General features: G+C 50.9%; 1 protein-coding gene across 3 annotated transcripts; it reads right to left on the minus strand.

The window, feature by feature from the left end:
• Positions 1-410: 410 nt before the first annotated feature.
• NECTIN1 (nectin cell adhesion molecule 1) lies at positions 411-101,332 on the minus strand. Of its 3 annotated transcripts, XM_054291387.1 has the most exons (10): positions 100,954-101,332; positions 53,764-54,114; positions 52,323-52,625; positions 51,673-51,790; positions 49,785-49,936; positions 18,251-18,398; positions 15,723-15,810; positions 15,160-15,270; positions 10,138-10,322; positions 4,166-4,246 (listed from the first exon to the last, which is right to left on the minus strand). In XM_054291387.1, the coding sequence occupies exons 1-9, from the start codon at positions 101,033-101,035 to the stop codon at positions 10,182-10,184; spliced, it is 1,494 nt and encodes a 497-aa protein (XP_054147362.1). In that variant the 5' UTR covers positions 101,036-101,332; the 3' UTR covers positions 4,166-4,246; positions 10,138-10,181. The 3 variants fall into 3 exon arrangements, with proteins under 3 accessions (XP_054147360.1, XP_054147362.1, XP_054147361.1); XM_054291385.1 differs by lacking the exon at positions 10,138-10,322 and having other exon boundaries at positions 411-4,246; XM_054291386.1 differs by lacking the exons at positions 4,166-4,246; positions 10,138-10,322; positions 15,160-15,270; positions 15,723-15,810; positions 18,251-18,398 and adding an exon at positions 40,152-40,851.
• Positions 101,333-142,004: the final 40,672 nt, after the last annotated feature.

A 142,004-nucleotide genomic window follows, 5' to 3' on the forward strand; every position in this document is an offset into this window, starting at 1 on the left:
CAGGACTGGCTGTTTGTGACTGGCTCTGTCCCACCCACGTGCAGGGAGAGGCTGGAGGAGGATTCCCAAGCAAAGTGAAGTGGGGCTGGCATCTCCTGAGCATCCAGGGCAGGGAGGAGCAGCATCCACTGAACCCTGCTCCTCTGCTTACCTTCGGGTGCTGGCTGCCCTGTGCTGCAGGCAGGGGGGGATGCAGCAGGAAAAGTGGGTTATTCCATCCTGAGGAGCCTCTGGAATGCACAGGAACTCCCAGGAGAGCCTGTGGGTGCATTTTGGGGGGTGCAGTGCAAGGGGTGAGGGATGTGGAGGAGAACTCAGCAAGAAGGCAGCCCTGGGAGCAAGGCAGACACCAAACACCCCACACAGCCCCCACGGGCAGGACAGAAGTTGCTGTAACTCTTCAGCTCACTTTTATTGAAGTTCTGTGATCAGTCTTTTCCATCTGCAAGAGCTCAGCGCCACCAACACATGGAACAGAACCCGTGACATTTCACCCTGGTGACAGGAGGAACAGCTCCACCTCAGGGGTCTTTCCAACCTACATGATCCCCTATCCTACAACACCAGCTCCTCCCAGCCCACTGGATCCCACTCCACCAGTTTCCAGCTGCACTTGCTCAGTGATCCAACAGCGCCGTTGGATGGCTCAGTCCCCAGGGCAGGGATCGTGTAAAGTCAGTTGGCACCGCGTCTGCAGGAGAACACCTCCCCTGGCCCTGATCCAGCACCCCCCAGGCTTGGGCAGCCTTATCCTGGAGCAAAGTGAGGATTTAGCCCAGGGGAATTTGGGAAAAGCCATTGGGCAAACACTGGGTGACAATAGGGAAAGAGCCCTGAATCAGAACCGTTTCCAAGCACACATTTGTAAAACCAAAGCAGTGGACTCACTATTTCTTACTTCAGGGCTGTCCTTCAGGGCTTCCCCCCTTTTCCCAGGGCACAGAGGAATTTGGTGGCGTGTGGCGAGCCCCTCTTGCCATGTTTTGGGATCAAAGCAGCTCCTCAGGAGAGGCAGAGAGAACCAAGACATTCCTAGACTAAACACCTGTGCTGGCACAACTCAAACCACTGCTTTGAACTGAGGCTTCTCCTGCCTTTTACCTTTTCAGGGAGGATTGAAATCTTTTTGCTTTGCTGCAAGCCCAGTAAAACCCTTTGTGGCAGACTTCTGTGGGCAGCTGAGATCCAAAGCCGCACAAGGCAAGCAGAGTTTTTCTGTAATGCTGCGGTTTGTATCCCCTGCCTTCCCCTCGCTCATCAAAGCATCTTTGTCCCAGACATGGGCAGCAGAGAAAACCACCTGCAACGTGTTCCCAGCCTCCTCTGGCAGGCAATCATTTTGTCTGGCTTCTTTCCTCTTGTATCTGAAGACCTGAACATATTCCACTTCTCATTTAAATTCCTGGATCTGTCTGAAACCGCATCAGGTGAAGGCTCCAAATCAAACCATGGTGCAGGCAGAGCTCTGCTGTTCCAGGCATGCAGGTAGGGAAGCTTGGAATGGGTTTTTTGCTTGCTTCTTCCTCATGGTCAGTGGTGCTGGGTTGATTCCAGGACATCGGAGACCTGTGGGGTTTCCAGCACCTCCTCACTTTTCCAAATTGAGGGAGCAAAGGCAGGTTTGGCAGATGCAGCGTGGGGTGAATGTGGTGGCTGTGCCTTCAGTTCAGAGCACACCCAGTTTCCAGCTCCATGGTAACCCAAGGTGTTTTGGGGAGAAAACCAGAGAGAAAAACGCATTTTTCTGATAGAGACCTGGAGTCCTTTGGTGTGAGGGAACAACAGGTTGGATCCTCTGGAGATTGGCGGAGGAAATGTGACCCCAAATGATCCCAGAAAGGTTTGCATCAGTCAGGACTGGCAGGATGGGGTTGAAGAGTTGTGTGGAGTCCTCTAAATCTGTGTCCTGCTGATCCTCCCCTGATCCTTTGGGAATGAGGCTGCTCCAAGCACCAGCACGTGGCAGAGCTGCTGCTGCCCATCCCAGCTTGGCCAAAAAACGCATCCAAAATTCCCCTTCCCCCACTGCTGAGCCAGCCAGGCACCCCCAGGTGGCTCAGCTGATGCACCCACCTGTCACTGAGTGTGAGGCCACCTCCCAGCAGGAAACACCTCTGCAGGTGCAGCAATTCCCCCACACACCTTGTCCTGCTCGGGCACTGGGGAAGGGCTGGGGGTGATTTTTGCCATTCTGGGGGTGATTTTTGCCATTCTGGGGATCCATGCCCGTGGTGTGATCCCCCCCATGGCTGTGCTGCCTGACTGCCCGGGGTGTGAACCCCCTCTCCCCCATCCAGATGTGTGTGTCAGCCTGCAGGGAGGCAGAGGGAGCCAGATGTGCAGCAGGGACAGGCAGGACGAGGCTGGAGGTGACAGGGACACAGCAAGGGCAGGGAACAGGCAGAGCTGGACAAAGACAAACGGGTGAATCAGTGCAGGGACACCTGTGTGGTCACAGGTCCCCTGGCAGGAGCTGTCACCTGCTGGGAGTTCCATTGCTCACCTGTCCCAGCAGCACTGACAGGTTTGGGGTGCCTGGGCAGCAGGGCAAGGGTGTAGTGCCACCTCTCCTTCCCATGGACTCAGCTCCATCATCCTCACGTTTTCCAGAGGGTTTTTAGTGCCTGCAGAACGCCAGGTTTGCAAAGCAAAGGTAATTCCCCGAGCCAAAGCCAAGGAAATGCCCTCTGGCCACAAAGTTTTGTCCCCTGGTTCAGAACCATCCCAGCCTCACCTCTTCCATGCCACGGGTGAAACAGATGGGAGTTATCCCTGAAACCAAGCTCTGAGGCAGGATGTTCATTCCTTGTCCTCCTCTTCCTCTTCTTTGCTTTTATGTACATTGAAGTGTGTATCGATATTTATATATTTTTTTTCCTCTAATACAAGTGAACACAAATGTGATGTGGCGATAAATTCCCTTCTCTAAAACACTTTGTGGTCACAGGAATGTACACGTTTGGATTTACACACCCACACACATTCCAATATCAAAAAGAGGTGTAGTCCCAAAGCTAAGATGCTTTTATAAAAGTTAAAAGGCCAAATTCCTCTATTGGCTTTTATCCTTCATTAAGAGCAAGGAGATTACCTGAAATCCTGATTTGTTCTTCATATTCTGCCTGAGTTAATTTTAAAATTCCAATCAACAGATGCGAGGAAGAGAAGGGGGAAAAGCTCGTGGGGGGCCACGTTAGGCTTTGGAAGGAAAATTAGAGAGAATGTTTTCCTTTATAATTATTTTCTCCTTTGGGTTTCAGGTTATCAGACCTGTTATTTAAAGGATGCTTTCTCCAAATGTGTTGACTCCAAAATATGTCTCCTTTAAAAGAGTCAATCCAGGAGATTGGGAGTGGGAGCAGGAAGGGAAAAGGACAGAAACAAACCGCCTAAACCGTGTCCTGATCTCTATTTTTGGGTTGGTTTTGAGCATCTTTCATTATAAGCATCTTATGATTTGGTTCAGCAATCTTGGCTCTTCAGCTCTTCACAAACGGGGATTTGCTATCCCCACTTCCAAGGGGGAAAAGGAGCAGGGAAAAAAAAAATTAAAAAAAAAAAAGAAATAAAAAGCCACAGGCTCAGCTTTGAGCACTGGCTGTGCTGTAAAACCTCAGAGAAGCTGCAGCGAGGGCTGGGGATGATGCACACCCGGCTATTCTGGTGTGAGGGGTGCAGGAATCAACACAGGGGAAAAACCTACGGACACTGGGCTGGGCACATCCCATCCACCACAGGGCAGCTGTCACCCACAGACACATGCACACACAGAGCCAGGAGGAGAACAGAAAGATGCAGGTGCTGGAGAGGATATGGGAGAAGGCAGAGTGTTCCCTTGAGCGTTAGCAAGCCAGGCAGACACTTGGAACTAATCATGGCAATTGCACCCGGATTTAAAACCCAATCAATAACATGAGCGATGGCAAAGGGAGGGGAGGGCTGGAAGGCCTTGGTTGTTGAGCGACAGGAGAGGTGAAAACCATGAGTTTCTTCATTATTATTTTTTTGTTTTTGCAGTGTTGACACTTTAAACATACTGTTCCTTAGGACAGATGTAAGGAGCCCGGGAGCCGGGAGGTGGGCAGCAGAAGGAGATGTCGGAATGGTGAGGATAAAGATCTTGTGGGAGGTCTGACAAGGGGGCATAGACATGAGGGATCTTCTCCAGATATCGATCTTCATGTGAGTAACAGCGGGTCAGGTAATCACTCGCATTCGATATCTCTGAGTGACACTTTCCAAAGTTCTGCAAGTAGAGACAAAAGTCAGCGGGTGAAAACTCCGGGATCCACGGCCAGAGAACACACACACAGCCCTTTAGCTCCTTGCTGAGACACACAGAGAGCAAGCAGGATGGAATATTAACCAGTTTGCAGAGCTCGCTGCTCGAGGAAAATGGAAACCCAGGTGATAAATCCTCACGCTGCAAAGTTTCTGTCTCGCTGCCTGAAACACCCAGATCGCTGATGAATATGTATGGGCTGGGCATGGCTTGTCCCTTGTCTGTAAATACTCTGCACTAAACAAGCAGCCAGCCAAAGTAAGGGCAGTTTATGCCTACAATTTCTAACCTGAGTTTTTGAAAAGCAGTGCTTGAAGGCATCATTAATCCGAGCCAGGCCTGGGCTCTTCCATTTAAAGGGCACATCTGTCCTGCCAGGGGATGCAGGACAAGCTCACTGTGCCTGTTGTTGTGGGAGACAGGAGTGCTGGGCTTTACCTGTGTGAATATCTCCCCTCGCGGTGAGTTCTGTGACTCAAACCAACCGCAGAGAACACAAAACCTCTTCCAAACCCGAGGGTGCTCTGTCGGCTTTACCTTCTCTGCATGCTTTGCCCTGCTGGGGTTAAGGGAGCATCCCTCCCACATCCCAGGGCTGCGGCTCCCCAGAGGGTGGCAGCAGATGGGAAGGATTCCTCCCTGCTCCCAGATCTTTGGAAACCCTGCAGGATGACCCAAGCAGGATGGACATTTGTTTTTAAAACCGACCTGCTCTCAGGGGCGCTCACCAGGAGAAAATTTCTTCTCCAAGAGGGAGCAAACAGCGCTGGAAAATGTTTTGATGCTTGCAACAAGCAGCTTGCCCTTGAGTCTCCTTCCTTGTTCCCTTTCAAAATCCCAGGAACAACCCATTTAGTGGAAAGGACAAGGGTTTGGCCCTCAGGAGAAATCGCCTGAAGGAACAGAACAATCCACTCCAGCTCCTGGATAAATATTTCACCAGGATGCTTTAAAAATCTAAAATCCTATAGAAAACAAGGTGTTGGCAATAATTTATTGATGGCTCAGACTGCTGGGAGAGGCACAAAGGCAATTCTGGGAATAGTCTGGCTGAGTCCAGTGAGGGAAAGTTTGTCTGGGCTCCAGGAAAACAGCAGCAGTGATGAAGTCAACCTCATTTTCACCTCCCTTCCACTGGCAAAACTGTTTATCCTACAGATTGAGCTTTTAAAAGTCAGTAGTGGAGTTGCTGTGCTGGGATCCTACATTTGGGCATGCCTTTCCCACAATTTTTGTCCATTTTAGCCTTTTAATTGCCAAGAGAAAATGTGGATAAGTGAAGCATTAGAGCTCTTTAACCAGTGGAGCCTTAGCCAGGAGCTATGAAAAAGTTTCACTAACTCAACCTTAAATAAATGTTTGCTGTTCTTTTGACCAGCTGATAAAAGAGGCAAAAAGGGGCTCATAAATTGGGAACATGGGATGTGAACATCCCTCTCTCTGTACAACCTACTCTTAAGAATTGTCACACTCAACAGAATCCTTTTCCAGACATGGAAGGGGGAAAAAGATCTGTATTTAGCCATGCTCTCCTCCTGCTTTAATCTTCTGGGTTAAGCTAGCCTGAAAGGGAAGTTGTCTTAATTACAGAAATTTAGTAAGACAAAGCAAGGAAGGGGGTTTCTTTAATTTGTTATCAATTAAGTGGGAGGGGAAATTTCTGTGCTTTCTGAGAAAAGCAGAGGATTTGCTGGACAGAAAGGTCTCCTAGGAGAGATCCTCGGTTAACAGAAGTGGAAGCTGAGCTGGATGTGATCAGGTGGCAGCAAAAGGGGCTGTGAGACAATTTTACAGGCTGGCTGTGACAATACACAGGGTCAGCAAAGCATTTATCCTCCTGCTTATCTCCCAGTTAATGTGGCTGTGAGACAGGGCCCATGAGGCACTGCCAAAGCCACCCGGAGCAGTTCTGTCAGCACTCCTGTTTGCACAGGTGAGTGCAAACAAATCCTCCTTTCCTTGCTGGCCCCTCTTTTGTGCTCGCTCCTCACTCACATGGGGTCAGGGCAGGGCAGCTGGAGAATGTCAGGGCCAGAGGGAGAGAACTCCCTGTCTCCTTTTGCCTTTCCTCAGCACCTGAGCTAGCTGGGAGTTGCTTCATTCCCTGAGCTCATTTGTGGAGTGGCAAAAGGGAGGAGAACAACACCAGGCTGGTGTTTTCCAACACATCTCGCAGCCGGCACCCTTTGACTTCCTTCCCCAGTCCCACTGTGACTTTTCCCCAATCTAATTTATCTTTAACGAAGTCTGAAATCAAATTAGGGATAATGAACTAATTAAATTGAACTGGCACACGATTCTACCACCTTCCCCCACCTGACTTCTCCCACTTGCCTTTGTCTCCAGCATGACTCCATGCAATTCTTCGTTATCTGGGTTACATCCTCCCCTCAGTTTTATTTCCAAGGGCTTGATTAAAGGGGATGTCAGCAATCTATCCATTTCAGACAGCCTGGCAGATTACCTTCAAACAGGCTTTATTTGATTGAATTAGGGAGCTTTCATTTCTGCCATGACTTTAACTCAACCCTTCTCCATCCTCCACACCCAATTCCATCTTTCCTTCTATTTGCAGAACATCTCTTTGGGTGGCAGGAGGTGTGAGGCAGCTGACCATGTCCTGTACTTTTAATCATCTTGGAATAATGAGTTCCTACTGGTCTGAAAGTGAAAAACTCCTTCTCAGTGACCTGAGGGTTTCTCTGCTACGGTTTTTGGGAAATCTGAAGATTTTGCAGGTGAGAGTTGGATGGATAATGGTTTTCTCTGCTTGGCCAAGCTCATGCACTTATGGAATGTGTTCACCTGTGTTTTCCTGGCTGGGAAAAGAGCCCCTGTTGCTCAAAACTCCTGAAATTTTTGGGCTGCCACTACCCTGACCCCCCTCATCTGTGGATTTGGAATTTTGGGCTGCAGCACAGACCGATGGCCAGGAAGGAGCAGCGCTGTTGAGTGACAGCATCACAAAACTGCTGTCACACTGTGGACCAGCCAGGGCAGAAAATACACTGGGAAACAAAAAAATAATTATTTCCTCCTGGTGTTGGGAGCCTCACATTCTCTCCTCTCCTGGATCTGAACTCCCTGCTTGGGGTATTTGGTGATTTTTTTCCACTTCCAAGTATGGCCATGATTTTAGGGATATCTAGGCAGGTTCCTGCTCTGTTTGGTGCTTTATCTGTGAGGGAGTTCTTGGATAATCCCTGTTCTGATTAAAGAATGAGCATTGATGTGTCAGGAACCTGAGCTTGGGCTCCTGAGAGGACAGAACTGAGGACAAGTGGGACAGAGGGACTCGCCCATGGGTTCAGTAAATAAAATTATTGAACTGAAATTCCCAAAATGCAGAGCAAGGACCTGTGGTGAGGGATGCATTCAGACACATGCAAGTATTAATTATGCAGAAAACTTGCTCAGAACGTTGCATTCCTTCTCACAGCATGCTTTTTCTCTTCCCCTGCTGCCTCTGGTACCTACCTGGTCCGTGTTCCTACAGCACCTCACACCATCAATCATCCCAAACATTTCCCTCCTGGCTGTTTCTCTCCCAAATCCTCCTCTCCACCCTTCTGCAGTCAAGGCAGGGCTGATCTCCTCATTTAAAAATGGGAAACTAATAAGGAGCCACCTCTTTGCAATTTCTGCTGCAATTTGAAAATTTTGCAATTTTGCAATTTCTCCTGCAATTTGGAAATGGGAATCTGAACCCTGATCACTGATTTGTTGTGTTCTTGATTCCAAGTCTGATGGTTTCCAGCAATTCCTGCTGCAACAGGGACAAGAAATTCCCAAGCAAAATGGAGAGCTGGAGTGTGGGGAGGTGAAGGGGGGAGGAAATAATTAAAAAAGCATCAAAAAAAATTAAATTGCCCTGATCTGTGGTGTGTCTTAGCAGGGAGATTACACCTTCAAAGCACCATATGACTGGCTTTATTTTTACTTCAGAGAGACTGGGAGGATTTCCAAATTTGGATTTGGAGGATTACTGTCCTTTAGCTGACAATAAAATTCCCCACCCTGGGAGGACGAGGCGAGACCTCCCAAGATGGATTAGGGAGCTCTTGCCTTGTTTGGAGCAGCAGGAGCAGCCCAAGAATCTGTTGGGAACGGGAGGTGAAGACATGAGGGAGAGGGGCTGGTTTCCACCAGCCCTTGCTCAGGGCTGGAATTCCCATCCCAGAGAGGCTGGAGGTGCCAAACAGATCCCCACAAGGAGACAGAGGGAAGGGGAGAACCAAACCCATCCAGAACTTACTGTCCACTCTCGCTCGTTACGTCTACGAAGACCTTGATCCTCATTCTGGGAGCAGGAGTGGGTGAGACACCACAAGAGAGACAGGTTATGGATCTGCTCCGGCCCAGCTGCTGCAGACACTCACCTAGGAGGGCTTTTGCTATGCCAGGGGAGCTACAGGGCTGCTTCCAGCACGGGAACACCAGGGAGAACAGGGACAGAGCAAACTGGAGCAGCCCCTGCACAGCCCGCACCCAGGACTGGGTGCTGCACCCTCACCGTGGAGCTCCTCAGCTCAGGGGGACCTGAACTGGATTGTCCAGGGCTTTATAAAAATGCCATCCTTTCCTTTCCTTTCCTTTCGATCCAATGGCCTTTATGTTCTCCAAGCCATCCCTTTCTGGCCCCAAGCTCCTGCTTCTCTTGAGCCCCCTCTGATCTACCTGGGCTGACCAGGAGGGATTGAAGGATCTCCAAAGGACCTCTGCATTTGCTGGCTGCCTTTTCTCCTTTCCTTTCCCTTCCTTCAAACCCATGGATCCTTCCTGCTGCTGGAAAGGCAGCAGAACAAAGGGGAAGGAGCAAGGCAAAGCCTGGAGTGACCACAACCTCAGGAGTGAGGGACAGCTGGAGCCAAGGAGAGGGGCACCAGTGGCATTTCCTTGGCCAAAAACTCTTGGAATCATCCAGAAAAGTTGGGAAACGAGAGATCTCTCCCTTTCAGGGACCTGGTGGCTTTAATGACTGAGAAAAAGCTGTGATTATGGGGCAGAGGAACATGGGAAGAGCTGAAGCCACCCCAGTTTTAGTGTTTCTTCCACTAAAAAAATCATCATTCAGGCAGTTACTGGAGATGGTCCAGAAAAAGCAACTGAGTCCAAATCACTCCCTGCCGCAGGACCTGAGCTTGAAAGAGTTTGGTGACACTTGAAAAAGTCCAGAGAACAGGGCTCAGTCAGTAACCTAGTTCTGAGAAGGAGAACACCAAGTAAAATCATCTCTCCCTCTCTCCCAGGCATCCAGACTTGCCACCTGCACCAGCCACACCACGCCAGCCCTGTCACTGTCACATGCACTGTCCCCCTCTGCCTGTCTCTTATCCATGGAGTCTTTCAGCTTGGGGGAACTTTTAGGTGCTCCCAAATTCTGTCACATCCTCTCTCACCTTGTTCTTTCACATATGCTCCACCTTCTCTGGAGTTACTGCCACATGCACACAAGCCTTTCTTTTTTAAAATTTTCCTTTCCATCATTCCCTTGTCCTGGGAGCAAGGAGGGAAAAGCCCTCTGAGCATCTCTGGCTTTCTGATTCCTCAGAAATTCCCTCAATCAGAGCAGGAACTTCAAACCCACCTGGAGCAGGGGGGCCAAACCAAGCCATGACCCCTCTCCCCCTGTCCCACATGCCTGGCTGCAGGAAGCAAAGGGAAACACAGCAAAAAGAGCATGCAGAGGGGCAAGGCAAGGCAAAGGCACCCCCAAAAAATAAAAAAAGAGAGACAGAAAGAGCAGGAGAGCAGGCAGAGAGGGACAGACAGAGCGCTCCAGAGGGAGGGAGGAATGCAGGGATGGGGGGACTTTGAGGGGTGCAGTGAGGGAGGCAGAGTGTTGTGGCGAGTACCTTGAGGCCAGAATCTGAGGGGAAAGGGCCTAGAGTGACATGCGCTAGCGAAGGTTGGGCTGGATGGTTGCATACTCGACTAGGTCTCCTCCTGCATGGATGGAGCTCCGAGGGCTGGGTGACACAGCCAGAGCCGACGTGTCCAGCTCTGCATACTGGACATCACAGTCCTTGTTGCCAGGGTTCTGGAGAGAAGAGAGCAGCAAGGCAGTGGGGGGGGACACGAGGGAGGAGTGGGGGGCAGGAGGGGAGTGAGGGCAGAGGGGCCGTGCAGATGGTGAGGGGTGAGACAGGACACGGAGAGGGGTGAAGGGGGAAGAAAGAAGAAAAAGGGTGAGGAGGGAGGGGAGGAGTAAGAAAACAGGGGGGGAGTAAGAAAAAACAGTTAAAAAGAAGGAGGTAGGGAGGTAATGAATAATCAGTCAGGTAAAATCCCAAATCAAAGCAAAAGTCACCAAGGTGCTGCTCCCCCAAAAGCAGAGCTGAGTGACCCAGCCCTGGCTGGCAGCACTCCCAGCCACTGCCCCTTTCCCTGGGGCTGCTCCCAGCACCTTCTCACTGCTCTGATCTTCCACTGAACGCCCCTGGCACCAGCATTGTCCTTAGCTGGGGCTGGGTCAGTGAGTCCAAACCTTACAATGCACCTGAGCTGTTTTAACCCCAGAGTTTGGGATTTACTGCAAACTCAGGTTTAAGGAACATGACTGAAATTCCTTGGTTTGAAATTTGGGGTTTTGGGAAGGAGCTACCCAGAGGGAATGGCTTTAAAGCCCAAACTCCAAAGGCATGGCCACAGGGGAATATCAGTGTTGTTCTGCCCCAGTGTGGAAAACGTGGAGTGCTGAGGAGCCTTGCTTAACACAAGGCTTGGCTGCACAGCTTGGCACTGCAGATCACCTCTGCAGCACGAGTTTGTCATCCTAACATGGTCTAAGAGATGCTCAAAGCATCCTCCTTTGGCATGGAAATATTTATGGGTATTCCTTCACTAAGCAGGCTTATCAGCAAGGACTGCATGAATGGAATATTATCCAATTTGTCTGATCATTCCTAGCCAGGCATCTTTCCTGCAGATAATAATAACAGGAGAAGGCTGGGAGGCAGGATAGCCCAGAGCTTGTGGCTCAGGGGGGAAAAAGGATCACCAGGAGCAGCCTTGGTGCCAGCAGCCATGGTGTGAGGGGGGATCCTGGCTTCTTGCCCCATGGAGTTTCTTTAATCCTCCCTTTTGGGGCTGGTTTCAGTGCCAGCATTAGCCAGGCATCTGCTGAGCCTCTCTGAGAGGAGACAGGTGTCTCTTCCAAACAAAACAGCTTCCCAGTCTCTCTCTCCCCTTTCCAAAATGGCTGCACCGCATGGCAGTGGCGCAAAAGGTGTTTAATTTGAAAGTGTTCCTCTCCTCTCCGTTTGGAAGTGTCCTCAGCCACTGAGCAGCTGTGGCTGAGCCATTTTTAGGAGTTTATAGCCCTGTAATGAGCTGGTTGAGTGCCTGTTGCTGGAAGGGGCTGTTCACTCTGTGATTATCTCGGCCTGTGCCAGGGCCTGGCTCCCTGCTCTGCCCCTCAGCCATGGGGATGAGAAGAATGGAGGGGAACGGGGCTGCAGCAGCATTTCCAGCGCTCAGCAAAGCTGGGGCTGCAGGAGCAGAGGGCTGGAGGTCACCTCTGTCCTGCCCTTGGTGGCCAGATGGCAGTGGCGAGTTGTTGGCATCAAAGCTGCACATCCTGTGGAGCCTCTGCTTCGTGTCTGGACCCGGAGTTTGGACATTTAGGAAAATTAGCAATGCCAACTCCAGTCTCAGACCTAAATGTAGGCCTTGCAGAGCTCTTTCCCTCTGAATTTTGTGTCTCAGCACCTCCCTTACTCCTGGAGGAAGCCAGACTAAATTTTACCTCCTCATTCCTATCCTGCCTACTTTGCCTCACTCCTCTCTGCTTCCTTCTCCTAGGAGGTGTTTTCTCCATGGATCTCCCTTCCTTTCTCCCACTCCTGGGCTCGCTCCTGCACTTTTCTGCCTGTTTGGAGCAGAATTTATTACAATATCAATAATGCACCTTGTATACAAGGCCCAGCAGTGCCTCACGCAAGCGCTGGGTGTAAATCATCACCATCGGCACCCCGGTAATTGCCCTGCAAACCCTGAGAAATTATTTGGCTGTCTGCAGCAATGAAACTTCCCCTTCTACCCGTGCAAATGGGCCCTGCTGACACGGACACTAATCACAGCTCTGCTCCTGCACTGCCTCTACCCCTCTCAGGCTCCTGCTGCCTCTCACACGCACACGGAGCATCCACCTGGCACAAAAGCACTGGCAGAGCTCACCTGCCTTCACCCACACACCTGGAACACCTGAATCACACTCCTCACTGTGATTTGGGGTGATATCCTCACTGTCACCCCAAAAGTGCTCAGAGAAAAGCACTGCAGGCAGCCCCCACACCCACCCCTGCAGCCTCAAGCACCCACACCGCTCTCCTTGGGCATTTTGGGGCTGTCAGCTCTCTGTTGGCTTCCCCACAGCCTGGAACCCTAAAAACAGAGGTTCAGCCATAGCTCTGCTCCCTCCTGCAGGTATCCTGAGCCTGCAGACGTGCCCCAGCCTCTCCCTGTGTCCTGGTCCCCTGCCAGCACACGTCCACACGCTCGGCCCTGCACACCCTCTTGGAGCTTCCTCCTCCACCTGCCTCTTTTATTCTCTCCTGGCACTTCTCCCATTCTCCCCTCCCTCACTCTTTGCCATCTCTAATCACTCCCTGACTCCCATTCTAGCGCTGTGAAATCGTCAACCCCAGGCGGTGCCTTTCATGATAAATCTGGTTTATCCCAAATTACGAGGTTTTGCACAATTCATTCAAAGCTGAATGCACCCGCCCCATTTTCCTGCAGGATCTGCTCCCTTCCACTCTCATCTCCTTCACTCCCCTCCCAAGCCAAATCTGCAGATGAGGTACAGGCAGAACAAGAATATCCTGCCTTTCTGCAGTGCCTCTCGCTCTCAGGGATCCCAGAACCACAGAGCAACCACTGCATCTGCATTTGGAGCAGGTGGGAGCAGGGCTGTGCCAAAGTGAGCCTGGCAGGGACCAGGGATGTGCTTCCCTCCTCATCCTCCAGCTGAGCCAGCCCTCAGGTGAAGGATTGGGCAGGAATTGCTCCATCCCATGGTGGTTTTGGACACCACTGCTGTTCCCTGGGGCTTCCCACTCCTCAGAATCCCACTGAGACATGAAAAGGAGCCTTCTGCAGTGCTTTAAGGGTGAAAAAAGTGATGCAAGTCCCTTTTTTCCCCCACAGGGAGGAAGGCAAAGCTTGTTCCTTCGCAAAGCGTGGCCGGACAGCACAACCCAGCCCTGGCCTGGCTGAGGCAGCACGTCCTGCCTGTGAGATCTGGGCAGAATCCAGCAAAATCAGCACTCCTTGGCAGCCAAGGACACCCAGGCGTCCCTTGCCAGCCCCAACCTCCATCAGCCAGCTGCCTGCCCAGAGGATGCAGCCATTATTGAGCAAGGGGTGGGAGCAGGCTGCATCCTGCTGCTGGGGCAGGGAGCCAGAGCACGGCGCAGGTACGTGCTGGGCGAGCCTGGTGGCACTGCCAGGGGCTGCCACAGCTGTGCCAGCCCCCTGCCAAGAGCTGGAGCCCCCCAGACGCCCCGTGCTTGCTGCAGAGCCAGTTCTTGGTGGGCCAAGGGAAGGGAGAGCTCCACGGGCGAGGAGAAGCCGGTGCCAGGTGTGGGACATGGAAATGCATCTTCTCCGGCCAGCACTGAGAGCAGCAAACTCTGTTGCCATGGTTACAGAGCAGCAACCCATCAGGCCCCATCTCACATCACTAACTCTGCCACTTAATTAACTGACTGCTCGTTATTTCCCGAAATGAGCTCCTCCATCCTCCTGCTTGCCTGAAATTCAGCTTTCAGACGCTTTCCGAGCCGCGGTCTCGCTCCAGTGTCCTGTGTTTCATTTAAAACTCAGCAAGGAGCAGAAAGAGCTGGGGAGCAGCCCCAGGGCTGAGGGAGGGCTCCAAGGGGAAGTTTTCCTTTAGGGATGAAGTAAACAGGATCAGCACAGAACTGTGGCTTTTGATTTCCAGCGCCCTTGGCATCTGCCTGGCTTCAGACTTGTGCCAGCTAAAGGTCACCGAGCCCTGTCCTTGTATTGTCTGCACATGGCAGGGCCACACCAGGATGAACTGGGCTGTAATTAGTGGTGTTCATAAAAAATTACTGATATTTCTACCCCTTTCTCCAGGCAGGATTTCACTCTGCTGAAGCACCAGGCTGGGTGTGCAGTGCTCTGAATTCCTTGTGGGGAGGAGTTTGGGACAGACCTGAAGGATTTACGTTGGGATAATTTGTCTGCTATGGATAAAAAAGCAAAACATCCCCATGCCATGGGGTGAGGGAGGGAAAGGATGCTGTTCAGGGCCTCGGAGTGGGATAGCTTTGTGTTTTCTCATCAAAAACTCACTCTAACCTTACCTGTTTCCTGTTCCCTACACCCTCACATCTAACATTTCCTCACTCCTTGCAAACCAGCCTTTCCCATGTGACTGCCAGCATCTCCTCCTGACCCTTAATCTCTCCCTGCTGCTGCTGCCTCACATTAACATCTCTCCATTTGAGGCTGAACAAATCCACACTCCAGAGGAAAAAAAAAAAAAAAAAAAAGAAAAAAAGGTTTAAATAACTTGTTGTTGTCAAGTGAGAGTCAAACGCTGGCACGCTCTGCCCTGCAGATAATTGCTTTGTGAAGCTCTCACTGCTGCTTGCCTCAGCTGCAAACCCCAACAGGGGCTCCCTGCAGGAGCTGAGCAGTGCCCAGGGGTGGCAGGTACAGAATTTGGGGTGGGCAGGGCATTTTACCCATAAAAGCACATTTGTGGGACCTACGGGCAGCTGAGTTAGAGCTGAGATCAGTGTGGAGGCTGCTTTCCTCCAGGATGGGATAATCCCAGGCTGTGGATTTTGCTGTTTCAGGGGCCTAGGTGCCAGGCAGTGCCACTGTCACCCTGTGCTCCTTACCAGCTTGTCACTGTAGGGAGAGGGCTCGGGGGCTGCCATGTCGTAGTAGGGAGTCTGCAGAGGGAACTTCTGGATCTCCTCCTCGTGTTTCATGTTGTCCAAGTGAACAACCTGAAGTAAAAGGGACAGGAGAGGGATGAGAAGAGAAGGGATAATTATCCTGTGGCACAGCTTGGGGCAAACTCTGCTTCAGGTGGCACCACAACCAAACACCAACTCCTTCAGACTTCAATATCCATCAAAGGGGCAGAGCAGAACCCAAATTATATCTTTTAATTAAAGCTAGACTCTGGGAATTCTGGGGGACAAGTCACAGAATCATAGATCATAGAACAGTTTGGGTTGGAAGGGACCTTAAAGATAATTTAGTTCAAACCTCCCACTAGACTAAGTTTCTCAGAGCCCCAACCAACCCGGCCTTGAAAAATCCTCACTTTCTGCCCCTCAAACTCAATCCAGGAACATCTTTGCTCTTGCAATCCCCATTTCCCCAAATCCAGGCCCTGTGGACCCTGCTTGGGATCAGTTTTCCGTGCCAGAGGCAGGAATTTGCAGGTTTTTACCTGGATGTCTTCTGGAGTCAGGTGGCTTTTCATGTCCTGTTTCCTCTTTGGTGGAGGGGCAGGTTTGTGGGATGGAGGGAGGTCAATCCTGCAGGGAAAGAGGAGGCTGCTGAGCAGAAAGCAGGAGAAAAGGTTCTGCTGCTTTGATGTACCCAAGGGTTTGATTGTGTTTGTCACCAAACTGCCAATACAATCACACAGATTATCCTCTGGAACTCCCCCGTGCCCTTTGCCTCACCCCAATTAGAATTGTTAATGGAAAATAAACTCCCTCCTAGCATTGCATCCTTATTCCAGGCAAATCCCAGTGTCAGAGTGCAGATCCTGAGGTTGCAGCTGGGATACCTGCTCAGGAGTGACTGCAAATCCCTTGGGAGGTGTTTGTGTCACAGCTGTGAGGTACCAGAAAGTGATAACAAGGTAATTGTCACAGACATCTTTTATGGAAAATCCTTTCCTTAGGATTTTTTCCTCCTGGGAAGCTGAAAGGCCTCAGGAACAAAATGGAAACATTGATTATCTGCTGCTGGGGAATGCAACAAGTGCATCTGTGATTGGTCTCATGTGGTTGTTTGTAATTAATGGCCAATCACAGTCAGCTGGCTCAGACTCTCTGTCCCAGCCACAAACCTTTGTTATCATTCTTTGCTATTCTATTCTTAGCCAGCCTTCTGATGAAGTCCTTTCTTCTATTCTTTTAGTTTAGTTTTAATGTAATATATATCATAAAATAATAAATCAAACCTTCTGAAACATGGAGCCAGATCCTCATCTCTCCACCCCTGGGAGGTGTTTGTGTCATGGCTGTGAGGTACCAGAAAGTGATAACCAACAAGGTAATACCAACCCCAGCCTGGCATCTCTCTGGGAATGGTTTCTGTCTGCAATAAACAGCCCTGTTTGCAGCCACAGCTCCCCAGGAGGAGTTTGAAGCCTCCTCATGGGCCTGCCCTGCCAGGCAGGGACATTTATCCCCGATCCTCACCAAGGATCAGCTCCTACCCCAGAGCACAGGGATTGGCAGCCACGATAATCCCAGCCTGGAGACTGTCTCTGCACATTCCGTTCACATGCACAGATGTGTCTAATCCTTTTACAAAACTTATTAAAACTCTGATCCACTAATTAGCTGGCTGCCCCCCTCGCTCCTCTCCGTGCAGACTCCACCAGATCCGATGGAGATGGGCGCCTTCCCTTGGATGCCAGCGTGGGACTGGAATGTGCTGGTGGCAGGGAGGGCAGAGCAGGTCCCCGGGGCTCTGTAAAACATTGACTTCGTGGCTCTGCACAAAAGAAACGCCATTACCTTCAGGATCAGCCTTCACAATAGAGGCAGCACCTCGGCAGAGCCAGGCACGGTTGTGTTTCTATTCTCAGCTAAAGTGGCTCTTCCCTGAGCCTGGTGGAGGGCCATTGTGGGAAGTGGATTGTCAGAATGCATCTCGATCACAGGCCCGCTGCTGTTGATGCAATTTCACCTTGTGGTGCTGGTTTTTGTTGTTTGTGTGCCTCTCTGCCTCTCCTGCCACTTCCCCCGCTCCTCTCCCCTGCCTCTCCTGCTATCCTCCAGTGCCCTTTCTCAAATGGGATTAAATGGAGCACAAAATGTGCCCAAGGTGGAACAACAGTGAGGTGGGGGCTGGGGGAGCATAAAAGCAACCTCTGGGTGCTGGGCTTTGCGTGCTTCCCTTGCTCTCCCTGGGAAGGGAGGGAGGGAAGGAGGGGATGAAGAGCTGGTGCAGGATAGGGCTGTTCAGTAGAGCCCAGGCTGAAAGCTGCTGGAGAGGTTCCTGCTGCACAAAGTGACCTCCACACCACTCCATTCCCTGCCTGGGATCTCTGCTGCCCTGTGTGGGCAGAGCAAAACCCAGCTCCAAAGAGGAGCCCCTGTGGTGGCCTCTGTCCCTGCTCTTGGCAGAGTTTATGTCACCCATAGGTCCCAAACTGCATTGCTGGGGGATGTGAACCTTTCCCAGACTCTTTGGGATGCATCCAGAGATGCTTAGGTGTCGCAGACATCTTTTTATGAAAATCCTTTCCTTAGGATTTTTTCTCCTGAGAAGCCGGGAGGCCTCAGGAACAAAATGTAAACAATGGTTATCTGCTGCTGTGGAATGCAACAAGTGCATCTGTGATTGGTCTCATGTGGTTGTTTCTAATTAATGGCCAATCACAGTCAGCTGGCTCAGACTCTCTGTCCAAGACACAAGCTTTTGTTATCATTCTTTGCTATTCTATTCTTAGCCAGCCTTCTGATGAAATAATTTCTTCTATTCTTTTAATATTGTTTTAATGTAATATATATCATAAAATAAAGAATCAGCCTTCTGAAACATGGAGTCAGATCCTCATCTCATCCCTCATCCTTGAACCCCTGTGAACAGCACCACAGAGGAGCAAGACAGAACCAGCAGGAAAACATTTTCCCACCAAATTTCCCCCTTGTGGAGGTAGAGGAAGGGCAGGAGGAGCTGTTCCCCGTGCCCAGGGCAGCTGCAGCCTGGCTGGGCACTGCTGGTGCTACTCACAGGTCATTGTCAGTGTCGGAGCGGCTTTTCTGCTGCCGCCTGTAGACGATGATGACGGTGACGGCCACGCCGATGATTAAAACGGCAGCGATGACACCTCCCACGATCCCAATGATGCCTCCCGGGGCACTCTGAGGTAGTGGCTTGTCTGCAACACACAGGAAAGCACAGGGGACAGGGTTAGAATGGCAGAAATGCAGCTGGGGTGGCGCTGGCACCACCAGGGATTCTGTAAGCAAAGGTGAGGATGAATCCCAAAGCTTCCCTGAGTGTCCCTGTCCAGCAGCTCCATGGAAAGAGCCAAATCCTATTGAAATGCACTATTCAGAGCTCAAGAAGAAGAGAAAATGTGGCAGGGGAAAAAGTTAGAACAGCAGAAATGCAGTTGGGGTGGCGCTGGCACCACCAGGGAGCAAAGGTGAGGATGAATCCCAAAGTTTTCCTGAACCTCCCCGTCCAGCAGGTCCATGGAGGGAGCCAGATCCTATTGAAATGCACTGGTCAGAGCTCAAGAGGAGCAGAAATTGTGGCTACAATTGTGTCTCCAAGAGTTAAACACTTCTTCACTTCAGTCTGCGGTTTCATCTTCAGGTGTTTATTCCTGGATCCGCTTCCCTGCCTTTGTTCAGGGCTCAAAGGAAGAAGGGTTTAGGGAATAAAGGTGCTTCCAAGCATTCATGTGGACCTGCTGCTTGATACTGTTGAAGTATTCTGAAAGCCTTCTGCTGGGCTTTGTCCCAGCTCCCTCATTGAATTCCTGGTGCTGCTGGAATGTTCTTAAAATGAGCTAAGGAGCAATGCTCAATAGATTGAGGTGGAGCAGAGGTTTGTGCACCCCAAATCATTCCTGAAAAAGATGCCCTGAGTGCAGGATTTAGGAGAAGGAGGGAGATAGACCCAGTCTTGTGTTTCATCCCCTGCTTGGTGACCAGGGCCAGCTCCTTGGTGACAAACATGGGCCTCATCCAAAGGAAACCCATCCCGATGGGAAAGCGCTTTGAAACCTGCGATAAAAGGATTTAATTTGCTCTACCTTCCAACCTAATTAAACTTGAAAACTAGCTAATTGGTACTTTGTACTTACAACTCAGGCAGTGATGAAAGGAGGAGATAATTGGGATGGAGGAAGAAGGAGGAGGAGGAGGAAAAGATATTCAGGGGAGGGTAGCAAGACAGGGATGAGGGAACAAGGGGCTTTGTAGGACTTGTCTGTCACATCTAATTTTTGTACTTCTCTTAATGCTCTGGCTACTGGCTGCTCTGAGAGACCACATTGGGCTAATGGATCTTATTCTGCAACAATTTGGACCAGAATCTCCCCTAAACTACCCATCCCCAAGGCCTTGGAATTAGGCCCACTTTCCATGTGCAAAGCAGTAAAACAAAATGTATGTGGCTATAAAACATCTGCACACATCCCCAAACCACACAGGATGACGAATCCAGGACTTTTCAGGGTGAAAATCCTGCTTTTTACTCCCACCTCCATGGATGCAGCACTTGCTCATCCTGAGCCCCCCGTGCCAGGTGCAGCCTCAAAAGGGCTGTGCTGGATCATTTCCAAGAGCGCATTCCCAGATGTCCCCTCCCTTCTCCAGCTCTCAGATTTGCTGCTGTCATCCAGGAGTGAACTGAGGTGTGCAAACATCTCCCTGGGAGCCCCCCTGCCCTGCTCCATCCCAAAATGCACAAAGCACTCCCAGCCCCACGCTGAGGAATTCACCCTGGGAATTGCTCTGACGCCAATGCTCCATTCCTATTCCCACAAAATCCTGTTTTTATCCTGCTACACTTAGACACTCCATGGGACATCATCCCACCCTGCCCCTGCCTTCTCCTCCTCCTTAATGTGAGCTCCAAGCTGTGTTTCTTTGGTGGCAGGATGCTGGAGCCATCAGACCCCACGGCTGGCAGCCTCTTCTCTGTTGTTATTATATTTCTAGAGTCCCAGCTCTCAGGCTGCCACAGCTCTCAGCTGTCCTATCTTCTATCACGTCAGGGTCACCACTTGTTATTATTATATTTCTAGAGTCCTGTACCTTCTCGGTGATATTTCTTGGGGGCAGTTCTTCACAGCACAGACTTCTTCTACTTGTTGCTGCTTCTTAGTTAGGGCTCTTCCCAGGCTCTCCCTGACTACCCAAGCCCACCCCCTTTTATCCCAGTTATCTTCACTAGCCACAGCTGCAGCCCAATTAAGGGCATCACAGCTGCAGCCCATCAAAAACAACCGGGGCTTTTCAGGGCGAGGCCTATACACAGATATTCAAATACAATACAGATATTTTACTAGGACTCCTACTTCTCTCCTCTCCTCCCCTCCCTAAGCCACAACACTTTGTAAATAATATTTGTGCCTCCAGACAGCTCTCTCACAGCTGACATCTCACCACAGAGCCCCCCTCCAGGCCAGCACTGGGGACTGTGGCTGTAAAGAATGTCCCAGTCACTTTGGCTGGGGCATTCCCATGATGGATTGGCCCCTGATGGCTCTGGGGATGGCAGAGAACGAGCAGGGAACATCAGCCTCCTGCTGCTGCCGTAAATCAGGAAAAAAAGGGTGGAAGGAGAAAGAGGGAAAGGAAATAAATAAATAAAATGGATCTCCAGGCGCTCAGGTGAGGCTGGGTGATGGCAGGAAGGGGCTGAGAAGATTTAGAGGTGGGGGAAATACAGCAGGAGAGGGAGAGGTGAATGCAGGGCAGCAAGGGGAGGAGGGGAGTGAAAGAATGATGGAGAATTGCAGATATTTGGGTGTTTATGAGAGTCCCTCTCCTTCCCAGGCTCTCTGCATGAACACGTGCAGCTCTCCTTGCTGGGGACAATCTGAGCCACTCCAAGGTGTTGGTCACGGCTTTGCAGGGGTCCAGGCAGGGAGATGGCAAAAAGAGGAAACTAATTGCTGGCAAGAAGAGGAAACCCCAGGAGGTGAGGAAGATAAATGAGAGAAGAAGGTCCTGAGAGAGCAGGAAAGTGCCCAGGATGGAGGAAAATGAGAATTAGAGAGAAACCTTCCTTTATGCTTGCTCTTCTCTTTTATTTTTTTTTTTTTTTCCATTTTAAACCTATTTTTTTCATCTCTATCCACTGTTTATTTCCCCCTGGGGAAGAGTCACGGTTGGTACAGTTAGGAGGGCACCACCAGGGCTTTTCTGGAGGGCAGGGTGGCTGCAAAAAGGGACATTTCCAGTCAAAGGGGAGAACACCAGAAGAGCCTCAGGAGATGCCCAGCAGTGCCAGATGAGGATTCAGTTCCACCGACAGGGCTTTGGGGCAGCCCTGGGAAGATGCTTGCAAGGCTTGTGAATCAGGATCAGAATAAATTGGCAGGACAGCTCAGGGGCTTTCAGACAGGAGTGGGAAAAGGCTTTGCCAATTAAGAATGCAAACCCCCGTGCTCTGTCACGCTTGAACAATTTAAGTCTCCAAAAAAAGAACCAAATTAAAAAAAATAAAGCAAAAAAAAAAAAGAAAACAAAGTTTGTGTGAAGCAGTTGGCAGTGAGGCAGGTACCAGAGGGGCTCAACAAACAGCTCAGCCTTATCTGGATGTCTGAGGGCTGCTGGGAAACTCCCTGCTCCTGCTGGAAGCTGAATTAATTCACAGTATTACAATTAAGGAGAAAAGAAGGGCGTCCCACCCCCAGTCTCTCTCAGAGCTGTTTTGTTCATGACTTTGTTCTCCCACGGCTCTTCTGGAGAGGGAGGCAGGCACAGGCAAGGGAGGGAATGATTATCTCTCTGTAAAACGTCATTCCCAGTCACCGGTGCCGCGTGAGGGGAGCCACCAGCAGAGGAGATCTGTGCACAGCCAGGCCAGGGACACCAATCTGAGGTGCTGATAGCCAGTTCCCCAGTTCTGAGGTGCTGATAGCCAATTCCCCAGCCCCAGAGCCCAGGTAAACCATATTCCAATCTGCCAGCTGCTCCCAGGGAAGGAGGCATGCTGCTAGCCATGGATGTGTGTCCCATTTTAGCCATGGATGTGTGTCCTGTTAGCCATGGATGTGTGTCCCATTCTAGCCATGGATGTGTGTCCTGTTAGCCATGGCTGTCTGTCCTGTTAGCCATGGATGTCTGTCCTGCTAGCCATGGATATGTGTCCGCCCATGTCTGCCCTGAATTCAGCTGCTCCAAGGAGAGCCTGAGCCCCATCTCATTGCTGAGTCACTGAGCTGCATCCCCCAGGTGAATCTGGAAGCTGGGCCACTCTCAGGGCTGGTTTACAGCAGCTCTGAGTGGAGCTAATTTGTTCCAAGAGAGATGCACACCCTTCTCCTGCCTGCCCCCTGCTAAATCCAACCTGATCCCTCTTTCCTTGCCAGCCAACCACCACAACAACACACAACACCTCTGCTCTGAGACCTGCTTTACCCATAACCAGCTCCAAAGCAGGGTTCCCTCTCCATTTATCTCCTCCCCACAGTGAGCAAATCCCCCTCTATGTCATGGCTGGCTGGCCAAGGGGCTCACAGCCTTGGGCAGGGATTGAGATCCTTCTCTTTTGGAGCTCCTGCCGCAGCCAGCCTTGCTGGATTTAATGCAACCTCAGTGCTCCATCCTGCCCTGCTCACAGCATTTACACCCTGTGCCCAGCCAGTGCCAGCCCAAACCAAGCCTGTCCCCAGCCTGGATTGTCACCGTGACCTGGTGGAAGGAGACTTTGCTGGACTCTTTCTGCCTGCTGAGCAAGACAATGAGCTCAGACGATGCATATTTATAATGCACCCCACCTGACACATTCCAGGGAGCCTGAGACAAGTTCACAGAGCTAAATTAAACCGAGTTGAAAAGCTTGGCAGAACAAATACTTCCCTGGCTTGGTTCTGAAGGCAGGAGCAGGATTGGCTAATTTGAGACACGCTCCAGTAGAACACACACCCCCAGGCACAAGCTGCTCCCCAGCCTTGTTGTGATGCCTTTTGTTGGCAAAGGGTTAATGGAAAGCAGTTCCCAGGAGCTGATAGGGCAGAGGGGAGGATAAACAGAGGGGCTTGCAAAACACTGGGGGTTTTAGAGGGATCTGAAGTCTGGGGAGGAGAGTGGGGAGGGTTTCTCTGGGGGCTCTGTGCATTCAGTGAATCCCTTCCAGGGACAGCCAAGCCAGGCTGTTAGCCATGGGTGTGAGTCTCCCAAGCACCCAGAGGATGAGAGGGATTCAGGAGGGCAGACACTGCTGGGAAAGCTGCACAGCAGCACTGGACCATGGGTGTGACAGGCTGAAATCCTTCAGCCCTTCATCCTCTGCATCCAAACCCTTCCCAGCCCTTGCTTTGATCCTGGTTTGAAGGGGAGCACAGCAGCTCGCTCTGCTCCCTCCTAGGCCCCCTCAGACCCTGCTCAGGCTCAGACCCTTCCCTCACTGCAGGTGGAGGTGACCAGGCTGCTCTTCACAGGGAAATTCTGCCCTGTGCAAACACAAACCCACGTTCCACAGCAATTCCTGGCTTGCAGCATTAATTAACCCCTGGAAGGATCCAGACCCAGCTCTGTCGCCAAGGGCTGCTCATCCAGGGAGGGGAACAGGGGCAGCTGCACCTCAGCTTGGGGAGCAGGAGTGGTTTGGTTAGGAAAGGTGATTGGCAAGGTTTTCTGAGCAGGAAGAGTGTCTGGGCTTCACTTGGAGACAAAAGCACCATGTCAGTAATTCTCATGCCAGTTATGTAACCCCAGCAAACTTCCACACACGCTCAGGGGAAGATTTTTCTCCTGGGCAGAGCCTTTCTGGTGTGAGTTTCAATATTATAATGAAGATAGATCAGGATGCATGGACCTTGAATATTTAGCCACACAGACATCCATCAACATCTTGATTTAACACATCCTTAAGGCTTGTTGGTTCCAGGAGGTCCTGGAGTAAGGGATGCTATCAGCTGTCAGTTCCACTGATAGACAACATCTTCATTTGCCCCATCCTCAAAACTTGTTAGTTGCAGGATGTCCTTGGCTGGGGGATGCTGCCTGCTCCCCTGATTAGGTCTCCTCTCTTCCTGATTAGGTTTGAAAGCCCACAAAGATCTGACAGCAGGGAACATCCTGACTCGAGATAATCTTGACCTATTCCGCATTTTGCAGCACAGCCAGCTAAAGGTTAAGCACCAAAAATGAAGGCAGAGCTGCTCTTCTGCCTCCGTGCCCTGATGTAAGTCAGATGGAATTTTCAGAGCCGCCACAGCCTCTCCCATCGGGCTGTTTGTTGATGTAACTCTCACTTACACAATCAGCCACCACACAGGCGAGTGCCAAGGCATGGCTGCGATCCTGACAATGCCTGCTTTGCCTGGAAATCCCCCTCTGCACCGGCTGGGCCCCCAGAATGCGCTGCTCACCTCCCACACGGCGCTGCTGGGCCTGCAGAGGGGTGCTGGGAGTGTCCTGATTTACTGTGTGTGTGATGGGGGCAAAACCAGTGTCCCCAACAAATAAATGCCCTGACCCCTCTGCATTGTCCTTTTCCTCCCTCTCACAAGTGGGAATCCCTGTGTCCCCCTCTAATTTCCCTCCCATGAAGCCCAGAAATTTGGGTATCCCCTGGGTGCTCAGCTCATTCCCCTGTCTGGGTACTGATCACAGCATCCCTTGAACATCCCTGACCACTTTCCTTCCCTCTGTCATTTCTGCCAGCCCATCTGGCACTTTGAGGCTTTCCAAGCCTCTCTCCAGCCTCTGATGGGGTTTTGGGAGAGCCTGGACATGCAATGTGTGGATCCAGCTCTCCCTGGGGTGCCTGCTTTGAAGTGGACACTGGGATGTGCTTGGGATTTCACACACATTCCAGCAGGGAATGGCTTTGCCATGCAAGGCTCTCTCCAGTAATGACCAGCTTGTCCCTCCCTTGCAGGAAGCACCATCCTTGCTTAAATGACATCTGGTTAAAGAGCTGCTGGCCGCAAAAACATGTCTGGAATGTGGCCCTAGCCCTTGGTGACCTCCCCTTCCATGCTGCCAGCGGCCACTGACAAGGATGGAGTTTGGATGCAGTGGTGGGAGCAGGGTGTGAACCCCTGGGATCCAGCAGGGATGAGGATTCTGCAGAGGGAACCCAGCAGGGATGAGGATTCTGCAGAGCTCTGGTGGGATCTCCACCACAGATTTCTCATCCTGGGCTGAGGATTCTACAGAACTTTGGTGGGAACTTCTCACAGATTCTTCATCCTGGGCTGGTTTTATTTCTTTGTGCTGAGGATTCTGCAGAATTCTGGTGGGATCCCCACCACAGATTCCTCATCCTGGGCTGGTTTTTCTTCTCTGTGCCCCTCCAGCAACGAGGGGGCAAACACAACCTTGCTGCCTCTAATCCACCCCAAACTCACCTGTCCTCTGTCTCTGCCAGCCCCACAGACCCTCCTGCCTCCCACCACCAGGATTTGCAGCACCTCAGCCTGTTTTGGGGAAGAAGATGAGCCCTGGAGAAGAAGGGAAATGTTCTCTGGCATTTCCTCTGCCTCGCAGCCCTTAATTTTAGTTCTGCTTCATTTCCTTGCAGCTTGGCAGAGTAATGAACAATCAAATCCCTTTAGTAATTTATTTCTTCTGCCGCACAGTTGCGAGGAGGTGATGACACTTGAAATTGCCTCTCCTGGAGGGATGGAGGGGCTGGATCCTGCAGCCCATTACACCAGGATGTTCCTGTCCTGCTCTCAGCAGCCTGCCCAGAGCACAGCGTGCTCCCAAACCCATGTTCAGCCACAGATACAGCCCAGCTCCCTTGATGAGTCCATTAAGGTCACGCTATTACAAGCAGCCACCAGATGAATTCTGTCAGATAGAAGGCACAGGAACTGCAGCTCAGACTCTCATCATTTGTGTTAATAGAGTTAATTTGCTCAACGATCCCCAGCAGCACTCCTGGGAGCTCTGGCTCTGCCTGGCTGAGTGCCCCGGGCCGTGTTTGTCTCCCGTTGCCGTGGGGGTGTTTACAGCTGGGTCCTGGATGTCTCCAAAGGATGAGCTCACCTCCCCTTTGCATCCCTGCTCAGGCAGCCAGGATGGAGCTCAGGGCGAAGAGGAGCTGCTCTGCTCCCCTGACGCCTGGCAGGGAAAGGGGCACAGTCTGTGGTGGTGTTCACAGGGGTCCCAGGATGAGGGAAGGGATGAGGATCTGACTCCATGTTTCAGAAGGCTTGATTTATTATTTTATTATATATATTATATTAAAACTATACTACAAGAATAGAAGAAAGGATTTCATCAGAAGGCTAGTGTTGGAGAATGAAGGGGAGACGACCATCCTTTAATGCATCGAACTCCGACTTTATTGATCAATCAATCACCTTAAATAACAAAGTTAACGAACTTCATGCATATTCTGTAATCCAATTTCATGATAGGCTAACAGAGAAATTTCTAACCACTCCTCTTGTTTTAGAATACCTACAATTGTTTATTAAAAACAGAACCAGTGTTCCCAAAACTTCTTCATCAGTTCTCAGGGTGCCAGCTTTTCCCAGAGACGGTGTTCTTCTTGTTATGGGAAGACAGCCTGAGAACTTTATTGTTTATAAAGAGAATCTAATTGTTTATAGAAATCAGAAGGCTGAGAACTGCGTTAGGACTGCTTTACTTTTTCCCTTTACTTTTCTCTCAATTGTATGTCTCATGGCCCTTTTCTTCAAGCCATTCTTGAAAAACTCTCCAACAGGCTAGCTGAGAATAGAAAAAAAATTGAATGATAACAATGGTTTCTGTCTTGGACTCTCTGTCTGAGCCATCTGACTGTGATTGGCCATTAATTAGAAACAACCACATGAGACCAATCCCAGATGCACCTGTTGCATTCCACAGCAGCAGATAACCATTGTTTACATTTTGTTCCTGAGGCCTCCCAGCTTCTCAGAAGGAAAAATCCTCAAGAAAGGATTATTCAGAGAATGTGTCTGTGACATCAGTCCTCTCCTGTCCCCAGGCAGCTGCAGCAGCAGGGAGGGCTCCAGGCTGCTCCTCACACCCTTTCCTTCTCTCCTGTCCCAAAATCCATGAGAGCTGCAGCAACCCAGACCAAAAGTGACTCTCCATCCTCCTGGAGCAGGGAGGGAGCTGCCAGATGTGTGAGGATGGAGCTTCCAGATGTGTGAGGATGGAGCTGCTGGATGCTCTGGTGATGTAGCCTCCCCTCCTGCCCCTCACACACCTTCCAGGACTGTCACCATCCCTGTCCTGCTGTCCCCAGCTGTGCCCATTCAATTCTGCTCCAGGAGAGGGACCTGGCGCAGAAAACAGCTCAGGTTTCACCTTCCTGACCCTTTTCCTGATTTCTCCCTCCTGTTAATGGCACCGAAAGGCTTCTCGCACACCTCCCCATCTCACCTAACTTCTGAAATTATAAATTCACCAATAAATGATAAAAGCACCAATAATTAGCCATGCAACCTCATTCAGCTGGGAGTTTCTCAGCTTGGACAGGGAGCTTCCCTCTTGTGCAGCATGGACCAAATGGAAAAGCAGAAAAGGATAAAATGAAAAAGCAGGAAAGGGAGCAAATGTAAAAGCAGGAAAAGGATAAAATGGAAAAGCAGGAAAAGGAGCAAATGGAAAAGCAGGAAAAGAATAAAATGGAAAAGCAGGAAAAGGATAAAATGGAAAAGCAGGAAAGGGAGCAGCCAGTGAGCAGCACAGAGAAGCTGAAGGACAGCCATGGGTACTAAACCCAGGTTTACCCTGGGGGTACAACAGGACCAAACAACCCCCCTGCACTGTCCACAGGCACTCCTGCAGGTGGATGAGGTCAAGAGGGCTGGAATGACCCAGAAAAGGCACAAGATTTGAAAAGCTGCTCATGATCTGTCTCTGGGGACTGGCACACTTGTGTTGGTGAGACGACAAAACAATTTCCCTGTGTTTGAGGATGGCAAGTTGAGGAACTTCCTGGACAGCATCTCCTTGGATATTCCACTTATTACAAGCAAACAGAGGGGTTGGAAGGCTCAGCTGAGGAGATTCCAAACTCACTGCTGTTGGTTTTTTACTGTTTGTTAAAAGAGTTAAATTTGAGAAAGGTTAAATTCCAGCAGAAAGGAGGAGGGCACAGAGAATGCCTCGAATCCTGCAGGGTGGTTTCCTGGCACCACACAAAAAGCAAACACAGGCTCCAGGTAATGAAGAATTAAAAGGGGGTAATATAATCAATGCCAGTCTGTGAGGGTCATGGGAAATGGGCCTTGTCAGTCAAACACAACGTCATTTTTTTCCCTACTAAACCAGTCCTGTCATCAAAGCGAGTGTATAGACAGGATGGAAAATAGATTTAGGGTGACTGACGGGATTTGGGATTGAACACAGAGGCTGCCAGAGCTGGGCTGTCACAAGGGCACCCCCTGACCCAGGACATTCCTCCCCATCTCCAAACCTCCCTCTGCCAGCCCAATGCCCTGCTGGGTGCCAGGAGAGGGGAGGTGACCCCTGTGTGACACAGGGCCCTGGGGAAAGGGCATTGTAGGGATGGACAGGGCTCTCAGAGCCTCTGGGCAGGGTGCAGGGCTGCTCTCAGGGCTTCTGCTGCTCACAGTGACCCTGAGATGTGTTAGAAAATCTCTTTTCCCAGCCCAGCGGTCACAGAAGGAGCCAGAGCTCTTCTATTCTCGTTCTCAAGGTTGTTTAGTGTTTCTTATCTATAAAATTTTTTCTCCTGTCCAGCCAAAATCCATTCAGCAGGACAGACAGAGGCACTCTGGTGTTATCTTTTTATACTAAAAACTACCTGTACAATATTTACAATAACTTCCCAATACCTATCACCTATGTTAGACAGTGAGCTTCTACTCTAAACCAATCCAAAAGTGCCACCATCACAGCAGAAGATGGAGGCCAAGAAGAAGAAGAAGAAGGAGAAAGGCTGGACACACCCAGTTCCCTCCATCTTGCCTCCTGAACCCCCATTCTAAAAACCCCCAAAAAATCTATTTTTTTCACCCTGTCATGAATTCATTATCATTCTACTCAAACTTTTGTGGCTTGTAATTCTTCATGTAAGGTTGGTAATTTTTTACATGGGTCATAATCAAAGGCACAGGGGTCTTGGGCTCTGTGCCAGGGTCTCTGAGACCCCTGGCAGGGATCCTGGCACTCCAGGACACCCAGAATTATCTTGAATTCCAACAAGCTCCCTGTGCACATCCCTCCTTTTAGGGACAGGCTCCAACCCCTTCCTTTCATATCTCCCCATCCTGTTGCTCAGGTAACAATTTCAAGGCAGGTCCTCCAAGCAAATTTTTAGGTCAGTTATAATTGGAGGAGCTCACACGGAGCTATAAAACATCAGTTAATATGCTGGAACTATCTAGTTAAATGCCAATTATAAAACCCCATAAGCTCCTCAACTCAAATATATTAATAACATAATTAAACATTTATTGCTTATGCAAATTAAAAGTTCAGTTAATCGGACGCCAACCAAACCCCAGGAAGTGACCATTTAAATAACTAATTTCTATTTAATTACAATTCCTCCCCTTGCAAAGCCCCCCCATGCCATTTTTGCTGGGCAGTGTTTACTCCAGCTTGGCATTCCCAGCCCATTCCCATTGCATTGACAAGCCCAGACAGCTGCAGCATTCAGAGCACAGCTGGCAGCAGCTGGACTGGGCACACTGGGGCAATTATGGACCTCAGGATGAGCATTTTGGGGTGGGATCAGCTCCCTGGGTGGACAGATGTGTGTGCCAGCAGAGAGGCTCTGTGCATTGTTCTGATGGCACTGGCAGGACTGGGCCATGCAGCAGTGGGGTGAGGCTGGAAATGAAGCATTTGTTCCTCGGGGGATGGAGGAATTGAAGCATTTATTCCATGGGGAATGGAGGAATTCAAGGATTTATTCCTTGGGGAATGGAGGAATTTCCTCTGGTGAGCAGAGCCATAAGGACAGACTCCCTCCTCCCTTCCCTCCTCCCTTCCCTCCATCCACGGGCAATCAGTTAAACCTGACAGGTGTGAACTTGGCAAATTTCTGTTCCAAAGCCTGAGGAAAGCAGGCTGGCAGGAGTTTGGGAGGTTCAGGGAGATGAGGGAGAGAGGGAAATGTTCTCACACCCTCGCTCTGTGGGGTGAGGGTGGGTGGAAGGAGGGAAGATGCACCTGGACTCAGGGTGAGGCTGGAAAAGGACCTGAAAACCCCAAAAATCAGAACCCCCCCTCCTCTCACAGCTCCCTTTGATCCTTTAGGATTTGATCCCTAATCACCTCCTGGGATTTAGCCAGTGCTGATCTCCCCAGCAAACCACAGGGCAGCATCTTCTGCACAGAGGCAGAAAAAGATCATTTTCTGTTTACATTCAACCATTTTCCTCCCAAAATTCCCAACCATTCTGCCTTCTTCCTGCCAGGACCTGGGTTTGGTCCAGCAGTGGTGAAATCTGTGGAGGAGGGAGCATCCCCAGCTCACCTTGAGCCTGGCTCAGCCACACGAGGCCACGCTCACCCCAGCTGTGAGGTGAAGGGAGCAGCTCGGATGCCAGGGATCCATAAATCTCTGCCTTTCAATAATTCAGCCCCTGGAGGGTGACACGACACTTTTACCCTACATTTCAGGTGAAAATATCAGCCTGGCTCTCTGATTTCTGCTTGCCAGGATGTGAAATTCCAGCAGTGCAACACGCGTCCATTTTTTATTCTTTATTTTTAACAGGTTGAGCCTTGTTCTGCAAATACTCTCTAAATCCAGGCTGCATCTAGACACGTCTGGGAAGGCTGTGAAATGCCTGTTTGGAGGAGGAGGAGGAGGAGAGAACCAGCCCTCCTCTCCTTCTGCCAGGCACCACCGAGGGCATCTGAGGCTCAACAGCACTGCTGGTGTCACAGGTCCCTCAGCTGGAATCCATTTGCATAAAGCAATTTCCTCCAACAAATATGTTCATACAAATCAAACTGGAGATTGCAAATCATTTGAAAGTGGTGGAAAAAAAAAAACCAACAAAAAAACCAAACCCAAAAAGCAAACCAAACCCAACCCCAATCAAACATATTTGTTGCTACGAGAAATTCAGCCTGCACCGTGAGTTTCTCTTGGTTCCATTTACCCAGCAGTGGCTGCAGGAGGTTTAATGGGCTCTGGGTGACCTTGAGTGCTCTGAGCTGAACTAGAGCAGGGATTGCCTCTCACCTCAAAAGGAATTTGGGATTGGAGGTCGCATATTTCAGCGGCCTGACCTGTTTCCAGTGCCCCCTCACTGTTTAACATCTCCCAGTCCTGCTTTCCTCTCTGGCTGCTGCAGCCCTTTGGCTCCTGCACTTCCAGCTCTGGTTCTGTGGATTTATCCCCCTGGTTTTGGGCCTTGTGCAAGGTGTCAGTCCCAGGTGCTGCTCCAGGGAAATTCCCTGATCGCCCTGAGCTGCATCTCACCACAAATCCTCCTCCAGCTCCTTTATTTGGGCAGAAACAAAACCCCACATTCACCAGGCATGGTGAGGGAATGCACAGGGTGGGAACCTGGCCCTGCACCTCCACCAGGGACATTCCAGTGCTGAATTCCACCTGCATTCACCAGGGACGGGATCCCTATCACACACAGAGCCACAAACCTCCTCCTGCCCTGGTGCAGCTCCTGCCTTGCTCTGTGCTGCTCCTCAGGGCTCTGCAGCCCATTTTGGCCTATCCTGCAGCCCCTTTTGGGCTCTCCTACAGGCCCTTCTGGGCTCTCCTGCAGATCTGTGCCTTGGAGAAGGGATCCAAGCCACTTTTTTTGTCCATCAGGCACTGCTGGCACTCCCACCGCCAGTGTGTTTCTGCTTGGTTCCAATGAAAACCAATCTTTGTGCTCTCCTGCAGCCCCTTTGTGCTCTCCTACAGGCCCTTCTGGGCTCTCCTGCAGCTCTGTGCCTTAGAAAAAGGATCCCAGCCATTTTTTGTCCATCAGGCGCTGCTGGCACTCCCACCCCCAGTGTGTTTCTGCTTGGTTCCAAGGAAACCCAATCCTTGTGGGCTCTGCCTGGGGGGCTGCTCCTGCTGCCTGCAGCCCTCTGCAACCCGAGCTGCCGAGGAGAGGCCCCAGGCTGTGGCTTTTATCCATCAGCACTGAGCTCCTTAGGCCTGGCCTGGGAAAGCAGAGCAGCATTTCCCAGGGGCTCATCCCAGCCCCTCCTGTCCTTCTTCCCATCTCAGCCCCAGCTCTGCAGGGCTCCTTTTGTTCCTCCCCACCCCTAGAGGAGGCTGAGGCAGCTGCTGGGAGCTGGTTCTGTAGGACCTCTGGTCACTCCTGAAGGAAAGCTGCTCCTCCAGCAGGTGCCATGGCGAACGGGGCAAAATGAGAGGGGGAAAATGGGGGGAGAGATACACAAAGCCCAAGTCCCCTTGGAGCCTGTTTGGTCACCTTGGAGCCTGTTTCTTTCTCCTTTTTCACAAGGAAAGCATTCCCAGGACTGTCTCTAATCCCTCCCAAAGCAGAGTGGCTGAGCCCTGGCTCTGTTTGCAGAGTTTGGAGGCTTCTCCTGCCAGGCTGCACTCAGGGCACCAGCCCCAGGGACCAAACTGCTCCTCCCCACCCTATTTTTGCCCTCTCCCTCCAGCTCCAACCCCAATTTGGGTCAGATCCCTCTCCCTCTGTGCTGGGCTTGGGCTCAGGTTTAGGTTCAGGCCTGCAGCACATCACCCACGTGCTGACGCTGGGTGCAAAAACGTTTCCCAGGGAATATCCCACATTCCCAGAGGATGGCACAGGAGCTGCTGATAGCAGTGCAAGGACAGCAGAAATGTTCCCTCTGATCTGCTGCCCGCCTTGTCTCTCCCTCCCTGGCCAAAGCCTGGCCTTGAGCTTTGGGAACAAGGTTTCCTTTGGGAACAAAGATCTTTGGGAACAAGGATCTTTGGGAACAAGGTTTCCTTTGCAACACAAAGTGTCCTTCCCAAGGCAGGGACATGGGGATATTGATGCCTAAAGTTTCAGCTTTTCTATTTTTTCAGGTTCTGTGCTGCTTTAGTGTGTGGGTCTGGGTTCCCATCAGGGGATGCTGAGCTCTGTGCACAGAGCAGGGAGACAAAACAATTCCTGCTCCAGCTGGGCACCAAGGACAAATGATCCAAATCTCAGCCCAGGAGCACAAACACCGTGGGCTGGAGAGAGAAAAACGAGCAGGGTGGGACTGCCTGGGCTAAAGCTGGAATGGGACAATGAACTGCAAGGTGCAAATGGAGCAGAACTGATCCAAGGGAGAGACCCCGGGAGCGCTCGTGCATTTTGGGACCATTTGGTTCATCTTGGGTTCATCTTGGGACCATTTTGGGTTTATATTGGGTTCCTTTTGTGATCATTTTAGTTCATCTTGGATTCATTTTGGGACCATCTTGGGTTCACCTTGTGTTCATTTTGGGACCATTTTGGGTTCATCTTGGGTTCATTTTGTGGCTATTTTGGGTGCAGCCCTGGCTGGGCTCTTATGCTGCCCAAGGTGCATCCATTGAGGCCTCCTAATAAATTCCTGCTTTATTCTTTAGCTCCATCCAGTCTCTGTTCCAGGCCAGCCTTCCCAAGGCATCAATATGCCCTGAGCTCCCCCTGAGCTCCTCCTGAGCCTGCACAGGGTTTTGAAGCCCCATTGCCATGGCAGGCACGTGTGGCTCTATAAACCATCCTCCAGTGTCTCTGCATCCTGGCCCTGTCAACAGCTCATTCCACATTTCTAGGGAAATATTGACATTTTTCCAATAGCCTGTCCCATCTGCTGCAGCCAGCAGTGAGAACTTCCTCACCACAGACAGTCATCCTAACTTTTCACAGATTTTCCGATGGATTTTTCTGCCCTGTGTTTTTCTAGCCATTTATTTTTAAGCTCAGGTTAGCTTTGGGCCTCAGCCAAGTAATTTCACTGTTTACATCAACAAAGGGAAGCTCTCCCAGCCTCCTTTAGCCTGCATTGGATCTGCTGTCCAGGAATTCCACACAAAACCACCGTGGTTTGCAAACCCAGCTGTTCCCAGTCACCTCCTCCAGCCCATGGAGATCTCTGAACCCTTAACCTTCAGCAAATCCCCTTCCAAAATACAAATAGAAGTAATTGGAATTTCCAAAAAAACACTGCAAATTCTGGGATATTTCCATCCCAAATAATTGGAAAACCATGAGTCCCCTCACAGCTCCCACTCCCACTGAATGCACAACGACGCAGCCACAGATGCCCCAGAAAGAAGGAGAAGATCTCTTTTTTTAAAATTCTTTATTTATAAAAAAGTACATTTTTTTTTCCACAGCTCAGCCACTATTGGTTTTTTTTTTTACAAGTAAAAGGAAGGGTGATGCAACACCCCACCCACACAAATTATAACCATGAAAATATCCCCCCCTCCCCAACCCAGGACTCAAAATGAACAAATTACAAAGGATGGAAAACAAAACAAAACAAAAAACAAAACAAAAATCTTCAAAAAAAAAAAGAAAACAAAAAAAGCCCAGAAAAAAACCCCAAACCGAAATCATGAAAGTCCATTACATTATTATTATTATTTTTATTTTTTATTTTTTACAAAAGCACTTACAACACAGATTACAAAATAAAAAAAAAAGAAAAAAAAGAAATAAAAGAAAAAAAAAGAAATAAAAGAAAAAAAAAGTGGGGTTGGGGTTGTTTGTTTGTCTGTCTGCAGTTTTAATTCCACAATGATCATTAAAGCCAGAGGACGAAGAAAAAGAGAGATAAAACCACTGGAGCTGAGGAATCATGTTTTAAAAAAAGAGAAAGGCCAAAGAAAAGAAAATCCAGACCCTCAAGGAGAGCCCCTCCACCAAGAGCAGAGGATCTGACCCCGTGTGCTCCTCGCATTCACCCAGGGAAAACCCCCAGTCCCAAATCCAAGCTCAGCTTTAGGCTTGGTTTTGTCTTTCCTTCCCTCTGATGGGCTGAGCCTCCCCTGCTCTCCCCCAGCCCCTCTGCCCTTGGCCCCACTCTGGGTGAGGTTGGGATGGATGGGAAGGACCCAGAACCTTCCCACCCTCCAAGGGGAATCCTCCAAGGGTTCCCCTCTCACCCCAGGGAAAAGCCCAAAGTGGCAGCAGGTTCCCTTGGGGTGAAGGGGATGGAGAGAGTGCAGGGTGAGGGGCTGCTCCACACCTCATCAGTAAAGAACAGGCAGCATGATGATGATGCTGGCAGTGTCCCCTGTCCCCACAGACCCCAAACTTGAGTGCTGCAACAGCAGAGCTGGAGGGAAAACTAAAAGTTTAAGTTTCTTTCTTTTTGGGTTTTAACCTGCTGGGATCAACCCCATTTCCACACTGGGAAGCTCAGAGCCTGCAGGAATGACACAGCTGAGCCCCACAAGGGCAATGGGGTTTTTCCCTCCACCTAATCTGCTCCCCAAACCCCAAAAGTCTCTGTGTGTGTGTGCGTGTGTGAGCTTGTGCAGGGCAAAGAGCCAAGCAGAGCAGCAGCCCCGTGCCAATCACACTCCCTGCTCTGATTGCCTCGAGATCAATCTTTGGAGTCTCTCTCTCCCTAACCCTCCCTGATTTCTGCTGAACTGTTGTTGTGTTTCTTTTTGACTCAACATCAGGAAAATGGCTCCCTTTGTCCCTCATGTCTTTGCAGTCAATTTGGTGCAACCATCTCAGTTTGTTGATTTATTTCATGAGGAAATCTTCAGATTGGTTTTTTTTTCTTTTTTTTTTCCCCTGCTTGAATGAAAATGATTTAACAGGAGAAAAAAAAAAATCAACAAACCTGGTAATTAAATAAGGGAAAATAACATCACCAGGGTGAATTGCAATGAATAATCCTAGAGAAAAGCCCCAGCAGGGAAACAGCTGGGGTGGCTTTGTACATAAAGCACAGGCTCGTTGTGGGCTGTGACACAGCTCTGCTTGCTTGCACAGCTCCCTGAATTCACTCTGGGAAGGAAATGGGGGATTGGCCCAAATTCACCTGAATTTTGGGTCACTGACCTCTCCCAGTGCCTGCTCAGCTTCCCCACCCCAGCCTGAGGTACCACAGGATTTGTTATCCAGGATGAGGCTGGGAAAAGGCAAAACGGAAAAGGAAAGGGGAAAAGGGAGAAGGGAAAAGGGAAAGGGAAAAGGGAAAAGGGAAAAGGGAAAAGCACCAGGCTGATGTGTCTGTTCCTGGCCAGGGATCCCTGCCAGGGGAGGGGATGAGGCACTGACCCCAGCCCCAGCAGGGTGAAGGCGTTCCCCACACAGAACCTCAACCCTGGGGGCCACACCAGTTTGGGACTGGTGTGAAATGGGACATTTCCTGCCCAGCAGCAGCTCCCTGGCACCAGATGGAGAGGACAGCTTCCCTGTCCCAGCTGGAAGCTCCCACTCGCTCCTTTCCAGGTCCCACAGGGGCATTTTCCAGCTCCTGAGCACCTCTAATGGAAGGGGGGTGGGAGAAGCAGGGGGTTTTTCACTTGAGGGTCCCATAGAGGTGGCCCAGCTCATGTGTGGCACTCAAGGCTGGCAGAATCTGCCCTCTCTGAGGGACAATTGGGGCACAAAGGGACAGGTGACACCATCAGCAGAGCACAGAGCAGCCCAGGCTGGCCCTGCACAGCCCCAGCCCATTCCCTCCCTGCAGGATGCATGTGGTTCTTCACTTTGGCCTCTGTCCTGAGCTCACCCCTGTGCTCAGGTGGGAGCAGGGATCACTTTCTGCTTGATGATGCTGGAAAAACTCATCTAATTCCCTCCAAGGGTCCCCTCAGAGCAATTTAACCCAGAGAAGGCAGTGATGCTATTACTGGACCAAAAACAGCTCTCAGATGAAGCATCAATCTGATTTTCTGCCCCCACACTTCTTTCCTCTTCCACCTTGCTATGGATTAATGGCTAATCACTCGGCTAATTACCCCCCCAAGAGTCTCCTGGCCATCTAGCTGACCTTGCAAGGGACAGCAAGAAGCAAATGACAGCACAGAGGTGGCATTTCTCCATGGCTGAGGTGATAATTGCACCAGGGGAGCAATGCTGAGGAGCTCAAGGATGAGAGAAACGCAGCACTGAGCCTTGAACTCGCAGGGTGCCTCGCTGCTGTGCCAGGCAACGCTGTCTAAGGATCTTCCACTGCAGGTTCGGGATGAAAAATGAACATCTGACCCCTTTTCTGAACCACTCTGAGCAGGTAAGTGGCTGAGCTAAGTCCTAAATTTAGGCTGATGCAAAAAGGGCAGGGAAAAGTGCTGCAGCAGGAAGGGAATGGTGTACAGGATCTGGCTTGGAAATCCCACATTGCTCCTCTTCCTCCTTCCCTTTCCCTGGCTCCCACTGGGGTTCTGAGCCCTCACTCAGTGAACAGTGTGTGAATGGGCAATAAATAAGCCAAGGAGGTTACAGCTCCAAAAATGGCACCTTCAAAGGCGAGCTAACAACTCCCAAGCAGATTTCTAATGGTTCTTTTCCTCATCCCTGAATTTGGGAACAGCCCTGACCTCTCCCAGGCCCTCATGCCAGCCTTGGCACCTTTGTTCTTTAGGACACAGAGCTGTGGGGTCAGCCTGGTGGGAATTGCCCAGACCTGAGCAGTGGCCTCAAGGTGAAGAACCCCTGCTGGACCCTGCAGATTTTATATAAAAGATTGTTTTCTTGCAAAGTCACCCCCTCAGAGGGAAATCTGCAGGGCAGGCTCTGTGCCACTGATCTCACAGGTGCCTGCTGGTGCCTGCCCAGAGCCTGGTGTGGCACTGTCACCATCCTGTCCCCAGGGGCTCAGATCTGAAGGATTATTCACTTCAGAGTTGGACTTTGTTGGGAATTCTCCCTGCACCACACACTGAGGCAGATTACAGCTCTCCCTCTGGGGGAATCAAAGCCCTGTGTGTGCTGCTCTCCCAAGGCACTGGAGTGAAGTCATTCCCATCCCTAATCATCACTAATCAGAGCTTTGGAGAGATGTTAAGAGGTTTTTATTCCCTTTATTGGGGGCTTTCCTGCTAGCAGGGTGCTGCTGGTGGCAGTGGGATGGTTGAGCCTGAGGGATCCCAAGGGAATCTGTGCCTGTCCTGCTCTGAGAGGACACAGAGCAGGCATGTGGCTGTCCAGGGAATCTCTGCCTGCACTGCTCTGAGAGGACACAGAGCAGCCTTCCTGTGGCATGTGGGTGTCCAAGGAATCTCTGACTGTCCTGCTCTGAGAGGACACAGAGCAGCCTTCCTGTGGCATGTGGCTGTCCAGGGAATCTGTGCATGCCCAGGGCCTGAAAGGACACAGAGCAGCCTTCCTGTGGCATGTGGCTGTGGTGCCAGGAGCCAGGAAGCCTGAGGGGCTGGCAGGAACAGCAGAGAGATTACAGCCCTACAATTGGATTGCCCACTGCCCTACCCCACTAATGCAATCAGGGCATGCTGGGAGGGCTCAGGCTGTGGTCTGCAGCGAGCACCTCACAGGAAAGAAAAGCTTTGGAGGCTGCCTGGATCAGAGATCTGACCTTGACTCATCTGTGTGGGTCTGCCTCTCCAGCCTCCTCCCTTTCTGCAGCAGGATAACTGCTGTGGAACAAAACCCAGCAGGTAAGGCAGGAGGAGAATTAGTCCTGCTATTTTTAGATGTGCATGATAATACAGCTCAGAAAACTGGGGATTTCTTTTCAAACAAAAGATTTATTTATACATGGAATTAAAAAAAAAAAAAATATAACCCACAAGAAGAAAAATAAGCCCCAACCCAGTGAATCTAATTTGGAGATGGTCGGTGTGAGACAGAGGGCCCTGAAGTCTGGAATCCCATTTATTCACAGAACAGAGATAGCAGCAATCCAAACCCCCCCAGCACAACGGCGTGGCTCAAGGCAAGGAGGGAAAGATCAATACCCCAGGCTCAATCCCTCCTACCCTGTCTGCCAAGGCTGTGCTCAGGAGAGGGATGTGAGATTGGAAAAGTGGCAATCAATGCCACCTACGTGGTGCAGCCACGGGCTGGGGTTGTTGCTAGGAGAGAGAGAGAGAGAGAGAGAGAGAGAGAGAGAGGAGCACCCCCGTGCTCTGACCAAAATAAAAAATAACGTGTAAACACATGACAATTAAGTCTTAGTGGTATAATAAAATAAACCTCAGGGGCTGGCCCTGCCCTGCCTGGGTGTGCAGAGCATGGCTGAAGGCAGTGGATGTGTGGAAGCAAAGTGTCCTCAGTTGGTCCCTTCCCCAGTGGATGTGGCCGGCACAGGGGCGCCCCAGTGAACTGCTCTGTGGCTGGTACCAGCAATGACAACAGCAACAAGAACAAAAAGAGCCAGCCTTTCTCTGAGCCATCACGGGGGGAAAAGTGTCAGCAATAAATACTCCTTTTCTTTCGTTTAAAAGAACACTCAAACAAAGACAGAGAAATGAAAAGCCAGGCGATAATAAATCGTAGGAGGAAAATGGCAGTTTTGTTTCCCTGCTCTGCTATCAGCCCCTACACCTGGGGTTTGGTCTAGGGTGTTTTTTTTCCCCCTTTCTGCTCATTTTCCTTTTATTGAGTCATTAAAAACTGAGTGTGGTTCTCTCCAGGTGTGCAGCAGGCAATGGGAATGTCACCCAGACCCCACCAAAAACAACAAAAAAAAAAGTGATTAGGGGGAAAAAAACCCAAAATCCATTCACCTGATAATGGCACCTATGTTTCCATTGCCATAAAACTCTTCTGGCTCTGTCCTACGGACAGCCCACCTGCCCCCCTCCCAAGGTTAAAAAACAAACAAAGAAGACAACATACAAACAAATTTCCAGTGTTTCAGGGGAGGTGGGAGCGGGAGGAGGAAGCCTCGGGGAGGGAAGGGCACTCTGAGACATGAAGACACAAACAGAGTGTAATATACAGGCTGGGCAACAGTCGTTAAAGCAAAGAGTAACACCTAAGCCACCGACCAATACAAACACCACAGAAGGGGACGAAAGTCGTCGAAGAGAGAAATTAAAAAAGCCAAAAACCAAAACCGAGAGAAAATAATTACCCGACCTCCCGCCCGCCCTCCCGCACGAGCCCCGCCCCCCCTCCCCAAAAAATGATCCGTAAGCAAAGCCACCCTCTCTCCCCGCTGGCCCCCAGCATCCAAAAAGTCTGTGCGGGGCCGGGGCGTGCGCGGGAGGGATGCAGGGGAGGGAGGGCATCGTTGGTGAGCGTTGGTGAGTGTGTGTGAGCGTGTGTGAGTGTAGCAGAGGGGCGTGGAGCTACACGTACCACTCCTTTTTGGAAATAAAAGAGCCGTCGGTCTGCGACACCATGTTGTCGGCCAGGTCGAGCTGCTCGGGGTCGTACTGGAAGCCGAGTGTCCTCTCGTCGTAAGGTTCGGGGTGGGCCTCGCCCTCGTCCACGGTGAAGTAAGGCCTCTTGGCATCCTCCTCGTAGGCTTTGGGGCCGCCCAGCTTGCGCTCTCCTCCGGCATCCTCATCCTCGTCCTCGTAGGTGCTGCCGCCCAAGGGGCCTGGCTTCTTCTCATCGTCCGAGTCGTCGGGGTACTGCAGGTTCTGGGCCATGGGGGGGTGGTGCTGTGGGATGCCAGCCTTGCTGTAGCCGTTGCCGTACACGTGCTTCTTTGTGCTGTAGTCACCCTTGAAGGTGTGACGCCGGCGCCGGAGTACCACAAAGAGCACCACGGCCACCAGCAGGACCAGCGAGACGCCTCCCACTATGCCCCCAATCACCGGTGTGGGGATGTTCGGCTGCACCATGGATTTGTGATCATCGATTGGAGACGGGGTGTAGGGAAATTCTGGGTAGGAAAAGACAGATGGAAGGGGGAACAGTGTCAAACCATGCGGAAACGCGCCCTCCCCTCCATGCTCTCATTGCCAGTTTGGGGCGGGGGGGTGAGGGGGTGGGAAGATGAGGGTAAGGAACAGGGAAGGGAAAAACTGGGGAAAGGGGAAGAGGGGTGTCCTCAGCAAGGGGAAGGTGCCGTGCCAAGCTGGCTAAGCCTCATGCAGGAGCCCAGCAGGCTGGAAGCAGTGGTTTTACCCTCCCCAGCCCTCCTGGTGGCTCCAGGTGTGCTCAGATCCCACCAGCCCCGAGTCATGAGTCTGGACGCGCTCCGTTTTAGCAGCTGACAGAATTCCAGCTTCCCTGAGAGCGCTCCTGACAGGGAGCAAACCCCAAACCCCACCCGAGGGTGGGCATAGACAGGTGCCATGGTGAACCCACCAGCTCTGCATCCTCTCCTCACATCCCAGCCCAGATTAGAACCAAGGCAGCAGCACCTTGTGATCCCCCACCCACAGGTGCCCTGTGGCTGCTCAGAGCCCTGCTGGCTCCTGAGCCCTTGTGCTGACCCTGCAGCGTGAGGACACAGCCCTCCCACTGCTTCTTCCCCTTCCCTGGCCAGCACAGTGCCACTCCTCCTGCTAATCTTGCTCCTACCCTGACCTATTTAAAAAAAAAAAAAAAAAATTCAAAAGGAGGCAGAGGAAAGAGATGAGAAAGCAGCTCTGTTCTCTTTCATGCGGTTCAACACCTACACTTTGGCACAGATAAAGTTTGAGCCAGGACTTCAATCAACCTTCCTGGGCACAGGTACAGCCCCTGGCTGAACTCAGAGCCTGTTGAACATCCGTGTCCAGCAGGCATCAAACACCACATGCTTGTCTCAGCCCTTCACCTGCCTCCCAAATCAGGCAGCAAGTGCCCTCTTAATGCCCTGTGGCAGCCTTGTTTTTGCATATGAGACTCTCCCAGTGCTTTTCCCACTCCCAAGGCCTCTTTGTCAACCCTGGAGCCTCCTGGCCTTCACTTCTTCCCCCAGCAGCCAAGGAGAGGTGCAGACCCAGCAGCAAAGGCAGCATCCCTGAGCACAGCCAGGGTTGTGGGGGGCTCAGAGGCAGCAGATCCAAAGGGATGAGAGGCAGTGACTGCTGCCCACCCCTCTCCATTCCCTGCTGGCACAGCTTAGCCCAGCCTCTGAGGGAGAGGGACAAAGCAGCTTCCCCCAAGTGAAGGCACTGCAACAGCTGCAGTTTTGGACAAGGGCACTGAATTCGAGCAATTTCTGGCCTGAGCCATAAATGTTTAAGTTTTTTTTTTTGTGCCTGGAAGATGATTAATTCCTGCCTTTCCTGAAACATCAACCCAACAACAGAGTCTTGGTTTCTGCAGTGCTGACTTGCCTGGAGCAGAGCCTCCTGAGGCTGAACTCACACAGAGAGCAGCCCAGTGGGCAGAGTGGGCTGGGGGACAGATGGAGGGTCCCTGCTGCAGCCACAATGAGGAGCAGGATGCTGTGCAGGCAGGAGCCAGCATTTTTTCCCAAAGACAGCCTTAGAGAAGCAGCAAGGACATGTCTTGCAGCACGGGGAGCCGGGGCTGGGCTGTGGAAAGCCAAAGCCACATGTTGCATCAACAGAAGGCCTGTCCCAGCCAGCTGGTTAATGCAGATCCTCTCTGCAGGGACACCAGGGACAGTCACGTCCATCCCCTCGTGGTCCTGCCTGCTGAGGGCTCCGCTTCAACCACACAACACCCACACTGCTCCCTCTGCCCCTACCAAACCACAGAGATCCCTCTGCCCCCCAGCTCTGAGAACAGATCTGAGAGGGGAAGGCTGTGCCTGATTCCTAAAGGAGCTTGGCCTACTTTCCTGTTAAAAGCCTCATTGACAGCCCAGGTTGGAAGCATGCAGAGAAAAGGGGGGATGTTTTCCTACCTTTCTCAGGAGATATTTATTTTTTCCCTGCTCTTTGTGCTGCCCACCCCTGAGGTAGCACTCACCATCCCCGTGGCACTGACAATGCCATGGACATGAGCAGGAACACATCCATCCATCATCCATCCATCCATCCATCCATCCATCCATCCATCCATCCATTTTCCATCCATCCATCCATCCATCCATCCATCCATCCATCCATCCCTCCATCCCTGGTGGATTTCACACGTTCCTCAAGCCAGGAACTATTTTCTCCCCCATCCCATCCCCACCCTCCATTCCCATGCCAGAAAAAACAAACCCAGACTGTTAGCAGGGAGAAAGAAAGAAAGAAGGAAAACAGAGGGAAGACCAAATCACCCCCTGATCATTCACAGAGCTCCTCCCTCCTCATCCTCCCTCCAGCACCGGGCCAAGGGGGGCTCTGGGGGTCCCTGGGGTGGGTCAGTGTCGGGGCAGGAGGGGGTCCAGCCCCTCCAGAGCCCAGCACTGCCACTGGATGGCGGCACAGACCAGTGCTGGCTCTGGATCAGGGTGGGCACTGCCCTGTTCTCGGGCAGGAAGGAGGGGCTGTGCCCTGGGACAAGGTGCCTCGGCACGGCAGGTGGTGAGCGGGCACCAGCGTGTCACCTGTCCCTGCATCTAGATCCATTCACCACCAGGATGTCCACCAATCCCATAAATTGGGATCCCGCCTCGTTTCAAACAGAGCAACACCAAGGGGAGAGGGGGAAGTGTGGGAAAAGGAATCCCCTTTTTTTGTGTCCGAGGGGGGAGCATGAAATTTCTGGAACCCTGAGCGTGCTCGGGGGCCCCATGTGAAAAATCCATTAGGAAGAGTCTGGAGAGAATTAAAGCCCCTGTGAAAAGCAGCCTGGAGAAACAGGAGACAGCGGAGCCGAGGGAGGGGGAACAAGCCAGGCTTTAATGCCAGCATGAAAAGCCTCTCCCCCCCTGCCACCCCCAAGCCCTTATAAAAAGAGGGAGTGCTGTATGAATAGGAATTAAAGCAGCAACGCTATCTGCCCGTGCCCAGCTCTGCCAGCTGTTGCATTCAGCCCAGCTTCCTGTCCCTGTGCCAGCAGCCAGACCTCGGGGACAGCAGCTGGGAGAGCAGGCAGAGAGACAGGAGCTCACCCTGGGCTCAGCCTGGCACCTGGCCCAGCCCACAGGTTCCCTTTGATCCCTCTGCAAGGCTCCAGGCATCTCCTGCCCTCTTCCTGCAGCAGCCCAGGGCTGAACAGTGAGGCCGCAAACTTCCCCAAACCTCCCCCATCACAAGAGTGGCTTCAAAAGTAGAGGTTTGAAAGAATCTCATCTTCCTCTTAAAGCTGTTTTTCAATAAAAATGAGGCGCATGCAAATCATCACACCTGTCCATCAATCCTTTATCTGCTGCTTTTTTCAACCTGCTGGCCAATTTGAGTGCTGTGTGACAGAAGGAGCTGAAATTCTCCCTATCAGAAAGCTCCTGGAGACGGCTGGAGTGGGATCCTTGCTAGAGGTGGGAGCCAAACCTCATTAGACATCAGAGAACCCAGAGGGACAGGAGGCTGCTCCCAGGAGCAGGAAGGGCCCAGATCAGAAAAAGGGTATTTTTAGACACCCAGTAATTCTTCTGTGATATGCAGATCCACTGGAAATCAGCTTTCAAAAGCTCTTCTGCTCATCTGCTGAGATATTTTAAAAGACTGCTTCCTGTGGACATGTTTTTCCTTTAAGCCCCATTACCCTCCTTTTCCCCTCAATTCTAAGGACCAAGGGAAAAGCCAGCACCAGCCCAAATTCTCCCTGTAGCCACAGGCACTGAAGAAAATGTCATTTTCACTGAAGAAAATGTCCAAGAAAATGGACATTTGTCCATTCCATGAGGAATTATCTGCTGGACATGTGTCAGCCCAAGCTCTTCCAGAGGAAGACTCCGGGTTTCCTTCTGCTTTGGAAAACCAAATATCCACACAATATGAACAGCAGCTCCAGGGAGGAACAGGACCTGAATTCCAACGTATTCATGGGGCTCCCCAGTTCCCAGATGGCCTCAGCAAACACAGAAATGACCCTGCAGGGTTTGCTCAGGAGCCAGATTGCTGATGGCAAACTTTCCCTGCCGGAACAGCCCACGCCAAATTATCCCAGGACTTTGCTCGTGTGTTAAGTTATGTACACGAGGCAAGATAATGAGAAAACTCAGGACAAAGCTGCAATTTGAGAAGCCCAGAGCGCTGCTGACCTCCTCCCTCCCCCCTGCACCTCTGCCATGTCCATCTCCAGCTTTCCAAGCTTTCCCCTCCCTCCCAGGGGTTCCTGCAGGGCGGGAGGGGATGGAACAACCACTGGCAGCTAATCCAGCAGCGCAGCAGCTGCCCCCGGCCTTTCAGAGTGTGACAGCTCTCGGGCCAGATGCCAAACGTGTCTTAGGCTTTAATCTCTCTCTCAGGTCACCTATCCCCTGTCAGTCAGGCCCTGCTCCTGTGGGGGCAGCTGGCACAGATGCCACCAGACAGGATGCACAGCCACTCTGCAGGATTAGCATCAGCCAGACCCCCCCTCCTTGGGGCTTGCTCCCCCCAGCCCCACATCCTCCCACCGAAATCTGCCTGCCTTTGGGAGCACCTGCTGCAGGAATTGGCATTTAGGACTTCCCAGAAAGGGCTTTTCCCAGCCAGTGCTGTGTGGCAGCAGCTCCAGAGAGCCCCAGGGCTGTTTGCAGTGACCTTGCTGGGACGGGAGCGCTGCTGGTGTGTAAATAACTCCCTGCTGGGAGCCAGGAGAGCAGGGGGGGTCAGCAACCCCTGCCAGCTTTTCCTCCCCCCCAGCCTGCAGCACATCCAAGGCCAGCGCTGCAGAGCTGCTGGCACAGGCTCTCCCTGCTGCCCCAGCTCTGTGAGTCTCCTTCAAAGGCCCATTTGCCATTTTTTCCCCTTTCTCCTTGAGCTTCCTCTGGCTGGAGCCAGTGCACAAATGGGTGAATGTTTCCTGCATGGGGCTAGGGTGTGTCCATGCTCTGCTGCACCCAGAAAAGCCCATGCTCATGAATCCATCGACATTTCCACATGCAAATGTTCTATTCCTGCCCTATGCAGGAATTCCCATTTCCCAAAATTCCCATTTTCATCCTGCCCTGTGCACGCAGCTTTGGGAAAACCATTTCCATGGGCAGGCTGAAAATTGGGAGTCTCAGGTGGGAATATCCGTGGCCAGGATGAAAATGGGATCACACAGGTGTGTAAGACCATGGGCAGGACAAAATGGGATCACACAGGTGGGAATGTTCATTGGGGCCACACACATATGAATGTCCACAGGCAAGATGAAAATGGGATCACACAGGTGTGAATATCCATGGTGTGAATGTCCATTGGGGTCACACACATTTGAATGTCCATGACCAGGATAAAATCAGGATCACACACATGAATATCCATGACCAAGACACAAATGGGATCGTACAGGTGTGAATATCCATGGCCAGGACACAAATGGGGTCATACAGGTGTGAATATCCATGGCCAGGATGCAGATTAGCATCACACAGGTGAATATCCATGGCTGGGATGCACATTGGGATCACACAGGTGAATATCCATGGCCAGGATGCAGATTGGGATAAGACAGGTGAATATTCATGGCCAGGATGGAATCAAACAGGTGAATATCCATGGCCAGGATGCAGATTTGGATCACACAGGTGAATATCCATGGCCGGCCAGTTCTCTGTTCAGGACCATCACACATGTGCAGTCCATAAGCACAGCCTTTTACTCTGTCACCCACTGCCTGTAATAAATAGTTACATGTCACACTACATGGCTTGCCTGCGACTGACAAAGGTCCTGCAAGGCAGGAGAAGCTATTAGGGGAACAGATTGCTGGAATAAAATATTAAATTTCCACTTATCAATCTCTTTAATGCGCCATAACTCTCCGAGAAGCATTCAGCCTTCTCCCTCTGAACAAATTGCCCTCCCCATCAGGGGGCTGGACCAGCCCTGCATTTTCCTCTCTGGGGCCTGGAGGGAAGATTTTGGGTGGCATAAGGGGGGAGAACAGGGAGACAGAAAGGGGAAAAGCTGCTGCAGGCTTTTCTCTGCATCAGCCTTCTGTGTTGTTTTTTTTTTCCTCCCAAGGCTGGCTGCTCACTAGATTGAACTCCATTTATTGCATGCAGCTCTTGAAAGAGGTTTCGTGGTCCACTGACAATCCCTAAATTGCCTGCAAGACCCAAACAAATGTACCTGTAATAGCTGAGTGAGGAGGGTGAGCCCTCCCCAGCACCGGCCTAATCGCTCCTCAGGGAGAGCTGGATAAACATATTCAGATCCCATGAATTATTAAAGGATTTTTTTTTTTTTTATTATGTGGTGCAGGCCTGGCCTGTGGGGTTGGCTGTTAATCCCTCCTCACAGGGCAGCTGTGGGTGTGCCCTTCATTCCCTCTCATTTAACCTCATCCCCACAGCCAGGACCATTGGGAACCAGCTGAGATTAGAGGCAGGCAGACACCAACACAACCCCAAAAATCCTGCCAGCCCTGAGCTGGTGGAGCCTGAGAACAATGCTCTTTTCCAGTCCTTTGTAAAAACACCAGGAAAAGAGACAATTCCAAATTCCAGAGGGGGAAGCCACAGCCCCTCGTGTCTGGAGGAGCCTGTGCAGGTGAGCTGGTGCAGCCACCTTCAGTGCCACTGTGGTGCTGAGACACATCAAAAATGGGCAGGAAACACAAAGAGAGGGCTGTGCCTCGTGCCCAGACACCCCAAATTATATGGGGTGGCTGGACAGGCAGAATTGTGGAGGCTTGGAGGGGCTTCTCCTAAGTTACACCCCACCCTGGACTTTACTAGCAGCAATTCAAGCTGCAACAAGAATGACAGCAAGAAATGGACACAGAGGCTATGGAGGGATGGAAAGTGAGAGCCTCTCACTCTCAAAGTCTCTTTCATTCCCTACTCCACCTTCTCCTCTGTATCTGGGGCTGACCTTGGAGGGTTTTAAGCTCTGCTCACTGTTTCAAACGTGCCCCAAGGTTGTGGACGCTGTGTGGGTTGGATTTCTGCTGCCAAAGGGAGTCAGCTCAGCTTGAACCAAGCGCTGCCCCAGGAACACCAAGGTGACCACTCCCCAGCAGCTGATTTTGGCCATGACCTTGCCCTGGTTTTGGGTGCCTGGGCAGGGCTGGGCACAAAGGGCTTTGTTCTCCCAGTGCCTTTCCCTGGCACAAGAAAGCCCCCAGAGAAATGGCTGCACCAGGAGCAGCTCAGCAGGCAGGGATCCAGGACAGGAGGTGTGAATGAAAGACCTGCTCCAGTGATAATGATCATAAACAAATACCGGGTAATTAGCATCTAATTAGCACATCCCATCCATTGACCTCCAAGCACTTGGTTAGAGGAAGCTTAGCCTGGTTTGCCCAAGTTAGAGAGGGGAGCTGAGGTGCCAAACACGGAGTTATTGCTAATTTTAGCTGTCCCAGACTTGGCTCTGTGCTTGCTCAGTATTTACCAGCAGAGAAAGCTGGTGCAGGGGCTGGGATTTCATCACCCTCAGGTCAGACATCTCCCCAAGGACTGGGGTGGCAGGAGAGGCTCTGAGTGCCTTGGGCTGGGCAGAACAAGAGGTAACAGCCTTGGGAGGCTGTCCTGTGCTCCTCATGCCTTGGAAGCACCCAGTGCACCTCATTCACCTCACTGCCCATCCTGTCTGGGCTGTTTGCAGCCCAGAGCTCGCTGCAGTGTGGCTGTGCCCCTCCTCACTGCTCCAAGAGGCACTTCCAGCCCTCCTGAGTCACTGTGTGATAACCCAAATGGCCCCTTTTGTCCCAAAGGAATGGGGTAATTGTCCCTTTCCTGCTCTCGAAACACCCACAGCCCCTTTTCCCCCTCGGTGATGTCTCACAATGTCACTCTGACTTTCAGAAATCAGGTTACTGCCATATGTTATTTCTTCTCTCAAAGCTATTTCCTGACATGACTTTCTCTCCCTGACGCTACCTCAGCTTGCCCACATGTCTTTCCCTCCCTCCTGTGGCCACAGTGCTTTGCAGGCCCTCAGATCCCTTCTGTCTCCTGTGACACCACAGCATCACTTCCCACTGCCTGCAGCCTGGGATGCTGCTCCTCCCTGGAGCCCAAAGCTCCTCCAGCACCCACAGGGATCCCTGGCAGGTGAGTGAATTCACAGAGCAGCACTGCAAGGAGCTCAAATGAAGAATCATGAGAATTGCCCAACACCAGGAACACCAAACACCATCGTGGACAAGTGACTCATCCATCTCCTGCCTTTCTGGCAGTCCACATCCTCACCCTGCCCCTTTTTCTGATCAATATCTCCCTGACGTGCCTCTGCTGTTAACATGTACAACAATCTCTCTGAATCCAAAGCAGAAGACGAGGGGGGAACCAGCTGAATTGATGTAGGAAAGAAAAAAGACCACGAGAGGAAAGGAGAAAATCCACAGCAAACCAGTGCAACACCAGCCCAAAGCCAAGAACTCCACTGCCCCATTTCACTCAGGAGATTCCCACCCTGAAAGGAGGCAGTGTGACTGAGGAGATGGAGCTGTGGTACAGACACATTTTATGAAAAATCTTTTCTTTAGGATTTTTTCTCCTGAGAAGCTGAAAGACCTCAGGAACAAAATGTAACCAATGGTTATCTGCTGCTGTGGAATGCAACAGGTGCATCTGGGATTGGTCTCATGTGGTTGTTTCTAATTAATGACCAATCACAGTCCAGCTGTCCGGACTGTCTGTCCAAGACACAAACTTTTATCATTTCATTCCTTTTCTATTCTTAGCTAGCCTTCTGATGAAATCCTTTCTTTTATTCTTTTAGTATAGTTTTAATATAATATATATCATAAAATAATAAATCAAGCCATCTGAAACATGGAGTCAGATCCTCACCTCTTCCCTCATCCTAAGAACACCACCACAGAACTGCTCACACCTTTGTCTCCCTCCCCACCTTGTTTTTCCAATGCTGCAGAGCAGCCCAGGTGCTGTCCTACCTGTGACATTGACCTCCACCAGGCCCGAGCGTGTCCCGATGGCGTTGGTGGCCTCGCAGACGTAGGTGCCAGCCACGCTGTAGGACACGGGCCCTTTGAAGTAGATGGTGTTGTTCTGGATTTCCACACTCCCTGGCAGGGTCCCGTTTGGCCTGGGGGGAACAGAGACAATGGTTGACCCCACAGGTGACACCCAGAGGTGACAGCAACGTTCTGGGTCTGTGCTTGCCTGTGGGCAAGTGTGGAAGCTGGAGGTGCTGGCTGGAAAATCCCCATTAATGTAGGCATGAAAGGGACACAACCTGAGCCTGTTTTAAACCCAATTTCCTGCCCATTTAACTCCCCTGATCAGCCAGGGTTAATTTCAAGCACACCAGTGTTGATTTAGAGCCCTGCTCACGTCACAAAGTGTGAAACTAGAATAATGCAAAACTAAACCCGGAGATACAGAAAATAAATTGACAAAGGCAGATGAAAAAAAATAAAAAAAAAAGCCCCTGTGTGTTAGGAAAAGACACACATGGCCTGGTTATTCTTAATTACTGAAGCAAAGTAAAGTAATTACTCCTCTTAGGCAATTAAAAATTACTCAAGTAATTCCTTCCCCTCCTCCCAACCCAAATGTGCACATATTGTCAGCAATTTATAAGAAACAAAAGGGAATAACGGGGGTATAATTAGGATTGTAAAGCAGTGCCTAAATGCATGTATTCTGCATGTCTACATATACACATATGTACAGAAAACAATTTTTCCAGCTGCATCAAGCCAATGATTCCCAAGCTGATGGAAAAACACCTTAACCATGGTCCTACAGGGCCCTGAACCTACAAAAACAAGAGCACAGGGTGCTCAAAGGGGTGGTGTGGGATTGTTGCCTCCTCTGACTGCTGCTCATCACCACCCAAATGGGAGGAGAGGAAAAGCACTGCTGGGTTTTACACTCCAGGCACAGAAATTGCCTCAAGTGGCATCTCTTCTGCCTTGGGTGCGTTTTTGCCTCTGAGGCTTTTCTGGAAATATTGTGAGGAACCCAGAGAGCCCCTCAGAGTTTTAAGTCAGACTGGCAGAACCAACAGATGGAGAGAGCTGGGGATGGAGAACTAGGAAAAAAGGCAAGAAAAACAATCCTCTTCAGACTTTCACTTTGAACAGTTTGATCTGGGAAGTGGAATGAGAGAGAATGTGCTCCTTGCAAAGCCATGTTGAGAGCCTCTCTCCTGATGACAAATGCCAGCTGAAAAGAAGAAAGGATCCATTTGATCTTCCTCTTTTAAAGCTACATGAGTGCTTACAGAGAAGAAAGAGCAGCAGGAGAACCACATCAGGTTGTATCAATTCCCACCTGACTGCCCAGACACCCCTCACTCACTTTTCAAGTCCCTTTAGTGTGTTCAGCCAAAAGCTGGAAACCTGAGGACAAGGAATTGCTGCTGTTTAATGCCAGTCACGTGAGGAGCTGATTCCAGGGGAAGGTTGTTCACACACACACACACACACACACACACACACACACACACACAAATTTTGTGTTATTTGTGCCTTTTCAAAGCAGGGAACTCCTGGGTTCTTTCCCAGCTCTGCTGCCGAGGCACTTAGTGGTTCTGGGCACGTGAATCACCTTGTCACATCTCAGCTGCCTCACGTCACCAGGGCAGAGTATGATCCCAGGGAGGTGAGAAAGGGGAATTTTCCCTGGATATTGAGGCTGCACTGAGCTGGCAGCCACCCCCACCACAGGCACAGGTTGTACCTTGGGGTGACACCGCTGACACTAATGGGACTGGGCCCTAAGTGACCACAGGGTGAGTGAGGTGTCTGCAGAGACTCCTTGTCCCTGCTGGGAGGTGACATTTGCTGCTGGCAGTGGGGCTCTGGGGACACTTACAGCTTCCACTCGTAGGTGTGAGCTGGGGGGTTGGCATCAGACTTGCAGATCAGCTTCACATCCTTGCGGTTCAGGAACCAGTTGCCATCAAAACCCTCGATGGTGACTTCTGGCTCATCTGCAAGGGTGGGGGGAAAGGGAAGAGAGCAGGGGGGGAAAAGGAGAGAGGAAAGGGGAGGAAATGAGATGGGAAGAGATGAGGGGCACGGTGGGAAAAGGAGAGAGATTAAAAGGAGATGAAAGGATTGTGGGAAAGGGGAGAAAATGAAATAGGTAGAGGTGAGGGGGTAGGAGTGGGAGAAGGAAAGATTTCAAGGAGGGACAGGTGATGGGACAAGGAATGTGGGGAAGGAAAGGGGAGAAGATGAAATAGGAAGAGATGAGGCAGGAGTGGAGGAAGGAGAGAAACATGAGGAGGGAAAGATCATGGGAATGCAAAAGAGAGAGAGAAGGAGAACAAAAGGGACACAGCAGAAGCAGAGGAAGAAGGAAGGAAAAAGAGAAAACCCACAATTATTCCAAAGGATCCTTTCAGTTCTCACTCTCAAAACCACAACCACAGCCCCTCCAGAAGCCCAACCCAAACCCCTCTTTCCCCAGAGCCCAGCCCTGAGCAGGGCGAGCCCTCCCAGCCGTGCCAGGCCCCTTACACTGCACGTTGAGGGTGATGCTGTCGGTGAACCTCTCCAGCTGGTAGTTGACCACGCACATGAGCTGCTGGCGGTGCGCCTCGCGGCTCGGCACCAGCCGGTACCGGCTGATCACCGTGATGGTGCCGTTGCTGTTCCGGATCTCCTGGAACTCCGCCTCCCCCTTCAGCTTCGTGTCCCAGGTGACGGTGCTGGGGGGTTTCCCGTTGGAGGAGGTGCAGGTGGCCACCAAGATCTTCTCTGTCCTGCCAGACTTGGCGATTAGAGGCCTCTTGGTGCCCTCCATCCAGTTCGTGGGCTTGGCTGTAGGGGAGTGCAGAAAGGAGGAGGAGGAGGAGTGTCACAGACATGTTTTATGAAAAATCTTTTCTTTAGGATTTTTCCTCTTGAGAAGCTGAGAAGCTTCAGAAACAAAATGTAAACAATGATTATCTGCTGCTGTGGAATGCAACAGGTGCATCTGTGATTGGCTTATGTTAGTTGTTTCTAATTAATAGCCAATCACAGTCAGCTAGCTCAGACTTTCTGTCTGAGACACAAGCTTTTGTCATCATTCTTTCTTTTTCTATTCTTAGCTAGCCTACTGAGGAAATCTTTCCTTCTATTCTTTTAGTATAGTTTTAATATAATATATATGATAAAATAATAAATCAAGCCTTCTGAAACATGGAGTCAGATCCTTATCTCTTCCCTCATCCTTGGACCCCTGTGAACACAGTCACAGAGGAGGAGGAGAAAAGGGTGCAAAGGGATGGTTAGAAAAGCAGTGCTGCTCTGTTTGCTACATCCCCAAGCCATCTAACACCACTGAGGCTGTGACAGGGCTTGTGGTGAGTCCAGAGTGTGCAAATTGCCAGCAATAATTCCCATGTAATATTTCCTTTATGCCTATGCACCTTGCACCATCTACCTGCATCATTTATGGGAAAACAATGGTGGAGGTGCCATAAATGCATGGATATATGGAAAGCCCTTTCCTCCCAGAGGTTTTCATCCCTGTGTTAGAAAGGAACTGAAATTGGAGAGAAAACAGCTCATGTAGACCTTGGGTGGGATCTGTTCACTCACAGCCCTGAGCTCCAGGGACAAGCTCTGATTGAGTTTAGGATCAATCTGTTGTTTCTTCTCTCTTGACAGCCCCAGCTCATTAAAACTCACCACTCCCACAGGGCCCTGGTCACTGTTCCTGCACCTACATTAGGAGTGTAGGTGGAGGGAAAAGGGGAACTGAGGCCTGGAAAAAGAAGAGGTGTGACAGCTCAGCTGTCTCAGAACCACCTGCTTTGTTCTCCCTGCTCTTCACCTCTTCCCAGTCAACATTAAAACATTAAAATCCATCCCAGCTACAATTCACACCCCAAATTCGCCACGAGCTCCCAGGATGTGAATCTCAGCTTCCTCCAGCTCTGTTGGACTGGAGGTTCACCCTGCAGAGCCTTACCCAGCACGGTGAGGTTCAGCTGCCCTTCCCGGTTGCCGGTGGGGAAGGTGGCAAACTCACAGATGTAAACGCCCTCATCGTCCAGCTCCAGCCGGGACAGCTGGATGGTGCCATCCTTGAAGGAAGGGTTGCGGAAAGTCACCCTCTCCTTGTAGGGGGACAGGATGGACACGCCCATGGCGGGGTTGTAGATGGCCACATTCTGCTTGGTGCCGTTGGTGGCCTTCTGCCACGTCACCTGAGTGATCTTCACGATGGGCAGAGGGTTGGTGAAGCTGCAGTGCAGCACCACGTCCGTGCCGATGAACCCCGAGACGGAGTCATTGACCAAGACGCTCTGAGCTTGCAGCCCTGCAATGAAATGGCAACTTGTGAGCATTTGGGGGCTTCCCAGAAGCACTGTGGTTATTAGCATCAGGGTCAGGAACTCCCCTGTTTACTCCACTTGTTTCACAGAATTCACAGAATCACCAGGTTGGAAGAGACCTTCGAGATCATCGAGTCCAACCCAGCCCCAACACTTCAACTAAACCCTGGCACCCAGTGCCACATCCAGGATTTGTTAAACACATCCATGGGTGGTGACTCCACCACCTCCCTGGGCAGAACATTCCAGAACTTTATCACTCTTTCTGTAAAAAACTTTTTCCTAATATCCAACCTAAATTTTCCTTTCACAGCTTGAGGCTGCATCCTCTGGTTCTGCCTGGAGAAAGAGCCCAACCCCAGCTGAGCACAGCCACCTTTCAGGAGATGTAGAGAGTGATAAGGTCACTCCTGAGTCTCCTTTTCTCCAGGCTAAACAACTCCAGCTCCCTCAGTAGTTTCTCACAGGCTTGTGTTTCTTATTGACATAGCTGATACAAGAGCAATTTGTGGCTACAGGCACTTTCTGCACCCAGCTGCAGCTTCAATCTTGGTCATAAACACCTTCCTCCCACTATGGCCAGCCTAAGGCTCATCATCATCATCACCCAAAGGCACAGGGCTGGATCAATAACACCTTCCTCCCTTTGTCTTCAGCTCGGGGTGACACTGAGTCAGTTGTGGTAAATATGCAGGGCATGTGTGTCTGCAGGCATGTGAAAGCCCTGATGTTTATCAGCACAGCGCATCCCAACATATGCTAAGACACACTCAGACATTCATTTAATCCCATTGGAGCTGCAGCAGTAATTAAAGGAGCTGCAAAGACTCAGCCCTCATTTCTGGGCAGCAATAATTCCCATATGGGAACAATGTTAAGGCACTGCCTCTGCACCTTGCATGATCTCCCTGTATCATCCAGATCATTTCTGTGGCCTTTTTATAACCCCAGAAGTGGCTGAATTTAGGAACCTTCCACCCTGTTCTGTGGAAGGTGCTGGTGAGAAGTGGGAGCTGCAGTCCATGACAGCTCTTCTGTCTCATTTGATTCCTCCCCTGCCAGATGGAGAAAAGCATCTCCCACCAGACTGACCCTGAAATTCATCTTTGTTGCCACTGTGTCTTTTCCTAATCTGTGTGTTTAGAGATAATGCTCTGGTAATTATACAGCCAGTATTTGTATGATAAATACAACAGGGAGGCAAGGTGGGAAGAACGAGAAAAGCGGGTTTTGCTCCCAGCTTCTGGGAGAATCTGCAATTGGATGGATTCTGGGAGCTGGGCAGGAAAGGAAAGAAAGGGATAATAAAAAAAAAAAAGATAGAGAACTCTTTCATGTTCTGCACAGAGAGTGAGAAATATGAAAGAGTAATGGAAGAGAGAGAGGGGCTGGGGAAAGAAAAATGCAGAGCAAGAGAAACAAGACAGCGCCTCCTAACAGAAATGTCACCCTGCTCTGTTCTTCCAGGGATGAATGGCTCCCTGTCCAAGGCTAAAAAAAACTCCTCAGTGTTGGTCCCCGTGGCAGATGTGCCCTGGGACCTCTCCAAGAGTCTCTTTCCTGAAGTTTCACAGACACACACACGAGTGCAGGCAGACAAAACTCTTCTCCACCCACACTCCACGCTGCCCCCTCACTCCCTGCCTGCTGTTCCCAGCCTTACCCTAATCCCCAATTCTCATCCACGCCTCTTCTTTCTCCCTTCTCCTTCCTGTGACCCTGAGGACAAGCCCCAACAACCCAGCCTGGCCACGAGACGCCACCACTGACCACAGCCATCAGCAGTTCCGACCGAAACTCGGCCTCCAGAGCTTTGTGTAGACTTGCCCCCTGCTCCCCGAGCCAAGCCCCACACCCCAGCACTGCAGCTGGGTGCTCAGGAATGTTCTCCAGAGCTTCTTGCAGCCACAGCAAAGTGCTGGTGCCCTCAAGTGCCTGAGCACACAAAGCCACCGTGTCCTCTGGGGCTGGCAGGGTGCACCCTTCCCATCCCAGCACAGCCAGGGCCAGCTTCCCCACAGTTTTGCTTCCACAAAGCAGAAGGTAGGATGTCCCCACTCTGAGGAATCCTTCTCCAGAGGGGAAATATGGTCCCCCCTCATCTGGACCATGTTTCCTCTCTGGATTAGGATGTCTCAGCAGCAGGACACAGTGCAGGACATTTCTACCACCAGCACCCACAACATCCTCCCTGATCAAACGAGGGCACAGGCTGGGTTTAGACAAGGCCACGCTGGGATCTGAGGGAAGAACGGGTGCACAGGGGAGGGGGAGATGTCTCCACCATGCTGTGCAGCATATGCTGCTCCTTCCACCCTGGAGGTGAGCATTGCCCACACCCGCCAAGGTGAGGAACAGCTTTGCCAAGCAGTCTGGCTCGGAAGGCTCCAGAGCCTCCCAGAGCGTGTGGGAGCTTGCTGGGGAGCACTTCAATCACGTAGCCAGGGCCTTGGGAACGGCCCGGCCCGGGTGGGTGTGCTCAGCACTCCCTCAGCTCCCAGGGCCGGGGGAGCGTGGAGTCATCAGCGCTGCTTCCACCGAGGCCTGGTGCCCCCAGTGGGGCCTGCCTGGGGCTGGGGCGCTGCCACAGCTGGCTCTGCTCCCCACAGGAGCTGGCTCTGCTCCCCACAAGCTCCCTGACCCCCCACAGGGCCCAGCGGGGCCCTTTGAACCAGAGTTTCCACACCCCAACAAAGTGGCCCAGCGCAGGAAGTCAGGGCTCAGCGTCTCCTCTGGTGCCCGGGAGCTGCAGAGGAGCCAAACTGCACACAGGAGAGGGTGGAAGGCCACCAGAGTCTCCTCAGAGTCACCCCTGGAGGGTTGGCAGTCCCTCGTGGCATGAGCACTGCCAGGGTGAATGTCGCAGACATCTTTTACGGAAAACCCTTTCCTTAGGATTTTTCCTCCTGAGAAGCTGAAAGGCCTCAGGAACAAAATGTAAACATTGATTATCTGCTGCTGTGGAATGCAACAGGTGCATCTGTGATTGGCCCATGTTGGTTATTTCTAATTAATGGCAAATCACAGCCCAGCTGGCTCGGACAGAGAGCCAAGCCACAAACCTCTGTGATCATTCTTTCCTACTCTATTCTTAGCTAACCTTCTGATGAAACCTTTTCTTCTATTCTTTTAGTATAGTTTTAATGTAATATATATCATAAAATAATAAATCAGCCTTCTGAAACATGGAGTCAGATCCTCATCTCTTCCCTCATTCCAAGAACCCCTGTGAGCACCGCCACAGCTGAAGGCCTCCACTGATGTGCCTCTCGAATGGAGATAAAGTCATTCAACACACAGGGAATGTGATGGATAGCACAGGGGAGGTCAGTCCAGTCCCTCACTCCATCCATCATTACTGTGCCCTTCCTTTTCGCTGTGATTTCCCTGCAAATTAATGAACTGACCCTTTTAAAAATCAAGCTATTTATCTTGACCTTGAGCAGCAGCAACAATTCCCAGTTCTACCCTCCCCCTGCCATGGGACCCATGCATCAAAACAAGCTGGGTTTGGACATAAACTGGAGAAAAAGTAGATTTTGGAGATGATAAACCTGATCCTGAACCCACAATTGTCTTGAAGAAGCCTTCAGTGCCCAGGTGTGAAGAGCCAGATTTCTGGCCAGGGAAAAAGCTGGTGCCAGTTGAGTGAGGACAGCTTGCCAACAGCCAAATGCTGCCAAAGCTGGCATTCAGGCCCTTACACGCAGCAGCCTTGACAAAAACACATTCCAAACTTTCTCAGGGCTCCAGGGGAAAAGGGAAAACAAAAAAATAACACCCGGCAGAACAAAATAACAAAACAAAACAAACAAAAAAACACCCTGAAAAACCCCAAACACAGCGCGGAAATCGTGCTTCCTTTCCAGGTGACTGAACAACTCTTTTGCAAGACAGGAAAAACTCTCTCTGTTCCACTCACCCAAGACTTAAATCAGGAAAACAACGCACCCATTCTGCTCCAGGAGCACCCACACCTCAATGCAGCGATGAGGAAGGGGGACAGATGGGGGAAAGGGGTTTGGGAGGTTGTTGGATCAGCTTCCCATCCTAAATCAGAAGCCAGAGGGCAAACCTGGCTGCTGCCATGCTCTGGAGGGTACTTGTTTGAGTACTTGTTTGCAAGGTGACTGAGCTGGGCTGGCGGGCCTTCCCTCACCCCGTTACACACTCAATAATTCATCAGGGCAAATGCATAGATAATTGATGGCAATGAGCACGCACGGCCGGCAGAGGAGGAGAAAATAAAATCACTAATCAGCCTCTGGAGAGGTTTGAACATATTCAGCTGGATGTGTGTGTGTGTGAAGCGCTGGGATTGGCCGCGTTTCTCCTTTTGCTGAACGATCCATGCGCTTGGTAGGGCAGGGAGAAAGCTGGGGATGAATCCTGCCATTTTCACAGCCCAGATCTCCCAGTGCCCACCAATCCATGCTGACACCTCCCAGGGGCAGCCAGCACCCGAGCAAGGATTAGCTGGATGGGTTGCAGCTTGCCCACTTGCATTTTATTCATTAGTTTTGTGGTGTTATTTTTTTGTCGCGGACCAAAAAGGGCCCAGCCGTGTGCCAAAGACATGTTGGTGCCAAGACCTCATTAGTGCAGACCTCGGAGATCCTACTCCTCCACCTTGGCCTCTGAAGTGGTTTGTGTTGATGCCTTTCCCCACGATCCCAAGCCCAGATATTCACCGAGGCCTCGGGGGCTCCGTGCACAGCTTGGGGTGCCCTGAGGCACACGGGCTGGGAAGGGAGGGCTGCACTCCCTGTCAGGGACACAGCAGAAGTGGCAGGTGATGGCTCTTGGAGCTGGAAACCCTCTCTCTAAAAGCCCAGGAGGTGCTGTCCCACACTTGCAAATCAGGTTCTTGCTCCCCCATACAGAAAGCTCTGGAAATGATCTCCAGGCTCTGGGTGAGCTCTGTCACAACCTCACTCAATGCCTCTTTGTTAAGAGCCATGTGAACTGCACTCTGCTTTGCACAACCTTGCCTCTGCTGAGCCTCTCACCGATTTCTCTCCCTCCTGTTCCCTGTTCCCTGATACTCATCTTCCCCCCAGGGCACTGAAACAGCCCTTGGCAGGGTGTGATGAGCCACCCTTTGGTGTGGCAATATCATGACTGATGCAGATGTCACAAAGCTCCTGATTCTTAGTCACAGCAGCTGGGATCTTACAGAAGGGCAGATCAATGCATCACACTTCAACCTGCACAAAGTCCCACAAAAGGACCTGATTTTGGGACAGCTCCATGGCCATGGCAGCGATGTCCCACCCGTGGTCCTGTATCTCTCACAGACAGTGCAAATTTTTCACGAAGGAAAAGTGGGATGGAACAGGAGCCTAAAACTTTCCCCTCCATGATGCTTTCTCTCCTGGTGTTTCTGAACTCATCTTTCTGGAGGAAAACAAAGTCTGAAATGCAACTTGTGTGGGGCAGAGCCTCCAGCAGCCCAGAGGAACATCCCAGGTGTGCCAGGCAGGGTGGGAAACACGGGAAAAAAGATCCCAAATCCCAGCAGGGGAATTTCAGGTGGCAAGCAGCAAAGGTGTGATGTGGCACTTGGCCAAGAGGTTGGGGTTAGTAACTCTGCTCTTGCCAGGGAGGTTTTGCATTGATTGCCAGGCATTTAAATCAGGATTCTGCTGCTCTTCCAGGAGCACAGGGCCTCCCGTTGCAATGAAGGAGTGGGGTCCAGTGAGTCAGTGGGCTCCAGTGAGTCACCCCAGGCCCTTCCTGTGGCAGCAGACTTTCACTGGAGGTCTCTCTGCATTCCACTGATTCACTCCTGCAGAGCCTGAGCACCACAGGGACTGTAAAACTTGAGTTTCCAACACAAGGGGAGGGGGAGCCTTAGAAGGAAGATGAGAGAGATGGGGCAAGATTATAGCTCCAGGTGACATGGCTGCACATGAAAGGCCTGAGATAACACTGGGATGGGGTGGGGGCACCCCAAGAGAGAAACTGCACGCCCAGGCATCCCTTCCCCCTTCCCAGTGGGAGCTGGGAGAGATTTATGGGAGCTGTCGGGAAATGGCAGCGCCGTACAATGGCCTGCCTGGCCCTCAGCCAAATAAATCCCTCCCAAACCAGAAAGGACTGGCCTGGCCTTTAGCTTGCAAATGAGAAACATGGGGTCCTCTCATCGAGGTCACTGGTTCAGATCCAGATCCAGCCCAGGGCAGAGATGATTTTATCCCAGGAGCAGTCAATGGCTTGTATCGAGCGAGGTCTCCAGCCAGGCCATCACTGGCTGCCTTTGGGATAAAGCCTTCTCCTGCCTGGGCAGGATTGCCTCTCTGGATAAATGGAGCACAAAGCAGCCTCAGGAGCCCCTGGAATGAAAGCTCTTCCCCAAAGGGCCTCATCCATCCATGCTCCACTTATAATCTGGTCACTGAGCCACTGCTGGGATTCACACACAGGCCTCAAGCAAGAGCAAGGCCATGCCTGTCCCACTGCTCCTGATAGAAAGAGATGGAAGAAAAGCAGAGGCCAGGGTGGGATGGGCCACAGATTGAAGACACAGAGATGACCACCAGACTAGACCACGAGTTTTTCAACTTTGCAAACATCCCCAGCTGCATCCAGCCAGGAAAAGGGCTGCAAAGCAGGGGATTGGGGTGGGAACAGCAGCCTGCCTCTGCTCCCAGCTCTCCCTCCCTGCCGTTCCTTCCCTGCCTTTCTCACAGCTGCTTTGCTTCACCCCCCAAGTCACGGGGAGGGGAACATGCCCCATGGCAAAAGCAGGGAGGCTGGCAGAGCAGGGCTCCTGCAGAAAGAGCTGACACAGCACTGGGAAAGGCCTTCCTGCAATAAAGCTCCCAAAGCCCGTGCTCAGCAACAAAGCACAAAGGCTCCGTCCGCGCCGCGCAGCGCCCGGCCCGCCCCAGCGCGCCCGGCTCATCCAGCTGCCAGCTCCCACACACCTGAGCACACACACACACACAGTCTGCTGTGCCCACTGCTGCCCACTTGGCTCATTTCCCCTCTCCTGTGGGCTGGATGTGGCTCCAGCTCCTTCCTCAGCTCTTTTCCTGCTCTGTGCTCTTTCTCACACCTGTCCAGGCACAGTTTCACAACTCCAATCCCTTTGTCCTGCAATTTCCACACCACATCTCCTTCCCTCCCCACTGCCTGTGTCCAGGATTGCCTCACCAGCTGGTCAATGCTTGTGCCTTCCTTTGATTTGCCCTCTTTCCATTATAGCATTAAAAATCTTCCCACCCCTCTTGTATCTCCATAGCCACACCCCAGCGCACTTGCTTGCCCCTGCTCATCCACTATTCCACCAGTGGACATGTCCAAGATGACATTCTGCACTAGGAAAAGCAGGCAGCTAGCCAGGCAAAGACAAAGAACCAAAAATCCAAGACTCTTCTCTCTGGAATCATCTCACTGCCTGCCAGCAAGGAAAAAACCAAGGTATTTTTGCTTACCAATTCTAACCTGTAAGCAAAAGAAAAGAGGACCACAAGCAGAGCGAATGCTTATTTGGTGGTTGGGTGGGGAAGAAAAGCTGGAAAATCAAGTGTGGAGGAAGGGAAAGAAGCTGGAGCTTTGAGAAGAGGGAAACTAATTAAGCTGAGACTGTCCTGAGACCTTATCTTGATGGGCTGAGTCTCCAAATGCACACGAGTGTTTTCTCTGCTCTGCCTCTTTCTTGGACTTCCCTGTTGCCTTGGATATTGTTCAAGGAGCTCTGGTCCAGTGCTAAATCTCCTCGAGCTCTCCAGGTGCTAAGGAGGAGAGATTTAATGAGGAGCTGTGAAGAGGGGATCAAGATAGTAACCCATGGAGAGCCTCATTTCCGAAAGGAGGGAACTTGAGACTGAAGAGATTCAATAAAAACAAAAATAAACTCGATGGCACAGAAAAAGGAGAGAACATCAGATCCTTCCTCCCCTCGCTGGTCTGTGGAGCTGGAGCAGGAAATGGGGGAGCTCTCAGGGCTGGAGCAGGGAGTGACTCACTCGCCTCCACAATGGGAACGGGACAAAGCCGAAACTCTGCTGACTCAGGCGTGACTTCAGCGCCAGGGTTAATAACTGGCAGCCTCCCCTGGCTGCCCCAGCAGCCAATTCCCTCTGTCCCCACTCAAACCAAGCCTCTTTCATCAGCAGAGATGCCCGGTCACAGGAAATTATCAAAGATCCAAACGCTGGCCTTGCGTCCAAAACGCGGTGAAAAACGCACCCCTGCCAAAACCCGCTGGTGCTGGCCAGCCCTGTAATTTTCATGGAGAAGATCAAAACTCTGACTTTCCTATAGCTGAAGTGTGTGTTTAACAGTCACAGCTTTCTGCCTGTGGTTTTGCTTTCCTCCCATTATCTCTCAGGATATAACATATTGCTGATATCTCACTATCTCCCGAAGTTAAAAAGAAATGTTTCCTCCTCTCGAGAGCAGGAATGCCACGCTCTGTTCTTCTGTAATTTGTTTCAAAAGACAGAAACAAGCAAGTTTTTTTGTAACCAGGAGAATGTGATATATGCTCTGGTGGCTGACAAGTCGGGAAAAGCTTTGCAAACAAGACAAATGCAAACATGGCACCAACAGATGCAATGGACAGACACCCTTCGCTGGCTCCCTGCCTGAGATTTCTCTTTTAATGTGTTTTTATCTTGCCCTAGAGATATCTCTGCAGGGAAGTGGGAAAGGCTCAGACCTCCCAACTTTCTCTGGGTTGTGTAAAGATTCCAGCCCGTGAACAACAGCCCAGAAAGAACAGTGAGTACAAATAACCCCAAATTACCCCTCTGTTTGATTTCCAGCCTGCTGCTGCTCAGCTTCCTTATCATCAAGCCCCTTTGTAAGAAATTCCTACAAATTTCATTTCTTGCTGGGTTTATGGTCTCCACAAAGCAGAGGCAGACACAGCTCCAGCCCTACCTGGGCCCCATCTGCAGGAATCACTCTGCATATTTATGGAAAAAAGCTTTGCATCTTCAAAAGGCTTTTCAAACAGCAACTAATTAATCCTCCAACACCCTGAGAGGCAGGAAAGCCTTATTACCCCTGCTTTCAGGGGTGGGGAAATCAGAGGTGCTGAATGACAAAGAGATGTGCCCAAGGCCACCCAGGCAAGCAGCGGCAACCTCAGCCGGTTGGAGGTGGGGTTGTGCAGAGGATGGTGGCAATTCCCACCTGAGGAAGCAGGGATGGAGGCATTTGTGGGGAGCCCCACAGCCCCACCCACCCCTCATGCAAATGGCAGAGTCACCCTCATTTCCATGGCTGAGGAAACCGGGGGAGATGAAGTGGAAAATCCATTTAACAGGCAGAGCGTGGAAACCTAAACATTGCCCAGGTAAGAGCTCCACTAAAGTTTCCTAAAATGTGGCTCACGATTTTACCAACCACAAGGAAACTGCTTGCAACCAAATCTCAGAGATTTTGTGCTAAGGACATGCCAGCAATCAGGAGAGACTTTGAGGGGGTGAGTGTGGCATTCACCCTCTGAGCAAAGCCAGCACCACATTTCTGAAATATCCCACAAGCTGAAAAACAGTGGGTTAGATTAGATTTTAAGAACAAATTCTCTGCTGTGAGGGAGTAGCACAGGTTTCCCAGAGAAGCTGTGGCTGCCCCATCCCTGAAAGTGCCCAGGGATGGAGCTCTGAACACCCTGGGATGGTGAGAAGTGTCCCTGCCCATGGCAGGGGGTGAAATGGGATCAACTTTGAGGTCCTTTAAACCCAAACCATTCTGTGACCCCTGTGCTGGGTGGAGATGCAGCTCTGCCATCCATTAATGTCCCAACCTTCATCCAGACTGTCTGAGGAATGATTGCTGGGCTTGGAGGTGCCTGCAAGGGCCAGGACTGTAAACAAGGGACAAGACCACCCATTAAAGGCAGGCTGAGCAGGGGAGGGGGAGGAAAGCAGGGAGGGAGGGTCAGAGACAGCAGGGAGACCTCCCAGCACGGGTCACGCTCCCTGCCCCATCCTCCGCGCTGCCTGGGCTTTGCTTTCCTGGGACACCAACCAGGTACAGCCTCTCTGCCCTGCCCAGGAAGGTGAGGGCTCTCAGCAAGGGCTCAGGGAGGCCAGAGAAGAGGGCAAGGCAGGAGGAGCAGGGAATTCTGCAGGAAAAAAAAGATTATTTGTCCTGCAGAGAGTTCACAAACCCCCATTTCCCTTCGGACACCTCTCATTGCTCCTTCTGCTGAGTTAACTGGGGACTTAGACTCAAAAGTTTTATCTCAGTGATTGTAACGCAAGGAGGGACACAGGTGAACTTCCAGGAAGGGAAATTAAAGATTTCTCCACGCCTGATTATCCCATTCTCCAGCAAGGTGGCTTTGTGCTTCCAGGTAGCCCCAGGGAGGAGCTGGGCTGTGCCACAACACCCGGGGGAATTTGGTGACAAATGTCCCTCAGGAGGTGGAGTGACACCAGTGCTGAGTGCCTCAGTGCCCAGGGACAAAGGTGTCCCTTCAAACACAACCTTCAACACTTCTGGGGGCCTCTCTCAGGGTGTTCCACTTGAATTCTGAGCAGGAAGGTTGGCATCCCCACAGCTCTCAATCCAGCTGTGACAGGCTGGAATCACAGATTTGCCCTAAAACTGTTCCCCAAGTCCTGATCCATGAGAAACAAGGCAGGACCAAAAGCAATTAGCTCCTCATGGAGATCCATGCACAGGGATCTGATCCATGCACAGGGAGAGGGATGGAGAAGCCAAGAACCAACTCCCCATTCCCAGCCTGGTGCTGGAGAAACCAGACCTGAATTCTCAGGGTTAAACAGCTCAGTTGGCCTTAATTGACAGATTTTTCTTCCCTTTCATGGTGATTTCATTGCCTTTTGTTCAACTACATCAGCACCAGGCTCCCTGTTCCCTTCTCAGGGAGCAACAAGCCACCTGCAGAGGGATGTGGAAGCCAGATGGATTTTCCTGTGCCACTGGGGAGAGCTCCAGGGAGTCATCCTGCTCTTCCAAAGACCAGGAGGTCAACTGCTCTCAGGGGACTCCTGTGTGCTTTGTCTCAGCTCAAACTGGAGGCTGCCACAAAAATGGAAAGCATGCTATGAAAAAATAACCAGAGCTGGTGGAACATTTTCCAGCACAGCATATTTTTCTGATGGAAAGTGTCACTTAGTCCAAGCCAAAACCATCTAATGGAACGTGCTGATTTTGGCAAAATTCTATTTTTGAAAAAATAAATAAATAAAGCCTTCTTGATAACTTTGAAATGGTTTTTCCTTGTGGACTCTCATTTCTTTGAAATGGCATTATGGTAAAACACTGAGCAGGAGTGCAGCCAGGATGGGATGCTTTGCTTGCCATGAAATGGGGGCATTTTGGACGAAGCCAGGCCAAAGTTTTCTTTGGAAATTTCCCTTCTGGGGAAGTTTTCAAATGACAGCCACAAAGCAGAAGGAGACCTCCCTCTGAAACTGCCAGCATCCCCACTCTGCCAGCCCATCCTGCCTTAGTCATCCCCAGAGCTGACCTTTCCAGCAGCTCTCACCCCCAAGCACAAATCACCTCCCTGCGCCTCTCCCCACCTTCCCTCCCCACAGCCCCTGATCCATCCGGGCTCACCCTCTCCTGCCCCTCATCCCACCCTGTCCCCGGAGTTTTCTGGGGGCTTGGGCCAGCCCTGCGAGCTGTGTGGGACCCCCAGCCCCTCTGGAGCCCCTCTCCCTCTGGGTTCTGTCTGCTCCTCCTTCCTGACAGACGGATTTGCTCCCACCCTGCACCTGCCTGCTGTGCCCACCTCCTCCTCCTCCACAAGTCTGCTGCTTGTGCCTTTCCACTCTCTAACAACTCCAGGGGAGGCTGGTTGAGAGAACTCCTGTTCCTTTCAGATTTGGGGGCAAAAAAGAGGCGGGGGGAGAGAGAACACAAACCGGGCTATTACATTTTTTTAGCAGACATGACAATATGGACACAGCTCCTCCAGAACATTGTGCTTATTTTAAGGCAAACTTTACCCCAAAAATGTCAGCCAGCTCTCCTGGTGGGAGGAAGAATGAAGGCATGGAAGGGTCCTCCAGGTTTCCAGCAGAACTTTTAGCTTGGAAAAAGCTGGAAACTCCTGAGCACCTTCCCCAGCACAGGATGCTGCTTCATTGCTGCCTCCCAAGGGCTGGAGCAATGATGAGTGCTCTAAAATTCCCATTTACCATGGGAGAAGCTCTGTCCTCCATCAGGGGAGTGCTCAGGGTGGGGAAAATGGCTCTGGAGACAAACCAGTGGAAGCAGGAGCAGGGAGGCCTGGAGGGGAGATTGCCCAGAGAGGATGTGGACTCTCCATCCCTGGAAATATCCAAGGAGAGGATGGATAGGACTCAGGGGAAGCTGTCCCTGCCCATGGCACAGTGTGAAATTAATGTTTTTTAAGGTCCTTTCCAACCCAAAGCATGCTGTGACTCCATGCCCTGACCTTCCATGCCAGAACCATTACCCAGACAAGAAGGAGCTGTGCAGAAGGAATCCCAAAGAGGGAAACAAGAACTCCTCCTCAGAAGGATGGGACCAGCCTGGCTGTGGCTCCCCTTGGTGCTCCACCACCTCTGGACCTGGGGTGGCTCCCAGGCTGCAGTGTCACTCGTTTGTCACCCCTGCTGGAGCTGAGTTCTGCTCAGAGCCACCTTTACTTGTTGCTCAGGGAGCAGAGTGGCAGAGAGAACACAGCTGGAAGCTTGGCTGCCTAAGGAGATGGATGGGAGGATATAAATAGCTAATGGCAAGAGGAAAGAGGACAAAAAGTCCCATTTCCAATGTGGTAAAAAAACTGACCAGAATAGTAGTGGAGGAAGACTTCCAGAAATAAGCATGTGGGTATTAAATGAATGGAAAATGAATTAAAAGAGAAGAAAGGGGAAAGAGACTAAAAGGAGACTCTGAACCTGTTTGAACAGTAATTGTCCCATCTTGGGAAAAGAGTTTATGGAAAAAGCTTTTCTTTTGTCACCTGAGTGCCACAAACCCGTACTGGAGGTACCTTCAGAGTGACAAGAGGCAGTGGAGAAGGAAGATAAGCATGCAGATAAATGCCATTAACCCCTGTTAGTGCAGGGCTCAGAGAGTTCAAAGGCTCCATCTGCACTGAAGGGTGGAGGTCACAGGAATTGTTTTGCTTGTCAGTAAAAACTCTGAGAGGAGGCAGTTGAATAAACCAAACGTTTCTTTGGGAGCCTTTGTTTGTGATGCTGTCACAACACCAGGGCTGTGACAGTCACAGGGAGCTCAGCAGATCAAGAAAGGGAGAGGAGATCAGTGCAAGTGTGCCAAGGTGGGTTCTGCCTCTGAGGCCATCCCTGACCCACAGGGATGCAGCAAACAGCACAGAGGATGAGGAGGATGCGCCCCAAAGGGAAGGGAAGAGCCTTCCTTGAGGGGAAGGACACACCTTCCTCAGGAGAGATCCCATCAGAGAGAAACAACAGCCCTGGAAAGGACAATAACAGTTCTCTGCTCTGCTCAGGGCGAGCTGTGAGGATCCCCACAGCTGTTCCCAGCCCTGGGGCTCTCCAGCTCCACAAACACCCAGCCAAGGACGGGGACACTTTGCTGCGGATGTCCCCAAGCGAAGCACTCAGACAGGGAAGCCGCACAAAGCCCAAGAGGAAGAGGAAGTTTACAGCTGTCCTCAGAAAAGTCAGCGTGGCCTTTCCTCTCAGAGCCTCCCCATCCCCTGGGAAAGCACAGCAGCTCATCTGCAAGTCTGCACAGAGCCCTCTGGGAGCTGCAACCTCGGGCCTGACAACTCCGTGGCAAAGTGTGAATCCAAAGTAATTGCACTGTTTGCTCTGGGAATACTCCAGGTACACTTGGCATAACAGAGGAGCACTCAGAATTCTCTCCTTGCAGGATCTACAAACCCCCTCTTTCTTTACATCCTCAGGATTTTCTTTTCTCCCTTCTTTCTTTCCATTGCAGCGATTTTAGAAATTTAGATTTTTTTTCCGAGTCTCTGCCTTCACTCTCTGCCTGTGTAATGAAATCTTTTTATCCTCCAAAGCTGCCTTGCAGAGAGGGGGATCTCTGGAGCAGAAACCGAGGGCAGGGTCCCTTGGGCATGGAGAAAACGATCTGCAGGCAGCTGCTGGGGCTGCAGGGTTGAGCCATTTTAATTACCTGCAAGCAGAGCACCAGCCAAGGAATGGCCAGTGTGCAAAGCAAGCCCTGGATGTCTCACCAGGCTCCTGCTGATGCTCTGTTAGATTAAATTCTTTGGTGAGAGCTGCCCTGCAGTTTTATGGCAGTGGGGATGATCCCCTGCACCCCTGTCTGGGCTGGGGCAGCTCCCAGAGCTGTGCAAATGCAAATCTCCCTCCTGGGTGACACCAAGGAACTCCAGCAGGGTTTGAAGTTATTTCTTTTCAATTCTTAACCCAGCAGAGAGGCAGATCCCTGCTCTCTATCATCTCCCCGTGGTCTCCTCATATCCCTTCATCTTCCTCAGATGCCCACAGCAAACCCAAGGGAAGGAAAATGGTGTTTGGGTGTGTGTCTGTGTGGGCAGAGGGAAGGGAAGGAGCAGATCTTTCCCAGGGCACTCAGATGGGAGTCAGGGCTGAGCAGCAGCTCTACTCAAGCTGGGATGGACATTTGGGGCACCCTGGATTTGTTATGAGGTTATGGCAGGGCTCCTTCCCATCAGGAATGGCAAACTGTGCTGTCAGAAACTCCTGCATGTGCCCAACTCCCCTCTGCCTCCTTCCCAAGGTCTCCCCAAGCTGGGATGGACATTTGGGGCACCCTGGCTTTGTGTGAAGTCCTCTGAGGTTATGGCAGGGGTCCTTCAAGCAGGAATGGCAAACTGTGCTGTCAGAAACTCCCCTCTGCCTCCCTCCCAAGCTGTCCACAGGGAATTCTGTCCCTCCCAGCTGGCAGTGGCTGCGCTGCACAGACCCCCTTGGTTCCATCCCCTCTCCCCCGTGCCTGCAGGTGCTGGGGAAGGCTCAGCTGAGGCTCCCACGGGGCTCAGGGTCCCCATCCCTCCCGTTTCCCTGGCCCTGCTGCATGGGAAGCCGCACCCTGACCTCTTCCAGCTCCGACTTGCTTTCCCAAATTGGGCTGGTTTGGGGCAGGACGTGCCTGGACCTGCCACCTCCTCCCCAAGCCTTTGAAGGCAGCCACGTAGGCAGCTGCGCCCACAGACTTTGGTGTGGAAAAGCCACAAATCCCCTGAGTCACCTGGCTCCAGCCTCTGGAGGTTCCTGTTCCCTCTCTCGGTGGGACAGACAGGCACAGGACAGCAGGACTCCCTTCCCAAGAGCTCCTGGGAAGGAGGAGATCCTGTGCCAGGCTAGGGAGCAGCATTTTGAACTTCAGGATGGGAGAAGGGGGGTCCTTCGTGCAGGGTTTTGGAGTCAGGATAGAAGGGGAGGTTTTTGTGCAGAATTTTGGACTCCAGGATGAGTAAAGGGGGGTCCTTTGTGCAGGATTTTGGACCTCAGAGTGGGAGAAGGGGAGATTTTTGTGCAGGGTTCTGGACTCAGGATGGGAGAAGGGGGAATTTTTGTGCAGGATTTTGGACTCAGAATGGGAGAAGGGGGGACCTTTGTGCAGGATTTAGGCTCAGGATAGAAGGGGAGGCCTTTGTGCAGGATTTTGGACTCAGAGTGAGAGAAGGGAAGATTTTTGTGCAGGATTTTGGACCCCAAGATGGGAGAAAGGGAGACCTTTGTGCAAGATTTTGGACCTCAAAGTGGGAGAAAGAAAGACAGGATTTTGGACTCAGGATGAGAGAAGGGGAGACAGGATTTTGGACCCCAGGATGGGAGAAGGGGAGATTTTTGTGCAGGATTTTGGCCTTTAGGGTGGGAGAAGGGGAGAATTTTATGCAGGACTTTGGACTCAGGATGGGAAAAGGGGAGATTTTTGTATAGGATTTTGGATTCAGGATGGGAGAAGGGAAGATTTTTGTACAGGATTTTGGACTCACAATGGGAAAAGGGGAGACCTTTGTGCAGGATTTTGGATCTTAGGATAGGGGAAGGGGAGACCTTTGTGCAGAATTTTGGAGTCAGGATAGAAGGGGAGATTTTGGCGCAGGATTTTGGGCTCAGGGTAGGAGAAGGGGGGATCCTTTGTGCAGCCAGCTGTGAGAAGGGGACAGGGCACAGGGACTCCTGGTGCCACCGCAGGCAACCAGAGCAGATGGATCCCTGCAGGGTGAGCCCCAAGCCAGGGGGCTCTGATGTTCCTCAGCCTCAGCAAAGGAACCTGCCTGCTTGGGGGGCTCTCTGTGCTCAGCACTGCCCCATTTCCCCTTCCCCTTCCATTTCCACCCCATTCTCCCGCTCTCCTTGTCCCCCAGTGCTCTCCATGAAGGGCTGAGGGTGAGCTGGGTGTGGAAGGAGCCACCCGGCAGGCAGGGCACAGAGCAGGGCGTGTGCCCAGGGAACGTCTCAGGGCAGAGGAAACACGTGCAGCGCTCCAAGGACACAAAACCCTCCTGGATTTCCGCAGCCCCGGCTCCAAATCCCCCAGCAAGGCCATTTTCTCAGCCAAAGGGACAATGGGAGCTGACATAAACAATCCCACAGGATCAGCACATCCAGCCCACCCCCACTGCTGCCTCGCCTCCCCCTCAGCCCAGCTGAGGCCAGCAGACACAATGTGTAATTAGGTTAATGAGCTAAGCCCGGATTTTAATTGGGATTCCCCGATTTACTGGTCTATCTCCTCTTTTTGTTTTACTGCTGGTGCAGGTTCCTAAAAGCTGCCCTTGCTGAAGGCCCTGATATTAGAAAGGTCTTAGGGATCTTTAATTGTATTTAATCATCGAGGTAATTAATGATCCTTGAGCAAAATGGAGATTGCATCTAGAGTAGCTCCAGTCTTGCCCTTTAGCATCTGTTGTGTCTGGGCACTGGAATTCTGCAGGCAGGCAGGACAGGGGTTCACACAGAGCCAGACAAAAGGATGGGAGAGAGAGGAGAGCGGTGGGGAGAGAAGGGATTGGGGGGAAAAAAGCACATTTGAAATGGGCAGAAGAGTCTTTTGAACTCTGAGTCCAAAATCCTGCACAAAAATCTCCCCTTCTCCCACTCTGAGGTCCAAAATCCTGCACAAAAATCTCCCCTTCTCCCATCCCGAGCCCAAAATCCTGCACAAAAATCTCCCCTTCTCCCACTTTGAGGTCCAAAATCCTGCACAAAGGACCCCCCTTCACTCATCCTGGAGTCCAAAATCCTGCACAAAAATCTCCCCTTGTCCCATCCTGAGCAGGGAAAGGGAAACAATGGCATTCCTTCTCCTCACGGACAGGAGCCATTCAACTCCAGAGCCAGGGGGGATGGCTGCTTGTTCCCTGTGTCCCCAAACTGGACAGCCTTGACTTAGACAACTCCCACGAGACAAGCACCAGCTCCTGCTGCTCCCCTTCTCCATCCCTCCCTTCCCTCCCTCTGGCACCGTTTCACAGCCCTTTTTTCTCAGGGAGACGTTCCCAAAGTTCAAAACCTTGAGCTGGAACAGTGGAGAGGGGGAGTGATGGGGCAGCAAGTCCCAGCACGTCCCCTCTCTGCCAGGCCACAAACCCTGCACCTCCCATCCCCTCCAGAGCACAAACAGAGCCTGTCCAACCAGAAACTGGGGCTGCCTGCTCCAACTTGCCCCAGAAAGGCAGATTTAGTGAGAAATGGCACAGGCAAAGCAGCAGCAGGGACGTGGAACCAGGCCCTGAGCTGTCCTGAGCACAGGGGCTGTGCTGGCTTGCTGAGGAATGTCCCCTGGCTCCCAGCCCCGGTGACAAGGGACAGTTCAGCCCAGGAAAAGCAAAAAGCACTGCCCTCCCCTCCTCCAGCCCCAATTTGTGCAGGAGAGTTGCACAAATTGCACACGAAGCACTGCAGCCTGTAGTGGGGGGATATTTGGGACGGCATGAATCCTCCCTAAAGGCAAAATCCAGCTGGCACAGCAGATCCCCCTTCTCACTCCCATTCTGGTGGGGTAGAGCACGAGTGAAAGGTCCTGGAATGAGCCTGCCTTTATTCTGTCCCTGTAAATGAACCCCAGATTAAGCCAAATAAGCTCTGGGAGCTGGGACTGAGTTGTTGGGCTGGGCTGGCATTTCCAGCTGCCCACAAACTGAGCTTTGGGAGAGCAGGGCAGCCTGAGCCAGGCTTAAGGGCTGGGGGCAGAGTTCCCCTCCAGATCCTGCAGATTTCCCTGCAAATCTGTGGCTCTGTTTCCATGGGAAAGGCTCTGCCCAGAGCCAGGCCTGGCTGGGAATCTGCCCCTTCCCACTCTGGAACAAGCTGCCTCCCCAGGCAGGTCCCAGCTTGCTTGGGCCGTCAGCTTGGCAGATCTCATTTCTGCTGTTTTCTTCTCCTTTATTGCCTCCTGATCTGCCCCAGGGCTTGAGAGAGGGCTGCCTCCTCCTCTGGAGCATGAGCAGCCCTGCCAGTTTTCCCCACTTGGAATATTTCATGCACAGGCCCTGGTTTCTCCCACGCTCCCTCCCCATCCACCTTCCCCAGCCCAGGTCCAGCTGTGGCTCCTGTGGCAGCTCCAGGGGCTGACACAGCTCAGGGGGTGCCCCTGCCCTGCTCCCTGGGCTTCACCTCCACCCACAGCACTACTGGGAACACAGATGGGAGATACTGGGAGAGACAGAGCCAGGAGGGACACCCAAAAATGGAGCACAAAGGGGATAAAATCACAGGCCTGTCCACAGGGGCACTGCAGTGGGGAATAAAGGGCTGGGAGGTGGGGAGAGCCTGGCTACAGATGCTGGGAAGAGAATAGGGGGAGATGTTGGAATCTGAAACGCAGGGAGCTCTCAGAACTTTGGACCTGTAAGCCAAAGCTTAGAAATAAACACAAGATTTGATCTGAGACCTTGGAAAATGCTTCCAAACTTGGAAAACTTCCAAATTTAGGTGAAAACTTTAGTCCTGCCCCCATGCCTGGCAGAGCAGGGTCCAGCCTCTGTCCCAAGGCGGATCTGCAAAGCCCCTGATGCTGGGAATGGCCAAGCTGATTGCAACAGCCCCAGAGATCTGCACCAAGCCTCTCCTCCCTCCCAGCACACAGATCAGGCCGCCTGATTGTGTCATTTATTCCCCCATAAACAAAGCAGCCAGAGGAGAAACCCAGCCCAGAAATGAGAAACCTTCCAGGAGACACAGCTGGGCCAGGCAGGAGGAGCAGGGCAGGCTTTGAGAGCTGGGCTGGAGGCACAGCAGCATCACTGCAGCTGGCAAACACCCCTGGTGGGTCCATCTGCCCCACAGCACCCTCAGAACAGCACCTGGAGCAGAACACAGCCAGCCCTGGAGCTCCAGGGCAGGAGCTGATCCTGGCTGGCCACAGCACAGAGGAGCTGCCTCATCCAGGCACGTTCCCTGCTGTCCCTGGTGCCACCACCAGGAGCTTTCCCTGGGCTCAACAGGGAAATCTGCATCAGTGGGGCTCAAATCCAGCTGCCTGCACCCAGAAATGCTGTTAGATCCCATCAGGGAGTGACTCCAGCAGCTCCCACCCTCCTATGAGTGCAGGACTCCAGGGTTCCTGTGCATCCCTTCCAGCTCAGGATGTTCTGCGGTCTCTTTCTCCACGCAACAACAGACAGAACAAGAGGACACAGTCTCAAGCTGCGCCAAGGGAGATACAGGCTAGAGTTAAGGAGGAAGTTTTTCACAGAAAGAGTGGTCAAATACTGGAATCATCTGCCCAGGGAGGTGGGGGAGTCACCAGCCCTCGATGTGTTTACAAAAAGACTGGATGAGGCACTTGGTGCCATGATCTAGTTGAGCTGTTAGAACATGGGTTGGACTCGATGATCTTAAAGGTCTCTTCCAACCTAGAAATTCTGTGATTCTGGTTCCGGCAGTGTCTGCAGCCTGGCTTGGTGAGCAGCCACAGCCACAGGGGCACTGCAGAGTGTCACTCTGTCACCAACCATGGTGGCTGCACTGGAGGAGAGCTGGGGTTGGTCTCTCCCAACTGACAGAACCAGAGGACACAGTCTCCAGCTGCAGCAGGGAAGGGATAGGTTGGATATTAGGAAGAAATTTTTCACTGAATGAATAATAAAGTGCCAGAAGCTTTTCCCAGGGAGGTGGTGGAATCACCATCTCTGGAGGTGTTCAACAAAGACTGGACATGGCACTGGGTGCTACAGTCTGGTTGAGGTGTCAGGGCATAGGTTGGACTTGATGATCTTAGACATCTCTTCCAACCTCATTATTCTGTGATTCTGTGATTCTGATTCTGTAATTCTGTGATTCTGCAATTCAGTGGTTCTGTGACTCTGCGACTCTGTGACTCCGTGATTCTGTGACTCTGTGATTCTGAGAGGCAATTTCAGCATCCACAGAGCTGGGACACCCTGAGGAGCAGGGGATGCAGCAAACAGGGCACAGAGGATGGAATGAAACGGTTTTTAAGATCCCTTCTTAAATGCAGAGTTAAGAATTAAATGGTTTTTTAAGAATTAAATAGTTTTTAAAAACCCAGGGGAGAAGCAGGGGGTGGCCCCCCTTTGATAACCTCCCCCTTTGCCCCAGAGCCCCTCCAGGTGATTTTGGGGGGCTCCCCAAGGGGAGGTGGAGCTGTCCCTGGAGCTGCCCAGCCTGGCTGTGGTGCCTTCTCCTGTGCTGGAGCTGCCCAGGGCAGGGCTGTTTTCCCTCCCTGTGCGTGCCAAGGGCAGCAGCCAAGCTCTGCCTGTGCCTCAGCTCTGCCTTCCCAGGAGGAAGAGGAAGAGTGGCAGGCTCAGAGGCAGCGCACAGGCGCCTGACTCGCACTTCCCTTGTGTTTTCCCCTTTCTCCCACCCTCCACAGCACCTCTGGCTCTGCCTTTCTGGCACCTCTGCACACAACAGCATTGCTGCCAGGAGGAGCAGCCTGACAAATTCACAGCAGGGAAATTCAGTGTACAGGGGAAGGGGAGGGCAGGGGGGGCACACCTGGCCCTGTCACACTCCCTGTCACCCCTGCCTTCAAAGCTCTGCCCTTCACACACATGAATGCACCCAGCAACTGGAAGTTTCAGCCACAAAAAAAAACCCCAAATTGGAGTTTTCAGCCACACAACAGCAAAAAGCCCCCACTGTCCTTGCTTGGTGCTGCCAGATGAGGAAGGATCAGGCCAAAGCATGAAGAGATTGTCTGAAAACTTCTCTTGATCCACTCTCTTCATTTTTTACAGAGGCGGGAACACAGCAAAGGATCTTGAGGGAGGCAGAGAAGCCACTGGCTGCAGCACAGCCTATGAAACCTGGCCAAGTCACTGAGAAAGCTCAGAACCACTGCTCAAATAGATTTTAAATGGAGTCCCAGGCCTTCCTGCACTGAGGGTGATGAAGAATAAAATGAGCTGAGAGCTTTTCAGTGCACACACTGAGGACAAATGGCTTTTTAATTGATAATGCCAGGAGCCGGAGCCAGGGGATTCATCAGCAACATTTTGGCACCTCTCAGGACTGCAGGATTCTGCCCATGCTTGTGTTAAATGACACATTAACAGGAGCAGGAGTGCAAGAAGAGTGCAAGGACTCACAGCAGCTCCCAGAACTCCAGCAGCTGCTGCCAGAACTCATCTCAGAGTCCACCCATGGAGAGCAGCTCCTGCAGTGCTGACAGCAGCTCCTTTGGCTTAGATTGTCCCACAGCTGTCCCAGGGGACAGTGAGCTCAGGAGAGGATGGTTCAGCTCCAGCACGGACATCCTGAGCAGATTTGGGAGGCTGGGATGCCCCTGTGCCATCCGTTTCTGCCATCCCCGTGCCCTGTCCTTGCGCCATCCCCTTGTGCCCTGCCCTTGTGCCATCCCTTGTGCCATCCCTTGTGCCATCCCTTGTGCCATCCCCCTGTGCCCTGCCCTTGTGCCATCCCCTTGTGGCCTCCCCTTGTGCCATCCCCTTGTGCCATCCCCCTGTGCCACCCCTTTGTGCCATTCCCTTGTGCCACCCCTTTGTGCCATCTCCCTGTGCCCTGTCCTTGTGCCATCCCCTTGTGCCATCCCCTTGTACCATCCCCTTGTGCCATCCCTTGTGCCATCCCCCTGTGCCATCCCTCTGTGCCATCCCCTTGTGCCATTCCCCTCTGCCATCCCCTGTGCCATCCCCTTGTGCCCTGCCCTTGTGCCATTCCCTTTTGCCATCCCTTGTGCCATTCCCTGTGCCATCCCCTTGTGCCATTCCCTTTTGCCATCCCTTTGTGCCCTGCCCTTGTGCCATCCCTTTGTGCCATCCCCTTGTGCCTTTCCCTTGTGCCCTGCCCTTGTGCCATCCCTTTGTGCCATCCCCCTGTGCCCTGCCCCTGTGCCCTGCCCACCCTGGCTGTGTGCTCTCCTCTCCGTCCCTCTCAGAAATCTCTTCCCAGCTTTGCTGTCACAGCTTTGTGGCTCCTTGGGAGCAGCCCAGGCAAGGAGATGGATCTTTGGAGAGACACTAATGACTTCTGTCAGATTAATAAATTAACAAATCTCCCGTTTATTCCCCAGATTTCATTTCCAGTCCTTGCGTTTTCTCTTCCTGCCATGCAAAAATACCATGGAAAAAGATGGGAGCAGGAAAGGGGAGCAGGAGGCTCCAAGAAAGGGCCCTTTCCCCACTGGGAAGCTGTTAAGCATCTCCAAGCCACTGAAAGGGCTCCTAAAGTTGCAGAAAGGTGAGAGGAGGAGGAGAAACTCTGCCTGCCCCCCTCGATGGAAAATCCCAGCTCACACATCTCCATCCTGGCTCTCTGTCTGCACTTAAAGTCAGTGAGAGAAATTCTCAATTCAGGCACTCTGCATAAGAAATCCACCTTGGGCTGGATAAATCTGGAAGTGCCTGTTTTTTTTTTTTTTTTTCCCTGGACACGAGGGAATCTGGATGATTTGCTCCATTTTCCCTTTTTGTTCCAAAGCAGGGAACTCAGTGCAATGGAGCCTTTCTCACTGACCTGGGCAAGAGGGAGAGAGCTCTGCTCGTCCAGAGACTGCTGAAATCTCTTGTGGAGGAAAGCTCAGCTGTCTCAAGGAGTTGCTGAGCTGGAGAACCCATTCCAGGAGAGCCTTTTCTCTTCAGAAATGACTCCTGAAGTGCTGCCCTCCTTAGTCTAAAACAGGACAGCCACAAGGGGAACATCAACTGAGCCTGTCTCTTCCTCCTTATCACCACTGGTTTTTGCCCAAATTTCTGAGCAGAACTCGCCTTTCCCCTTCTCCCTTTGCAATTTCCCCTCTGAGAAAAGCGACACCGGCTGTGGATTGGATTTCAGCCTCATCATTTAAAGATTATGTGTTTTAGCCCAATGCTGGTCCAGCCTGGGTAAAACGATGCCTGGTCCCACCCCCTGGAGCAGCCTGGGGCACAGGCACTGCAAACCCAGCTGGGTTTCTTGCAGGCACTGCCAGGACCTGCCCCTGTTTCCCAGCTCAGCAGAGCTCAAGTGGAGCATCCACGTAGAAATAATAGGAAGGGGAGGAAAATTAGGATCCTACTGCGGGCCATCAGGTCTTTTCCATTCCTTTCCCAGCCATCCATCCCTGGATGACCCTGGATTCCCTGCCTTGCTGGCAATTTCTTGCTGGCAAGCACACAGGCAGGAGGATGAGAGGCTTTGTGCCAAGGGATAGGTGGTGAGAGCAGGAACAGGAGCAGAGAAACCAACAGAACCGACCGTTCCTCTCCTGAGCATCCCACACAGCACACGCTCACCTGTGCAGGTGCAGGGCTAAGCCAGTGCTTTTCTTTGCTGTTTTGGGGAGGCAGAAGGCAAATCCCCCAAGGATTGCTGTTCCATGGGCACAGAAGGTAAAAAAGAACCCAAAACTGCCAGAGTGTTGGGGGGTAGGAGGGTGGGGATGGATGGAGATGAGAGATCTCTGCAGCCAGGGCTTGGAATTTGGGGTTCATTGCAAAGGGCCAAGTGCAGGGCCCTGCTGGGAGCTGCCAGGCACAGCTCAGAGCAGGCCCGAGAGAAGAGAGGGGGAGAGAGGATGAGAGGGAAAGAGAGTAAGGGAGTAAAAAAGGTAAGAGGGCAAAAGGGGTAAGAGCGAGGTTCCCATTACAATACGATAAATCTTCTTCTGTGCTGAATATTGTAATTCTCACTGACCAATCTAGTACAAGATACAAATCCTGCAGCATTTACACACAGCCTATAAGAATCATTACATCACCATCCTGTGTTACATTTTACACAAGCTCTTTCCTCACCAAGCCTTGGAAAGCAAGGCCAAGCCTGCAGCCTGCTCAGAGCCCCAGAACCTCTGTGTCCCCCTCATTCAGGGCTCTGAAAACCACTTGCTTGCCATTATCTCTCATTTGTTTGTGTACAAACTTTATATTTAACCTTGTAAGAAGAGTTAAACCACATTACCATGCTCTGTTGCATTTTAAACCCTAAAAACTCCTCTTTGGGCCCCTCCTGCCAAGCTGTAGGGTCTGCTCTGACCCTTGGAGCTGTCTGCAAGCAGAGGGTGTTCCATCAAAAGGGGATCACCTTCAGCAGCCACACCATTGTTTTCCAGTTGTTCGGCAACTGAGGGACCTCAAATGAAATTGATTTCATTTCAATATCAGTTTCTATGTTCTCAAAATCTTTTGCCAGGCAATCACATCGATAAGGCTTTCCAGTTCCATCTTCCCCAGCCCAGAACAAAAGGCAGCAGCAGCAGCATCTCCCTGCCCCCTCCCTGCAATGTCCGCTGGCTGCAGCCTAATCCGGGCAGGCAGCAGTGTCACCCGGGGGGACAGCGCTGTCCCCTCCCCGCCACAAAGGGGGGCTCAGCCCGGCAGCAAGAACAAAGCGCCGGGAATTCATCACAACCCAGCATTGCCATGCTAATGAGCGCTCCCCGTTCCATCCCGCCGCCCGCCCGTGGCAAATTGGAGCGAAAACCCAGCCTTGAGAGGATGCAACTTTTATGTCCGATGAGCGTCGCCGGGCTCCAGCACCAATCCTCTGCCTCGGTTTATTTTTAATTGACTCCTACTAAGCCGGAGTGCATTTTCAATCCATCCAGTGCATTTCCAAATGGAGCAGCTGTTGAAACTGAAAATCAGCAGCAGAAAGTGCGGACGTTTCTATTTTGCGGTGTTCGCTCCATTTCCAAACCTCAGCAGCCTGGCCAGAACAAAGGATGCCGTGGTGCAGAGCATTAACCCCATCCTGAAACCTCAGAATCCTTGCAACCCTCGCATTCCATTCTGAGAGCCTCACATTCCATCCTGAAACCTCTGCATTCTCACTGGCATCCCTCCTGACATCCTCATCCTGCAGCCCTTGATATCCCCATCCTGTACCACTCATATCCCATCCTGCACCATCTTATTTCTCCATCCTGCACCCCTAACATCCCATCCTGCATCTCTCATGTCCCCATTTTGCAAAATCTACATCCCCATCTTGCATCCCAATCCTGCATCCTTCATGGCTCCATCCTCTACCACCACATCCTCATCCTAAACCCTCTTATATCCCAATCCCACATCCTCTTATATTCCCATCCTGCACCCCTAACACCCCATCCTGCATCTCTCAAATCCCCATTTTGCAAAATCTACATCCCCATCTTGCATTCCTCACATCCTCATCTTACACCTTTTGATATTCCCATCATGCACCCCTCAAATCCCCATCCTGCAACCCCTGCATCCCAATCCTGCATTCCTCACATCCCCATCCCACACCCTCTTATATCCCCATCCTGCATCTCTCAAATCCCCATTTTGCAAAATCTGTATCCCCATCTTGCATCCTCATCTTGCATTGCTCACATCCTCATCCTACACCCTTTGATATTCCCATCCTGCACCCCTCAAATCCCTATTTTGCAAAGTTTGTGTCCCCATCTTGCATTCCTCACATCCTTGTCCTGCACCCCTTGATATCCCCATCCTGCACCTCTCAAATCCCCATCCTGCTACCCCTATATCCCCAAACTCCAACCCCTGCATCCCAATCCTGCATCCCCAACCTCCCCATCCTGCGTTCCTCACATCCCCATCCTGCACCCTCTTATATCCCCATCTTGCATCTCTCAAATCCCCATTTTGCAAAATCTCTATCCCCATCTTGCACTCCTCACATCCCCATCCTTCCCTCCTCACATCCTCATCCTGCACCCCTCAAATCCTCACCCTTCAACCCCTGCACCCCCATCTTGCTTCCCTTCCATCCTCATCCTTCACAACTGCATCCCCAGCCTGGATCCTTCACATTTACATCCTGCAGTGCCAGGTCTGTGGGTTTTTATCCCTCCCTGCATCCTTCACTCAGTGTCACCAGCAGGGTGACAATGTGCCACCTCATAGGGTGAGCCTGGAAAAGCTCTGTCGCCAGGCAGGGAGTGCTCCCATCCCTCCAAACAGGGCCAGCACACTTACCCTGTGCACAACTGACAAACCCCAGGGTCACCCTGGTTTTTTTTTAAAATTTTTTGATGTTTACATTCTTGTAACAAACTTTCTTACACACTTGATGTAAATAACTGATTGCTTTGCATTCTTTTATGGAGGAGGAGAAATTTAACAGACTGTTGGTTTGCCCAGTGTCATTGGAGAGGTGACACTGTCATCCTCCAATCCGCTGCCACTTTTGAGAATCTATTAATGGTAAAGTCAGAAATTAAATTTCTCTCTTTTTTACCTTGAGAGTTGCGTCTACATAATTTTATTTATTTATTTATTTAGTTTATTTATTTGTGTCCTGTAACAACACCCTAGAACCTGAGAAAAGCCCTGGCAAGGCTCTGGCCCCTGGAGTGGCCAGCTGGAGCCCAGGAGCTCATCCCAAGGCTGGGATTTAGCAGGCAGGATGTTGGGATCAGGCACCAGAGCTGACACAAATAAGCTGTGTCCTCCTCCACAAGGCAAACACCAGCTGGCCAAGCCATGGCCATCCACTGCTCAGCCCCAAGGGACAATAATCCACACAATTATTATTATTGTAGTGCCAGAATCCACAGAGCTGGCTCCAGAATCCACTGGAGCGCCCTGGGCATTGCCAAATCCCTGAACCCAGAGCCAACATGGAAATGCTGAAAACGGGATGGAGGCAGGAGCTGGGACAGGATCCCTCAAGCAGAGGTGGAGATGTGGGGTCTGGCTGGCTCTGAGGACACCCAGAATTCCCTCCCTGCACACAGGGGAGCTGCCAGCCTCTGGGGCTGTGTGCCAGGGGTTTCTGTACATGGCAAAAATGGCTAATGGGGAATAAAAGCTCAGCTTCCCTCCCTCAGCACTTTGCAACAGGGTTTATACAGGAGCAGCTGTCCAGAGCCTGGATCCCTAATCCCAACAAAGCCAGAGGGAAGCTGGATCCTGCTCTAGGAAAGAAATCCTTCTCTCCTTGGCTTCCTTGGAGAAGCCCCAAGAAGGAGCAGGAGGAGGGCAGAGGATCCAGGTCACACTTTGCTGGCACATGTCAGCAGGGCTCCCTCTGTAAATAACATTTCACACCAGGGCCATGCTGAGTGCCAGCCAGTTCAGGTGCTTGGCACACATTAGCTTTGAGGTGTTCAGAAAATCTGTCACTGACCAGCGTGCTCCAGCCTTAAAATAATTGATTAATTAAAAGCTGACCCTGAGCTCTTTTTCTGAAGGTCTGTCCCCAGCTCTAAACCCCAAAAAAAGCCATTTTTATCTTTTGCCAACCAAACAAATCCAGCTTCAGACCTCTGATTAAATATTAACAACTTAGCACAGACCACAAGCAAGCTCCACAGCTATTTATTGCTCCAAAGGCAGCTGCAGCAAGAAACACAGAACAAAACAAACAAAAACCAGCCAGAACGAGCGGTGCCATCCACATCAACAAGTTTCCCTTGAGTGCTTGAGTCAGCTCAGAGCCAGGGGGCATTTCAAGCACGTTTCACTGGGCTCAGAGCTTGGGGACCTGGTGCTCTTGGAGCTCCAGGTGCCTCCCAGCACCCCTTTCTGGGGTGTTCCAGAGGTCAGTGGTCCCCACTTTGGAGCTCACTGCAAACCCCCTGTGATGCCTGAAAAGCTCGGTGAGGGTGACTGGATGGGTTTATCAGCCTTTCATCCCCGTTTCCAAGCCCAATTTGGGACTGGCAGTGACATTTAGGGACGCAGAGATGAAGGAGCAGGAGGAGGGCAGTGGATCCGGGTAACACTTTGCTGGCACATGTCAGCAGGGTTTCCTCTGTAAATAACATTTCACACCAGGGGCTGCAAACCCCCAGTGATGCCTGAAGAGCTCAGTGAGCATGACCTGGTGACTGTCTGGGTTTTTTAGCCTTTCATCCCCGTTTCCAAGCCCACTTTGGGGCTGGCAGTGACATTTAGGGACACAGAGATGAGGTGAGGGCGTGCAGGAGCCCCGCAGCAGCCAGGCAAGCACACAGGCAGAAGGATGAGAGGCTTTGTGCCAAAAAATAGGTGGTGAGAGCAGGAACAGGAGCAGAGAAGCCAGCAGATCCAGCCATAACTCTCCTGAGCGTCCCACACAGCAGCACGCTCACCTGTGCAGGTGCAGGGATAAGCCAGTGCATTTCTTTGCTATTTATAACTCACAGGGTCAATGTTTGTCCCTGTGAGTCACAGCCAGGTGTGGGACACCCCTGGAACCGAGGTCAAACCCCCAAACTGCCCAGTGCGCCCCACTCTGTGCACCCCATAGATCCAGCAAGGCTTTCCCCATCACTCCATCCCCTGGAGCAACAGGACAAAAGGGGTTTGTTCCCCATTGCTCTCCTGATCCTGCCTGGAAATCACAAAGCAGCTGTGCCTGTGCCTGGGCTCTGAGCCAGGCTGGGATCCCCCTCCCCACCTGATTTCTCAGGTTTCTGAGGCACGGCATCAAATAACCCATCAGTCATGGCGAGAGATGATCCCCTATTAGCAATTCCATGCAAACAGCTCTGCTTTGCCAGGATTAAAGCCAATTAAAGAACCTTGCTTTTCAAGGGGAGAGCAAGATGAGAGGAGGGGTTTTTGTGGGTTTTTGTTGGTGTCTGGCTGGGAGGAAATATCTCCCCATAAGAACTATTGATGAGTTCTTTTCAGATCACATTGATTTTGCTCAGAACCATTTGGGATTCATGTCTCCAGAGGAATAAAAGAGAAACACAAAGAGGACAACAACAAAATCCCCACAAGCCATGTCCTAAAAAGGCAAAAGAAAGAACTTTTATTTGCAGGAGGATCAATGGTGTTTGCTGAAGTCAGCAATTGGTGTTTTGGGTTTCAAAGCTCTCTCAGGGCGAGGGAGCCTCACTCTCAAGGTGAAGAGCAAGCTCATAAATCTGGGAGAAGCTTCAAGCCCAGAATCTGCTGATTCCCCACTGCAGGGAGGGCAGAGCCAACAGGAAAAGGGCATTTGCTCTGCAAACAGGGAGCAGGATGAGCTCCTTGTAAATCGCTGCTCACGAGGGAACAGGTGACATTCAGCCCTGCTGCACTCAGATCTGGGATAAAGGGGAGCACAAAGGCGACTTTAAGCCAGCTCTGCACTCACCAGGGCCTTGTGAGCAGCTGGTTCCTCATCTCAGCTCACAGCACAAGGGTCAGGTCTGATGTTGGGGAAACAAAGCTTGTCCTCAACACTCAACCCCAGTCCCAAAGCCTAAAACCATGGAATGGGGTGGAAGGGAGCTTAAAGCTCAACTTCCCACTCCCCTGCCATGGGCAGGGACATTTTCCAGGTTGCTCCCAGCCCTATCCAACCTGAAATGCCTCCTGCCCTGGGAGCAGACGTGTCCAGGGCAGGGGAAAGGGCAGAGATGGGAAAATCTCCAGCTGGGACTGCAGCACAAAATGCTCAGGGAGAACTCACCCCATCCATCCCACATCCCCACATTTAGGAGGAACAAGCAAAAAGCCTCATCATCAACTCCCCAGCCTGCCTCTGCTGCCAGTGCCCTCCCCAAAAGGAGCCCTGCCTTTAGGATCACAGCATCATTAGGGTGGGAAAACCCTCCAGGATCATCAAGGGCAACCTGCCCAAACACCTCCTTATCACCAAACCACAGAGCCTCCCCCAACCTGCTCCTGTGCCCCCCAGTCCCAGTGGCACCAGTTTGGAGCCAGCTCCTGCCCCTCAGAGCCAGGGGAAGGGGCCAGGGGTGTGCAGCTCTTGCCAGGGGGTGTTCAGGGGTGTTTAGCACACCCACCCGCCTCAGCAGTCAGGCAGGTGACCCCTCAAGGTCCCCTGCAAAGCTGATTTATCTCCTGTTTCTATCAGGATGCTAAACTAGCACAAAAACATGTCTGTCTTGCTGTCAATCTGTCACTCCGCGTTCGCTTCACTTTCGTCTGTCAAACATTAGCCCAGATCTCACTGTCAACAAGCAGATATTTATTTGTTGTTTCCTCTTTTGTTTGCTTCTTTTTCCAGGCCATTTCCACTTGAGATGCAGCCAGGCAGAGCCACATGCACATAAATAGCAGGGCACCATTTTCACTCCATTCCAGGCTTTTTTTTACAGGAAAAACTGGGAGTAACTCACTCTGACAAGTGACTCCTTGCATTAAACCAAGCTGCCAGGCTCCTTTTGGCCCCACACCTGGGCAAGGTGAGAGGATCTGGGCTGAGCAGGGAGCTATCCTACCCAAACCGGTCTGGGATTCCATGGGAATGGCTGCAGGGCTGGGGGAGAGGCAGAGCCCCCTGTCAGAGCATCCTCACTGCTTGTGGCCATGCCTGGGGGGCAGGAGAGAGCCCAGACCTCACCTGAGGAGATCCAACCTCACCTGAGGAGATCCAGACCTCACCTGAGGAGATCCAACCTCACCTGAGGAGATCCAGACCTCATCTGCACATCCCCAACCTTCACCTGAAGAGATCCACACCTCATCTGAAGAGATCCAGATCTCACTTACATGGCTCCAACCCTCACCTGAAGAGATCCAGACCTCATCTGAAGAGATCCAAACCTCACTTGAAGAGATCCAGACCTCACCTGAAGAGATCCACACTCACCTGCACATCCCCAACCCTCACCTGCACAGCTCCAACCCTCACCTGAAGAGATCCAGACTTCATCTGTGCATCCCCAACTCTCACCTGAAGGATCCAGACCTCACCTGAGGAGATCCAGACCTCACCTGCACATCCCCAACTCTCACCTGAAGGATCCAGACCTCACCTGAAGAGATCCAGACCTCATCTGCACATCCCTAACCTTCCCCTGAAGAGATCCAGACCCCACCTGCATAGCTCCAACCCTCACCTGCAGCTTCAACCCTCACCTGAAGAGATCCAGACCTCACCTGCACATCCCCAACCCTCACCTGGCCACTGCCACACCTGGATGGGACACCCAACCCGGAGGGGAAGGGAAAAGCAGAGAGCAGGAGGAGCCCAGCCCTAAGGGGGGACACAGGGAGGAGACAGAAGGATCTCTTCCCTCTCCCCTTCATTTCCGCCCAAGATTAAAAAAATTAAAGAATATTTTCCTGCCTGGATTCATTTTCCCGGCCCGTCTCAAGCCACCCCGTTGCCATGGCAATGGGCTGAAGGAACAGATGGGCCTGGCAGGCAAATCCCCCTTGGAGGGGAATGCTCAGGGCCACACCCTTGGGGACAGTGAGGTCACCACCCCCAGCACCCTCCCCTCATCCTCCCCATGGCCACCACACCTTGGTGGCACCTCGGGGTGGCTCTGCAGGAGGAAAGGACAGGGATTGTCCCCACCCAAGGGGCTGAGATCCACCTGGCTGTGGGAAATCCACATTTTCACTGACATCTGGAACATCTGGAGGGGAATGCTCAGGGCCACACCCTTGGGGACAGCGGGGTCACCACCGCCTGGCATCCTCCTCCTCATCCTCCCCATGGCCACACCTTGGTGGCACCTCAGGGATGGCTGTGGGAAATCCGCACTTTCTCAGGCATCTGCAGCATCTCCCTGCCTGGCTCAGCCCTAAAGCAGGGCACAGGGGACACAGTGCCATCCCTATAGTGAGGGGACACAGGGCTCAGCTGTCCCAGCCTTGTCCCAGAGGGATTCATCCGGCCAGACTGGGCTGAGGAGAGGGGTGGGTGAGATAAAACCCAGCCATTAATCTCCCTGGGGATTAAACATCCACGTGGCGCCCTGTGTGGGGCAGCTGAGCCCTCCTGGAGAGAGAAGAGAAGAGAAGAGAAGAGAAGAGAAGAGAAGAGAAGAGAAGAGAAGAGAAGAGAAGAGAAGAGAAGAGAAGAGAGAAGAGAGGAGAAGTGTTCTTTCACCTCCTCTTTCACCTCTTCCTTTACCTCATCCTTCCCCTCATCCTTTACTTCCTCTTTCACCTCATCCTTCACATTTTCCTTCTCCTTTTCCTTCACCCCATCCTTCACCTCCTCTTTCCTCAACCCATTTGCAGACAGAGCTGCAGCTCCCTGTGCTCAGCCCCAGAATTGGTTCCTCTTTTTTTGGGGAAAAACACAAAGTGAGAGGCTGCACTTCAAAGCCACCAAAGCTGTCTGGGCCTGCACAGGTGAGGGACTCTCACCCTCACTGAAGGCATCAAGAAACTGCTGCAAGGAAAGGAAAAATTAAAAAAGAAAAATAAACAATAAAAAGAAATGGCTGTTCTTTAGGAATTTTAGCACAGGCTGTCCCAGCTGCTCGAGCCTGTTTTCTCCTGAAAAACCCACAGCAACACTGTTTGTCCAGAGCCAGTTTTGGAGCTGTTACCACCATTATCCAACCTCCTTGGCTGCACACAAACCCCTGTGAATCATGGGGAGCTCTGCAGCCCTGTCCCCATCTCAGGGTTACACAGAGGCTTTCCTTGCCCATGGATCCTGGAGATTTTGGGATTGGGAAGCAGCATTCCTCAGGGCTCAGAGGGGCTGAGGAGGTGTGGGGGTGCTGGGGGTCCCAGGATGAGGGAAGAGAATTTGACTTCATGTTTCAGAAGGCTGATAATTATATATTCTATTCTATTCTATTCTATTCTATATTGTATTATATTGTATTATACTGTATTATATTGTATTATATTGTATTATATTGTATTATATTATATTATATTATATTATATTATATTGCTAATTTATTGATATTATGATATTATATTTAAAATGCTATATTAAAACTATACTAAAGAAACAGAGAAAAGAATACTTTAGAAGTATTTAGACAAGAAGAAGAATGACAATGAAAGAAGAAGAATGATAATGAAAGCTCCTGACTCCTCAGAGTCCAATACAGCTGATGGTGACTGGTTATTAAATTAAACAACTCACATGGAACTAATCAAACAATCCCTTGCTATATTCCAAAGCAGCAGATAGTTATTGTTTATATATTTATATTTTTTTTCCTGAGGCTTCTCATCTTTTCAGGAGAAAAATCCTGGCGAAGGGATTTTTCACCAAATATCATGGTGACAAGGAGTGGGAGCACCGTGGGAGATGATGGTGCTGAGGGGCTGGGTTTTTCTTGCCCATGGAGTCCTGAGAGGCTCTAGCCTAGGCAAGCAGCATTCCTTATGGTTCAGAAGCCAGAAAGGGGAAGCAGGGGGGGAGATGATGGTGCTGGGGAGCTGAACCCCTCCTGCCATGCCTTCCCTTCCCTTCCCTTCCCTTCCCTTCCCTTCCCTTCCCTTCCCTTCCCTTCCCTTCCCTCCCCGCAGCCCTGGCACCCTCCCAGGGGCGCTGGGTGCTGCCCTGGGGGCCCAGCCCGGCCCAACCTGCTCCAGCCCACACCCGTGGGAAGCTCAGAGCCCGTCCTGCCTCCCAGGTGTGGCCCTGGCCCCGGGCTCCTGCTCCAGAGCCGGCTGCCAGCTGGGCAGGGCAGCAAAGCCTGCCAGGGGCACGGCAGCACCAGCAGCACCGTTTGGGGCTTCTTCTCCTTCCTCCAGGAGGAATAAATATATATTTTTTTTTCTGTCTGGAATGCTTGCAAAGTTCTGATAATCCCTCGTGTCCTTTATGACTTTATCCAAAGTTCACTATAATTACACCTTTTTAGGGCTTCCTCTCCTTCACACGGGGTTCCTGGTATATTTAAGGGAGAGAGGGAAGGGCAGCAAAGCTTCCCTGGTCCATGGCAGCACCAGCACCCCTGTCTGGGGCTTCTTCTCCTCCTTCACAAGGGGTTCCCTGATATATATTTTTTTTTTCTGCTGGTGTCTGGAGTGCTTGAAAAATTCTGATAATCCCTCGTATCCTTTATGGCTCTATCCAATGCTCACTGTAATTACCCCTTTTTAGGGCTTCTTGTCCTTCACAGGGGGTTCCCCTTCACAGGAGGTTCCCTGATATATATATATATATACATATTTTTCTGCTGGTGTCTAGAATGCTTGCAAAGTTCTGATAACCCCTAGTATCCCTTATGACTTTATCCAAAGCTCACTATAATTACACCTCTTTGGGGCTCCTTCTCCTTCACAGGGCATTCCCTGATATATATATATATATATATAATTTTTTTTTCTGCTGGTGTCTGGAATGCTTGCAAAGTTCTGATAATCACCCATGTCCTTTATGGCTCTATCCAAAGTTCACTATAATCTGTGTGTCCAAAGCTGCAGTGTCAGTGGGAGACCCTCATATTAAATCCATGCAGAAATGAGTTGGTTTTCTGGTACCACCAGCCTGTATTAGTGCTTTTTGTCTCCAGGGTTTTTCTCTGCCCCACACCCTGCCCCAGAGCCCTCCTCTTCCCTCCCTTCCCTCTGCTCCCTTCCCGGATCACAGCGGCCTCCCCTCCCTGTATTGCAAACATTATTCAGCTCTGAGATAAGCAGCTCTCCAGCAGCACTTTATTAATCCCACAGGAGGCAGGAAGAAGCAGAGTGGAAGGGTTTTAGTGTGGCCAGGACAGAACAATGTTCCACAGAACACCTTTGCAGATGAGAGCCACGTCTTTTTCCCAGAAAGCCTCCTGGGAAGCTTGGGTAATAATTAACAATTATCGAACTTTAAACCCTCCATCTCTCTGTCTGTGTGTCCTGGCCAGGATTTTGTAATAACTCCCCCAGTCTGGAACACTCCCAGCCCGGGGTGCTGGGGTGCACTGGGGCTGCAGGGTGAGGAGGAGGAGGATGCAGACAGACTCCGTGGGCAGGCTGGTGACTCTGCTGCTCCTCCAGAGCTTGGAAGTGAACCTCCCTTCCTTCCTCCGATGAATCCTGCACCTCCTTTGGCCACAGAGTGGAGAATGGCTCTTTGTGGCTCTTCCCAGGGAAGTTTCTCCCAGCCCTGGAATGCCAGAGACTCTCTTGCATATGGCTGAAATCGTCATCACCCAGGAGAGAGAGACTGAGAGCTTTTCCAGCAGAGAGACACTTGTTCCAGCCCATCTGCTGTCTGAGGCGGCCACAGGCAGTGCCATCAGTGCCAGGCTCACACGGGGACACACTGGGAGCCTCAGTGGGCTCTGGGCTCCATCCCTGCCTGGGGGAAGGACCACGGGGATTTGGAAGTGCTTGCTCATGCAAGAAATGGTGTTTCTGTTATCTGGGGCAGCTCAGGCGCCAGGAATGCTGCTCACAGGCGTGCAGGGAGGTTTTGGGAAAAGCAAAAAAAGGAGTGTCACCTACTGCCATGGCAGGACACCATGAGTGTCACCTATTCTCATGGCAGGACACCATGAGTGTCACCTATGGCCATGATAGGACACCATGAGTGTCACCTGCTGCCATGGCAGGACACCATGAGTGTCACCTATGGCCATGATAGGACACCATGAGTGTCACCTGCTGTCATAGCAGGACACCATGAGTGTCACCTACGGCCATGATAGGACACCATGAGTGTCACCTGCTGTCATAGCAGGACACCATGAGTGTCACCTACGGCCATGCCAGGACATCCTTCCTGCTCAGCACCCTGTTCAGGTTGTGAACCCCTGACAGCCATTCCTGAGCCCAGCACAGTCCAGGCTGTGGGTGGGAATTGCTGAGACGTCCAGCTCACACCTCTCACCCTCCTGTCCTGGAAACCAGAGCTGACCTGACCACAAAACCAGCAGAAATCAAGAGAGCTTTGGGTTCCAGCAGGCAGGGAAGCAATGGGCTGTGCTCACCCAACTCCATGATGTCAGCCCCACATCCCACACCCAGAGCAGCCAGAAACTGAGCCCAGTGTTTGCTCTGACAGAATGTTTGTACTTGGATCCGTGCAAAAGCATTTCCTGCCTTCCAAATTCTCTGCCTGCATCTGGCTGCTGTGAAAAGATGACCAAATAAAGGGGAGTCACCTTTCCCTGAGCTCTGCAAATGCCTCCTGCCTGGCTGAGGGAGGATCAGGTGTGCAGGGCACGGGGCAATGTGAGCAGAGCGCACAGGGACAGCTCCCAGCAGCTCCTGACAAGGAAAGGCACACAGAGGTGAGGGGAGCTGGCCAAGGATGTTCCAGGGAGCTGCTGGCACAGCCAGGAAACGCTGCCAGCCCTTCTGAGCTCTGCCATCACCTCCAGGCCATCCTTTCCCTGTGAGCAGGAGCTGATTCATGCCTGGTAGGAGTTGCTGTGAGGCAGCAGATATTCCCCTTGCCAGTGAGGTGCTCTGAGGCGCTCCACGGGCACGGCAGCGTTGGAAATGTCAAGAACACAAAAGAATATATGTACTTAAGGAGAATGATTCGAGCCTTTTATTTCCAAAGTGGGTTTAGAGGCAGTGAAAGGTCTCGGATCGATACCTGCAAAGCTGCAAATTGGAGTCCTCCCCTTTGCCACGGGGAGGGTGCAGCTGAGACAGCATCTGCACCACCAGCCTGCCCACAGCCCTGCCAGCCTGCCTCAGCTCTGACCTTCAAGTGGCAGAGGAAAACTCCCCCTTGCCTTGCAGCCCTGGGCTTTTGTTCCTTGCATGCTGATTTATTTAACTTGGGTACATTCTGTCTAGGGAAGAGCCTGAGTCCTGATAAACTCACTCCAAGTGCACACACTGAGGAGAAGCCTGCTTCATCCTGCAGCTGCAGACAAACCCCAGGGGGGGTTTGCAGCACAGATTTTGAGGTAAATCCAGAAGAAAGCTCAAGTACCAGGCAGGCTGTGGCATTTTGGAAGGTGAAATGCAGCCACCTGCTCAAGTGCCCCATTACAAAAATCCTTTTCTTCCCCCTCCCTGTCCCACAGCTGTGCTCAGCCCCAGGGACCCCTGGAAAGGTTTTCCCCATCCAGGTTTGGGATCAATACACCTGTCAGGCCCTGGCCACAGCACCCCTGCTAATTGGAATTACAGCAGGCAGACTGCAGCCCTCACTCCATCTCTCTGTCGCTTGTCATAATGTAATCAAAATCTCTCTCTCTCTCTCTCTTTATCACCCAGCCTGACAGGAGCAGAGGCAGCCACAGGACTGCAGATTCCTCCAGACCTCACTGGGGCTGGGCAGCTTGGTCACAGGGCTGGGAAAAGAGCCCCTCACTGTGAAAAATCTGGGTTTTGGATGAGCGGGATAATGGGAAAAATGGCCTGAACCCCACAAGGGAGGAAGGGATGGAGGAAGGGATGGGGATGTGGGAAAAGAGCCTCTCACTGCAAAACTGCAGCTTTGGGGTGAGCAGGATAATGGGAAAAGTAGTCTGAACCCCACAAGGCAGGAAGGGATGTGGGAAAAGAGCCCCTCACTGCCGAAATTCCAGCTTTTGGATGAGCAAGATAATGGGAAAGGTGTCTTGAACCCTCCAAGGGAGGAAGGGATGGAGGAAGGGATGGGATGTGGGAAAAGAGCTCCTGACTGCCAAAACTGCAGCTTTTGGATGAGCAGGATAATGGGAAAGGTGTCCTGAACCCCCCAAGGCAGGAAGGGATGGGGATGTGGGCAGGGGATGCAGCCCCAGGTGTGACCAGAGGCAGCCCCAGGTTGGTTGTGGGGGTGGGCAGAGCTCTGGAAGGAGCCTCCCTCCTCTTCCTCACTGCCTCCTGCCTCACCTCAGCCACAGGTGGCTCCAGAGCCAGAACTGAGCAAGAATCAGTGGATAAGGCAGGAGCCAGCCTGGCATGGGCACAGGGCACCGAGCAGGACCCAGAGCTCTGTGCTCACACCGGAGCCCCTGCACCTCTCCCCACCCCTGCCCTGTGGGCTTGGCTAATTTTCAGAGCCAGGGTGATCCATCCTGGGCAAACCGTGCAGCAGCAGCCGTGATTTGTTGGCCATTATCACCCAGCAGCAATGCAGGGCTGAATTACCCATTGCAGGGAGGGATCAGCAGCCTGGACGTTCCCAGCTCCCCTGAGAGTGGCCATAAACAAAACTTAAATAATTAGAGTGCTTGGGTGGAGATGCAGCCTCTAAGTATTCTCAGGCTGGCGCAAATATAGGAAATAAATTCTTGGAAGGTGCCAGGCTGGATGGGGCAGAGGGAGGCTCATTTTCCAGATCACTTGAGAGCAGCCGTTATAAATCTCAGTGAAAGATGCACCTCCCCAGGCTGGCGATATTTTTAAACTCCAAGAGAGAGAGAAAGAGGGGAGGGGGGAGAGAAAAAACCCATTTTAGTATTTACACCACAGGCGAAATGGGTATTTAAAAATCAGGGTACATTTTCCAAAGTCTGTTCCTGCCACGCCAACAAATAAAGAATTTTCTTTCTATAGTGTGCTAGCTGGCAATATTAGCCCCAGAGAATTCACTGCTACCACCACCATTCTGTTGTGAGCTGAGAAATCAAACTCCCAGAAGGACTGGGGGAGTCGGGGGATAAAGGTTCCATCACTGGCAAATTGCTGCTCCAGCTCCAAAGTCAATCAGCAGCAAATGCAAATCCTGAGGGGTGGTTCCTGCCCTGTCCCTGCTCATTGGGTGTCTGGGATGATGTCCCAGGGATGTCCCAGCCCTGGAGATGGGAATCCATGGATCAGCATGGGCAGGATCGCCAGGCCAGTGTTCCTGGAGTGGAACACAGAGCTGGAGTGGGCACACCTCTGGTTTTTGGGTGGATGTTCAGGAAATCTTGTCAAGAGCTGCCTGATCATGGGCAGGATGTGAGAGCTCCAGCCTGGATCTGCTGGAGAACCCCAGATAAGAACTGCCAGGGCTCTGCCTTTCCTGCAACCCCTGCAGCCTTCCCTGTGCTCAGTCCTGCTCCTCATTCCATCCTCAGGCACAGAGAGCATTCCTGCTTTTACAAACTCTGCTCTGCCCAAGCCTTTCTCCTCCCTCCCACCCAGCTCCTGCCAAAGGGGTACCCAGCACACCCATCCCAGCATCCAACAAATCCCCACAGAAACCTCCTGGAAAGATCAGAGCACTGCAATCACTCCCTTGAGAGGAGATCCCCACAATCCCTGCCCCTTTTTCCTTGGGTTCTCAATGATTCTTTCTCTGGGTTTTCAATGAATCTTTCCCTGGGTTCTCACTGATTCTTTCCCTGGGTTCTCATTGAATTTTTCCCTGGGTTTTCACTGATCCTTTCCCTGGGTTCTCACTGGATCTTTCCCTGGCTTCTCACGGAATCTGACCAGGTAAATTTGGCAAAGCTCATCCCCATCACTGAGAAAAGTCTCTGCACAAAACTCACACACAGAGAGCTCCTGACCCAGATTTTGGGGGGCTGAGCTGGACGAAGGAGATCCACGAGTGCTCTTTCCCCTCAGCACCCTGCACATGAAAATAAACTCACCAAGTAGAGCATCCAGCACTCCATGGATCCTGGCAGAGCCCAGAGGGGTCCTGTATCCAATGGAAACTGGCAGCTGATATGAATTACAGCATGGCAGGGATGCTGCTATGCAACACATCCCCGATCCTCAGCAGCCACAAACGGGCACAGCCCCAATTCTGCCCTGTGCCCAGAGATGTCCCTTCCTCCAGCACAGCCCCCAGACACTCTGACCAGGGCAAGAGCCCAAAGAGGCCCAGCAATGAGCAGCTTGTGCAGTTGTGCACCACCAAATCTGCTGCTGCCTCCTGTTCCAGCCCTTACAACAACATAAGTGAGGAGACAGGCAAGAAAAAGGAAATACAACCCCTCCAGAATGGGGGAGATCATCTAATTGTGTGTTCTTAAACTGATCTGGATTATCCATCTCTAACATTTCCTCTGGTTTTGGCACTCCCACGTTAGGAAGGCCATCAGCACAATACTCTGGGCTTTCCTCCAAGGGGTCTCTGCTGGTGGTGTAGCCCAAGAAAAAACAGGGTGAAGCCCCTTGGATGCCTCTTCCTAAGGAAAATGTAGCCAGAGCTTGATGTAGGTAATTCTGCAGTGCAAGGTGTCCTCCTGACTGCAGGATTTGTAGGGTTATTTCTAGGAGAGGTTTCAAGGCAAGGGGAGCCTCCATCAGGGCCATGGGTTTGGGTTTGGGTGAGTTATGACTGCACAGAACTGATAACTCCGAGCTGATAACTCAGAGCTGGGAACTCAGAGCTGATAACTCAGAGCTGATAACTCAGAGGTGATAATGGGCACCAGGCTGCCCAAGGACAGGGCAGGGTTCATCCCTCCCTTGCTGCTCTGCCCTGCCCTGAGTGCCACAGGGCAGCAAAACCATCCCGTGCCAAGCTGCTCTGCACAGAAATCAGCAGCAAGGAGTGACAGAAACTCTGACCTCTCTCCTCCCCTACTTCTCCCATTAAACTCTGTGACTTCTGCCCAACAGGGATCATTTGTAACCCCTGGCTCTGCCAGGGCACTCAGCACAGCAACCTCTAATTGCAGCCCTCTGCTCCTGAGTCACAGCAGCCTCCTGTGCCCATCAGAGCCCACAGGCAGAGCTGTGCCCCCAGGCTGGGCCCTTGGGCTGTGGAAATGGACAGTGCAAAGTGCTCCCTTGAAAGGGAAATGAAAGAAGAAGGAAATTAAGCAATGAAACCTGGTTTTGCACACGTGAGAACCTCAGAGCAGCGAGCAGACACTCTTAGGACAGTTCCTGGGTGAAATCCCTGCACGCACCTGGCACAGCTACACCACAGCAGCCACACACAGCACAGGGCTGGCTCTGCTCCCAGGTGGTCACACAGCCCTCCTTTCCAGCCCCCTGGGTGCCTCACAGACTGCCCCTTGTGCTGGAATGTTCTGGAAAGGTTCATGTCAGCCCTGCCCAGCAGGACCCTCCATCACTCCTGGCCGTGCTCCTGATGCCCCTCTCCAGCACAGAGGGAGGGAAGAGGGATGGATCTTCCACAGGAGAAGCAAAACAGCCTCAAACCCATCCTGATTGCTGGGGAGGGAGGTGGAGGCTGAGTCCTCCTGCCTAAGCAGGCTTGGGAGTACCTGCTGTCTCCCAGCCAGGTGGTCCATCTGGTGCCTGGTGCTGCTCCGAGGCAGGGATGTGATTTGCAGGTCCTGGACCACATCTGGAGCATCCCTGCATGCCTGGGAGCAGATGGGAGCACTTGGCTGTTTCCTGCAGCTAGAAAGGCAAATAGGCTGAGATGGAGGGCAGAAAACCCCTTCATTGCGCTCTAACATCCAGGGAGGAGAATCTCCCTGCTCCTGCCTCTCCTGGGCTCTCCTCCCTGCACACCTGGGCTCAAGTGCTCTCCACCAGTCCCCCACTGGTCTGGCTCAGAGCAGGGAGGGCAGGCCTGCAGCAGGGAGAGGAGAGCTGGCTGGATAATGCTCAGAAATGCTTCCAGCTTGCATCACACCCAATAACGTCAGGGCAGGATTATGAACCTCCTGCAGGGACGGCTTTGTGGTGGGGAATGGAGGAGAGATGGCTCATCAGGTTGGGTCAGTTCCTCCCACCATGCCCAGCACCCCACAGAGCTGCTGGCATGACAGGAGAGCTCTGTGCCCCCCTAAGGACAGGACAAACCCTGGGTGGCACACGTGTCCCCAAGGAGCTGGGACACAGCACAGGGCACAGACAGTAACACGTGCTGCGAATTTCACTTCCCATTTCTCCCTGTGACTCAGAAGGGATGTTAAACCCAGTGTGGGGACAGAGGGGAAACTCCTTCCTTCCTCTTGGTCATTTGAGCAGATTTTCTTCTGCTCCAGAGCCAAGGGGTTCCCCTTGAAAACCTCAATGCAGCCTGGTCTAATCCTGGCAAAAAGAGAACATCCATGGTTCAATACAGCCAGGAGGAACCATGGCATGAGACCTCTCATTCCTTAAACAAACCTTCACCTGGAACTGCTGCTGTGTGTGAAACAGCACACAACTCCTTCACCTGGAACCTCAGAGCTGGGAAATCTCCGTGCTGAGCTCTGGTAATTAACACAAAGAGGTGTCTCCAGTGCAAACCGGGTCCCTGCTCCAGTGGCTCAGCACCAGCTCGCCCTTCAGCAGAGCTGCCCTGATTTAATCCGACGTGATTTGGAAAAGCAACATCTCCAGGGGCTGTGAGACTGGAGTACCTTCCTTTATCCCTCCCTCATTTGTTTCTGCTTTTTTGCACTGATGAGCCGGGCTGGCCTCTGAAAGGGACCGAGCAGGAGCCATCAGCACCTCGGGCAAGGATGTTGCAATATTCCAACCCTTTCCTGGCAGCCCTGAGGACCGTGGCCATCCTCCTGAGCGCTGGCCAACCCATCCCTGCAGCCCTCACACATCCCAGCTCCAGCTTTTCCCAAAATTCCTGGCTTGGAGCAAACCAGTCTGGTAGAGGATGTCCCTGCCCGAGGCAGGGGGTTCAAGGAGATGATCTTTAAGGTTCCTTCCAATCCAAATCATTGTGGATTCTGTGATAAAACCCTTTTACCTGCAGTGCTTGCCCCATCCCTGTCTGCTCTCATATATCCCAATTCCAGCTCTTCCCAAAATTCCCAGCTTGGAGCAAACCAGTCTGGTGGAAGATGTCCCTGCCCAAGGCAGGGGGCTGGAAGATGACCTTTAAATGCTTTCCAATCCAAACCATTGTGGATTCTGTGATAAATCCCCTTTTCCCTGCAGTGCTTGCCCCATCCCTGTCTGGTCACACACTGCCCAGCTCTAGCTCTTCCCAAAATTCCTGGCTTGGAGCAAACCAAGGTGGAAGGTGTCCCTGCCCAAGGCAGGAGGTTGGAAGACAATCTTTAAGGTGCCTTCCAATCCAAACCATTGAGGATTCTGTGATAAATCCCCTTTCCCCTGCAGTTCTTGCCCCATCCTGGCAGTGCTGTGTGACTCCCCAGGTGGGAAGAGGTGGGAAAAGACCCCTTGCTGCTGTCCCCTGGGGCTGTCCCCAGCCTGGTGGCACTAGCAGAGGGCAGGAGGTGCCGGTGGCAGCCTGGGAAGCAGGTCATGGCCAACCTGCTCTTCAGGTTCCTGCCGTGATTCAGCCGAGGTGTGAGCCCTGCTCAAAGGAGCCCCTGGTGCCTCCCTTTAGCTCGGCTTTTGTGGCTGCTGCAGCGGCAGCCCAGAGCAGCAGGGGTGATGCAAGGAGAGATGCGCCAGGCTCTCCTCAGCCACCAGCTCGTCCCGAGCACTGGAATTGCTGCTGGATGAGCCCCTGGAATCTCCCTGAGGATGGGACTGGGCTGGGAGCTCCTGCCTGACCAACGCTGCTGGTTCAGGGGGCAAACAGCATCTCAGGGAAGGACCAGCACAAAGCAGAGAGTCTTCACCAGACCCCACACAGCTCCTTTTGCATTGTGCCAAAATCATATATATAAATATAAACATATATAAAGCTGTATTTAAGGTTTGAATCCAAGGAGAGGAAACTCAGGATCCTCTACTAACAGAATCCACAATGATTTGGACTGGAAGGCACCTCAAAGATCATCTTCCAACACCCCCTGCTCATGGGCTGAGCTGCCTCTGCCCCAGCCTGGTGCCTCACCCACGCTGACACACTCAGCAGCTCCAGGCTAAAACCCGACTGGTCGGTTTAAGTGAATTTCAAAGAGAAAAAAAATCAGCCAAAGACACGTTTTTGCTGCCTGAAATAGCCTGATGCTGCTGTTTGTGAGTTTTGGGAGGCGGGGGAAGAAAAAAATAACAGCCAAGAACTCAATCCAAATGCTGAAGGAGACTCTGGCAACTTTTTTTTTTTTTTTTTTTTCATTTTGGAAGCTACTTTGGGATATTAAAAGTACAAGACGGAGCGGATCCTGCAGTGACACGCTCTGGCTCTTCCCAGCTGTGGCTCCCCGAAATGAACCCTCCCTCCAGCTGCAGCCCAGCCTGACCCCAGCCCTGCGGGTCACCACGGCTCAGCCAATGCTCCTTTGATGGAAAAACCCCGTGGCAAAGCAGCTCCAGCCACCTCTGCCGCTCTCCATCCCCCGTGGAGCATCTCAAAGCGCTTTGCAGAGCGTTCCCAGGCAGAGCAGGAGGCAGCCCAGCAATGGCAGAGAGGAATTTGTCCGCAGCGGTTTGGGAGCAGGGGCAGGAGCAGGCACAGGTGATGCCTCCGCTCTGTGTGGCTGCAGGGGCTCCACGGTGGGGACAGACAGACAGATTGTTAAGGCTTGTAAAGCACAAATTGAACTGCAAGCGTTCCTAAGCTGTGCCTGGGATCTCTGCTCCCCTTCCCCCACGGCTCTCTGCAACCCCTGTTGATATCAATATCTCGAGTGGAGCGTGAGCTGATACCTGGTTCCAAACGGATGGGCAGGGAAGGCTGCAGGAGCCGTGAATTGAATCCGTTCTGGGCGATTGAACCGCTCACATTAAAGATAATTTGTAAAGCAGATTTTTATACCAGGCTCCTTACAGCTTTTACAGCGGCGGAACTTTTATTTCCTTATCAGAGCAAAGGGAAAAAAAAAGCTAACATTATCTGAAGGGGGAGGTGGGTGGGAACAGAATGAAATAGCATTGATCAGCTGGACATGAAAGGTTTCCCAGAGAGCAGGCACTGCTCTGATCCTTCTTGGGTGCTGGGTACAAAAACCACATTTTCCAACAAGTCCACAGCTACTAATTGACTTGTAGTAGAGGACCTTGAGTTTTCTCTCCTTGTTAAGCAAGCTTGTCTGAATTCAAAGCTTAAATTGAATTTATATATATATATATCTCATATATATATATAACATATATATATATAAAATATATATATATGTATATAACATATATATATATACAGCTTTGTATATGTTTATATGACATATATATATATGTATTTTATATATATATGATTTTGGCAAAATAAATTGTGAACTCAAGGAACTACCTGGGGTCTGGTAAAGACCCTCTGCTTTGTGCTGCTCCTTCCCTGCAGCTCTGGGTCCATCAGAGCACCCAAACGAACCAAATAAACGAATGAATGAATATTTAATACCCAGGATCAGCCCCTCCTGCAGCTGTGGTGCATCCACCGCTGAACAGGTTGGGCCGAGAGTGTCGCCCACACAGGCTGCAGGGCACTGTGCTCAGGGCCAGGCTCTGGGGAGGCTGATCCTGCTGGAACACTGCAGAGCTGGCTGTCCCCCGGCCTTGGCAAGGCACCACGAGATGCACCACTGCCTTGTCCTGGCAGAGCTGTCAGCGGGACGGGGCAAGACAAATGCCATGCTGCTGCTGCAGCGGCAAGAGAGGAGCTGCTGCTGGCAGCACAGCCCCGAGAACGGCCAAAAATAGGAGAAGAAGTCTCTCTTGGCAGGACAAGGTGAGATGCCAGGCTCTGTCGGGGTCACTGCGTGTCTCCTTGGTGAAAGCAGCTCCCAGGGGAGCACAAAGTCCTTTGGTTCAGGCAGAGCATTGCTGCCCCTCCACCAGCCTCTGCCCGGGGCTGTGGGGGGAGGATGAGGTGCAGAACGGCATGGAAAGTTCCGAGACTCCTTGCGAGGAGCCGGAGCTCAGCCAGGCACCTGCCTGAAGCACAGAGGAGCGCGGGGAGCCCGAGGCTGTCCCTTCCGTCACCTCTGTTTGCGATGCACACAGATCCCTTTGTCCTGGGGACACCGAGGTGCACCCAGCGCTGCTTTCCCATCGCCCTGCGAACCTTTTCCCTCTCACAGCCTCCCTGGTTTCTGGATCGCCACCCCCTCCCGCTCCATCCATTTCAACCAGACCCATCCAGCCGCTGGGATCTGTTGATCTCCCGTGTCCTGATGTTATCGCATCCCCGTCTTTGCCAGGGAACTCTGGGCCCTGATGGCCCAGACCTCGCTCATATCTCAAAGTCCCAGCCCAGCCAGCCTGGCCGCTCCTCTGGGACGCTGCCCCAGCCCCAATATCGCAGGAGAGGACGCAATTCCACGCTGCCCTCATCGCAACTTCCCAGCTGCAGCTCCCAGCCCAGGCTGGATCCGCTGCCGTGCCCGCGCTCCAGCCCCAGCCACCGAAAAGGCGAAACCCCGGCTCTGTTTGCATCTCTCAGTTCATTCACAAGCTGCGAACGCAGACTGCCGATCCCCTTTCCATGGCTCCGACTCGCGGAAAGCCCTCCAGGATGGCATTAACCCCTTCTGCATCGGAGCGGAATAATAAATGAGTCCCCGCAGGGCAGTGGCCAAAGTGGGTCACTCGCCCGCTCCCCAGCGCTGTGCCCAGCCCGGGGCAGCTCCTAGCCCAGGGAAGGACACACGGACAGCTCTGCTCTCCCCAGCGAGCCGGGAGAGGCGCATCTCTGCCCCATCTCCGTTCCAGAGACGGATCAGAACGCGAGGGATGGATCGGAACCAAAGGATGAATAAGATGCCATCAGGCAGCCAAGCTCAGAGGCAGCGCAAGGAAGCGCTGAAAGCTGGGAGCGGTCCAGCCCCGCCGCTGAAGAGCCCGTGGGAAGTGTGTGCGGAGGGGAGCGGGGATTCTGGGCATGCTGGAGAGCCCAAACCCTCCCGTCTCTCCTCCCGAAACATCTGCCCAGCCTCGTGGCTGCCTTTCCGGGGAAGCCTGGCTGCTGCTGCGCCTCGATAGACGCCGCTCCATCCAAAAAGCAAACAAACGGCCTCGGCTCGCAGGGCTCCGGAGCCCGCTGCCTGCAGCTGCTTCCAAAACAAACGAGCGTGTTGTTCCGAGCCGAGCCGGCGCTGAAACCGGCCCCGGCTCTTCTCCCGCCCTAGCACAGATGCTCCCACACCTGCTCCGCGCCCCACAACGCCGATCCCACCCTTCCCGCACCCCGTTTTCCGCACGGGCACCCCGCAAACCCCTCCAGGGCTGCCTCCAGCCCCGCAGCGCCCTCCGGGGAGCGGCTCACCTGGTAGGAGCGCGGCTGCCAGGATGCAAACTCCGATAGTCCACCACGATGCACGGCAACTTGTCTGCGGCCGTGAAGCCATGAGAGTTCCTTAAGAGCGATGGGCAGGGGTCGGTCTGGCAGCGCCGCGGGGCCCCCCACCCTCCCAGCCCGCGGTGATGCTCAGGTCTGCTTGAAAAAAATGAAATTTCAAAATAAAAATAAAAATACGATGGGAGGTGGGTGAGGACAAAGAGAGGGCGGGAGGGATCCGCACATCCGCGGGGCCCCTCGGGGCGGGCGCGGGGCGCTCCGGCCGCGGGGCAGTGCGGGCGCTTCCTTCCGCAGAGCCCGGGCGAGCGACGAGGAGAAGGGAGGGGGGTGGAAAATGAGATTTAAAAAAAAAAATATCGAGAGGAAAAAAAATATTGAGAGAAAAAAAATTATTGGGAGAAAAAAATTGAGAAAAAAAAATTGAGAGAAAAAAAAATTGAGAGAAAAAAAAAAATCAACGAGAAGAAACCCCAAAAGCGAGAGGGGAGGCAAAAGAAGCGCAGAGCGGCGAGGCAGAGCCCTCGGCGGGCTGCGGCGGTGCCGTGGCTCCGGCGGCGGGGCTCGGCAGCCCCCGCCCGCTGCCCGCCCTGCGCTGGGGCCCCGCTGTCGCTGCTCAGGCGCTGCCGCTGCGGGGCCGGGCGCGGCGCTCCATGGCCGGGCGGGGGGCGCGGGGCCGGGCCGGCCGCGGGTGCCCGGGTGCGGTGCCCGCTGCGGTGCCCGGTGCGGGGCTCGGCGGCCGCGCTCGCACTCACGCACACACTGGCGGGAGGAGCCCGCCCCGTGATGTCAGCGCTCGGAGGAAGGAGGGCGCAGCGTTAACCCTTCCCTGGGCCGCGGCTGCCGGCGGTGCGCGGCCAGGCGAGGGCGGGACGGGCGGCCGGGCTCGCCGCCCGCCCCTCCGGATGTTGGCAGCTGGCGGCAGCTGGTCTTTGTTCGCCGAGCAGCCCAGGGCGCCTCGCTTGCGGACTTGGGGCTGTTCCTGAATTCTTGAGCCGGTCCTGAATTCCTTTCGGACGCCCGGCACCCACCGGCCGCCCCGGCCGAAGGCATTTTTCACCCTGCGCGATGTGAGTGAGATACGTGGGACATAAAGCGGCGCTCCGGAACGCTTGGGATGGGGACACCACAGCGCTTTCCTGGGGCCTGCTGGAAGAAGGATTTTGTTGTGGCCACCCTCTGTGTGCGCCGATGAGCGAGGGGATTCAGCGCTGGCGCAAGAGCTGATGCGCGGGAGGAGGGGGCAGCGGTTTCGCTGCGCGTTGTGGCAGCCTGTATTATGTGGACACAGAGCCAGCCTTTGTGGATCTCTCGCCAAGGAGGTGCTCAGCCTGCTAATGCCGGCTCCTGAGCTGCCCCGGCCTCTGCGAGGATGCTGAACCCCAAACAAAGATGTGAACAACAATGACAACAACCAACAACAAAGTCATGTTGATTTCAAGCTCCATTAGAACAACACGGGAACAAATCAATGCCTGGCAGGCAGAAAAGGATGGAATCAGTGGGGAAGGATACCACACATAGTGGGAAAGGGAAAGGAGGGGGGGGCAGCCAGCAGCTATAAAAAGATACCCCTAAGGACCCCTTCGGCAGTCTCCTCCTCCTTTTAATTCCTTTAGAAGTTAATTCCTCTTCGAGGGAAGGATGGGCAGCTCTGTAACAAAGCGGATTAGGCAGATACAAGGTTTGCTCCGAAATAACAAAAGTTATTACGTAGTAATGAGGTTTAGTTAATAGATTCGCAGACTGTAAGGCCGCTGGGATTCCTTTGGACATCCTGCCTGTGGAGCTGGGGCTGCTGAGCTGATGATTTCTGCCTCCTGCCTCCTCTCTAAAGCCGCAGACCTGAGCTCAGGAGGGCAAACCCCCATCCCTGTGGGCAGGCAGGCCGTGGGGAGCTCCCAGCATCCTTGTTGCTGGTTGGTTTTCCTGCCCGTGGAGTGTTTATCTGTCTAATTTCAGTTTTAATCCATAAAATCTCATTATTTCCTTTCCCAACTCCATTAAAGAGATACCTCCGATGAGACATTGCTCCCCTGGGCAGGTCTCTCTGAGTTACCATGGAGTTCCCCACATTAACGATGCTCCAGCTTGCATTATTCCCAGTGTCACATTCCCCTTTCTCCCATTTATTGTCACTGCACCTGAGCTGGCATCCCTGAGACCTGTGGGGCAGCCACACCTCAAGTCTCCTCCTTTGAGCTTCCTGCATTTCAGGTGGGGGGAAAATTCACATTTCCCTTCAAAAATCTGGGGAGATTTCACAGAGCCTTGGGGCCTTGGCTTCCCGAATCACAGCCCTCAACCATGTGAGACAAAAATGTAAATCCATGCAGCAGCAGCAGCAGCAGCAGCAGCAGCAGCAGCAGCAGCAGTGGACCATTAGCCTTGGTGCATGAGGCCTGACTTACTGAGCCAGAATGTATTATTTTCATGATCCTGCACAAAGCAAAACCCATCACATTTGGCACAGTTCTGGCTGTTAACTTCTAAGATTTATTACACAGTGCCATGGGGGCCCCTGTTCTGCAGCATTTTGTGAGACCAAAATTTCCGTGAAGCCCAAGGGGGACTCGTGCATGAGCAGGAGAGGCAGGAGCAGAATGCTCTGGTTTGGCAGTTTTTTGTTATTTCTAGGGGAGGAAGATCATAGTATGTAACATATTTAATTGCATCATGCTTTATATTGTTTTTAATTTGGGGAGGTCTCTGTGTGCATGGCCTCTGAGGGGCTGGGGGAGCTGCTTTGCTACATCAGCTGGTTTAAACCCATTTTTTATTTCCTTGTTTTACCCCTCACAACAGTGAGTTCCTAAAACTCATCTCAGCCAGAGATGAGGAAAAGGAGCCCTGCAGTGATAAGACAGGGGATTTCAAGGTTCCTGCTGCAGGAACACATGAACCACTGTGAGGCTCAGAAATCCCTTCCATAAATCTCTAAATGTGTTCCACTGCAAACAAAGAGAGAACAAACCAACCCACCTGGTGCCTCAGGTAGAACTGGGCTGTGAGGAACCCCACCTTCTTCAAGGAAAATAATTTATAAAACTGCGATATTTACCCTCTCTTGGGTTTTAGGGGTGGTAAAAGTCTCATTTTAGGTGGCAAAACAGAGATCCAAACCTTTCCTGTGCACCCCCTGTGAAATCAGGTTTAGACACAGACCCTGGAAGTGGTGTAGGAACTTGGCCCACACTTACATAAGTTGTCACGCAAATATTGCTCTTGAAAATCACCATTGGAGCATGAAACAACATTTGGCTGGGAAAAAAAAAAAAAAAAAAAAAAGAAGAAAGGAAACAACAGGCTTGCAGTGTTTTGTCCTCCCAGCATTTTGGCTGTTCTGCCAGCACCGGGGTTTTCTGCTGATGCTGCTGTGTGAGGTAACGTCTCCTCAGCAACCTGCTGGAATGGAACCTCCCCAAAGCCTTCCCACTGGAAAACGTGGGCAGTGAGCAGGAGTTGGGATTGGGATGGGGCTGGGATGCGGCTGGGATGGAGCTGGCACTGGCACAACTCCCTTGGATGAGGGGTTAGTGAGGGTTCTGCACTGGCACAGCTCCTCTGGATGGGATCTTCCCTGGCAAACTGACGCACATCCTTCCCCAGGGTGGAACAAACTTGTCCAAATCTTTCTAAAGCAGCTCCTGAATGCTGTGGGATGAGCACAGAACTGGTGCTGGGCTGATGGATGGAGACAGGAATTCCCTCAATGCCTCCCCAGTGGCTCCCTGCCACTTGAAAGGCTCAGTGGGAAGGGACACCTTCTCTGAGATTTTTACAGCTCTGACTACCAGAAAGTCTTGGAAGGCAGGGAGGAGGAGGGAGGAAGGGATTGCTCTTTCAAGCATTCCCCAAACCCTTCCCACTGGAAAATGTGGGCTTGGGCAGCAGGCAGGAGCTGGGATGGGGCTGGGATGGGGCTGGGATGGGGTTGGGATGGGGATGGGGCTGGGATGGGGCTGGCACTGACACAGCTCCTTTGCATGAAGGGTTGGTGATGGTTCTGCACTGGCACAGCTCCTGTGGATGGGATCTTCCCTGGCAAACTGATGCACATCCTTCCCCAGGGTGGAACAGTTCCTGGAATTGTCTTGTCCAAATCTTTCTAAAGCAGCTCCTGGCTGCTGTGGGATGAGCACAGATCCAGGGGCTGGGCTGATGGATGGAGCCAGGAATTCCCCCAGCGCCTTCCCAAGCAGTGGCCTCTTCCCTGTGCCGCTTGAAAGGCTCAGTGGGAAGGGACACCTTCTCTGAGATTTTTACAGCTCTGACTACCAGAAAGTCTTGGAAGGAGGGGAGGAGGAGGGATTGCTCTCTCAGGCATTCCTCGGTGGGGTTTTTTCAGCTGCTTTTGTTTGCTGCAGAGCCCACAGCAGAGAGCTGTCACTCCGAGCTGGGAGCGCGTTTGACGCTCCTGTCTGTGCCGTGTACCTGGTGTGTATTTGCTGCAGTGCTGATTACATTAACTCCCGTGTTTATAAACATTTGGAATCAGTGCAGAAGGCTGCGCTCGGCGCAATTTTAACACCGGCACCGGTTTTATTTTTCGCTTTTTTCATCTGTAAACACACATAATGCGTCTGTGGTGCAGCCAGCAATGGGGGATCGGGGGTGCAGAGGGATTCCCGAGCTGATTCCGTGCTTGGCTTCACTTCTGAGCTCTCCTGGTGCAGCCTCCTGCATGGACTCACACACACACAGCACACAGGCACGGCACGGGCAGCTCGCACATCCCATTTCAAAAGGCAATTCAGCGCTGACAGTCCCTGCTGCCCCGCTGTTCTCTGGATAGAGCCAACAGTTAGAGGAGGAATTAAGTCTGAACTGGGGAGAAAATTGCCTCCCAGTTAATGGGAGCTGATGCGAGCTGCGAGCAGGCTGCAAACAGCACTGGGGTTTTTTTCTCTGAGCCCCTCTGCTGAAGGGCTGGTAAGAGCCTTTCTGTGCTGAGAGTGCCTTAACCCTGGCAATCCCCACAGCACCCCCTTGTGAGGCAGGAATTAAACCGTAATCCTCATTATACACGGAGAAAAGAAACCGGGGGAGATCAGGAATGCCAGCCTCGCAGGAAGCAGGATGAGTTCTGCCAGGGATTTCCAGTGGAAAGCAGCTGGAGCTGCGAGGCTGGTGGGCTTGGAAATGCCCTGCGAGGGCTGGAGTGAGGGGCTTTCAGTGCAGGGGAGGAATTTGGGATGGAATTTGGGGGTCTTGAATGGGTAAGAGTGATGCAAAGTGGGATGGCTTGCTCAGACCACTGGCCCAAGGTCTGGGCACTCCCATGCCTTCTGTGGTCTCTGTGTCAGCCTGTTCCCATCAGCAGGGAATAATTCCTTCATCAAAGCCGTGAAAGGCCTCCAGGAAGGAGCTGCTGTCTTCCCAGAAGGAGCTGACATGGAAGAAGGGATTGAAGGATCTCTCTTGCACGCACACAAAGTGCTGGGGACGGTGTGTGAGCGTGTCCATGAGGGCCAGAGGCAGGCAGGAGATGAGGCACAGCATCCACAGGGAAAGGGAAAGCAGAGGAGAGGCAGAGGGTGGAATCAGCAGGAGCACTTCAAAGGGCATCGCTGATGAGGTCGGGCAAGGGGAATTCTCTCGCAGAGGCACGGGCACAGCTCGCTCAGAGCAGCGGTGACTGTATCACAAAATAGCATTTATTATTGAGCAGCTCTGTGCCCTGCCATCCCCAGGGCCTTGGCAGTGCCCATGCGAGGAAGGCAGGACACAGAGTCCCCAGGCAAGGTGGGCGCAGCCTCCTGATGGGGTGTCAGGAGCTGCTGTGCAGCCATCCATGAGGGAGAGCTCCCAGAGAGGATTTCTCTGCCCTGGAAATTCTCTGACACGCTCTGCTCCGGGTTTGAGTCGGGATCAGGGCTTGCTGCAAATGTACAAGTGGAAATAAGCCTTTTGCTGTTTGTGCTTGGACAAATAGGCTTCTCTTCCTGCATAAGCTCTGCTGGGGCCTGATCTCGGGGTCACACAGGGAGCTTGGAGGGTCTGTCTCATTTGCAGGCTGTCACGGCAGTGCCACCAGAGGGGGAATGTGATGCTGTGGCTGCAGAGCTGCTGTGGCCGGGGAGCTGTGCTCCTGCAGCCACCCCTGCCATCAGCAGGGCAAAGCCACTGCCACCCTCTGGGGACCTTGGAGCTGGACCAGATCCACGACAGGGCGAAATTCTGCAGCAGCTCCAATGCATCAAGCTAACAAATCCATGCCAGACGTGGGAATTTTTGGTGTAATCCTGGAGTGAGTTGAGCACAATCACTGCTGTGAGCACAGAGAGTGACAGGGAAGGTGTCGCAGACATCTTTTTATGGAAAATCCTTTCCTTAGGGTTTTTCCTCCTGAGGAGCTGAGAGGCCTCAGGAGCAAAATGTAAACAATGATTATCTGCTGCTGTGGAATGCAACATGTGCATCTGGGATTGGTCTCATGTGGTTGTTTCTAATTATTGGCCAAGCACAGTCAGCTGGCTTGGACAGAGAGTCTGAGACACAAACCTTTGTTATCATTCTTTCCTATTCTATTCTTAGCCAGCCTTCTGATGAAATCCTTTCTTCTATTCTTTTAGTATAGTTTTAATGTAATATATATCAGAAAATAATAAATCAGCCTTCAGAAACATGGAGTCAGATCCTTGTCTCTTCCCTCAACATAAAACCCCTGAGAACACCACCACAGGAAGGGACTGCCCCACTCCACCCTTGCCATTGTTTCTGAGGCACATCCAGCAAAGATTATCTTTTATCTCCCCTTCTTTCAGCCATGCCATTAATTTCTGGCTGTCCCAAAAAAAGCAGGACCCTCTGCCCCCATCCACCAGGCCAGGTGGGAACCAGCACGTCCCAGAGATGCTGATTTATCGTCCCTGAGGCTGGCAGCTTTCACACTTGATAAACAGAGCTGAGAATGCTGAGTTTACCTTGTCTGCACCCCTGGATCTCCTGTGGGGAGGCTCTGGGGGTTTCCTGTGCACGTTCCTGCTCCAGCCCAGGCAGGGAATGGGATTTATCCAACAATGCAGTGTGAGCCCAGGGTAATCCCCCTCCCAGCCTGCTTTGTAAATGCCAACTGGGCCTGCCTGATGTCTATTCAGAGGGGTTTTGCTGCAGTCTGAGGAGTTAGCAGTGGGAATTTGGAGGGGCTCCAAGGGGAATGTCTCTGTCAGCCTGGAGTGAGGGCAGAGGGGGCAGAGGGATGGGGTGGCTGCTCTGAACCAGGGGACAAACCTCTCCTCATGGGCCACTTCACTGCTCCTGGCTCATCCTTCTCCATCCATGAGTTTCTGCTTTCTCCTGCAGGCGCTGGAGGGAGGAATCACCTGGGAAATCATGAGAGGAACCAAGTTCAAAAGCCCTTCATCCCCTCCTAAGGGCTTTTTGTCCTTCTGTAGGCAGCAAAAGTCTCTTTTCTCTTTCAAGATAACCTGAGAGGAACAGGGCTGTGGGCTCACTCCATTTGTCAAGGACCCAGCACATCCCTCTGTCTGTCCTGAGCAGCCCAGACCCTGCCGGGGGCTCAGAGACCCTGGCACAGAGCCCAAAGTGCCCCTGTGGGTTTGGTTATGATCCATGGAGCAAATTACCAACCTTGTATGAAGATCAGCAAGCCATGACAAATTAAGTAGAATAATAGTGAAGTTATCACAGGGTGGAAAGGTAGATTTTAGGGGTTTTGGTATGGGGGTTCAGGGGGCAAGATGAAGGAATCTGGGCATGTCCAGCCTTTCTCCTTCTTCTTCTTGGTCTCCATCTTCTGCTGTGATGGTGGCACTTTTGGATTGGTTTAGAGTAGAAGCTCACTGTCTAACACAGGTGATAGGGATTGGGAAGTTATGGTAAATAATGTACATGAATTTTTATTATAAAGACATAACACCACCCTGGGGGCAGGCAGAGTGCCTGGAACTGTCCTGCTGGACGGACCTCAGCAGGGCAGGAGAAAATTTTTTACATATAAGAAACAATAAACAACCTTGAGACTGAGAAATTAAGAGCTCTGACTCCTTCTTCAAATGCCAGGCTGAGAAAATAGACTTTCAAACTCTTCTCGGGGTCACTCTGAGCAGTGAGAGATCCCAACAAGTTCTGATCATGAGACCTTTCCAGAGGCTCTGGATGGCTTTGCCCACCTTGGCCTGGCACTGAGGATGAGCCCTCATGGCACCAAATTTCACCAGCCAAAGAAACATCCTCTGCTCCTAACTCCCCTTTATAATCTAGATTTATTTCTGATGGAAAAAAAATCAGTGGGTTAATGGTGCTTTAGAGCCTTCCCATGAGGAGGAAGGATTCATGCAGGCTTTGGATTTTGGGGAGCCAGATTTATTTGCCCTCCCTCCTCAGTGTGACTCTGTTTCCATGAGCCCCTGCCACCCTGGGCACCCTCCCAGAGCTGTAAAGTGACTTTAATGAGTCATCTCCTCCCGAGCGGGGACAAAAAATGTCACATTACATTTCTGTTTGCAAACGTTCCGAGTGCGTGGCTCCAGCTCTCTGACACAAAATGAGCTCACAGTGGAAACTGTCTGCAGGGCTGCTTTTCCATGGGATTTTGGTGGGATTTGGTGATTTTTTGGGTTCTAAATCCCGTTCTCATGGGGGGACAGCTAAGCCAGCACCTACACAGTTTGGTGGTGGCAAAATTCAATGTTTTCTACAGATTTGTGGCAAGGAGAAAACTTTTAGCAGCAGGAAGAGACCCCTGAGTTCAGCCTGTGTTTTTGACACCTTTTTTCTCATGGGATTTTCTGTGTTCAAGGCCAGGTTGGGTTTGGTTACATTTTATTTTACCTTGATAAATACAATTGGGACATTTGTATTTAAATTTAAATTAAAAAAATTAAATTTAAAAATTCACATCTCCCAATGCCTGTCTGTGGTATCTATTCTGCCTCTCCAGATTTGAGGCTGAGCCTCCATCCTCTCCCGCCTCAGTTTGCCACCAAACATGGGAATTTTGGAGGCCAAATCCCTTTCAGTGAATTAACCCAGAGCTGGAATAAATGAGTAACTGGTTTCCATCTGGAGCATTATGGGGAAATTGGACCTCCGTGGAGGTGAAGTGTTGGAGATGGATAATGGCAGGGACAAGCTGTTAAGGGCTTTTTGTCCTTCTGTGGGCAGCAAAAGTCTCTTTTCTCTTTCAAGATAACCTGAGAGGAGCAGGGCTGTGGGCTCACTCCATTTGTCAAGCGATTCTTCTAAATGTATTTAAATACTTTTACAGCCTCTGTTAATGAAACTTTGGTGACCCCGGGGCTCCTGAGGGAATCCATCTGCATCTAAGTGATGGAAAATGAACTCGGTAATGGCTGGGCCCTGCTTAGTCAATGTGGGATATCGATCCCTGGTGATGAAGGGCTGGATGGGAAGGGGCTGGGCTGGATGGGCTTTATCCTGGGCTGGGTGGGCAGAGATTGATGGAAGATAGCTTGGAAAACGCCTCATTTTCCCTGATAGCTGCAGGGATTTTGGTGGTGCCAAAAGGACACATAGAAGGAATGCTCAAGATGTGATTCCTCACCCCAGAAATTTTGGATGTCCGACTTTCCCTCTCTCTGAAAGGTTTGTCTCTCCCAAACCACCCAGCCCTGCTTCCAACAAATCTCATTTCCTCTTGTCACAGCTGATTCAGGAGGGGCAGGGAGATGAGATATGGATAAGGCGGGAGATAAAGGCTGCAGAGCATCCCTGCATCCCCGGGGATGTTCCCTGGAGGGTTTGGAATGTTCCCTGAGGGGTTTGGAATGTTTCTCATCACCTGATGGGAGTTATCCTGGGGGAAGGGCTTGTCCTGGGATAACAAACTCCCCTCAAGTCTTTTTCCTGTTGCTCATCACTGAGGGGAAAACGGGGAGGAAATAAATCATACCTGGAAATGTGGGGATCTGCTGCAGGAAATGGGAATTCCCTTTGTGGCTGTGCCAACATTGCATAGCGGGAAAGGAATGAGATAGGGGAGGGATGATGGGTTAGAAGAGGGAATAGGGAACAAAATTGATATTTTTGGTGAGTTTTGGGTGCAGTCCTCCTTTGAACACCGGCAAAAATGGTGTTGGGTGTTTTGAGAGCCCTGATCCAGCCTTCCATCTCTCCCAGAGGGCAAAGCACAGCCCAGGGAGCTGGAGCAGAGCCCCAGACAGGGTGAATTGGTTGTGTTCCATCAGTGGGTGATGCTGATTTCCATCCAAATGAGATCAGAACATCAGGGCTGCCTGGGCTCCCCTCAGGGTCCCTCTGCTCTTCCTCGGGGGATCTCCCTCATTTAAAGGCATCGCAGGGAAAAAAGGCAATTTTGGAGAAGCCAGTGAAACCTTTCTGGCTCTGAAGCAGCTCTGGATGCCCTCACAGAGCATTGGGATGATTTCAGCAGGCAGAGCTGAGCCGTTTTGGGAGGGTGGGATGGTGCTGTGGCCTCAGGGATGCCCAAACCCCCTGGGCCACATCCTCAGCTGATAAAAGCTGGCAGAGCGGGGCTGATTGATGGCTCAGCTGCAGCGGCCCCACAGGAGAGCATTTCCTGAGCGCTCTCCTCTCTCTCCACTTGCCTTCAGTCACTAAAATCTGCTTCATTAACAAACCCTCCCTAATCTGCGCTCCAGAGCAGCCCAGCGCTCTGCCCACTGGGGCTCTGCGTGGAGCTCCTTCCCAAGGATTTTTCCAGCCAATATAACACGCACTTTAATGACTTTTCTTCTCCTCAGCCAGTTGTTGGAGGAGCTGGAGCAGTGGTTGGATGTTAGCTGTGAATCTGCTGACATCCTGAGCAAGCAGACATCTTCCTTCCATGGAAAGGGGGTGGTCTTTTAGCCAAAAAAAAATGGGATTTTTAAACTCTGTGTCAGCCTGTTCCTATCAGCAGAGAATAATTAGAGAATAATAAAATTTGAGTCAGGGAGTTGGTGGAGGTGATGCTCCAGCTTTTAGGGCTGCCATGGAAAAAGCATAAGGGTCTTTAATAAATCAGAGCAACCAGACATCTTCCTTCCCTGGAAAGGAGGTGGTCTTTAGCCAAAAAAAAAAAAAAAAAAGAAAAATTTTGAGTAATTTGAGTCAAGGAGTTGGTGGAGGTGATGCTTCAGCTTTTAGGGGTGCTATGGAAAAAGTATAAGGGTCTTCAATAAATCAGAGCAACCAGACATCTTCCTTCCCTGGAAAGGGGATGGTCTTTTAGCTAAAAAATAAAGAAAAAAGGAAATTTGAGTCAGGGAGTTGGTGGAGGTGATGCTTCAGCTTTTAGGGCTGCCATGGAAAAAGTATAAGGGTCTTTAAAGATTTCAATTTTGTATCTCCAAAGGAAAAACTCCTCCAGAAAATGTTATCTGAATGTGATCAGATTGTGAGGGAGGGAGAGACAGGCATGGAAAAGAGCAGGCTTAGACCTCGAGTGATGCTCAGGATTCGTGCTCAGCAGAGTCTGTCGATGCTGGCCCTGCACCCCAAGGCTGACAGAGCCCTCTCCAAACCCTGCATCCAGCACAGAGAGAGCTGCTCCATTCCCATCCTGGCACGGAGCCACCTGTGTGAGACACCAGAGCCTCCCCCTCACCTCCTCGCCAGCCCCTTTGCCGTGGGGAGCGGCCCAGCCCAGCCCAGGCAGCCTCACATCCCTGGGTGCATTGTTTGCCCTCCTTCCCACCTCCCTGATGATGATGATGATGAGGAGGAGGATGATGAGATCTATTTTTCTCGCCTTCCAGCAGCAGAAATAGCTCGTGGTGCTTGTTGTAAATCACTCAGAGGGTGAGTCATGGCTGATCAGAGGACAGACCCTTTCCTGGGGCTGGGAGGAAGAGGAGGCACTTCAATAAATCATTAGGGATCAGCAGCAAGGAGTGGCACTGGGGTCTGAGGAGAAAACCTGGCTGCCCCCTCCTTTGGCCCCCTGCCCCTGGTGTAAATCACAGATTTTGGTGTCAGGAGTGGGGGAAAACCACAGATTTTGGTGTCATCAGTGGGGACAATCACAAATTTTAGTGTCAGGAGTAGTGGGGAAAGTCACAAATTTAAGTGTCAGGACAATCACAGATTTTAGTGTCATGGGTGGGGGACAATCAAAGATTGTAATGTCAGTAGTGGGAGCAATCACAGATTTTAGTGTTTTGGATGGTGACAATCACAGATTTTAATGTCATTGGTGGGGACAATCTCAGATTTTGGTGTCAGGAGTGGGGACAATCAGAAATTTTAATGTTAGGAGTGGGGACAATCACAGATTTTAATGTTAGGAGTGGAGACAACCATAAATTTTAATGTCAGGAGTGGGGACAATCACAGATTTTATTGTCATGAGTGGGGGACAATCACAGATTTTAATGTTAGGAATGGGGACAATCAGAGATTTTGGTGTCAGGAGTGGGGATAATCACAAATTTTAGTGTTTTAGGTGGGGAAAATCACAAATTTTGGTGTCAGGAGTGGGGACAATCATAGATTTTAATGTCATGAGTCATTTAGGATCCCTGTCACCTGATTTGGGATCCCATTCCTGGGCGTTGGGCTTTGCTGCCCTAACCATCAAAGCTGGGCAGCAGTGAGGGGACAGGCACTGTGGCCGAGGGGGACAGACGTGCGAGAAGCAGGGAATGAGAGGGGACAGAGCGCTGGCATGTGCCACTCACTGTCACAAAACCAGAGGAGGAACGAGGAGTCCAAGGGGATCAGCGTCAGCGGGGCACGGGATGCGACAGGAGCTGGCAGGAGGTGACAGCAGCGGGCAGGCAGCGAGGGGACGTGCCAGCCTGTGACACAACTGCCTCGGAGCCAGGACAGCACACAGGGCACCTGTGGCAGGCTGGCAACGAGACCAGGGCAGCGCGGCAGCGGGGAGAGGAGGAATCCCGAATCCCTCACCCCAAATCCTGAATCCCAAATCCTGAATACCAAATCCTGAATCCTGAATCCCAAATCCCTCACCTCTCATCCCTAATCCCGCACCCTGAATTCCAAATCCCAAATCCCAAATTCCTCACCCCTCATCCCCCATCCCTCACCCATCATCCTCATCCCTCATCTTCATCCTTCATCCTCATCTTTATTCTCATCCTCACCCCTCACCCCTTATACCAAATCCCTCATCCTTCATCCTTATCCTCATCCTCATCCTCATCCCTCACCCTCTTCCTCACCCCTCATCCCTCACCCCTTATCCTGAATCCCTCATCCTCATCCTCACCCCTCATCCTCATTGTCATGGGTGGGGACAATCACAGATTGTAATGTCAGGAGTGGGGACAATCACAGATTTTGGTGTCTGTCTGAATCCCTCATCCTCACCCCTCATCCCTCATCCTCACCCCTCATCCCTCATCTTCATCCTCACCCCTCATCCTTCATCTTCCTCCCAAATCCCTCATCCTCGTCCTTCATCCCTCATCTCTCATCCCGAATCCCGAATCCCAAATCTCTCATCCTCATCCCTCACCTCTCATCCCTCACCCCTCATCCTCATCCTCACCCCTCATCCCTCATCTTCATCCTCACCCCGAATCCCGAATCCCAAATCCTGAATCCCAAATCCCAAATCTCTCATCCTCGTCCTCACCCCTCACCTCTCATCCCTCATCACTCACCCCTTACCTCCCACCCCAAATCCCTCATCCTCATCCTCATCCTCATCCTCATCCTCACCCTCACCCTCACCCCCTCCGCAGGCCCTCCCTGGTGCCCGCAGTGCCAGCCCAGGGCAGGACGGGTCACACAGGGCACGGGCGGTGTCACAGCCGCCGGGACAAGGGGCAGAGCCGCGTTCCTCCTGTACCCCGACATTCCCGTGTCCCTCCGGGAGGGAAGGAAGAGCCATCGCCGGCTCTCGAGGCAGCGACTCCGCCGAGCCGAGCAGATGAAGGCTTTGCCATCTGTGAACAAGTTGTTCTGATTGAATTAGAGAACGTTTAACATTTACAGATAATTAGCAACAGCCACCCATTACAAAGGCGGAGGAGGGAAGGGGAGCTTTGAGAGGAGATTGGAAGCTCCTTGACACATCAGCCAGGGGAGCATTTCAGACACAACTCCTGAGCCTTTCCAGATGCTTTGTGCTCCTTGCATCCCCGGTTCTTGGGAGCCAAGATTCTCTCCCTTCTGTCCTCTCCATTAGCTTTTAACCGCCTTTTGCCTTTTTCTCCCCGCCAGCTCCTCTCTGGGAGGTTTTAGCAGGGTTTCCTCTTTGGTCCCATGAAGCAAAAGGGAAAGAAATTTGCTTTTCTGCTCCATTACTGTCACAATTCCTTTGGTCTGACGCCGTGGGGAGGGACAGCCCTGAAAGCAGAGGCTCCTGTGCTATCCTGACCTCTGCAGGAGAGACCTGGACCTAACCCTGGGTAGGGTTTTATTGGAGTAGGATTTTATTCAACCTCCATTACAGAGCAAGATAAATACCTTTATAATAGGAAAAAAAATTTTTTTGTAGATAAACAAAATATTAAAATATGTAAAATACTCTCCTTTATGCTCAAAAATACATTCTCCTCTTTTTATCCTCGTGCTTCCTTAATGTGTTTTTACATCAACAGTATTAAGGAAAACACGTTTGCCATCCTTTTCTTTTGAGCGCCAAAGGAGCTCAAATTCCCCCAAACACAAAAAGAGATGATTTCCATCCCAAATTTTCCTCTGAAAAAGAGCTGGCATTTCTCAAGCAGCTCGATCAGTAATTGCCTCGCAGCAGTGCTGGTAATTTCCCTGCATCTGCTGCGGAGACACCCAAGGGGTGAAGCCATAAAGCTGCAGCTGCCCTTTGCCTGGAAGGAGCCCCAGCAATGGTTTTTGGGCAGCACATCCAAGGCTTGGCCTCTGCTCCCAGAGCCGTGGGCAATTCCAGCAGCAGAGCCACGGGATGCCAGTGGGAATGCTGTGCCTTGCAGGGAGGAGAACCCTGACAGAATGAATAGATTTGTGTTTGGATGGACTCTCAGAAGGAAATGAATGCCCTGAGAAGTTCTGGATGCCCTGGAGGTGTTCAAATCCAGGCTGGAGAGATCTTGGAGCAACCTGGGCCAGTGGAAGCTGTCCCTGCCCATGGCAGGGGGTGGAACACGATGATCTTTATGCTCCCTTCTAACCCAACCCATTCCGAGAGTCTGTGAAACGGCAAACCGAGGTTTTTCCCACCAAAAAATCCCAGGAATTTTGTCTGGGATGGTGACACCCACAGGGCACAGCTGGCACCCCGTCCCTGTGCCCCTTGCCGGGCTGTCCCGAGCAGGCAGTGATGCGCAGGACACTGAAAGACATCTAGTGGCATTAGCTATAACTACAGCGCTGCCAGGCTGCCCGGGGGTGCCACGGCCCGGGGGGACGGGGCAGTGGCGAAATCAACATCGGCCGGAGGGCTGGGCACCTCTGAGCTCCGTCCTCTGAGCTCCATCCTCGGAACTCCATCCTCGGAGCTCCATCCTCGGAGCTCCATCCTCGGAACTCCATCCTCTGAGCTCCATCCTCGGAGCTCCATCCTCTGAACTCCATCCTCGGAGCTCCGTCCTCTGAGCTCCATCCTCTGAGCTCCATCCTCTGAACTCCATCCTCTGAGCTCCATCCTCGGAACTCCATCCTCGGAGCTCCATCCTCGGAGCTCCATCCTCGGAACTCCATCCTCTGAGCTCCATCCTCGGAGCTCCGTCCTCTGAGCTCCATCCTCGGAGCTCCATCCTCTGAGCTCCATCCTCGGAACTCCATCCTCGGAGCTCCGTCCTCTGAGCTCCATCCTCTGAACTCCATCCTCTGAACTCCATCCTCGGAGCTCCGTCCTCTGAGCTCCATCCTCTGAACTCCATCCTCTGAGCTCCATCCTCGGAGCTCCATCCTCTGAGCTCCATCCTCGGAACTCCATCCTCAGAGCTCCATCCTCGGAACTCCATCCTCGGAGCTCCGTCCTCTGACCTCCATCCTCAGAACTCCATCCTCTGAGCTCCGTCCTCTGAGCTCCATCCTTGGAGCTCCGTCCTCTGAGCTCCATCCTCGGCTCTGTAGTGAGGAAAAGGAGAAATCCGAGCTCCAGCAGGGCTGGGTCTGGGACAGCCCGGCTGGGGCACTGCGGGCTCACCCTGCACCGCCTCGGTACCGCACCAGGAGCCAGGCTGGGCCGGACACGGGCTGGGGTGGGTGGATGGATGGATGGATGGATGGATGGATGGATGGGCACAGGCAGGGCATGGTGGGCATGGGGAGGGGATAAATGGAGGGCATGGGGAGGAGATTGTGAGCACAGAGGTGGATGAGTCGATGGTGGGCATGGGGAAGGGATGGTGGGCAGGGGGATGAATGTATGGATGGTGGGCACAGGGATGGATGGGTGGTGGGCACGGGCAGGGATGGATGGATGGATGGATGGATGGATGGATGGATGGGTGGTTGCCACGGGCAGGGATGGATGGGTGGATAGATGGGTGGTGGGCATGGGCAGGGCATGGTGGGCACAGGCAGGCATGGATGGATGTGTGTTGGGCACAGGTAGGGGATGGATGGATGGATGGATGGATGGATGGATGGATGGGTGGTGGGCATGGGCCAGGATGGATGGTGGGCACGGGCATGGGACGGGTGGCGGCCACGGGCAGCCCATCCCCATCACTCCCGGGGCCGCTCTCCCCACACGTGCCCGCGCCCCGGCTGCGAGCATGAGCCAATGCCTGCAAGGGGGTGTCAGACGCGGTTACAGTGAAACACGATATTTATAACAAAGTGTGGGGGAAGGTGTCACATCACATCACGCTCATGCTCGGGCGCCCGAGACGCGGAGATGGGGAGGGCCGGCAGGCAGCGGGAGGAGCCGGCTCTGGGAACGCTGATCCCAACCCCGAGCACGGTTTGCCAGGGCCAGGAGAGCAGGGCAGGGCTCTGGTGGGTGCTGGAATTACCTGGCTCTGTTACCCAGCTCTGGGAGCCATGCCTGGCCCTGCTCTGCTTTCCCACAGGGAAAAATAAACTCCAGAATCTCGGTGACCTCCAGCACTGCTCTACTGTAGCTTTTCTGCACGGGCATGTCCCACTCCTTGTGCGTCAGCTGCCTTGGAGCACAGCCTTGCTGATAAACCTCGCCTTACCAAGCTGAGATTAAGCACTGTAATCTTTTGAATAAACAGTTCTTTGCAGAAAGCTGTGTCCCTGAGAGCTGGGCACTCTCAGAGTCCCGGCGATGATCTGTATGGCTTGGATAGCACATCCCTGTTATTCCCATGATCTGTATGGCCTGGGTAACACATCCCTGTATTTCCCATGGTCTGGATAACACATCCCTGTTATTCCCATGGTCTGTATGGCCTGGGTACCACCCCCCTGTTATTTCCATAAGAGGAGAGCACAGCCCAGCTGTGAGGATGCCGCAGTGTGACAACCCGGGGACATCCATCCTCACAGGACATTCCCAGTGGGATCACAGGGGGACACAATGTCCAAGCCCAGCCCTGCTGGCTCCCTGCACACGCCACAGGGCTGTCTGAGCAGGGGTGGCTGTCACTGGGTGACACTGCCAGCCCTGTGTCACCCTCTCAGCCGTGTGTCACTGCAGAGCACAGACACACCACCTGAGTCACTGCTTTTGCCAAAATTCAGTGCTGGGTCCTGATTGGGGTGACAGTGGGGGACATTTATGGGTCCTGGGAGGCACTGGGTGCCCCACAACACCATCAGCCCATGGATTTGGGCACAGCCCTGCTCCCTGCACGGCTGGAAGGAGCTCGACCTGCTCCCTGCAGTGACTGAGCAGCCTGGCATTTACCCAGGGTTTATTTGGACACTCCAGAGCCAGCTGCAGACATTTTTTTCATTTGCTTTTTGTCTGACTTCATGCCCTTTTGGTGATTGCTTATAAACTTGGCATGGAGAAGGGAGCTTGAAGGGAAGGAGGCTTGTGTTGCATCCACCAGGGGCAGCCAGACCAAGAGAGAGAGAGAAAAAAACCAATCCTCATGAATTATCTGTCCTGGAAACAGCGTGTTCTTTTTACAATTCCCTTTGACTGTTTAGGGAAAGATTTATCCTCTCCTTTCTCTGACAGCAGAGTTTGCAGTGTTGCTGTTAAGTTCGGGCCAGCCTGGATTAACTGTGCATCCTCAGTGCCTGATTAGCTCTATTTGCTGTGTTTTTATTGACCTATGCAAGAGGGAAATCTGGGTCAGGCCAGGCTGATGAGGCTGGAGCTGGCTCTGCAATATAAATCAGAACAAACGAGGCCGTGCAGCCGCTGAGCCATCACATCCTGCTCTGGGCTGGGTGGCCCCAAAGTGTCCAGGGGACATCATTAGGAACTTTCCCAAGCTGTCAATCAGACAGGGAGCCTGCTTTGGAGGTGCAGGCTTGTTTTGGGAGCTGCTCCTTGTTTCTGGGTGAGGTGCATTTAATCAGTGAGTGGCTGCAAATAGAAAGGGCCCCTGCCTGGCTGTGGCTCCGTGTTTCTGTGCACACAGGAGGGATGAGACAGCTGAAGGGAGTCTGCAGGGCTGAAATGGGTTTTTGCACAGAAGCAGGAGGGGAGGGCAGAGTCTTTTACCCAGACCTTATTGATGGCTTTTGCCATGCACAGCCGAGGGGGAAGCAGTGCAGACTGCGTGCTGCTGGCAGTCCTGAGTCTCCTCTAAGGCTGGCACTGCTGGTTTGTTGGGTCAGAGCAGGGATCAGCCTGCAGTGACCCAGCGTGCAGCTGTGTTAGTCACCCTGCTCGGGGGGGACACAGCAGGCTGTGACAGGCTGATCTCAGCTGCCTCACTGAACCCCTGCACCGCTGGAAAAGCTCTTTGCAGCGAGACAAAGGTGTCTGGTGCTGGAAGTTTCCATGCTGGGAAGCAGGGAGCAGCCTCAGCTGGTGCTGTCTGGGGTGTGTGATGTGCTGGGAGTGCGGTGTCACACAGCATCAGCTTCACTTTCAGCAGGGCCGAGGCGCAGTGACAGCACTGGGGACCACAGAGCCACCCTGGGAGGGGACAGCAGGGCAGCACAGCCCTCACAGGGCTCACAGCCCCAAAGGGGGCACCCAGAGAGGGGCACAGAGGGCAGGGCAGGCTGTCCCTGCTGCCGGGCTCCCCTCGGGGCTGCCAGGAGGCGCTGCTGGCTCACACAGGGAGGCCAGCTCAGGTCACTGTCACGTTGTGCTGCCAAGAGCCACACATGTGGCGCTGGCCCTGGACAAGGTCACCTGGGTGGGGGAGCTGCGTGGGTCTGTTTTTGGAGGGGCAATGGGCTGGGGAGGGCAGTGCAGGGTGAGCTCAGTGCAGGGAGAGGAGGGAGCAGAGCTCCTGGGGCCTGTGGGATTTCCCATGTCAGGCCTCAGTGAACCTGCAGTGCTTTCCCACCTGGAGGGGTTTTGGAACATAAGGAGCAGGAATACCTTCAGTGGGAGTGTCAGGAAATGCCCTTTTTGGAACGGAGAGAATCCACCAGGAAATGCCCTTTTTGGAACAGGGAGAACCCCCCAATGTTTGTACAGCTCCACACCCAGTACAGCAGGTGTCCAGGGCTCTTCTTCTGGGGAAAATCCAGTCAGGAAAACAAGATGTGTAGGAGTGATGGGGCTAGGAGGGTCAGGATGGATGGAGATGAGAGATCTCTGCAGCCAGGGCTTGGAATCTGGGGGTCATTGCAAAGGGCCAAGTGCAGGGCCCTGCTGGGAGCTGCCAGGCACAGCTCAGAGCAGGCCTGAGAGAAGAGAGAGGAGAGAGGATGAGAGGGTAAGAGAGTAAAAGGGTAAGAGAGTGAGGTTCCTGTTACAACACCATAAATCTTCTTTTGTGTTGAATATTCTGATTCTCACTTAACCAATCTAATACAAGATACAAATCCTATAGCATTTACACACCGCCTGTAAGAATCATTATATTACCATACTGTGCTACATTTTAAACCCTAAAAACTCCTCTTTGGGCCCCTTCTGCCAAGCTGGCAGGGTGTGCTCTCCCCCTTGGAGCTGTCTGCAAGCAGAGGGTGTTGTTCCATCAAAAGGGGATTACCTTCAGCCAGCCACACCATTGTTTTCCAGTTGTTCAGTAACTGAGGGATCTCAAAGCTTGCTTTCAGTTCAGTCTCGCTTATTGTCTCAAAATCTTTTGCCACGCAATCATATTTATGTTTCATCTTCCCCAAAAAGAGGAACATCAGCTTTTATGAAGAAAAGGAGACCCAGACCCGCTGGTGTCCTCCCCTGAACCCATCCAGCCCAGCCCACCTCCAAGGAGATGCATCCTTGGCTGATGCTGGTGGATGCAGGGGCACCCTGGGGCTGTCTGTCTGTCTGTCTGTCCTGCTGGGCTGAGCCATGGCCCTGCCTCCCCAGGCATTGCCATTCCCTCCACACGCCGCTCCTGCCTCCCTGCCCTGCTTTGTGCCTGCGATTCACTCACGTCACAGGCGCGGCGTCGCGGAATTGAATTCACGGCAGGCTGAATTTATGATGAGAGAAATTAACCCTTCGCCACCCCCTGCCTCCCCCAGCCCCTCCTGTGTGCAGCACCCTGGCTGAGACACCCCAGGGGAAGGCAAGGATTCCTGCAGGATTGCTGCTGCCCTGCAATGAAGGGATCAGGGAAAGGTGTTCCATGGGCAGCCAAAGCGAGCTGGCACTGCAGCCTCTCCATCGGGCTCCTGTCTGCTCCTTCCACGCTGACAGTCCCCTCCATAATGATCTATTCCCACTTCTGGGTGATTTCCAAAGCATTCCCAGCAGGTATTTCTCAGCCTTGCCATCCCCTGCCCCTCCCCTCCGAATTTCTCCCTCTCCCCAGCTGAATTATTGGATGAACTGCAAGGCTCAGAAGCCAAACAAAGAAGGGAAGGGAGCAGAAACCAGAGACAATTTACAGGTCACAAGCCAAACTCGCTGCGGGGCTGTGGCTGGGGGTGTTGGAATTGCTCCATCCTCAGGAGCTAATTTGGGACAGGCTCTGCTCCCTGCCTGGGGAGGAAATGGCTCCTGTGCAGCAGGCACTTGTCTGTGACAGAGCTCTTGTAAACAGCATAATAGCTCCGTGTCAGAGCAGACGTCTTCATCAGGTGCTCTGCCAAGGCCCCGGGGGAAGCTGGAGGACAGAGCTGTGGTCAGCAGGGATTTTTCAGGCACAGCCTGGCTGGGATTGAGGCTGCACAGAGCCAAAGGCTGCTCAGAGAAAAGGAGATTTGTGCTGTACCTGCAGCATCCCCCAGCAGGGCAGCTTTGCTCAGGTACTCCCGGCAGAGGCACTAAAGGAAAGATGATATCAAAACTGGAGCAGGATGGAGAGAGGATTTCCTGCTCTGGGGGAAGGTCAAAGCCTTTCTTTTTTACCAAAATGAAAATCCTGGCGTTTCTCATCAATCATCAAAACTCACTTTTATCTGGGCTTGATCACAATGATTCATTTGGGCCCTTTTATATTTTTTTCCTCGTCCTGCACATGTATTCACCACCCTTCCCTTTGTACAGTCCCCAAAATCCAAGTTTCAAATCTGGAACCAAGGTGCTGCTGTGTTTCTTTTTCTGTTGAGTGAGGAGAATCTGTCTTGCTCTCAAATGAACATTTTGGGATTTCTCTTTCTGCTGGAGTCTGAACAATTTCTGTGGGCATCAGCCTTCCTCTGGTGCTGTGATTTTTTTCCTCTCCTGTGAGTCCGTCCATCCATCCATCCATCCATCCATCCATCCATCCATCCATCCATCCATCCATCCATCTCCCCATCCCCATCCTTCCAGAGCAGCTCTGAGACACCCCCAGGTGCAGAAATCCTGCTCGAGGTGCAGAAACTGCAGCAGTACAAGGAGCCTTTACAGCAAAGAGTCTGTTTATTGAGATTTCAAATCTGGAACCAAAGTGCTGCTCTGCTCCTTTTTCTCTGGGATTGCTGTTGAGTGAGGGGAATCTGTCTTGCTCTCAAATGAACATTTTGGGATTTCTCTTTCTGCTGGAGGCTGAAACCACAACAATTTCTGTGGGCATCAGCATTGTGATATTTCTCCTCTCCTCTTTTAGCCTCTAAGCCCCACAGCCCTGTGAGTCCATCCATCCATCCATTCATTTTCCCATCCATTCCCATCCTTCCAGAGCAGCCCTGAGACATCCCCAGCTGCAGAAATCCTGCTCGAGGTGCAGCAACTGCAGCAGCACAAGGAGCCTTTCCAGCAGAATGTGTTTATTGATATTTTATTATGCTCTTTAGCAGGACCCTGGTGCCTGTAATAAAGCATTAAGGAAGTGTAGCAGCACATTCTCATTGATCCCCTTCAGTGCTGTGATATTTCTGGGAGGACCAGGGACAAAGAAAAGGAATAATTTTGCTCCCTTCCCCTGTGCTGAGTTGCTGATGGCAAAATGCCCCGGGAGCCTGAGGATTAATTGGGTTTAATGTCACCCCCAGCTGAATAATCACAAAGCACATGGGAAGAGCAGAAGCTTTGGGGGTTTTTGATCTGTAGAAGTGCACAGTGAGGGATCTGGAGGAATCCACGGTGACTCAGGAGAGCTCAGATCTGGTAATTCCTGGCTGGATGGGAATGCCGTGGGCTGGATGAGCTGGAAATCCCTCGGTGTGACAGCAGTGACAATCTGCTCTGCTCTGGGGGCTGCAGGTGCAGCTGGGCTGGGTTTCAGCACAGGGAGCAGCCCCTGAGCTCTGCACCTGGCAGGGACCTGTCCCTCTGTCCCCAAGAACACTGGAGTTTCATCTGGTACCAAAAATGGGATAAAAAAATGCTCTTATCTGCTACCAAAAATGGGTGAAATACCTGCTCTTATCTGTTACCAAAAATCAGAAAAAAACTGCTCTCACCTGGAATTTATTTGGCACCAAAACTGGGGAAAAAACCTGCTCTCATCTGGAACTTATCTGGTACCAAAAATGGGAATAAACTGCTTTTATCTGGTACCAAAACTGGGATAGAACCTGCTCTCTCCTGGAATTTATCTGGTACCAAAATTGGGATAAAAAATTGCTGTCACCTGGAATTTCATCTGGCACCAAAAGTGGGTTAAAAACTGCTCTCACCTGGAATTTATCTGGTACCAAAACTGAGATTAAAATCTGCTCTGACCTGGAATTGATCTGGTACCAAACTGGGGAAAAAAATTTCTCTCATCGGAATTTTCTCTGGTACCAAAAGTGGGATAAAACCTGCTTTCACCTAGAATTTATCTGGTATCAAAACTGTGAAAAAAACCTGCTCTCACCTGGAATTTATCTGGCACCAAAACTGGAGAAAAAAACTGTTCTGACCTGGAATTTTTCTGGTACCAAAACCAGGGAAAAAACTGCTCTAATCTGGAATTTATCTGGTACCAAAAGTTAGTTAAAACTGCTCTCATTTGGAATTTATCTGGCACCAAAACTAGGATAAAAAACTGCTGTCACCTGGAATTTCATCTGGCACCAAAACTGGGATAAAACCTGTCCCCACCTAGAACTTATCTGGCCTGATAAGTTTTCCCAAAACTGGGGAAAAAAACCTGCTCACATCTGGAATTAATCTGGCACCAAAACTGGGGAAAAAATTGCTCTAATCTGGAATTTATCTGGCACCAAAATTGGGAAAAAACCTTTCAGGTCAGAGCTCAAGGAGAGCTTTAATGCATCCAACCTCATGTTTGAGACCTGTCTGTGCCCCCCTTCTCCTCCTGGGTGATGTTTTAAGAACAAAACCTTCTCCAAAGGGTACCAAAACTGGGGAAAAAAGCTTTTATTCCTGGAGCTGCTGTTTCTCACCCCTGGGAAGAGCTGGGAGCCTCTGGCTCTGCCATCCCTGTGCAGGCACATAATTCTGTCCGGGCTGGAGGTTTTATTCCTGTAAACATTGTATTTATTATTAAAAGAATACATATCTATAGGCTGGCGAATTCATATTGCAGCAAAAAATAAAGAAAAAGTCATAAAGCTCCCACTAAAGAGGCAGGAAAATGCTGTGAGGAGAACAAAGCAGGAATTTATCACTGGGTTTGGGCAATCTCAGAGCCAGGCATGGCGTTGTAAATAAAACACACAGCGCTCCTTTCACCACAAATGTACCCTCAATCAGGGAAAAAAATACAAATAATTTGAGATCTGATCCGCTCTTCAATCAGGGTGTGACTTATGCTCGGGAATCAGGGAGATAAAAAATGGGGGCAATTTCTAAATCACTCTGGGCTCCAAATGCTGCGTCCTCAACTGCTCTTGGAGGGAGGAGCTTTGGGAAGGAGCAGAGGAATTTGTGATGCCTCAAATTTTGAGGTTTAATCCCAGTTTTCTTTAATTCCAGCACCCTAAATGAAGGCAGCCAATATTGTTCATATTTCCTGAACAATTTTACCAAGTTCCCCATACACAACCTTTCATTTTTATGGGATGATTTAACTCTTGCCCTGCTTGGTGCAGGCTGAAAAAATCCAGGATTGGTTTAATCCCAGTTTTCCTAAATTCCAGAACCTCACAAATGAGGGCAGCCAATATTGCTCACCTTTTCTGAACGATTTTATCAAGTTCCCCATACACAAACTTTTATTTTAATGGGATGATTTGACTCTTTCCCTGCTTGGTGCAGGCTGAAAAATTCCAGGATTGGTTTAAACGAAGACTTTCATGCCTGATGTCCTTTTAAAGGATATTTCAGAGGGATTAAGGAAAGCAAAGCTCACTAATATCAGGCTTTAATTTGCCACGCTGCTGCTGGTGGATTTGTGGGGCCTGCCAATGAGGGTGAAATCTTTGCAGCCACCAAAACCACGGTGGCAGTGACTTGTGGAGATCCTGACAGGGTGTAAAATCCCTGTCTGAGGGAATTTCAGCCCTGGTTTAAAACCCTGACCAGACAAAACTCATTCCTGGGTGCCGGAACCTTCCTGCAGAATTATTTTGGTGCCTTTAATGCATCTGAGGCAGCTTCAGAGCCATTTAAGCCCAGCTTAACTTGTTCTTGATCCCTTAATTGTGTCATTAGGAGCATTTCCAAATCAGTTCTGTAAAAAATAAAAAATATCTCACTGCTGAGTCTGAGGAGAGCCATTATCCAAGTTTTGATCCATTCCCCTGATAAGAGTGATTAATTTTAGTGAGGCACTGCTTGCTGGGGATGCTGAGGAGGAAGGACAGTCTGTCCCTTTGGGTGGCATTCTTCATGTCTGTCATCCAGGTGACATCCAGGTGACATTCAGGTGACATCCAGGTGTCTTCAGGTGACATCCATGTGTCTTCAGGTAACATTCAGGTGTCTTCAGGTGACATTCAGGTAACATTCAGGTGCCATTCAGCTTTTGGGCTTTGGGGTTTTGAACGCTTTGAGGGTGTTTTGGTGCCTTATGGGGGTGCTTTGTATAGACATTATTGAGGGAAATTATTAATAGATATGAATAGATAGAGATATTAATTAGGAATTATTAATAAATAATTTTATTTAAATTTTTCACCATGCCTTGTGGCTCAGGGTGCTGTGCAGGCACCCAGGGGTGCCCAGAGGGGCAGCAGGTGAGGAGCATTTCCAAATCAGTTCTGTAAAAAATAAAAAATATCTCACTCCCGAGTCTGAGGAGAGCCATTATCCAAGTTTTGATCCATTTCCCTGATAAGAGTGATTAATTTTAGTGAGGCACTGCTTGCTGGGGATGCTGAGGAGGAAGGACAGTCTGTCCCTTTGGATGACATTCTTCATGTCTGTCATCCAGGTGACATCCAGGTGACATTCAGATGTCTTCAGGTGACATTCAGGTAACATTCAGGTGTCATTCAGCTTTTGGGCTTTGGGGTTTTGAATACCCTGAGGGTGTTTTGGTGCCTTATGGGGGTAACTCGTGCTTTGGATAGACATTATTGAGGGAAATTATTAATAGATATTAATAGGTAAATTATTAACAGATAATTTAAATAATATCTATATCTATTAATGTTAGATAATAATAATTATTATCTATTATTATCTAACATTAATAGATATAGATATTAATTAGAAATTATTAATAAATAATTTTATTTAAATTCTGCACCATCCCCATGGCTCAGGGGATAAATCTTATAAAATGCAATTTTTCATATTACAAAATAATGGCAATATGAAATTTAGAGCAGATTCTGAGTGGAGCAGGGGAGGATTGAGCAGCTGAGGGGATCTTTGTGCTCAGCCCAAGTTCATTACTCTGCCAGGAGTTTATGATTCCTTTGTTATGGAGGTTCAATACAGATTGATTTTAAAATAATTTTTTTTGGGAGGGGGGTGGAGTTTAATAAATTCACTTTATTGTTGGGCTTTGATGTTATTTTCCATGTGATCAGCATAAAGCTTCTCCCTTGATTCCCTCTGCACTGGTTTTTAGACCTTGAGGCCCTTCTCTGCCTCTCTCTGATCAAAAGCTGGGCCTGGACTAAAGCTCAGTTCTGAAGTTGTAATTCAGGAATTCAGCCAGCCCCACTCACTTTTTAACCCAAACCTGTGTTTTCTCAGGTATTTTCTGTCGGAATCAAGGAATTTCAAGTCTTGTTAATGAGTTTTAACAGATGGGAAATTTCAGGTGCCTGAGCATTTGCATCACGGCGTCATTTGGATAATAATTGTGGCTGTTCCCCAGGGATGGCAAAGAGGGGATCTTTAAAAGGAAACTTTATCCACTTTGCAAACCCAAATGTGTTGTGAGACAGGAACTTCTTCCAGAAAAACACAGAAATCCATCAGAGCTCCATGGTGAGCTGTCCAAGGGAGCTGGGCAGGGATTTGGGGATTCTGGAGGATAACTGGGGAGGTAATGTGGGATTTTCTGAGAGCCCCAGACAAAAAGAGGAATGATGAATCTGACTCTGTATTCTCAGAGGGCTGATTTATTATTTTATGACATTATATATTAAAGAACGCTATACTAAACTATACTAAAGAATAGAGAAATGATACAGACAGAAGGCTAAAAAGATAATAATGAAAACTCCTGGACTTTTTCCAGAATCCCAACACAGCTTGACCATGATTGGTCATTAAGTCAAAACAATTCACATGAAACCAATCAAACATTGACCAGCTGGTAAGCAATCTCCAAACACATTCCAAAGCAGCAAAACACAGCAGAAGCAAATGAGATAATTATTGTTTTCCTTTTTCTCTGAGGCTTCTCAGCTTCCCAGGAGAAAAATCCTGGGCAAAGGAATTTTTTAGAAAATATGAGGGCGACAAGTTACCCTGGATTGTTCCCTGAGTCCTTGGCCGTGCAGCTGATCCCATCAACTGGGACAATTCCATTTGAAGTTTTCACCTCAGGCTTTCCCTTGGGAAAATACTTCCTTCAATCCTCACTATAAATTTATTCTGTCAATTAAAAATCACCTACAGGTGCCACCAACCCCCTAGGCCTTGATGGCATTGGAGCAGGTGGGTTTGGGGGTAATTAAACCACTTTTAGGAATCCTTCTCAAGGTGAAACACTTTCTCCAGGTGCTACCAATTCCCTCTCCAGGTGTCACCAATTCCCTCCCCAGGTGTTTCAGCTAAAGCCAACATCCCCAAATCCCCATCACCTGGGTCACCACCTCTGCAGGAGATTTATTGAGCAGCTCCAGCCCCTGCTCCCTTTTTGGGCTGTTCTGCTGGACCTTTTCATTGTTTTTTTTTTTGTTTGTTTGGGATTTTTTTTTTGTACATTTTTAATTTACAGTTGCACCTTGCTGTGGCTGTAGGTGCCAGCTGATTTTTCCATCTGCTCTGACCACGAAGCTGCAGGATAAGGTAGGAAAACTTTCTGCTGTTGCTTTTTGTGAGCCTCCCTCCAGCCTGGAGTGCCAGGGGAAGGAGGAAAAATCTCTTTTTGGGGGAGAAGAGTGTGTTTTAAAGAGCAGGGATATCTGTCAGCGAGACAGCAGCTGCTCCGTAATTCATTCCCAGCTCTGCCTCCTCCTCCTCTTGGCCCAGAAATGTCGACACAGCACTTTTCTCCCTCTTGGGTTGTTTATTGAGGGGCTTTTAAAAATTATTTCAGTGTGTCTAGGGGCTGTACTGAGGAAAGGGCTAAGAAAATCAGGGAAAACTCAGGGATCTGTGTAACCTCTCCCTGGATTTTTCAGTGGTGGATGAGTTCATTTCACCCAGGCTGGGCCACAGGAGCATCAAGGGGAGCTGCTAAAATCCATCCAGGAGTGTCCAGCTGTTAATTTGAGATTTATCCAAATGTCCCTGTGCTGCTCAGGAAGGTCAGACACCACATACCCTGCATACATTGAGCTTTACCTCTAATTTAACAAAGGTTGGTAAAATATGAGTATTTGCTATAAAAGAAGGGGAAAACACCACACAAAACAGAGCAAAAAGCTGAAAATCTCTTGGGAGCAGCTGAATTTTGGAGCTCCAGCAATTGTGATTTCATTGTTTCCCCGTTGTGATAAAAAAGGTGTAAAGAGCTGCTTTTTTGGGGTTTGTTATTTTTGTGGGGGTTTGTTTGTTTGTTTTTTGGATTTTTTTTTTTTGTTTCATTTGGTTTTGTTTTGTTTGGGGGTTTTTTTGGTGGGTTTTTTGTTGGCTTTTTGGAATTTTTGTGGGGTTTTTTTTTTCATTTGGCCTGATGGGTTCATTGAGGGGTAAATGATATTTCTGTGTGTGGAAAATTCCCTGGCAATGCTTTTCTTTGAATACTTTTATTTCCTTTGAGCACCTGTCCTTCCTGCTGCTTCAATGCCCATCCACCAAACAGGAGTTCCAAGAGTGCTCCCTCACCTGCTCCAAATAATTTGAATTATTGGGAATAATTGATTAAAACCCTGACAGTTTTAAGTGTGAGGTGCTGGGTTTATCCAGGGGGATTTAAAGCACTCCTTGCTTCAAGTTAGGAAAGGAAAACTTCCCTTATAGAATTTCCCTTATTTCTGCAAAATTAAGGGGCCAAATTATCACCTGGAACTCCTTTCTGGAGCAGAATTTGGCCTCAAAAGCTGCTGTTTTGGTGGAAATAAGTTGATTTATGCCAGCTGAAGATGTGTTTCTAAAACTGCTTAAAGCTTAGTGTTCCTCTCTCTCAGCATCCCTGCGAGATAAGGATTTACTGCAGCTGTTGGAGAAATGCAAATTTTTTATTTTTTTTTGCTCTCCATGAAATATGTCTTCTCATAAAAATGCTCCTTTGGTGTGTGGAACTATTTCATGAGCATCTTTAAGGCTTTGATGGGAGATGGGATCCCAGAAAGCAAAATACTTTTTTTAGAATGCTTGGTTGGTTTTTCTTTTGGGTTTTTTTTTCTTTTTGTCTCAATTATTTACATTTTCCCTGCTGATAAAAAAGTGTGATAAATGAAAGCAGGCAAGTTTCTCATGCACACAGAAAATGGTGTTTGGGGAGAATGAAGAAATTGCAGTGTATTGTGGTGTTTCAGGCAGCTCTGCCAGTGACAAGCTTCAGCTTCAAATAAGAAAATCCTGGGTTCAATTTTTATTTGGCAGATTTCTTTTTTTTTTTTTTTCTTTTTTTTTGCCTTTTATCAGCTCCTGCAAAGCAGCCCATGCTTAAAGAGCAGAATCAATACCCAGGAAGGGTCAAGCAGCTTACAATTCATTACATGTGTGTGTTTCTGTCTGACAATGCAATTCTTGCTTCTCATTTTTCACATCAACTTCTTCTCAGGAAAAAAAAAAAAAAGAAAAAACCCATAAAAGAAAGGAAAGAAAAGCAGGAATAGACAAAAAGACAGAGAGATTTACCCCAGCCATCAAGTGGAATGGAAGCTGACAGGTTTCCTGATGTTACATGCCCAGAACGTAAAAGGATTCCTCTGCTCTGCTCCTCTGGGAGTGCTTGAGGATCCTTTGTGCTGCTCAGGGGAGCCTCAGCTCCAGGATTCCCCCGAATTTCCCCCAAAATGTGCCCCGGATGCTCCCTGGCCTGGCAGGAATCCTTCAGCAGATCAAAGGCAGCAGCAGCAGTGAATTGTTGGGAACTTTCCCAAGTTTTGTTGCTGAATGAGCCCAAATCCCCCAGGCAAACCAATTTTTTTGGGTTTATTTTCCTTGCTGTGAGGCAGCTTTGGGAAGGGGCAGGATTTAAAACTTCTAGAAAAATCCCTGTAGAGGGATCTCTCTGATTATCCAAGTTACCACAATTTCAACCTAATTCAGTTTTTGCCAGGTCCAAATGTGTTTGCAGGTGCCCTTGGAGGTGCCAACCACCCATCCAGATTTTGGTTTATCCTTTATCCAGAACAAACCTTGGCTTGGGGTTTTCCTGGAGCCCAAATCCCCCAGGCAAACCAATTATTTTGGGTTTTATTTTCCTTGTTGTGAGGCAGCTTTGGGAAGGCTCAGGATTTAAAATTTCTGGAAAAATCCCTGTTGTGGAGGGATGTCTCTGATGATCAAAATTACCCAGTTTCAACCTAATTCAGCATTTCCCAGGTCCAGCCATGTTTGCAGGTGCCAGCCATCCATTTATTTATTATTAAATAAATAAACTAACCATTATTTATTATTAAAATAATAAATCAGCCTTCTGAAGCATGGAGTCAAGATTCTCATCTCTACCCTCAGTCCTTTATTCTATTCTTTTAGTATAGTTTTTATATAATATATATAAATGTAAGGTATTATTAGTATATTATATATTAAATAATATATATTTAATGTAATATGTATTATTATTTTAATATAATATATATTATTATTTATTATTAAAATAATAAGTCAGCCTTCTGAAACATGGAGTCAAGATTCTCATCTCTACCCTCAATCCTTTCTTCTATTCTTTTAGTATAGTTTTTATATAATATCTATTAATATAAGATATATTAATATATTATATATTAAATAATATATATTTAATATAATATATATTATTATTGTAACATAATATATATTATTATTTATTTATTATTAAAATAATAAGTCAGCTTTCTGAAACACAGAGTCAAGTTTCCCATCTCTTCCCCCATCCTGGGACCCCTGGAACACCAGCACAGAGATGCAATCCCTGTCAGTGCTGACGGCTCCAGCTCTCCACATCAGCTGGAAATATTCAGGAATAAACCACTCATGCATCTCCTTTCCTTGCCTGCCTCTCCTGTCATGTTTTCCCCCAGAACCTGATGTTTTCAAGTCTCTCTGCTTTCAGATCAGCTCCAGGAGCAGAGCACACGAGAGCTACAACTTTCTCTCACTCCCTCCCCCTCAGCCTGAGTGTTTAATTTGCTCCCGACTCTGCTTGAGCAATTTTTTGAGAGCACAGTTTATATTTGCCTATGCAAATCAGCTGAGCAAATATGCTGAGCAGCTCCAAAGATAGATCAGGACGTTTCAGCACAAGCCCAGCCCAGAGGAAAATCATCCCAGGCCGTTTTGCTCTGTGTTAACCCTTCTGTTTTCACTGATTTGGGGTTTTTTTTTGGCAGGGAGAAGCTCCTGTGAGCCCCTGGTGTGGATTTTCTGCACAGGAGCACACACAGGGTTGTATATTCAGGAATCACTTGTATTTCGTGTCCTTTTATTGGAGAACAAGCAGTTCCAGGAGCTGCAGAGTCCCAGCCAGCTTTCCTTCAGCCCTCTGATTTATGCTGGAGTCTCTGGTGCCTCGTAAAATTCTGCTCTTCTGAGGCTCTGGGCATGGTTGGGAGTTCATAAAAATCGTCTTCCCTCTGGGTGCTCTCTGAGCTGGGCCCAGCTCTTGTCTCCTCTTTAGGGGCAGGGAAAGAATTTGACCTTTCTCCTTGAATTCCCGCCAGCAGTTATAAAACAGCAGAAAAATGAATTTTCCTTGAAAGTGGTGGATGGCAACTGACAGAAGCAGAGGACACAGTCTCTAGCTACAGCAGGGAAGGGATAGGTTGGATATTAGGAACAAATTTTTCACTGAAAGAATAATAAAGCACTGGAATGCTCTTCCCAGGGAGGTGGTGGAATCACCATCTCTGGATGTGTTTAAAAACAGACTGGACATGGCACTGGGTGCTGTAGTTGAGGTGTCAGGGCATAGGTTGGATCGATGATCTTAGAGGTCTCCCAACCTCGTTATTCTGGGATTCAGTGATTCTGTGACTCTGTGTCTCTGTGATTCTGCAATTTTGAGATTCTGCAAATCTGCGGTTCTGTTTCTCTGTGATTCTGAGATTCTGCGAGTCAGTGATTCTGTGGTTCTGAGATTCTGTGGCTGAAGTGGGCTCCAACATCTCCTGGAGAGCTCTGGTCCCCAATTCCATTCCTGGTTCCCTTTTCCCATTTCTGGTTCCCCAATTCCATTCCTGGTCCCCCCAATTCCATTCCTGGTTCCCTTTTCCCATTTCTGGCTCCCCAATTCCGTTCCTGGTCCCCAATGCCATTCCTGGTTCCCTTTTCCCATTTCTGGTCCCCAATTCCATTTCTGGTCCCCAATTCCATTCCTGGTCCCCCCAATTCCATTTCTGGTTCCCCAATTCCATTTCTGTTTGCCATTTCCATTTGCCCTCCCTCCAGGGGGGAAGGAGCTGCTTGGCATTCCCTGGGGTGGCAGAAGCTCCTGCAGAATCAGCTGCTCGGCCACGCTCCTCTGGAACACAAGTGACTTCACTGGAGAGTAATTACTCCACTTTGGAGGAATGCTAATTACTTTGGAGAGGGTTTTTATTCAGGAATGAAGAGCTGCTGTCGCAGTGTCCTTTGGGAGGCGTCAGGGAATCGTTTCTCCACTCCAGATGTTTTCCTGCTCCTGGAGATGATGAGGGCTTGCAAAGGCAGGGGCTGTGCTGCTGCTGCTGAGCCTGGGGAAGGAAAAAAAGCCTTTCAGGGACGTTTTATAGCAGGGTTGATTTAACCTCGGAGCGTGTGGAAGGCGACACAGCTCCTCAGTGCTGTTTTTAGCTGAGTTTCCTCGAGAAATGAGCCTTACTTACATAAGCAGTGTCTGTATCCATCACTTCTGCACCATTAGCTCGCTCCAGCCCTGCTTAGCCCAGTGCAGGAGGGGTCCAGGCCTGGGTTTGGGTGCTCAGGGAGATCCTGTGCTGAGGGAGAGGCTGCAGGTGTCATTGTCCTGCTAAAACGTGGAATTACCTGTGGGATGGTGTGGCTGGACGTGTTTCTCCTGCCAAGGAAAGCTCTCAGATAGCAAAGCCCATCACACCACACCCCCAGGGCTGATTTCTGGGCCCACAGTTTCATTCCTGGTGGTTTAAAGCTCCAGCAGCCCCACAAACTCCTCCTCAGACTGAGCTGGAGCCAGCTCTGAGGAGGAAGAGCTGCTGCTCATCCTCTCCTCTTCCCATTCTGCTGTCCCAGTTCCCCCCAGACAGTCAGATGGCAGCTCAGGGTGCTTGTGCTGGTTCTGCAAATGTTTTACTGTGCTTGCAGCCAAAAGCAGCCTCACTTTGCCAGACAGTGGAGTCTGAACCCTTCCCCCCCAGCTCTGCCCTGCGTGGAGGGTGAGGGACAGCTCTTGTTCCTCTGAATTGGCCAAATTCATTCCCTGATGAACGTTTTGGGTTGAAATTTAGTATTATTGCACCACTGCTCTGATTGCTGGGATCTGTTCACCTGGATTAGGGGGGAAGAACAGGAGAGGAAGGTTCTGCTCTGGGATGGGGATTGCTCCTCACCTCCTTCTCTTGGTTAGCTGGGGAGCCAGGCTGGATAATGAGCTCACATTTAACACCTTCTCCTGGTTTTGGGGCATTTTAATGAGTTTTGAGCAGAGTGTGGATCCCTCGGCTGTGATTGTGCAGGGGAAGAGAATTCTGGAAAATGGGGAGATCATCATGGGGCCACTTCTTGGTGTGGTGTCCCAAGAGTGGAGTGTTCTGGGGGAAAAGGACCCATTTTGGTGTCCCATCATGGTTCTCTGAGGAGCCCCAGCTCAGGCAGGGCTGAAGGCAGCTCTGCTGTCATTGCCAGGGCTTTGTCCTCCTGCTCAGGGTGACCTCAGCTCTTTTTGCTCCTGATTTGTCAAATTTGGGCCAGAGGGACCTGATTGCCCCAGGGCACAGCGGGGTCACCCTGTCCCCAGCCAGAGCAGGGCAGGTGGCACCTCTTGTGCCCTTCCAGCCCTGCCTGGTGCCAGCTGTGACAAGGAGGTGTCAGGGTGGCCCCGCATAGCTCTGCCTTGTCCCCAGTGTCCCTGCTGGTGCCAGCTGTGACAAGGGGCTCTTGAAGGTGTCAGGGTGACCCTGCATAGCTCTCTGCCTTGTCCCCAGTGTCTCTGCCTGGTGACAGCAGTGACAAGGGGCTCTGGAGGTGTCAGGGTGACCCTGCAGAGCTCTGCCCTGTCCTGATTGTCCCTGCTGGTGCCGGGTGCCAGGACAGCAGTGACAAGGGGCTCTGGAGGTGTCAAAGCTCTCTGCCTTGTCCCCAAATGTCCCTGCCTGGTGCCAGCAGTGACAAGGGGTTCTCAGAGGTGTCAGAGCTCTCTGCCATGTCCCCAGTGTCCCCATGTCCCTGCTGGTGCCAGCCAAGCCTGCTGCAAGGGCTGGCACCTTCCCTGGCTCTGGGATGTGTTCCCAGATCCAGGCACAGCGGGGAGGATTTTTCATTTTGTTTGTTTGTTTGTTTTCTGCATGTGTCAACATTAGAAAGCAAAACCCAGACAGGGAAACGCTGAAGAGCCTCTTGCCCAGCCCAGCTCTCGTGCTTTTATTTGTCAACACTCATTTTTGTTTCCTGCCACAAAGTGGAAACATTTGGTCAGTGCTTTGGCTCCTGTCCCTGCTGTTTTCCCATCTCCTGCAGTGTCACTTGGAAGGACATTCCAGGCTTTTTTTGTCATTTCTGTCAGGCATGAAGCTGTGAAATATTTGGGTGGGGTGTGACAGTGTTTAAATCCCTGGAGATGTTTTTTTCCCTGCCTTTTGGGTGAGGGAATGTTCCCAGAACCTGCAGAGCTGCTGAATTCCTGATCATTTCCCTCAGCAAATGGTGGCACACAGAGCTGGACAGAACAAAAATGATTTGGCTGAGCTGATGCTCAATGGTCCAAGTCTTAGTTGGAGTTTTAATAATTGTAATGTAATTATCATCACAATTATGGTCGGATAAATCAATGCTCAGAGATCAGGGGAATCTTGAATTTCTTTTTGTTCTTTCCCCCCATTTTGGGGGGAATTTATCTGGATAAAACAGGACAGTGGATGGAGGGAACAGGGTTCTGACCCAGCACAGGCTGTTAAACAAAAAATAAAGATTTTGGATTCACCATTTCCATCATTTATTGGATTGATGAACAGAAATATCTTGCAAACAGAGGACTGATTGCTGAATAAAGGAATTCCAGTTTATAGCACCAAAGATTTGCCCCCTGTATAAAATAGACAAATATTTTGTATTTTTAACATAAAATATAAATACATATAATATATAAATGTATAATATATATAATATTTAATATTTATAAATATTATATATGGGTAATATATATAATATAAATAATATAAATATACTTTAAAATAGATAAAATATATATTTTTATTTTAAATATAATATACATTATACATATAAAATATAAACATATTTTTAAAGATATATAAAATATACCTAAAATATATATAAATATATTTAAAATATATAATATTTTAAATTAGATAAAATATATCTAAAATATATATAAATATATATTTAAAATAGATGATATTTTAAATATAAAAATATAAAGGATGTTTGCATGCACAGGGACCCCCTCAGGCAGTGGTGAGAGAGGCAAAATCCTTGGAGAAGGAGGTGCCAGAATGGGACATTCCCTGGGATGCTCCCATACTGAAATGAGAATCAGCTCCTGCCAAAATCCAATTTCAGAATTTAACAGGCACCAGGAAGCCACTGGGACATTTTGGGAAGTGCAGGAATTTTGTCTTGTCCTGAGAGGTGAGGGATGAACAGACCTGGATAAAATATCTAAAAATGAGGGGTCATTTTGTGGAATCCCTCTAACCACCCCCAGCCAGTGCTGATCTCTCCATCCACATCCCAGCAGCAGGGATATAAATAATTTTATCAATTAAATTTCTTTAATTAAATTAAAATCTTTATCAAGAATTTATCTGTGCTGCCTCAAGAGCAGGATTTCCCACAGAATTTGGATTTTTTTTGTGATGCCCTTGGAGCTTTACCTGCAGTCCTCCCCAGGTGGGAAGGCCCAGAGTGGCTCAGCCTCTCCAGAATTCTGGCACTGCCCTGCCCTGCCCTTGAGAGCAAGGGGAGATGAAGAGATAGTGCCTGGCTGGCCACCAGAACGTGTGGTTTTCATTAAAAGTGTGCGAAAAGCCTTGCTGTTTTTCAGCAGTGATTAAATGAAAATATATGTACACGGCAGAGAGCTGATGTCAGCCCTGTGGGCAACACAGCCCGAGATGAGAGGCTGAAGAAATAAGAAATTGTCACTGATGTTATGAATTCCCTGTGCCCCCAGGTCTGAGGGTTTTCCTTGATGACAATTTTTTTAATAAAGAGCGTTGGGTTGGCTTTGAAGCCCAGAATTGTGAGTGCAGCTGGCAAAGGGGGGATTTGCCAGGCAGGAGCCTGGCAAGGGCAGGGATTCCTTTAAAAAATAAACTGGGGGGAACCTGAAAAGCACCTCAGGGCTCTCCTGCCTTCCGATGGTGACAAATGACCAAAAGGCTTGGGGGTGTGGATTATTGTGGGTTTTTAATCAGGAAGGAGCTGGAAGATTTTCAAGGCAGCACAAACACTGGATTTGCCTCCTCACAGCTGGGCTTTGGCCCCTTCTGCTGCCCTCAGCACAAGAATCCGAGATGCTCAACAAGTGCCCGCTGAGATATTGTCCCAGAAGGGTTCTGTGCACCTGGGCAAGCTGCAGACACAGCTCAGGGCTCAGCTGGGAGGCAGCCGTGCATCACTGCTGCTTTTGGGGCTAGCACAGAATTCTCCTTCTCCCCCCTTCTTGTTCTCCCCTCTTCTTGTTCTCCAATTTCTTGTTCTCCCCTTCTTCTTCTCCCCTTCTTCTTCTCCCCCTCTTCTTCAAGAGAGAAGAAGATATTTCTCTCCTCTTCTGCTTTTCCTCGTCTTCTCTCTTATTTTTCTCTCCTCTTCTTCTTCTCCCATTTCCTTCTCCCATTTCCTTCTCCCATTTCCTTCTCCCATTTCCTTCTCCCATTTCCTTCTCCCATTTCCTTCTCCCTTCTCCGTGTTCTGGTGCTCTGCATCAGCCCCTGCTCAGAGCTCTGTGCTCTCTCTGCGCACTAAAGCAGCACAGAATCTGAAAAATAGAAAAGCCAAAACCTGAAAATCTGAAAAATAGAAAAGCCAAAACCTGAGGCATCATGACCAGAGGATTTTTTGTCACCTTCCCTGGGCTCAGCTCCTGTCCCTGGTGTTCCCTGCTCACCCTGGAGCTCTCCCTTGGATTTGAGATGGAAACCCTGCCAGTGCCATTCTAGCACCTCTCATTTTCTCCATTTTCATCACTTTTTTTCCCCTTTTACATCAAGAGGGTTTTTCTCTGTCCACAGTGCTCCAGACAGGTGGGATCTACCATGGGATGTGATTTTTGCTTTGTCCCAGGAAATCAGCCTGACCACCTCCAGATGCCCAAAGGCATCATTTTAACTGTGGGTAGGTTGGCACAGAAAAAAAATCCCTTTGAGCCCATGAAATCCATGGAAGGAAGGGAACTTTTTGGAGCTCAGGCATTGCCAAAACCATATTATTTTTTTTAAGGATTACCTGAGTGGAGAACCCCGTGGGGATAAGCAAAAAAAAGGCTCTTCTGGAGTGATTCAGGAATTTTCTTTTAATTTAAAAACTAAAGGCAAAGCCTGCCAGTGTTAGAATTTTAATTAGGGTGAATTAAAAGCTTAGAGGGAAGTGGAATTATTTGTAAATAAATAACTCTTAAAGCCTTGATGTGCAGCATTAGAGGGGAGCAGAAACCCTGATGGGAAACAAGGAATAAATGCAGGAGAGGGAGGGCTGGCTTTCAGTGCTGCCACAATGAACTTGTCTGGCCTTTAACAAACAGAGTTTGTGATAAGGGATGAGATCTTTTTCTGCTGGCAGCAAAGAAATATTGGCAATAAAAATGCTTCAGCTGCTGTTAGACTCTGTCTGTGATTTGATTAATTCCCTAGATCCTTTTTCTTTGTTGTGATGAATTGGAAATCCCATTTCCCATTGATTTGGGCAGTCAGGGGGACACCACCTGCACAGAAAGGTGAGCTCACCACAGCAATCTGAATTTTTTCTGAATTTTCATACCTGCTTCAGTCTCACGGTTCCCAGCAAGTTAAATTTAATTCCATTTTAGTTCAATTTGGCAGCTCTGAAAGGACCACACCCCACCTGTAAACCCAGACCTGTAAACCATCAAATTCCCTCAATTTTACCCCAGTTTTACTCTCCAATTTTTAAAAACTCCATTTTTTTAATCTCCAGTTTTACACCTCCTTGGTCAATAAGCTCACCACAGCAATCTGGATTTTTTCTGAATTTTCCCACCTGCTTCAATCTCAAATTAAGTTTAATTCCATTTTACCATTTTACTTTAGTTTAGTTCAATTTGGCAATTTTGAAAGGACCACACCCCACCTGTAAACCCAGACCTGAAAACCATCAAATTCCCTCCTCCAAAACTCAATTTACCTCCAGTTTTATAGTCCAATTTTTAGAATTTCCAGTTTTTTAATCTCCAGTTTAAACCCCCTTGATCAATAACTTTTCCTCTGCCCCCACAAATAAATTGGGCTCCAATTAAATCCTTGGGAAGCATTAAAATTGTTGTAGTTATTGTTTGATTTCTCAAGGAGGGGAGATGAAGATTTCTTTTTAAAAGCCTGATGCAAGTGTGCAGCTTTTGCTGCTGTTCAATAAACTTGATCATTTTAGTGAGGAAGTATCAATGCAATTTTCCACACCAGTGCCTTAAAGATTGGCTCTGGCTGTAAATGCAGCCATTCCTTTTCCTCTCATTTGTGTGGGGAGCAAACAAAAGGGAAGAAAATCTTCTGATCAACATGATTATTAAATAAATCTCAGAATTTCTGCCCCAAAATAGGCAGCACCGCTGCATTTTTGCAGGTTTTTATTCCATCTGTGCCTCAGCTGAATGCAGAACTTGGGAATGTCTTTCCAGCCCATTACTTTTCCCAGTGAAAAATGTGAAAATTACCTCGGATGTTCGTGGGAAGCCATCAGGATGGAAAACACCTGAAAATGAAATTTTAACTTTGCCACCCAAGCCAGTAATGGCTGTTATGTTTTGTATTATAACACATTAAGGTGAAGTTCCTGCCTAAGAAAGAAATAAATTTTAAAAAATCCCCCAGCTCCTATCCCAGGAATGACAAGCCGATGGGAGAGGATAAAATTGGAAAGTTAGGGGGGGGGAAAGAAAAAATATAATATATTCACAGTTTAGATGACAGTGAATATAAAGACAGACTGAGCTTAAGTGGAAATTGCAAAATATCCCTGGGAAGTTTTATTCCCTCCAGATTGCTGCCAGATATCCTGCAAAGTGTGTGTTTGTAGCAAAACCTTATGGGCTGAGGCAGTGCAAGCATCTCTGTTGCTGTTTAGTTCGTGGAATTGACAGAAAATCTCAATATTTGTCCCTTTTTGGAGCAGTTTCCTGGCTCTGCTGATCAGGGTGGGTGAGCACAGCTCCAAACCTCCCGTGGAACTCAGGGGTGTCGCTTTCTCCAGGGCAGGAGGTTTGGTTTGCCTTGAATTTTGTGAAAAATTTTGCTTTTTTAAAGTTTTTTTTACCCCTTTTCTGTTATGGTGGGAGCTGCTGCGAGCTGGGACCTGCAGGCAGCAAAAACACCTTGAGAGACTTAGAGGAGAATGAATTAAAAAAGCTTTAATTCGCTGTTTTTCCTTTACTGTCCCTTCACTTTTTGTTCCCAAAACCTCCTTTCATCACTTAGGAAAGAAAATAATTGAGGAAAAAAACCCCTCCAATCCTTTTCCTGCCATGTCCCCTCAAAAAATCTGAATTTTCCTTCCCTAGATCTGCTCATTTTAATGTGAAAAGCAGAAATTCTGGGTCATTAGCACTGATTACCTCATTTTGGGGTCTATTTTCGGATTATTTGTTTGGACTTGCTTCTGTTTCGGGTTCTTTGCTGTTCATTGAGAGAGAACTTCTGATTTTTTTCTCTCAGAAATAAAAAGTTTGAGGCCAGATTTTGTGGTTAACAGACGCCAACAGAACACTCTGCTCTAAAGAGCCTTTAGATAAATGGGTTTTACTCCAGGTCTGCTAATTAAACAGTCTGGAGACTTCAAGGGCCAGGAAAAAAGGACAAAAGGTGATAAAAACAATGCAGCTGATAATATTTAGGTTTCAGAATGTTCTCCAGTGAGTTAAAGGAGCACCAGGTGTTCTAAACGAGCTCAGATAAAAAATTATGGATAAATGGGGAGCACTGGATAATGAGGGGCAAATTTTTTAATGTTTTTTTTTAGGGTTGAAGCTTTCTTTTAAAGCAATTTTTCTGTCAGGGATTAGAGCAGGCTGGGTGTTTGGATGGGAATATTCCTAGCAGGGATTTCTCTGCCACACCTGGAATTTTTCCCAGTTTTAGTGAGTTCAGCCCTGCCCTCCCCTCAGCCCAGCTGCTGCAGGTGATTATTGGCAGGGAATGAGGATTTTGGGGGAGTTTTGGCATTTCCCTGGAGCAGAATGTGGGGATGGGTGTTTAATCTGGGAATTCTGGCTGCTGGAATGATGAATTTGGATTATTTTGGTTCTTGGTCTGCCTTTTTGTTGTTCCTCCCCATTTTCCAGGGCTGTGCTGGGCTTTTTGCTTCCCAGGAAGAGAATTTGGGAATGGGCGTTTAATCTGGGAATTCTGGCTGCTGGAATGATGGATTTGGATTATTTTGGTTCCTAGTCTGACATTTTGTTATCCTTCCCCATCTCCAAGGCTGTGCTGGGCTCTTTGCCTTCCCAGGGAGAGGATTTGGGATCCCTGATGGATTTCCCTGGAATTCTGCACCTCTCTGAGCACTGGGATGTTCCCTGCCCTCCCCTCAGCCCAGCTGCTGCAGGTGATTATTGGCAAGGAATGAGGATTTTTGGCGAGTTTTGGCATTTCCCTGGAGCAGAATGTGGGGATGGGTGTTTAATCTTGGAATTTTGGCTGCTGGAATGATGGATTTGGATTATTTTGGTGCTCAGTGTGCCTTCTTGTTATCTCTCCCCATCTCCATGGCTGTGCTGGAT

Source organism: Melozone crissalis, unplaced genomic scaffold (genome assembly GCF_028551555.1).
Source record: "Melozone crissalis strain CALT ecotype California unplaced genomic scaffold, PUWL_Pcris_2 ptg000092l_1, whole genome shotgun sequence".
Classification (NCBI taxonomy): Eukaryota; Metazoa; Chordata; class Aves; order Passeriformes; family Passerellidae; genus Melozone; species Melozone crissalis.

Excerpts from the sequence above, each read along its gene's own strand:
- NECTIN1 (XM_054291385.1), bottom strand. The coding sequence starts at position 101,035 with ATGGCTTCACGGCCGCAGACAAGTTGCCGTGCATCGTGGTGGACTATC. Across the intron at positions 51,791-52,322 it reads CATCACCCTCAACGTGCAGT|ATGAGCCAGAAGTCACCATC; the intron begins GTAAGGGGCCTG and ends CCACCCTTGCAG. Across the intron at positions 18,399-49,784 it reads GGTGGAGGTCAATGTCACAG|ACAAGCCACTACCTCAGAGT; the intron begins GTAGGACAGCAC and ends TGTGTGTTGCAG.